This window comes from Globicephala melas, chromosome 12 (genome assembly GCF_963455315.2).
Source record: "Globicephala melas chromosome 12, mGloMel1.2, whole genome shotgun sequence".
Taxonomy (NCBI): Eukaryota; Metazoa; Chordata; class Mammalia; order Artiodactyla; family Delphinidae; genus Globicephala; species Globicephala melas.
Window position 1 is genome coordinate 51,571,338 of NC_083325.1, and position 144,179 is coordinate 51,715,516.

Genomic DNA, 144,179 nt, shown 5'->3' on the forward strand with positions numbered 1-144,179 from the left:
TCAACAAATACCACCAATAGTTGGTATTGTCACATTTTAAAGGACTGTCAATCTGATGGGGAGGGCAGAGTCAGGAGGGTGTAACCCAGAATAGTTTTCATTTTCATTTTTCTGACTGGTGATTGAAGACCTTTTCATGTGTATGGATCATTTATATTTCTTCTCGGGTAAAGTGCCTGAACTTCTTTTAAAACAAGTTTTGTTGGAGAAAAGGGAACTCTTCCCTACACTGTTGGTGGGAATGTAAATTGGTACAACCATTAAGGAAAACAGTACGGAGATTCCTTAAAAAGCTAAAAATAGAGTTGCCATATGATCCAGCAATCCCACTCCTGGGCATATATCCAGAGAAAAATAATTCAAAAAGATACATGCACTCCAATGTTCATAGCAGCACTACTTACAAGTGCCAAGACATGGAAACAACCTAAATGTCCAACGACAGATGAATGGATAAAGGTGTTGTATATACAATGGAATACTACCTAACCATAAAAAAGAATGAAATAATGTCATTTGCAGCAATATGGATGGACCTAGAGATTATCATACTAAGTGAAGTCAGAGAAAGACAAATATCATATATCACTTACATGTAAAATCTAAAATATGATACAAATGAAATTATTTACAAAACAGAAACAGACTCACAGACACAGAAAACAAACTTATGGTTACCAGAGGGGAAAGGGCATGGGGGAGGGGTAAATTAGGAGTTTGGGATTAGCAGTTACAAACTACTGTATATAAAATACACAAACAACAAGGCGCCTACTGTATAGCACAGGGAACTAAATTCAATATCCTGTAATAAACCATAATGGAAAAGAATATAAAACAGAATATATAAATATTCTGTTTGAGTGGAGATATATATATATAAAAAACTCAATCACTTTGCTGTATACTAGAAACTAACACATTATAAATCAACTATACTTCAATAAAAATTTTAAAATTAAAAAATGTTTGAAATATAATTTACATTGTACAGTGCACCCATTTAAAGTGTATACTTCAATGGTTTTTAGGTACATTCACAGATATGTGCAACCATCACCAATTTTAGAACATTTTCATCTGAAAAAGAAACCCCATATCCTTTAGCTATCACCTCCCTAGCCATCCATGCCCTGCCTGCCAGCCCTATGCTAATCTACCTTGTTTCTATACCTTTTCCTATTCTGGACTTTCACAAGAACGGAATTATATATTACGTCGGCTCTTGTGCCTGGCTTCTTCACTAATGTTTCCAAGGCTCATCCTAGCTTTAGCATGTATCAGTCCTTCGTTCCTTTTATGGCCAACTAATAGTTCATTGTATGTGGCTTCCCTGGTGGCACAGGGGTTAAGAATCCACCTGCTAATGCAGGGGACACGGGTTCAAGCCCTGGTCTGGGAAGATCCGACATGTTGTGGAGCAACTGAGCCCGGGTGCCGCAACTAAGGGGTCCTCGTGCCTAAGAGCCCGTGCTCTGCAACAAAAGAAGCCACTGCAATGAGAAGCCCGCCCACCACAACAGAGTAGCCCCCGCTCGCTACAATTAGAGAAAGCCCGCGCACAGCAACGAAGACCCAACACAGCCAAAGTAAAAATTAATTTAAAAAATAATAATTCTGCTATAAACATTTGTGCATACGTTTCTGTGTAAACATGTTTCTCTTGGATATATATCTAGGAATGGAAATACTGGGTCATCTGGTAACTCATATGTTTAACTGAGGAAATGCCAGACTTTTCCAAAAGTGACTGCACCATTTTACGTTTTCATAGCAGTGTAGGAGAGTTCCAATTCCTCCATATCCTCAATACTGGTTTATCTGATTTGATTTTAGTATCCTAATGGGTGTGAAGTAGTAGCTCACTGTGGTTTTTATGTGCATTTCCCTGATAACATCTTGCATCTTTTCATTTGCCTATTTGCATATGCAAATTTTCCTTGGAAAATTATCTATTCAGATCCTTTGCCTTTTAACTGGGTTGTCTTTTTGTTAATGAGTTGTATTAAGAATCGTGTCTGTTTAGTGATTTTTATAGTTCTTTCTATATCATGGATATAAATTCTTTGATATTTTATGTGGTACCAATATGTTCTCCCATTATGGATCTACAGTTGACCCTTGACCAAGACCGGTCTGAACTCTGTGGGTCCATTTATACTTGGATTTTTTTCAATACATACTGCAATACTACATGATCCACATTTGTTTTGAATCTATAGATGCAGAACTGTGTATATGAAGAGACTGTAAAGTTATATGTGGATTTTCGACTGTGCAGGGGGTCAGTGCCCCAGACCACTCGCTGTTCAAGGGTCAACCGTACTCTTAGAACTTTGTGATGCCTTTTTATGAAAATAAGTTCCTAATTTCAATATTGCTAAGTGTGTCAAACTTTATGAATGGTGTTTGTGACTTAAGAACTATCCTTCCCAAAACCAACTTCATATTTCCTATATTTTTATAGTCGTAAAAATATTTCTCTATTTTATTTTCTACAGAACTACAAACACTAAAACCTTGGTAGTGTTGCTTTGTACATTTAGGTAAAAAATTCACTGGAGTTGATTTTTCGTATAGAAAAATATGGATATGGAATAGGGATCCAATCTCATTTTGTTCCTATATGAATACCCTATCATCCCATCACCATTTATTAAAAAGGCTATCCTTTTCCTCCCATGTTCAGCAGGACCAGCCACTATACTCTTAACCTCTCCATCTCCCTGTAAAATAAAAGTAGACTAAATCAGGGCTTCCCTGGTGGCGTAGTGGTTGAGAGTCCGCCTGCCGATGCAGGGGACACGGGCTCGTGCCCCGGTCCGGGAAGATCCCACATGCCGCGGAGCGGCTGGGCCCGTGAGCCATGGCTGCTGAGCCTGCACGTCAGAGCCTGTGCTCCGCAACGGGAGAGGCCACAACAGTGAGAGGCCCGCGTACCGCAAAAAAAAAAAAAAAAAGGTAGACTAAATCAGCATTCTCAATCTGAAAGATTTTGTTAAAACCCAGATTTCTAAATCTCATCACAAACTTGGGGTGGGAGAATGGCAGATGGGCTGGAGGATCACACTAGGACCCTGGATTTATAGTAAGTTCCTTGGCTAACGCATATGCAGCCAACCTGGCTCGTGCCAACAGATGGACACTGTGGGGAATCACTGGAAATGGGTTCCATGCTTCCTTCTAGCTTTAAGACCCCTTACTTTTTTACAAAGTCTCTGGGCTACTTGTTTCTTCCACACCATTCGGGAATATGTGTAAAAGTCTTATCACAAAGAAATACAACACATATCAAATTCTAAAAACTACATGATTTTATTTGTAAAATTCAACATATTGCCTACTATTGCCCATGTCCATTTAAGTATTCCTCAGTTACAGCTCTCATTTTTCAAAATAAAGATCTTTGAAAATATACTCAGGTAGAGCAAGGTATACTAAGTATTTTATTAACTTGATATCCCATGGACATCAATTGCTAACACTATGGAAAAAGGGTTAATATAAAACAGTACAAAAGCATTACAGACAACAGCTTATCAATACTATCTTCATTCCATTAGTGGAATTTACTCATGTAGTTACCTTTATTCTTGAAATTATTTCATTTACAAAACAATTATTCTTTGCTATCACTTCAGCTTTCAGCTGTTTTAACTTCATTACGATGTTTTCTTCTGACATTTCAGTAAAGGGCACTTGCTTCACCTTGGATAAAAACTCTTGAATAATTTTTTCACCTTGCTGAAAAACATGTGAACGTTTCATTAGTCTTTAAAATGACTTTTCTAAAAGTCACATTAAATAGTAATGAATTGTCCCATTATAATTTCAATCTAAACACTCCACCCAATATTTAAACAACATTCTTTAAGTTTTAAGTGTGCACCATCTAGAATTTATAGCAAAGACCTTAGTTGACTGTATTTCTTCATAGCAAGTCATTAAAAGGATATTTATAAATATATTTTCAGCTGCTAATGCCAAAGAAACTGAATATTTTAGTAGTTCCCAAATCCCTCAGCTTTTATAACTGATATATAAACTTAACCTTCTGGGGGAAAAAGAACTCAAGGTTTACAAACACTATAAGGTATAAACAGTCACTGAAAATTTAATACTCATACACACATAAGATGTTTCTTCTTTGTTTATTTTACTGCCTAGTTATTGCCATTCTAAAGAACGTGGTTATTGCTTGCTATGTGACCCGTGGGCTAATTCCTTAACACACATTCCTCATCCGTAAAATGGGGACAATAATATTACCAACCACACAGGGCTGTTGTGAGAATTAAAGAGTTAAAGCATGCAAAGTGCTAAGAACAGTGCCTGACAAAGGCTATAATGTTTATTACTGCATGTGAAGCTGAACTGAAAAGTCTGCTTTTTACCAGGGAGCCAGTTAGTAATATGTACCTTAGAGGTGAAAGGTAGATAATCCAAATGGTAAGATAGAGAAGAAACACATCTCTATTAAATAACAAGTGCCTCTTTTTCCCAAAAAATAAAATCTAGATTGAGTAACATCGATAATTCTGTTATATGTCTCCCTTAGCTTAAAATTTTTAAAAAATTCATTGTAATTAATATTATCAATGGTATATGACTTCTATTCTAATTGGGAATCATTTACATAAAGGAGCCTACCTAACCCTGGATCATGGATAGCTGTGGGGCTGATACCAAGACCGTTTCATATCCAGGATGGCAACCTTCCCTACTTAAAACTAATAACAAGTTATAATACATATCTCCTGCTTGTATAGGTACAACAGATAAAACCTTATCTTTTAAGCCCCAAAATCATACACATCATCTATTATTGTAACATCATCTATCCTTCAAGTAAGAACAACAAAAAATTCACCAAGTAAAAGCTAACAATGTGGGCTTCCCTGGTGGCACAGTGGTTGAGAGTCCACCTGATGATGCAGGGGACACAGGTTGCTGCCCTGGTCCGGGAAGATCCCACATGCCGCGGAGCGGCTAGGCCCGTGAGCCATGGCCACTGAGCCTGCGCTCCGCAATGGGAGAGGCCACAACAGTGAGAGGCCTGCGTACAGCAAAAAAAAAAAAAAAAAAAAAAAAAAAGCTAACAATGTGACAAGAGGTTGTCACAATGCATAATCACAGTAAGTGCTGCCAGGACCTAGATGTAAATTAAGATTCTTTTATTTTCATTATTACAAGAAACTAATAATCCTTTAATTTTTAAAAAATCCACTGGGCTTATACCTTTCTGTGTGAACATCTAAATTTCACCCACCACTCAGAAGGCCTAACTTAAGATCCACTGCTCCCACAAGAACTGAAACATCCTGCCCACAGAGAGCTTTCCTGAGTAAACATTTGTCATAATTCTCTATGACATGCTCACTATTACTACCTCCCCAACTAGTTTCTAAACAACTGGAGGGAAGGAACTGTGTTCATTTCTTCATCATCTTAGCTAAGCACTGAGTAAATATGTGATTTAACTGAACTCGATCTATTTGTTTACAAGTAATCAAAGATATGTGCATGGACCTCTATAACTCCTTTGAATTATGTATTTTAACCTATACTAATATTCCTATCCTCCTACTTTTGAAATCTGGTACTTGAAATGCTATCTTTCAATTGTACAGATGTGTGCAGTGGTGAAACCAAAATGATACAGACGGATTCTTTGCAGTGCAAAGAAATGTAAGTGGAAACCAATAATGAATGTTCAGTAAGTAAACAATAGAATCATACAGGAAAAAAACAACTACAAAAATAATTTGACAAACCTCTCTTTCCAGATAGCACCTCTTTGCGGCTGGTTCCATTTCATCATATTCCTGTGGTTTCCCAATATTCTGAAATTCCTCTAGTTCCAGGGCTTTTTGTTTAGCACACTCTATTACATGCCTGGGGAAATTAGCAAGCTCGGCAACATGAATCCCAAAACTCTGATCACAGACACCTGTAAGAAATTTGAGGCATGTGAGGGGCAGGGTAGGAAGAGACAGCAATTTATGCAAATGGAACTTACTTTCTCACTTTGTCATTAGGAAACTTAACTTTGTATTATTTCAAATACATTAGCCAAATGTTTCAGAGTAACTTAAGGAAATTTTAATTAAGCCTCCAGTGAAAAGTGGTTATGACTTGGCACACAGTGCTATATTTTATCCTCGACAAATGTAGTAGGAAAAATAAAAATAGCAGAGAAAAGCCTTGACAGATAGTCCTCAAAAGCCTAGACAAATATCTGAATCGGAAGAAAAATTAATCAACACAGTATCTCTGAGGTTTTCTCATTTCATAAGGGAGGAAGTAAAGTACTGTGGGAAAAAAAAAGATAAATGTAAAGTGTCACTAATTAGAAGGAGTATTTAGTTCAAAATGTATTTCAAATGACAATGAAATTTTTGACCCAAATCTAGTCTAGTAAATTTTTAGACTAGGTATGTTAACTTCACCCACATTTGCAGAAAATAAACTGACTTAAGACATTCCTTCCAAATGTTAAATACCAGTGATGCTCACAGTGTTATCATGGAGCTCCCATTTTTGCCTCAACCGTAAATTTTCCTTTAGCCTAGTTATATATCCCATGCATTCTGGAGCTGGATATTCTGCATAGCTTAGAGAAACAAAAATAAAATAGAAGCAAGTGCTTGATAAACATCCACAGTGAAGGAGGAACCTGTTCCTATCGACTCCTAATTTCACCTGGTCTTTTTTAATACTTTGAACCCATTTCTTTTTTCTTTCTTTTTTTTTTTTTTTTGTGGTATGCGGGCCTCTCACTGTTGTGGCCTCTCCCGTTGTGGAGCACAGGCTCCGGACGCGCAGGCTTAGCGGCCATGACTCACGGGCCCAGCCGCTCCGCGGCATGTGGGATCCTCCCGGACCAGGGCACGAACCCGTGTCCCCCGCATCGGCAGGCGGACTCCCAACCACTGTGCCACCAGGGAAGCCCTGAACCCATTTCTTTCTCACACAAAACACCTTTTAAAAGCAAAACCTCAACTTCATGCTAAATGCCATGTCCAACCAAGAGTATCTATATTCTCTATCAACAACAATGCAAACAGTAACTCAGAAGGATTCCTAAGAAGCATAAGCAACAAAGATTCAAAAATAATCTCATTTATCTGCAACCAACTGATGCAGAAAAATGCATTCATGGAAAATCAGAGAGCCATCTGAAAAAGCTATTCTGATGACTGGTGAAATGTTAAAGCAATAAAAACTTTACAGTATGTTAATCTCATCAACGCAGTCATCTGATTAGCTGCCAGGTCCACTAATGACAAACTTTTCTCAAAGGATGAAATGCCAACAAATAAGTCATTCCTTACCTGATAACTACTAACAATTTCAAGGTTTCTGGAGACCCCAGCTTTAAATGAACCTGTTACATAACACATTCTTAAAAATATAATCAGATGATTATGACAGTTTATTAAACAGTAACAGCTAGAGCCTCAGAACTTCAAAGCTTATTGTTACTATCAAGTAGCTAATTTGACAAGAAAACATGCTGCCATGGGAGGTAGAACAAAACCCCTGTGACGATGTTCAAAAGTGCAGATCATTCTTTCTGTGACCTTTTTAAAATGAGTGGTTCTACCATGACACATAGAAATATAGATAACACACCACGTCCCTGTCCCCAGTCTGTAAATTAAGAGGTAAATGTGTTCTGTAAAAACATCAATAATTCATCCTAATGCAGAATAAGGCAATTACTAATGATTCCAAGGATAGGAACACCAAATTTACAGTACACCAGTGGTATGCACTCACCTTTCTTCACCTGATAAAGCATAGTTAAGGTCTCTTCAGTAGTTAGTGCTGTGACATGTAGATTATTAACAGTTGGTATCTGATTGGCCAAGGCAGTAAGTTCATGAAAATGGGTTGCAAACATGCAAAAAGCACGGATCCTTGTTGCAATGTACTCTGATATAGCCCACGCTAACCCAAATCCGTCATAGGTAGAGGTTCCTCTTCCCAATTCATCTATGATTATTAAAGAATCTTTGGTTGCAGACCTGAAACACGTAATTATATGAAAATTTCCCATGATATAGCATGTGGTAATGCAAACAACAAAATTAAGGCAATACAATGGGAAAGATGTGCCACAAATGTAACAGATTAATTATCTTAATACATACAAAAATTCAATGAGGTCAATGAAAAGCACTAAAACTTCAGTAAGAAAATGGGCATGGACATGAACAAACAACTAACATAAGAGGAAACAAATGGTGAATAAATATTTTTTAAATTACCAATCTCATTAGCTGTAATCTAAGAATTTCCAAATAAAGCAGCTATCATTCATTTCTTAACAATCAAATCAGTCAAGATTAAAAAAAATAATTCCACAAGAAGATGGGACAAGGGTGTGGTGACACGAACACTCGCATACACGGCTGGTGGTCACGTGAATCTGTGTGCCTGCCACAGCCCTACCAGCACCAGATATTAGCATTTTATTTTCTCTTTAACCAAATGAAAGGAGGGGAACTTTTTTTTAATTAGAGAATTTGACAGTTCTTCATGTGCTTATTGGTCATTTCTTTCTTTCTCCATGAAATGCCACTGACACCTTTTGCTTATTTCTTTAATTTTTTAAGTTATGCATATTAACTTATTGACTAATTACTGAACATTTGTATTGCTTCTATAATTCCCCACAAACAATAATCAAAGCATAATTTATTAAGGATCTACTATATGCAAAGTACTTTAGAAGACTCCAAGAAATAGAAGGCATAGCCTCCCTGTCTTCAAAGAAGCTCCTAAAAATGAAATAAAGACAAGAGATTTCATAAACTCTAAAATTAAAAGCTAATAAATTACAGGCATGTCAAAGAGTTTGAAGAAACACCCATGACCTTAGGCACATGTGACAAGGAAAGTCATCAGAGAAGTAGAATTTCTGTCATTACGGGCCTGTAAAGAATAGAAAGGACTTGGGTAAACAGCAGGGAAGGACCATTCCGGGTAGTGTGAACAGCGTAAGCAAAAGCATGGCAGTGGGGAGATTCATAAGGTGAACAACTACCAGAAACCTTAAGAAGACAACATTAAAAATCAAAGAAGCTTTCCACAACTATCGCCAGTCACCCTTTTAAAATAATATAAAGTGCATAAAGCTCACAGGAAAACTATTAAACTAGATAAAAGATCACAGATGTTTTATAGATGAACCTGCAAATTTACTTTTCAAAGGACAGAGACATCCATTTCCATTTTCAGGAGACTGGGAAATGAACTCACCTGAGAATAGAAGCAGTTTCTAACATTTCAGCCATGAATGTGGAGACTCCTTTCAACTGACTGTCACCAGCCCCTACCCGGGCCAAGATACAGTCCACGATGGACACTTCTGCTGACTCACATGGCACAAAACACCCAATCTGGGCCATGAGAACTACCACCCCAGTCTGGCGAATATATGTTGATTTACCTCCCATGTTGGGACCTACAAAACATGATATCAACAAGCAAGATTATTAACTTATTTTTGCAACTAATAAATTGAATATTACTCCTAAATTGCACATCGGTGACTAATTACCTAGGTCATGTGATATGACATACAAGAAGCAGACCACAGGCTGCCCAAAGGCATGAACAGAGTTCCTGCCTTATACTAGTCCCTGAAACAATGCTATTTTCTCTTCAGACAAGCCTATGCTGTGCCCTTCTTCAAGAGGACCCATGAAAAATACATCTTACCTATAATTTGACTATGGTCTAGAAAGAACATACAGACCACTTCCCCACAGCTCACAAAGCTGCCTGCAGGATAATTTTATGACATTCAGAAAACAGTACAGGCCTAACTGATTAATTAACTAAACACTATAATTCATTAATAAATGCATCTATCAGAGAATGAATCAGTATGATCAAGTCCTTCAAATCAAGTAAATTCCACACTAAAACCCAAAGACATGACCCTACTTTTGGAAAATGTGCAATTTACCAACTAATGGTGTTAGAGTACATGAACAACTTGAAAATCCATTTGGGGAAATAAAATACAATCACTGACTGTTTCCCAAACACATTTGCCCAAAGACTCCTATCACCCCTGCACCCTAACACTTTTATTTTCTAGAATCTCGTTAAGATCTCTCAAAACCCTTTAGTTTGAGACAAGCTACCTTAGTCTATATACAAGTCTACTTTTTTCGAGTTTCACATGAATATAGTATCATGTCTTTTAAAGAATTGCTACCCTAAGCTGAGGTCATTCCAGCACCTAATTCTGTTTGACTTTCAATGACCTCACTATTGAAAGGTTTGGCCCAAAGGTAAGCTTGGAGGATGAAGAGATGTTCATTTTTAAATGCACTGAACCCCTGGAACAGAGGTTTCATTCTGTTCACATATATTCATTCATTCATTCATTCATATATTATTAATATACTACTAACTAGAATGAACAACGTTCTTTTTCTATCATCAAGGACTAGGATTTTCTTCATCAACTTAAAATATATTTCCACTCCAACATAATAAATGGGAAACATTACCCACAAAAAGCCCATAAACTAGGTTTTTTTACCAGTAATGATGTGGAACACCTGTTTATCTTTTTCAAAGTGAACATCATTAGGAATAAATGCAACTTCATCTTGAACTTCAACACAAGCATGTCTGGATGCTTTCAGTATAATTCTCCCTTGTCCTTTCTCCAAAATGACCGGCCGTACATATGGAACAGGTGCTCCATTGGACACGTGAGCAAAGCTGACAACAGCATCTAGCTGAGCTAACACATCATTTAGTGTCTGCATCGGTTCTACATAGCCTATATAAAAACAGAAAAGGTACACAGGAATATTGGATAAGAAAAAATACATATAAGCAGCTGTAAGAATAAATTCAACCCTCCTCCATTTGGGAATTCAAAAACCATTTCCTAATTTATATCATTTTTAAAAACTAACCGAGGTTTGCCATAACTAAACATGAAAGGAACACCTAAAACTTAACATGAGGTTAAAATGTGTTGTCACATTTTCCCTTACCATGAACAGATTTCAAAAATAGAGTATGATGCCCTCCCTTACCAAGATCCATTAAAATATAAAAGTGCATAGATGCTTGGACTTCCCTGGTGGTGCAGTGGTTAAGAAACGGCCTGCCAATGCCGGGACACCGTTCAATCCCTGGTCCAGGAAGATCCCACATGCCGCAGAGCAACTAAGCCCATGTTCCACAACTACCAAAGGCGGCGTGCCTAGAGCCCGTGCTCCGCAACAAGAGAAGCCACCACAACGAGAAGGCTGCACACTGCAACGAAGAGTAGCCGCCAGCTCATGGCAACTAGAGAAACCCACACGCAGCAAAAGTTAACATCACCAATGATACGGCAAAAGACATCATGTGCCCCTTAATATGAATCCACAGACAACAGTAACGTCTGCGTATTCCAGACAAAACTGTATCACCTGAAAACAATCATGAGGAAACATCAGACAAACTCAAACTGAGAAATGTTCTACAAAATAAATGGCCTGTTCTCAAAAAAAAAAAAAAAAAAAATGTGCATAGCTGCTTATATAAGGAAATGAGGTAGAGGTTAAAAAAAAAACTAACAAGAAAAAGCTTCTATGGAAAAGCTTTCATGATATATTGATAAGGTAAGAAAAGCAGGGTGCAGTGATATGTGAGGCACAATTCTAAATTTTAAGAGTCTGAAACCAGGATGGCATTTCACAATTATCCTAAGAAACGTGCAAACACTAGGTAATAAGATATAATGTGACTGTCAAGATTGTTACTTGAGGTTTTTCTCCCATGCAGTTAAATTTTAGCATAAATTTAGTTCCATAACTGTTTCTTAAAACACTTTCAACAAGATTCCACTCTGCTAGAGCAGTAAAACTAAAAGCTATTACATACATTAAACAGTCCCTGACACATGCTAGGCAAAGCATGATTAGGCAATAAAAATGGTCAAAATTTTCAGAATAGATTCTAAAATTTTAATAGGTTGGAGGGGCTGGTATAACAGACACATGGCTCACACGAACTATCACATGGACATCAATGTGTCAAAAGCTTCAAAAGACAATCAAGAGAACACTTTAGTTTTAGAAAAATACAACATTATGAGTTTAATCAAATGGCAGAAAGTCTGACTAATCTGATTCCCTTGTTCCCCATAAGTGATAAAATATTTTTTGAAAATAAAAATTAACTTATGAATTTAAACCACTTTTAAATTTATTCCTGTTTTACCTAACATATTAAAAAGGGGGGGGAGGGGGAGAGTTCATCATACTACCCTACCATATAGCAATAGGAACCTGTGAGAATTACTTAAATATTAGTGGAGTACTTACATAATTACTTTAACTCATAAAATTTCTAAATACCAACAAGAATAGGTTTATAATAAAAGAAAACCAAAAGCCTCTTAATCAAGAGTCTATATTTGGTATCTCACAACACCTGGCTCTTCACAGCATCACCTTTTCTGGTTTAAGAGCAAGATAAATTACAAAAATGATCTATTACATTTTTAATAAAGATAGTTTATAGTGTGTATATTAGACCAAGAAGAGGTTTCATTTAAATTCAAGGTGAATCCAAATACAAAACCTTCAATTTAAATGTTAAAATCTAGCAGCTTTAACCTACTAGGTATTTAATGAATATTAGTTAATATTATTTTGGGGGAAGACTCCCAGTTTGAACATATGTAGTGTTTTTTAGGGTCCTTACAAATGCAATCTAGGCTAGGAACATAATTCAACTAGAAGATTACCATGCTACAGCAATCTGATACCACCAAGCAAAAATGTAACCTTTACAAATCTCATTCATCTCAACACAAATATATAAAGTATACTAAAACCCTTTAAAAGTTTTATGTTTCTTTCTGATTTACTATAAAAATTCATAATAGTAAAACAATTTACAGAATTATACATGCTTATACTTTTTAAATGACTTACTACCCCTAAATAATCCAGCACACATAACCTGAGAACAAGGACATCTTCCTACTTAATCACTATGCACACCCAAGAAATGTGACACCAATATCATATTATCTCATATTAAACTTTGCCAATTTGTCCCAATAGTGTCCTTTATAGCTAGTCCCCAATTCCAACCCCTAGTACTGGATCCAATCAAGGATCATCCTCTGCCTTTGACTGTTCTGTCACTTTAAGTACCCTTTAATCTGGAACAGAACCTGCCCATTCCTTCTTTGCTTCCATGACACTGACATTTTTAAAAAGTGCAGGCCTTAAAAAGTATGTCCCACAATCTAAATTTATCCAATTTTTTTTCTTCTTGTTACTATTCAGGTTAAACATTTTCTTTTCTTTTTTCTTTTTTTTTGCGGTACGCGGGCCTCTCACTGTTGTGGCCTCTCCCGTTGTGGAGCACAGGCTCCGGACGCGCAGGCTCAGCGGCCATGGCTCACGGGCCCAGCCGCTCCGCGGCATGTGGGATCTTCCCAGACTGGGGCACGAACCCGTGTCCCCTGCATTGGCAGGCGGACTCTCAACCACTGCACCACCGGGGAAGCCCCAGGTTAAACATTTTTTTCAAGACTACTACAGGTATACCTTGGAGATACTGCAGGTTCAGTTCCAGACCACCGCAATAAAGGGAATATCACAATAAAGCAACACACAAATGTTCTGGTTTCACAGTGCACATAAAAGTTACATTTACACTATACTGTAGTCTGTAAGTGTGCAATAACAAAAAAAGTATATACCTTAAATTAAAAAATACTTTATTGCTAAAAAATGCTAACCATCATTTGACAAGGTAGGGTTGCCACAAACCTTCAACATTTAATGTATTGGTTCTATTAAATTTACCTGAAGAAATATTGACAATTTCTTTAACAATGGCATCCTGGGCTTCCTCATATTCGGTTTTATTTTTGGTATACTCTTCATTGAGAGAAGTCAATTTACTGCAAATCAAGATAATGGTATTATTAAAAATATTAAAACATCTACTGGAGATAATGTGCACTATATAAAATATATCCAGAGTATTATCCTATAAAGCATCAAAACAATTAAAATCGAAGTATCAGTAGAAAATGGGCAACTCATTAGGGGCGGATGTGGCTGGAATTCAGTGTATTAACATTTATGCTGTTTGGAATGGCCCAATGGCACCAATAGTATTCTTGCTATAACAATTATTCCCTTGAGTAAAATTCTGGTCTGTGACCTTTTCTAAAATATTTAAATGGAACCTAAAAAATAAAACAAATGAATGTATACAGCAAAACAGAAACAGACATAGATACAGAAAACAAACTAGTGCTTACCAGTGGGGAGAGGGGGAAATTAGGGATATAGGATTAAGAGATAGAAACTACTATGTATAAAATAGATAAGGCAACAAGGATATATTGTACAGCACAGGGAATTATAGCCATTATCTCATAATAACTTTTAATGGAGTATAAACTATAAAAATACTGAATCACTATGCTGTATTCCTGAAACTAATATAATATTGTAAATCAGCTATACTTCGATTAAAAAATAAATAACACACACCTCCACACACAGTTTCTCTCATTACTGTAGGAAACGGTCTTTGATACTGAAAGTTGTCGAAGTAAGGTAAATGTTTTGAAAACAATCTTACTGAGCAATTTGAAGAGTAAATGAAAATTAAAGGTTGAAATAAAAATTGCTGAAGATGAGAATAGAGAAAAAATATTCACTGGTATCAAAGGAAGGGAATGAAATTAAAAACAAAAAGACAAGATGAGGGGGTCACAGAGGATACAAGAAAGAGGGGGAAGTACTTATCAGAAGGAGGGCGGTATTAGTCAATCAAGGCAATAACTGTGAACATGATGGAACCAGCAAATGCCATAACATGCATATACAGCTTGAGAACAGTACATTGGCACTGTACTATGAAACAGGCAACTGGAAAGAATTAAAGGAAGAAAAGAAAGAAGCAAAGACATTATAAAAGTGAGACTGCTGTGTGACGGGGAGAGCTGACAGAGAGAAAAGAAGAGGTGGGCAGGAATCAGATTGTACGGGTTATAGTAAAGATTTAAAATTTTTCTGGATGACAGACACTGGAGGTTTTTAAGAAGGACAATTATATGATCTCAGAGTCAGATCCACAGCAAGCAATCTGTTGACAACAAGCAATGAATGAATGAACGAATGAATTTTTCACAACTTTTGGAACCGCTGTGGTCAGTTCAACCTCTATATATATTTTGGCTTAGGTAAGACTGAACTTTTGAGGTGTTATAATCATCTTCCAGTCACCCATTGGTTAATTATAACATATATAAATTTCTTGAATCAGGGATATAGTGTGATTGAGAAACAGCAACTAATAAATTTGGCAACAGAAGATCCAGGTTAGAGTATCTATTGTTACTAGCTGTCCAATCCTGGGGAACTGGAGTTTCAGTTTCTCCATCTAAAAAGTGAGAGAACTTTAACCTATCCTGTTTATCTCAGAGAGCTGTTATGAGAAACAAACTAAACAGACCGACTGTTTTCATTACTAGGTTGTCTGAACACCTAGAATAATGTCTACATGTAACAGACACTCAAAACACTTACTAAATAAATGGAAAGAGGATCATATATACAAAAGTTAGCTGTAAATACTAAGAATATTCAGGAGGGTGGGAGTAAGGCTGGCCATAAGTTCTAGAACATTACAGAAGAGAAAGGATAAATGCCCTCACTCTACCAGTCACAGAAGATTTATTTTTAAATAATTCTTTTTTCACCCATGAATAATCTGCCTCAGGAACTTCCTAACATCAGCAAGAGAAAACGCAGAAAAAAACTGGTAAGATTTTTTACAACATGGAACACATTTTTTTTTTTTAAAAAAAGCTGTAGTCTAATGAATGGCCTTATTAAGGCTGGTAGACATCTCCCTAAACTAAATGATACAACCAACTGATATACCAGAAGAATTTAATGATCAAGGATAACAAAGTTTTCTTAGAAAAAATAAATGTGAAAATAACTAACAGAGATATGAAGGGGAACTAACTGTAATAGATATGGAAACATAAAATAAATGTAATACAATGTATTTCATACTGATAAAAGGATGGTAAGAGACATACATGAAAGAATAATCTTAAAAACAGACCCAAAGTGCCATTTCAGTCAATGAGGAAAAAATGAATTACTTAACAAGTGGTGTTGGGATATCTGACCAACCTCTTGTAAGGGAAAAAAAGTTTCAATCTTATCTTATGCCTTATATTAACAATAAATACAGTAAAACTTCCTTACCATAGAACATTCACATTTCATCAGAGAATAGTTTCATGGGACTAGTAAAGACTTAATTTAACATAGGCTTACAAACCTGTTCGTAAATTTAACACCATTCTTCTGGATATCTACTGTACTGAAATTTTTATTATTACGAAGGACTTTTTCTTCCTTGCATGTTACGCGAAAATAATATCCAAATTGTGTGTTGGAATCCAGTTTAATCTGTTTGCCAGGATCCAAGCCTTCATGATCAGGAAAAAAAAGAAAAAGTATGTCATAGATATCTACAGCCATTTTCAATGTAAGTGTTTAAAACACTTAAATCTAAATAGTGAAAAATACACTTTTATTACATGACAGCATACTGGAAATTATTAATATTACCCAACTGGGAAAGATGCACATCCTACTTCACTTACTTCACTCAAAAAACTACATGAAAATACTTAAACGCCCTTATTAATGTTAGCTTCTAATGCGGAGGCCTTTCTAGGTAAACCCAACCAAGGCTGCAGAGCACCAGCAGTGGGTAGCACACACTGTTCTAAGATGCTGTGGGCATGAGGGTAGATAAGAAATGGTCGCTGTCCTTGAGGAGTTCTGCTGAGGGTTCTTTAGTTAACCAAAGCATTTCTCTGGAACTAATATAGAGTATAATTAAAGAAAACAAATATACTTTCCAAACAAAAACTTGAGACTCTGACAATGAAACCCTAGAAAAACTAGGACATATACTTCGTGTTAAGTGTAGGAAGCTTCACAAAACAAGCAATGACCAATCAGCTAGACTTCATGCACCTAAGATTTTTGAGTTTTTATGTTTGTCCTGTCCTCATAATCTCATCCATCATTGTGATCTTTAGACCCCAAACCAGAAGAGAGAGATACTGTCTACAAATTTATTTGCTAAAGCATGACTATGGAATGTTAGAAGCAGCAAACAACTAAAGACAGACCTCACTTGACCACAGAGGAAAGAGACATGGAGAGATCTATGAAATGAGGAGGGTAAATTTCAATATCCTTCAAGGCAAAGATTCTTAAATCTAGGATCTAGTTCATATAAGGACTCTCCAAGGAAACTATTTGTAAAAATTTTTATATATGTTGGTATGGGCATATACAAGAGTACTGCTGCTCTGAGGGGTCTTCTACTATGCTAAGATTTATTTGTTCAACATACATGTGAGAGATGCTCAGAACAAAGAGGTTTATAAATTCAGAGCAAAAGAGAACAAAACAGTGTGAGACTGATTAGGGAACCGATAATCCAGGGAATTTAAATCTAATAATTTTTTTTAAGTTGATATTAATGAAGTGCTTGGGAACCCCAAAGCCAAATCAATGAACTATTCCTAGTAGAATTAGGCTTATAGAGGAGGTAACATTTAAAACAGGTCTTATTTAAAAGACACGATGCAAGGGCATGTAGGGTGATTTGTCTGGCAGGAACGTGGGATTAGGGAAATTAGTAAGAGAAGAATCTGAAGGGGAGGCCAGGCTCCAGATGTAAAGAACCCTGTATGTAGACTTTGTGTGACTGTAATTTTATTCAGTAGAAAAGGGGGCTGGCACTTTAAACAAGGAAGTGGCATGATCAATTGTGTCTTCTAGGAAAGCAATTCTGGCTCCAGTATGGACACTATGTAGACAAAAGAATTATTCAAACCTCCAAGAACCCATTCTTACCTAGTTCTCTAGCTGCACTTATTAATGTTGACTGCATCTTCTTTTCTAAGTCATCCATTATTTCTCTTAATTCACTCAAGTTAGGATCAAATGAAGGTTTTACAAGGAATTCATGGTTTTCCACCTAGAGACAGAACAAAGAGTAGCTAAATTTTATCAATGATGGGTAAAGATGGAAGTCATGAAAGTATTTTGCTTAATTTAAAATTCACTAATGTTTTGAGTTAAATGATTCACTATCCATAAGTTACTCAGTCACACTATAAGGAGTTTCTATATATTAACAGATATAAAGAGTTCTGTTTATTAGGAGCTTAGATCTCTGGATATAGAAAAATTATTCATATGAAACATAGTGCTGATGATAATTTTGTCCCTAACAGTATTCATTATTTTTATTTATATTTTTCCCTAAGCAATATTTAAAGACTGTAACAGAATGTGTAGTTTTTGCCCAAACCAAGGATCCATCTTAGGAATCTCGAAAAGTTAGCTCTTGAAATCCCTTTTTGAAACAAAATGACTAAAACTTGAACAAATTATGAAAGAATATTTTTTAAAAAGAATGAATCCTATCCTTATAGACATTAAGAACTATTGAAAAGACCTAATTTTATGTAAAAATATAAGAGTCAGTTTTCTAAAACAAGATTTTTAAAACTTCAGTAAGTGAGACTGATATAAATTCCTCCCAATTACTATTCACTTAATCACAGCACACCTTCTTCACATACCAAAATTGAACACCACAATAGGGAAATAAAATCACAATACAGAAAGCTAGCAAAAAAAGAGAATAAAGTTTTAATCAAATAACTTTCTCAATTTAAACCAACAAAAGATTTAATTATATAATACACTAAAATTTAAAATTTCAAATAAACCTAATTTTTTAAAAGGCAAAAGATTTGTAAAAATAGCTTTGCAAAATATAAAAATGTAAAGGTTGACGTTTTCTTTTATAAAACGGCACTTGTTTGCATGTATGAGAAAAACATCAAGTCATTAAATGGGCAGGCATAAAAACACACAACTCACAGATGAGAAAATAAGTAGTAAACTAAAGCCACAGAAAACTGCTAAAGCTCCATAATAATAAAACACATGAATATTTAAGCAACCTTAAGATATTATTCTATAGCTTTTTTTTTTTTGCGGTACGCGGGCCTCTCACTGTTGTGGCCTCTCCTGCTGCGGAGCACAGGCTCCGGACGCGCAGGCTCAGAGGCCACGGCTCACAGGCCCAGCCGCTCCGTGGCATGTGGGATCTTCCCAGACCGGGGCACGAACCCGTGTCCCCTGCATCGGCAGGTGGACTCTCAACCACTGTGCCACCAGAGAAGCCTATAGCTATTTTTTTAAGGAAAAAGAAAAACCCTATCACCAAATACTAATGAGGCTATAGTGAAATTAGTATACTCATTCATTTCTGGTGAGAATCTAAGTTGTTATAACCTTTAAAAAAGAAAAAGCAATATGAGACAAGACTCAGAGATATTTGTTATACTCTGACATAGCAATTCTACTCCTGGGAATTCAATCTAAGGAAATAATGCAACAGAAGCAAACAACACAGGGATGAATAAAATCTCTACAGATTTATCTGTTACAACAAGACGTGGAAATAACAGAACATCACAATATTTGCACAATCGTACATCACTAGAATATTATACAGTTATTTAAACAAACAATGAAGATGATCTAGAAACAAGGACCAAGACTTATGATAATCCAAGGAAAAAAATAATGCTACAATGGTGGATTGACAGTGTTACAGAACTGCCTTCTTCCAATGAAACTTAAAGAGAAGCGAGGCTGAGCCAGGCTTAGTTCCCATCCTCACTCCCACCTTCCAGAAATCCTCTGGTGAGTCAACAAAACCCTGAGAAATCTCACTAAGAATCCCAACCTGGAGAGTAGAAAGTTGAGGGGTGCCCTTACAGTTTCCTTCCACAGATGGGGGAATACTATTCTGAAAATGCTGCTGGGAGACCCCAGTGAAGCAAGGGAAAGTGATGACTGAGCTCTAATTTAGTAAACACTCTTAGGTCACACACCAAATGGAGTATCCTTCATTAATGCCTTACTCCTCCCAAACAATGGATAAGAAAATATACCACCCAACTAAGTGTTCTAACCTAGAACTGAGGTATTCTAACAAACACAACATAATGACCTCTACGAGTTGTCTTTCAGATTATCACCCACCTAGCTCCAGAAACACACACACCCATTACACCAGACTACACAAAGGAAATGGAACAAAATAAACCCAGGCTTAGAACTCCAAAACGGGATAATGAAATCAAGAAGCAAGATAAAAAGAATAAGGAAGGGAAGTTAGATCCTAGCAATATCATTAAAATACAAATAAATACATCATAACAAAGAAGAGGAGAGATACTGTTGAATCAAATTACCTGTACTGACATAGTAGAAAAGACTTGATATAATCAGAGAGAATTCACATGAAAGAGATTAAAGTAATTAGAGAGGAGAAAGTAAGTATGGAAGATACTAGAAATCTTCAAAAACTCCACTATCCTAGAAATACTAGATAAAATATTATAAGCACTTTTTCAAATAAGTGTATAGTTGAGTTAGGGAAAACTATGTCTGAGCTCCTGCAAAGTGGAGAGTCCCCAGCATAGAGCAAGGCTGGGGGACCATGTTAAAAACCTACCTCATGAGATATGGTAACAATTAGGGAAACGTGCCTCTATCAGCCTGGGCCCCTGGAAAAAGGAAGGCAGGGGCAGAATCTCCTCTCTGACAATGTGTGACTAAAAGCCAGCCTTTACTATATATAAAATAGATAACTAATAAGAACCTACTGTCTAGCACAGGAAACTCTACTCAGTACTCTGTAATGACCTATATGGGAAAAGAATCTAACAAAGAGTGGATATATGTATATGTATAACTGATTCACTTTGCTGTACAGCAGAAACTAACACAACACTGGATATCAACTATACTCCAATAAAAATTAATTTTAAATAAATAAATAAAAGCCTGCCTTCACTGGAGTTGGGATTTCAAATGTCTGCTGTATGTCTCAGCAGTGAAAAAGGCTGCTGGGTATGGCCATTTCTATTATCCCCTCCTTCTACAGTGACAGAACTGACAATTTTTCATGAGACACGTAGCTACCAAGAACGAAGACTACATTTTCCAGCTTTGCTTGCAGCTGGTGTGGGCATGTAACTAAATTCTGACCAACAGAATGTGAGCAGGAATGATGTGTACCATTTCCAGAATGTGTCCTCATCTTCCCCTTTAGTCCTCTCCCATTGGCTGGAATAAAGATAAGGTAGTAAGCCATCCTGGACCTTGAAGATGAAGGCAACACCCTAAGGATGCTAGAGAAGTAAAGGGGAGACAGGGTGCAGAGACAGTGGGGCTGCCCTGCCAGCCCTGTGCTGCTATGCCTACACTGTCGTGATAGAAAATGAAACCCCTTTTCCTGTTTAAGCCACTGTTATCGATTTATTTGAGGTTTCTTTTTCAACAGCTAAATCTTTGCCCTAACAAATGTAGAAAGCTACAGGCTGAGAAATAAATGTGTTATTGGGTTAATTACATTTGTAGGGTATAAGGCAAAAGCAAATTTTATCTGAGAGGATATATGATTTGCACAGAAGGAACCCAGATAAATGAGAATTCATAATCTAAACATACATAACAGACAAGGAAACAAGCCACCACGAGTAAGAGAGTCAAAAAAAAAAAAAAAAAAACGGTAAGACTCAGCAGAAAGAAGGAACCGATTTAAATGCAAGAAATTTTCGAGATGGAATATTAAGAATGGGAATGGAACACCTGAGCAAAGAACAAGCTACTACTTAAAAAAAAAGAAAAGACTAGGCAGACTTAGAAATGAACCAAACAACCTCTATAAATGAAAAATATAATCATTAAAAAAAAACAAAACCCGGGCTTCTCTGGTGGGGCAGTGGTTAAGAATCCGCCTGCCAATGTAGGGGATATGGGTTCGAGCCCTGGCCCAGGAACATGCCACGAAGCAACTAAGCCCATGGGCCACAACTACTGAGCCTGTGCTCTAGAGCCTGCACCACAACTACTGAGCCCACGTGCTGCAACTACTGAAGCCCACCCGCCTAGAGCCTGTGCTCTGTAACAAGAGAAGCCACCACAATGAGAAGCCTGTGCACCGCAACAAAGAGTAGCCCTGCTCGCCACAACTAGAGAAAGTCCACGCGCAGCAATGAAGACCCGACATAGCCAAAAATAAATATAAATAAAATAAATTTATTTTAAAAAACCCAATGGGATTGTTAAACAACATATTAGAGCTGAAGAATGAGACCATCTGAAATAATCACAAAGAGAGCAGCACAGACACGTGGCAGAAAAAGAATGCAAAAGTCTGACACATGTCTAATCATAGCTTTAGAAAAAAAGAGTAAACACAATAGTCAAAGAGATAATGACTAATAATTTTCCAGAACTAATAAAAGACATGAATTCTCTGATTAAGAAAACACAGCAAATCCAAATAGGAAAAATAAAAAAGAAATCCACTTTTGGGCCCAGTGTAGTAAAAGGAACCAATATCTGGGATCAAAACTTGTCAACAATAATAGTGCAAGCCAGCAGACAATGCAACACAATCTTACAGGTACTAAGGAAAAGTAGCTGTCAATGTGGAATTGTACACTCAGATAAAATATCCTTCAAGAACAAGGGTGACACCAAGCAGGGGTTCGGGGGTGGGATGAATTGGGAGATTGGGATTGACATATATACACTAATATGTATAAAATAGATAGCTAATAAGAACCTGCTATATAGCACAGGGAATTCTACTTCACTCCACTGTACAGTAGAAACTAACACAACATTGTAAAAACAACTATACCCCAATAAAAAAAAGAACAAGGGTGAAATACAGACATTTTCCAACAAACAAAATGTGACTAACAGACTCCCCCCCACCAATAAAGGAACTCCTAAAGAATATCCAGGAAGAAGAAATGAACAGCAAAGAAAATGGTAAGCAGATGGGCAAATCTTAACACTGACTATAGAGAAATCTAAGGGGTAAAAAAGATAGAACTAACATATCAACCAGTAATGAAGAAATATAATCTGATCTAAGGTATTCTAAGGTCCTAGTATTCTGGGGGAGAAGTAAGAAGATGCTGATAACGTTTTTGACTTTGATGAGTTATGTATACACGTTTTTTAAAAAAATTTGTGAAGAACTTCAAACCAGTGCATGTGTGATAGGATAGAGGAGGAGCATAAGAGGGAAAATGGGAATTTTTAAAACCCAATCAACATAAAATTAAGAAAGAACAGGTAAGGGGAACCAGGAACGATAAGAATCACAAAATAATTCGGTAGAAATAAATCCAAATTGCCACTTTAAAAAAAGAGATTATCAAATTAAACTTTCTTTTTTTTTTTGGCTGCTATGGGTCTTCGTTGCTGCGTGCAGGCTTTCTCTAGTTGCGGCGAGCTGAGCCACTCTTCGATGCAGTGCACAGGCTTCTCACTGCGCTGGCTTCTCTTGTTGCAGAGCACAGGATCCAGGCACGCGGGCTTCAGCAGTTGTAGCTCATGGGCCTAGTTGCTCCACGGCATGTGGGATCTTCCCACACCAGGGATTAAACCCACCGCCAGGCAGATTCTTAACCAATGCACCACCAGAGAAGTCCCTATCAAATTAAATTTTTTTTAATTTTTTAAAAATTTATTTATTTTATTTATTTATTTTTGGCTGTGTTGGGTCTTTGTTGCTGCCACGGGCCCCCTCCAGTTGCAGCGAGCGGGGGCTACTCCTTGCTGAGGTGCACAGGCATCTCACCACGGTGGCCCCTCTTGTTGCGGCATGCGGGCTTCAGTAGTTGTGGCACACGGGCTCAGTAGTTGTGGCTCGTGGGCTCTAGAGTGCAGGCTCAGCAGTCATGGCACACGGGCTTAGTTGCTCCACGGCATGTGGGATCCTCCCAGACCAGGGCTCGAACCCATGTCCCCCGCACTGGCAGGCAGATTCTCAACCACTGTGCCACCAGGGAAGCCCTCAAATAAAATTTTAAAATAAATAAAATCCAGCTATAAGTTTTTTCCTAAACCAAAAAAACTCATGAAGGATGGGAAAAGATATACCATGTAAAAAACAAAAAAGAAGGACTCTGGCACTGCTTTCTTATGATCAGACAAAATAAATCTGAGGCAAAAAGCATTACATAATAATAGCATTACTATTATTTAAATATCCCTAAGAATGATAAAGGTTCAATTGCCCACACACACACACACAAAATGACAGCTCTGTGCCTTGAAAACATATGAAGCAAAAATGTACTGAATTTATGAAGACATCCACATTTCTCTCAGTAACTCAGCAGATTAAAATTAGCAAGTATCCAGACAATGTGAACAAAACAACTAAAGCTTTATCTAATGGACATATAGAGAACTCTGCAACCAAAATTAGGGAGCACTCATAATCCACACACACATGGAGAAGTTTTATGAAACTGACACACACCAAGCTTGGAAATTTAAAAACTTACTTCTAAACAAAAACTTACTTCTAAACAAATGACAAACCAAAGAACAAATAAATGATAATGGAATAAAAGGACTTAAAACTAAGTAAGAAATTGTACCTCTCAAAACGTATAGGATTCAGTCAGCTAAAACAACACAATGAAAGGAAAGTATAATCTTAAGTGCTTACTAAAAAAGAAAAGGCTGGAAAAGTAGTGAACGCTCAACTAAAGAGGCTGAAAAGAGACCAAATTTAGATGAAATATATATGTAAGAATGGAAATTAATGGGAAAAAAAAAAAACCCAAAGATACAAAAAAGGATTTTAAAGGTCGATTTAGACAAGTTGATTCTCTAAAAAACAGACAAACTATGGAAAGGAAGAAGTGTCAAGGAAGGCACAAACAAATTATATTAAAAATAAACAGGAAATCTATCTGCAAATACAGCAGTCCTTTTAAAAATAATAAGCAATCACTATGAACAACTTTTAGCAATTGGAAAACTCAGAAATATATATCTACTAGAAATATATTCAGAATATAAATAGAACACTTACAACTCAACAACAGAAAGACAACACAATTTAAAAATGAGCAGGGCTGCGCTGGTGGCGCAGTGGTTGAGAGTCCGCCTGCCGATGCAGGGCATGCGGGTTCGTGCCCGGGTCCGGGAGGATCCCACGTGCCTCGGAGCGGCTGGGCCCGTTAGCCATGGCCGCTGAGCCTGCACGTCCGGAGCCTGTGCTCCGCCAACGGGAGGGGCCACAGCAGTGAGAGGCCCGCGTACCGCAAAAAAATAAATAAATAAAAATTTTTAAAAAATGAGCAAAGGATCTGAAGAGACATTTCTCCAAAGATATAAAATGATCAACAGGTACTTCCCTGGTGGCGCAGTAGTTAAGAATCCGCCTGCCAATGCAGGGGACACAGGGCCGAGCCCTGGTCTGGGAAGATCCCACATGCCGCAGAGCAACTTAGCCCATGCGCCACAACTACTGAGCCTGCGCTGTAGAGCCTGCGAACCACAACTACTGAGCCCGCATGCTGCAACTACTGAAGCCCACACGCCTAGAGCCCATGCTCCACAACAAGAGAAGCCACAGCAATAAGAAGCCCATGCACCACAACGAAGAGTAGCCCCCCTTACCGCAACTAGAGAAAACCCGTGCACAGCAACGGAAATCCAACGCAGCCAAAAATCAATCAATAAAATTTAAAAATAAAATAAAATGATCAACAAATACATGAAAAGATACTTATCATTAGACACCAGGGAAATGCAATTCAAAACCACAATCAAATACAACTTCATACCAACTAGGATGGCTATTAAAACAACAAAACAAAACAAACAAAAACCACAGAAAATAACAAGTATTAGCAAGAATGTGGAGAAACTGGAATCCTCATATATTGCTGGTGGGAATGATAAATGGTGCAGGGACTATGGAAAACACTGTAGTGATTCCTCAAAAAGTTAAACATAAAATTACCATATGACTCAGCAATTTCACTCCTAGGTATATACCTAAAAGAACTGAACAAATTACTTGTACATGACTGTTCAAAGCAGTACTATTCATAATAGCCAAAGAGTAGAAACAACCTTTAAGTCCATCAACAAGTGACTAGATAAACAAAATGTAGTATATACATATAATGGAATATTACTGAGTCATAAAAGAAGCCAGTCACAAAAGGTCACATATTGTATGATTCCATTTACAAAAAATGTCAAGAATTGTCAAGTCCATAGAGATGAAAAGTAATTAGTGGTTGCCAGCATCTAGGGAAATTGGGAAAAGTAAGTAACTGCTAATGGGTATGGGTTTTCTTTCGGTGGTAATGAAAATATTTTAGAACTAACTGGTAGTGGTTGCACAACAGTGTAAATGTACTAAATACCAATGAATAACACGCTTTAAATTGGTTAATTTTATGTAAATTCCCCTCCAAAAAATGTAATCATTGGAAAGAAAAAAAAAGAAAAAATATATTTATGGATAGAAAGACTCAATGCTGAGAGGGAGGAGATATGGGGATATATGTATACGTACAGCTGATCCACTTTGTTATAAAGCAGAAACTAACACACCATTGTAAAGCAATTATACTCCAATGAAGATGTTAAATTAATTAATTAACTAATTAATTTTAAAAAAGACTCAATGTTGTAATGATGTTGATTCTCCCCTAAGTTAATCATTAAATTAAATGCAATTTTAATCAAAATACTTAAGGCAATATTATTTATAAAGTTTAGAAATAACCAATAGCACATATTAATGATATGATGAAAATATTAACATTAATGAAATGCATGAAAATTATAATAAACACCAATTTCAGGATAGCATGCAATTCTGTGGAGGGATGTATGCAAACAGGACTTTATAGTGTGCATACAAATGTTGATTATATTAGTATGACAAGTATTTTATAATCAAAATTTTAAACTTTTAAATACCTCAAAAAGGAGGAAAGTGGATGGAGAAATTAACAGGAGAAAGAATGTGGATAGAAAGAAGGGGAAAGGAAGGAAAAGGGGTGGGAAGAAAGAAGGAAAGAAAAAGAGGTCAAGGCCCAGAGGGGGCCAGACAGAGGAAAAGGGGAAGGTGAAAGTGGGGAAAGATAAAGGGGTGAAGGAAAGGGAACAGGAACGAAGAATTCTTCAGGCATCCAGGCAGAGCAGATTACCTGGAATGCGGGGATGGGGAGGCGGGTGGGAGGACAGGGCGGTAGTAAATCAAAGTGATAACAGACATTTCATTGACACTGAATGTCAGAAGATAGTGGTGCATCACCATTAAAGTTTAGGAAAGCTGTAACTATAATAATAAAGATTTGCTCGAGAATAAAGCTAAAAGACAGATATGCTTATCAAGCATGAAATAATTCAAGGACTATAATATCCATCAACCTTTCTTTTTAAAAAACCCATAACACCTGAAAAACAGATCCAGCCAAATAAAAGTGGAATCAAGCATTTTAAGGCCAGGAATGAAGAAGCCATGGTAAAAGGACATGGTAAGCACTGAATCCATTTACATATAAACATGAACATTAAACAGCCTGGAAATTGGAATTAAGGCTACAGACATGTTGTGCATATTTTAGCCCTGGCCAGTGTAAAAATATAACTATTAATAAATACCAAGAGGTATGAAGGGAGTTCTACAGAAGCACATACAAGAGTGGTTAACTGCTCAACTTTCAGAGCAGGTAATTAATACTCCAAAATTGAAATATGTCCTTCAAAGAAATCTCCAATCTCCTCATATTTTTCCTAATGTAAGTTTCTTTAACCTATGTTTTAGATTATTTTCCCTCTCTTATGGTAAAAAATTATTCATCTGAAGTTCAACAATTCCCTCCCATAATTTTTTTTTCTGTTACACTGAAAACCATTAGGTTGGACCCTCTTAAAATTAGAAGTTACGTCTATAGTATAAGCTCATTTCTCTATCTATGCATCTGTCTGTACATAACCATAAAAAGACCATTAGCTGTACCATTAGCTGTGTCTCAATGGAGGCACTACTAGGATTTTGAGTGGGACAATACTTTATTGTAAGGGACTAAAACACAAAATTTCAACATCTGTCCTCTAAACCTTCAATACTGCCCATACTTGAGAAAAGACTAAATGTTAGTTAACAGTTATTTCTGGGTGGTAGATGTGGAGGATATTTTTAACTACCATCTCTCTACCTTTCTGCATTGTGTGAATGCTATTTTATATAGGTATCAGTTTTACAAAAACAGTGTTTTGTTTTTTATAGGACAACAATAAGAAAAAATGCCAACATTTTGACAGTTAATTCTAGATGGAAGAATATGAATACTTCCGTGTTTTGTATTTCTTTTTCGTTTCCGAGTACAAAAACTTTAAAGTATTTATATTTAATTTAAAGTTATAGTTAATTTAAAGTTATAAAGTATCTTTATAACTTACATATACAATAATGATATAGTTGTATGAGGATTATTTAATTGTGGTTTTTTAAAAACTATTTCAATTTCTTCTGTCCCAGTATTTTCAATAAAAATTTATCTAAAGTCATTACTTTTCCAATAGTAGATGAATTATCAGTAATAAGTGTATGTAAAAACTAAGATTCAAAGATAAAATGGTCCAAATACATACAGAAAGGTTTAAAAATTTAATACATCTCACTGAATCACCCAATAAACAAATATTGTTTACATTTTTGTGAAAAATCATTGTTTTTTTTGAACCCTGTCTTGGGGTAGTTTTGCTCTACATTTACTTCAAAAATGGAAAACCCGGGGCTTCCCTGGTGGCGCAGTGGTTGAGAGTCCACCTACCGATGCAGGGGACACGGGTCCGTGCCCCGGTCCGGGAAGATCCCACATGCCGCGGAGCGGCTGGGCCCATGAGCCATGGCCGCTGAGCCTGAGTGTCCGGAGCCTGTGCTCCACAATGGGAGAGGCCACAGCAGTGAGAGGCCCGCGTACCACAAAAAAAAAAAACAAAAAAAACCTTTCTATAAGATTTATGGAAAGCAGCCACAAAAAACACCCAACACATTTATATAAAAAGCTAAGCCTAGGAAAAAACAAAAATTAACCCAACCACTCATATAAATGACTGCTCCTCTCATCACATGAATTCTTAAGTGCACAGGTAGAAAATATGAAATCATACATGAAATGATTGATATCCTCTTGAGGTTTTCTCAAAGTGGTTCTGAGTCACGTAACTGAAATACCTAAATTCACTACAAATATCTACAATGACAGTGAAGGTTTGAATTCACCTCATAACCTGAGCTAAGTTTAAAAGTTTGTAACTGAGAATAAAGACAGAATCTTAGGAGACACTCCTGGTGGTCTTACAACAGTTATTTCCCTCCTTCTCCCTTCCCAGTAGTGCTCTTACTTTGTGTATCTCCAACTAGAGAAATAACCTACCCCTTGTATCTTAGGCCAAACATCCCATTCTATTTCTCTGGCCACAATCATTGCTTAAATAGTCCCATCAAGGCAAACTTCAGGACTCTTTCTTGGAATATGGCATGAACTGCTACTGGTAGGTAGCCATCCTAGAGCCAAAAGAGGAACCAGCCTTAGGTCAAAATTTAAATCATAAAAAAACAAAAGAGATCAAGAAATTAGGTCCTTTGGATGGCCTCACAGAGCTGCTGAATAAAGCGACTCTAAATAAAGCCTACCGTATCTCTAGACTTAGAATTTCATGAGCCAAGGTATATTGAGAGTTTAGATTACCTCCAAAAATAAAGAGTCCTAACTGATATTAAGTTTAACCACAAATAATCTACTCAGAAAATTTTAAAAAAGCAAACCCATAACTCACATCTTACTGGCACAGTACTTAATGTTGAAGGGGTCCACAACATGTCACTGTGGCATAAAAATTATACTGAGATGAAAGCATGAGAGTAGACTTTGTTTCTGAACTCTCTTATCTCCCTAAAAGCAGAGCCTCCCCAAAGAACTCAATTGTTGTTAAGTCCTTTCCCAGGGAGATTCACAACCAGGGAAGTCAAAACTATCATATCTTCCATCTGTTCTCCAAAGAGCTCATTTATCTTTCCTAAAAGCCATTTGTTTTACAATAAGTGCCTTTTCTCCCACTCCCCTTCCCCTAATATTCCCAAATTCTGACAGCTTCCTTGAGTCACATTTTTCTGTGAACTCCAAGTCTGTTCTCTTGCTAAATTTTTTTTTTTTTTGGTCAGTTTAATTACCAGTCCCCCAAACAATGAACCTAAGAAAGGACAGGAAAAGTTTTCTTCCCCTACAAAGTTAACTACTTAATATTCTACTTTCAGATTTAAAAACTGGGGCTTGTCGTATCTAAAGTGACAGCAATGAAATGAGGACAAATGACCTCTTCTTTTGCAGTCTATATCCAACCAATTATTGCACTGCTTACCTTCGCAATCCACTCTTCCCAGACATTTATAAAATCTTATAACGCTCTAATCCCATAGCGTCATTCAAGAGTGAACACTGACTACTATTTTACAGTCACAGCAAATTCTAGTTTAACAGATATGTGTCAAGTATTTCAGAGCAAAGTAAAAATCCTTAACCCACAATAAGGATAATACAATGGAGCTGAAGAAAGCACACCAGGCTGTTAACATTGTTCATCTGAAATGAGGGAAGGAGAAAAATCAAGGACGGTCATTTTTGACTCTGTATTTCTTTCCATCATTTTGTTTCACTTGTTCTAATACTATATGTTCCATTTATAAGTAGAAATGCACTAAATAAAGAAAAACAGTTTAAAAATTTATATCCTGGTATTTTAAATCTCGTTCTGGAAAACTACCCACAAGCACACTAACCTACAAGTAAATGAAAAAGACTGCCCTATCGCTGACAAAATATTACCAGAAAAGAAGCATTTATACCTACACACACACAGACGACACACACACACAAACACACGCACTCACACACATTCATGTGCTTCTAAAATCCAAAGATTTTAAACATCTGGATACCGCTGCCCCCTTCTTCCCAACAGGTGAGGATGTGGCCTTACCTGTGACTGGGCAGAGTTGGATATTTGTAAACATTCCTCTAAATGAAAGCAAGTAAATGTGTAGCTCTTGATGGTCAACAAAAACTCTGACTAAAATCCAGGTGGGAAAGCAAGAACTGAACTTTTCCATGTCACTACACCTATTTACACACTTGAAGGAACCCCGAGGCCAGGCAAAGCTCTGATGAAATGCTGCAGTTGATTTTGCCCTTTGTGGCCAGCTTTATTAGAAACTTCTAAGTTGCTATCTCCATGCCTTAATATTGTGGGTCTCAAACTTAATCATGTATCAGAATCACCTGGTGGGCTTGTTAAAACAGATTGCTGAGCTCCCAATGACCTAAAAGTTGGGCACCTAAAATCATTCCACTAACAGCAACATTACAGAGGAAACAAGAGCTAAAACACAAGTTTTCCTAAACAAAGGATGAATGATGCAGGTTTTCTGACTGTTTAACCTACAAGTAAATGGAAAAGATTGCCCTATCACTGACAAATGACCAGAAAAGAGCATTTATACATACACACACACACACACACACACACACGTGTGCTTCTAATATCCAAAGAGCACAGAGTAAACGAGGTTTAATTTCTTTAAATCTCAGTTAATGATCCAGTAAAAACAAAATAAATCAATATCATATATGGCAAATGTTAACTCCACTTAATCCAGTTATCAAGAAGAATGCAAAGAATCTAACTATTCTTTAATAAGAATAATGTAAGCACATATTTCCTGCATGATTATATTTAACAGGAAAGTTAGTGTAAAAAATTTCAAAGTATTAGTATTTAGAGTCATGGTTAACTTTTTAGTATACAACCACTCAGGAGATACACCCATACTCTAACCTCCTCCCCCAAAGACCTTCTCTACGTGGAAAAAAAAACAAGAGAAGCTGACTTCTCTTACGTTCTATGTTTACCTCTATACCTTTCCCTTTTCCAGTGACTATAACTTTCCTTCTTTCTTGGAATTAAAACAAAACTCAGCTTGCACATGTGAAATCTTTTATTTATGAAATTTCCTTTAACCAGGCCACTTATGCCCAACATTCACTTCCTCTGTTCATCTTTCTTAATTTTCGTCCACTGAAATGATTGTTATTAAAAAAAAGTTTAAAAACCTTTTCCCATCACTTAATCTTACATCCACTGTCTCAAAGGTGCCTTACAAAAGTGTCAAAATTAAATATTAAAAAGAGAAATCTGGAAAGTTTTCTGATGTGCCTTTGCTTTTCGAAACTATTCTGCCACTTGTTTTAAAGAGTATATTGCATACCTGATCCATATCTAAAGTTGTTTCTATCATTTCCTGAAACTTGGAGAAATCAGAACGAAGATCAATAAGAGGAGTCACAAAAACTGCCAACAACAATGCCTGATGTTTTCCTAAAAGAAAGCAAAAAGTAAATAAATAAATAAATAGGTCCTATATTAAAAATACAAAACTACAAATCATGAAAATTTGCAATAATGAGCAGCCTTTGATCCCCAAAGCACAAACTGTATAGCAGATCTCTGAAGTTACTACTCACTCAGGTATCTTAATTCAAATGTGTTTAGTACTTATATAGTAAGGGAGATGATCTGGCACTCAAAGTTTCCTACTAATAAAACACTGCCTGCCCTGCATGTCTGTTAATCGCCTTCAGAAGAGGCACTATAGATGCAGAAACGTGACATTAATTACAACCAAATGAATAGCGTTTCTTTTTAGATTTAATAACCCAAAGTTGAAGTCATTAAAATAAAATATCTAACTTACCTTATAAATCCCTAATTTCCATTAATAATACAGTGCTCCAATTAACAGAGGTTAAATCAAGCCACAAGTAAATGGAACTTCGCTTGATGCTGTTCAAGAGCACATGCTGGGGAATTATGTGAGGAGAAGTAAGTGAAGCAACAGGGTCTATAGTGTGAAAGGCATGAGTAGAGAGACCTGGAAGCCAATCCCTGCTCTGGTATCTATGGCTCTGTGATCTGGAGCCTCCTTTTCCTTGTCTATTACAATGGGAGTAATAACAACAGCTACCTAGAAGATGAATAAATAAGACAACTATGCTTAGTATATATACAGTAGTTGACACAACAGAAGCTCAGTAATAGTTACCACGCATTATTATTGGTTATAACACAAGGATTTTCTTCTGATCTCCAATAAATTCCCTTAGGAGAATGCTGCAAGTAATCTCTACCATACTGCATTTCACTCCAAAGCAACAATTCCCAACATTTTCCAGACGTATTGGTAGCTCTTGATTGAGAAAATGATGAAAACGTTATGATGGCAATCAGTAAAACTATTGAGAGAATTCATATTTTATTATTAATCACAACAGCATCTAGACATACTTAGAAAATAGTACATATGTGTGAAACATTAGACAGTCTATAAACAACTTTGCCCACATAATGTCTGTTGTGCTACAATGCCTGGTTCTTTATTCTGAATTAGCTCATATGCTATTGGTAAAGAGGGGAATGATGGCAGCAAAACATGGTGGTGGCACTGGTTCACGAATGATTTTTCCCCCAGCCCATTAATGTCTTGAAGAGATCAAGGGAAAGCTTTCACACAATTAAGAGTAAGCTTAGCAACATACAAAGACCTCAGAGTAGCTGGCTTAATGACCATTATACTTTCCACTATGTTAAGGTATGTGGAAAGGCTGAGTATAGATGAAGAGTACAAAAACATTTGCCACTGTTTAAAAAGAAATTTTTTATTCAACTGAATTCTATATACCCGGTTCAGATTTTTTTTTTTTAAATAACTTTATTTATTTATTTATTTTTAACTTTGGCTGCGTTGGGTCTTCGTTGCTGCGTGCAGGCTTTCTCTAGTTGCAGAGAGCGGGGCCTCCTCTTGTTGCGGAGCACAGGCTCTAGGCGCGCGCGGGCTTTAGTTGTGGCATGTGGGCTCAGTAGCTGTGAGCTCGTGGGCTGCAGAGCGCAGGCTCCATAGCTGTGGCGCCTGGGCTTAGCTGCTCTGCGGCATGTGGGATCTTCCCGGACCAGGGCTTGAACCCGTGTCCCCTGCATTGGCAGGCAGATTCTTAACCACTGTGCCACCAGGGAAGTCCCCCGGTTCAGATTTTTAACTTTGCTGAAACTGACATTTGAAGCAAATGCCCTCAAAGGGCATCTCGAAGGAGGAAATGAGCCCCAGACTTTAAAGCTGCAAGGTGTCACTTGATGCTGGCTACAAATGCAATGGAGATTTACGCAGGCTATTGCTTTTATTAAAGGTTAATGCTTTTGTTATTAATCACTTAAAATTTTTCATATTTTGAGGTCTACCTTATCTCTATTTTTTTCTGTAAGTTCTGTTTTCTAGCACAGGACTTCGAAGAAGGTAAGGTTTTCCAAGAAAACACAAGTGGTATTATTACAGAAGTACCTGTATAAACTTCAGAATATGTCCTCTAGCCCCTCACACCTTGCTGCAGCTCTTCTCAGAGTTAAAGTCCCTTCCTCTGCTCACTTGTTCCATATCCTGCAAAGCCTTCACTAGCATCTTGAATTCCTTCCCCTACTTGTAATTTGTACTGAGCCCCACTTGGCAATTTCCAACTGGGTTTTTCTTCCCCCAATTGGTTATGGTTTTAATTAAAAATAACAGCTCTATTGAGATATAAATCATATACCAAACAATTCTCCATTTTAAAGTGTATGATTCAATGGTTTTTAGTATATTCACAGATTTGTGCAACCATCACCACAATCAATTTTCAAACTCTGTCACTACCCTCAAAAGAAACAAGGAACCCTGTACCCATTAGCAGTAACTTACGATTTCCTTCCAACCTCCTGCCATTCCTCCAAGCCTAGGCAATCACTAATCCACCTTCTGAATCTATAAATTTGCCTATTCTGGTCTTTTCATATAAATGGATCACATTATACTGTGACGGCTTTTTTCACTCAGCATAATGTTTTCAGGGTTCATCCATGTTGTATCATGCACCAGTACTTCGTTACTTTTGACTGAGGAACAATTTTCCATTGTATGGATATGCCACATTTTATTTATTCATTCATCAATTGATGGGCACCATTGGGTTGTTGTTGTTTTTTTAAAAATCATTTTTGGTTTACTTCTAGTAACAAAATAACATACTTTTCAGTACGATTGTTTTCAATTACAGAAGTACAGAAACTAAAATAAAATCTTAATAACACTATTACCTAAAAATATGGAACGCTTCACGAATTTGCATGTCATCCTTGCGCAGTGGCCATGCTAACCTTCTCTGTATCGTTCCAATTTTAGTGTATGTGCTGCCAAAGCGAGCATCACCATTGGGTTTTGATAAACTCCATCTTCCACTAGTTACCACAACCTAACAAGCCTTACATGATCTATCCCAGGGTCTTAAACAAAGGTCCATAGATCCTTGAATTCAACATAGTACATAAACAAAGAAGAGAAGTAAATCCCATCTTCATTTTCTCTAACCTCTAACTGGAATCAAGCATTTTCTTCCATTGTTAATGTAAGTAATAAACCACTGTAGTATCATCAGTACTTGTGTCTTTGTCATCAGTTAAAATTCCAGATATATTTTCATATCATATTATAGTTTTTTGGAGATAACTTTAACATTTAAACTCATTAGCTCAAAATTAAAGAAGTTCGAACTTCACTCAGATCATGTTATTTGATGCATTAATAAAAAGGACTTATTTCTCAAGAATTTCTTTTATATTTTGATAAATGTATTTCAATATAATTGGCTTCCTATTTAACTCTATGTGTTTTATTTTACGCATTTAAAAACACTATTCTGACAAGTGGTTCACAGACTTTATTAGAAGCCAAAAGGGTCCACAGCATGAAAAATGTTAAGAACCTTGGATAGGCCTCACCTCTCTGGCCTCACCTCCTAACAAGCGCGCCCTCATTCTCTATCGCTATGCTTGACAACCCTAGCTTCCCTTAACTCCTTCAACAAGTCAAGCTATAGGTACTTATACTAGCTGGCCCCACTAGCCTCCCCTAGATCTTAACAGTGAGCTCTCTGTCATCATTTGAGATTCACCTGAGACAGCAATTCCATAGAGAGGCCATCCTTGACCACCATGTCCAGCATCTTCCTGGCCCAGTCAAGTCACTCTGTCACATCAAAATATTATGCTTTCTTTGTTGTACTTACTACTCTTTGAAATTCTTGCTCATTTATTTATCTCTCTCTACCCTTCCACTGTTACTGAACCTCCATAAGAAGAGGGACCTTATCTGTCATATCTACCATTGTAGTTCCCGGAACAATGCCTGGCACAAAGTAGGCAATGGATAACTCTATGCTGAATGAATGACATTATGAAGGGAGCAAGGGGCTTATGAAGCAACCAATCACTGGTCATTAGTTCTGATACATGCAACAGTCACCTAGGAAAAATACAAAAGATCACACTGGGAAATAACTGTTAGCTGCTGCTGCTGCTTTTTTTTTTTTTAATAATTTTTATTTTTTGGCCCTGGCATGCAGGATCTTAGCTCCCTGACCACGGATTGAACCTGCAGTGGAAGCACAGAGTCTTAACCACTGGACTGCTAAGGAAGTCCCTGTTAACTCCTTAAATGCATCAAAATGGGGAATATCTAAGCAATCAAATTCAATAATTTCACTAAGAACTCTAGATTCATTGTCAGCCCCTAAAGATTCGTTTATAACTCGCTGAAGATTTCATTTTTGAGAATGCTGCTGAATATTCAATGGAGAAAAGACATTCTTCTTCAATAAACAGTGCTGGGAAGATTGGATATTCACATGTAAAAGAATGAAACTAGACCCTTATCTTGCACCACTTACAAAAAATTGACTTGAAATGGATTAAATACTTAAATTTGTTAAGACCTGAAAACATGAAACTCCTAGAAGAAAACATGGGGGAGAGACTTCCCTGGAGGTCCAGTAGTTAAGAATCCACCTTCCAATGCAGGCGACGTGGGTTCGATCCCTGGTGGGGGAACTAAGATCCCACATGCCGCAGGGCAACTAAAGCCTGTGCACTCTAGAGCCCACGTGCCACAACAAAGAACCCATGCACGGCAATGAAAGATCCCACATGCCACAGCGAAGGTGCTGCATGACACAACTAAGACCCAACACAGCCAATAAGTAAATAAATAAATATTTTTTTTTAGAAAAAAGAAAACATGGGGGAGAAGCTCCTTGACATGGGTCTTGGCAATAATTTTTTGGATATAATACCCAAAGCACAAGTAATAAAATTAAAAATAAACGAGTGGGACTACATCAAACCAAAAAGCTTCTGCACAGCAAAAGAAACAATTAACAAAGTGAAAAGCCAACCTATGGAAGGGGAGAAAATATTTGCAAAACATTTATTTGATAAGGCACTAATATCCAAAATAGATAAAAAACTAACAACACAACTCAAGAGCAAAAAAACCCAATTAATCCAATTTAAAAACGGGCAAAAGACATGAATAGACATTTTTCTAAAGAAGATATATGAATGGCCAACAGGTACATGAAGAGATGCTCAACATTAGGGAAATGCAAATCAAAACCACAATGAGATAACACTTCATGCCTGTTAGAATGGTCATCATTAAAAAGACAAGAGAAGAAATGCTGGTGAGGATGTAGAGAAAAGGGAACACTTGAACACTCTTGGTGGGACTGTAAACTGGTACAGCCACTATGGAAAACTGTGTATGGAGGATCCTCAAAAAATCAAAAATAGAACTGCCATATGATCCAGAAATTCCACTCCTGGGAATATAACCAAAGAAACCCAAAACACTAATCGGAAAAGGTATCTGCACCTCCCATGTTCATAGCAGCATTCTTTACAATAGCCAAGATATGGAAACAACCTAAGTATCCATCGATGGATAAAGGGATAAAGAAAATGTGGCGTGTGCGCACACACACAGACACACACACACACACACAATGGAATATTATTCAGCCATTAAAAAAAAGGGAAATACTGCCGTTTACAACAACATGAATGGACCTGGAGGGCATTATGCTAAGTGAAATAAGTCAGAGAAAGGCAAACACTTTATTTTTTTTAAATATATTTATTTATTTATTTAATTTGGGCTGCATTGGGCCTTCATTGCTGCACGCAGGCTTTCTCTAGTTGCGGTGAGCAGGGGCTACTCTTTGTTGTGGTGTGCGGGCTTCTCATTGCAGTGGCTTCTCTTGTTGCAGAGCACGGGCTCTAGGCGTGTGGGCTTCAGTGGTTGTGGCCCCGGACTCAGTAGTTGTGGCTTGTGGGCTCTAGGGCACAGGCTCAGTAGTTGTGGTGCTTGGGCTTAGTTGCTCCACAGCATGTGGGATCTTCCTGGACCGGGGCTCAAACCCGTGTCCCCTGCACTGGCAGGCGGATTCTTAACCACTGCACCACCAGGGAACTCCAGAAAGACAAATACTTTATGATCTCACTTATACGTGAAATCTTAAAACAACAACAACAACAAAAACAACTCATAGTTAAAGGGATCAGATTTGTGGCTGGGAGGGGAGGGGGACTGGAGGAAGGTGGTCAAAAGCTACCAACTTCTAGTTACAAGATGAATAAACACTGAGGATATAATGTACAGCATGATGACTACAGTTAACACTGCTGTATGATACGTATGAAAACTGTTAAGAGAGTAAGTAAATCCTCAGAATTCTCATCACAAGGAAAAATTTTAAAAGAATGCTGTTATGTGCCTCAGAAACTGCTGCAATGTTTAGGTCAATAAGCATAAGTACTTACAATTCTGTAACAACCCAAAGCATAATTTAATCACTATCAAACATTTCATCACCATTTACTATGATAAAAATTATAACAAATTTCCGGATAACCTGAAAGCCCATAAGTCTATCAAGAGTAAGTGGTTCAGGGACTTCCCTGGTGGTCCAGTGGTTAAGAATCCGCCTTCCAATGCAGGGGACGCAGGTTTGATCCCTGGTCAGGGAACTAGGATCCCACATGCTGTGGGGTAACTGAGCACATGAGCCACAACTACTGAGCTCATGCGCCGCAACTACTGAGCCTGCACGCCACAACTAGAGAGAAGCCCACGCACCGCAAGGAAATATCCCGCATGCCGCAACGAAGAATCCGCGTGCAGCAACTAAGACCCAATGCAGCCAAAAATAAATAAATAAATAAATATTTAAATACTAAAAAAAAAAAAAAAAGGTAAGTGGTTCATTAAATATACTCCTGGAATAATGCCCTGGCCAGCTTTAAATCTAAGCCTTAACTGGTGTATTAACACCAGTTTGGGGACTTGTTTTCTCCATCTTGCCTATGTTCATGCTACTTAATCATCGATTGAGAGAAATACTATGGAAACTATCCTTAGTGAATTTAGAAAGGCTAATTTTCAGGGGAATTCCCTGGCGGTCCAGTGGTTAGGACTCAGCGCTTTCACTCCTGGGGCCCGAGTTCAATCCCTGGTCAGGGAACTAGGAGCCCGCAAACCGCACGGCTACTTATCAAGTGGCAAAAACACCAATGAAAACCACTTTGGCATGTGCACTGCCCCAAAATAAAATGTTGCACTTTCTTGATATACCACTTTAGAATTCTCCTTTTATGACATCTATCAAAATTATATTTTTGTGTGACAGGTCTAATGTCTGTTTCCCTCACATGCTATAAGGGCAGAGACTGTTTTGGGGTCCTATCACAGCCTCAGCAGCTAGCAGTGTCAGGAACACAGTGAGTACTCCAAGTGTTTGCTAAACCTTCTCGCTGTTTCTGCTTCTCCCTTATCTGCCCTAACAACCTCTGAGTACCAGTCCTTTGTTATGATATAAGCAATGAATTAATCAATTTTTGCTAACATACCTTTATTAGTATAGACACTAAAGTAAAATAAAGAACACCGTAAGCTTTCAGGACCTCTTAAATAACAATGGCAAGACAAAGCATCTTGAACCCCTAGCACAACCATTCATCACTAAGTACTTTCCCATTCTTTTACTGCTTTTCAGTTTCCTTTCTGACACATTCTCTCTCCTACACTAAGTGGTATTTTCTCATTCTCCCAAAAGAAGTTTCTGAAGGGCTATTACATGTCAGAAGTTGGGCTGGAATACTTGTTCCCTGGGGACATACCATACACTCAGGTGTCGGGGAGAGATGACACAGTCATTAAACTAATTACTAAGAAGGATGGCAAGTATAATGACAGGGAAATACAGGGTGCTTTGGAAACGCATAACTAGGACAGGAGTGTACTCAAATGTAGGTCTAGCCAAAGAAATGACTTTGAAGGTGAAAATCTAAAGATGAAGACAACAAAGCCAGGTGAGACAGGAAGGGATAAATGTCTGATTCTAAAGGAACAGCACATACAAAGGCCAAAGAGTGTGCAGTATATTTGAGATCCGGAGGATATTCAAGTTCACTTGAACAGATGCAAAAAACAAATGCAGTTTGTTCTTTCAAATTGCAGACTTTTCTCCATCATAAATTTAATAAATCTTAGCATTTTTCATTGAAAAATGTCAAAGTACACTGTATTGTTGTTTCAGTTTTACATATTATTTCAGCTTATACAATTTATTATATAATTATTTCAGTTTTTATATATACCAAGTATACATGTTGTTAAAACAGACAACAGGCCCCAAATGGAGTCGCTTATGCTAGGCCTCACGTCCCCAAATCAAGGCTTACCTTAATTACAGTTTCGGCTCTCCCAGAAATGGAATCTTAAACCAGCCAATCAGGAATCACCTGATCAGCACCAGTTAGGTAATACACCTGACAGACCCCTACAATACCCTAAAGGAAAGTAATCTTACAATAACCAACCTGCTTTTTATAACTTCCTTGTTTCAGCTCCCTTCTGCCTATGAAAGTCTTTCATTTTGTACAGCTCTAGGAAGTTCCTTTCTATCTCCTGGATGGGATGCTGCCCAATTCATGAACTGTTCAATAAAGCCAATAAGATCTTTAAAATTCACTCAGTTGAATTCTGTTTTTTAACACTGCATAGACACACCCATGGGTATGCACTAAGTCAAATGAAAATGTGTATCTTACTGTGAGACATGGTCAAAAAAGTCTGAGAAACTTTGGCAATGAGTCCTAGGAGGGAAAGGATAGACAGATAGGCAGAGGCAACAATTTACGAGGGGCCTGTCAAACCCCAAAACAGCCCTGTCTCTGCCCTTATAGCACGTGAGGGAGACAGACATTAGACAAGTAATCGCACAAAAATATAAGGCAGTGAAATATAAGGGCAGTAAATATATAAAGGCAGTGAAAAACCCCTGAAGGGTTAACAAGACATTTATATTTTTATTTATAAATATATTTACATATTGAGAAAAACAGCTGGCTGAAGCAAAGAGAAAGGATTAGAAAGAGCCAAGACAAGAGACAGTAAAAGCATTAGGAGGCTGACAATTAATTCAGGTAAGAAATGCTATAGCCTGGACTAGGGTGCTGGCAGTGGGATGGAAAGGTGTCCGAGGTGAAGAATATATATGATGCGATACCAACAGGACTTGGTGACTGAGTGAATGCAAAATGGGAGAGGCAACAGTTAAGGCTGATTCCCAAGGCTTAGACCACTGGGTAGATAATGGGGCCATTTACTGAGAGAGAGAACACCAAAGCAGAGTTTAGAGGGAGGAATTCAGAGTAGACTTTGAAACATGTGTCCATATGAGAAATCCTCAGTCAGAATTCCCATTCAGTGATAATCAGGTAGTCCAACCAGCAGCGGTCCACTTTAGTCAGACCATGACTTCCCCAGCTCATCAGAATATCAGCCCGCCATTCTGCCTCATTATCTGTAAACTGACGGGCCCCTTCAGGCACAAGCTTGCAATGCCTGGTCTTATTCACCACAGGCAGACACCAACCACACCACAGGCCCCCAACTTCCCACCACGAGAAGACTTTCCCAGATCTGTGTCTGGCAAAATTGAGGTTGCTGGGTAAATTGGCTGTAATTGCACCTAAATTATTGATACTCACTGGTAAACGTCTTCTCTCTCAAATCATTTACATTTTATTTAATGTAACTGAGAAGTAACTGGAAACGGCTGGCAAAATAATTAAGAAAAAGACACTAAGATTTTCTAATCAAGTTAAATGAGCAAGTAACACTAAAATCAAAATGAACTATAGGAGAGTTCTGGGTAACAGATATGAGGTGCCTCCCTACATGTGTCCTCCAGACACTAACTCAGGTCCAAGGCCTACCACTAGTCACAAATCTGCTGAATCAGACTTTCCAAATAGAATATGACTGGAAAAACCAACCTAAAGTCTAAATTAATTATCAAGTTAGTATTAACATCCTTGTTCTAGTAAATATTTTGGTAAATGATAATAAAAAGACATGAGTTTCAATTAACAAAGATTTAAAAATTTATTCTATGCCCACGTTCCCTTGACTAATATAACGTAATTTCCTTAACTCCAACCTAGAAGTTTTATGAAGTACAATTAAATTTTATCTGACCCTTTAAACATATTTATGAAATGGATTTAAAAATTCATGTAAGTGGAAAAAAGGCTAGCAAGATGCTGCTAATGAAAGTTTACAGTATTCACACAAATATGAGGCTGGAGCCAAAACATTACCAAATTAGCAAAGAAGCCAACAGTTGAAATGCAGTCCATCATGGTAAAAGATCAAAATAATTCAATCGCTCTGAATAACAACCTTTAGCACAAGGGCATCTCCGTTATTCCTCCACCACCAACAAGCCGCCCTATAGTTTTGGCCTCTTATCCTCCCTCATGGCCCCCGCCCTCTCTTCCTTTTCAGATTCTCGGGTCACGTCACCCCTTTTGTTGAGCACAGCCACCTGTTTCCGTTCCTTCATTTGCAGGTAATACTTTCCCTGACAATATACCTCATTTTCCTTTCTTACTATTGTCATTTTGACAAAACAGTAATTTTCTTTCCTATGCTGACTTTCTTTTCTGATTCCACTGATTAGTTATGAGTATCATTTTACACCATGCTAGTCTCTGTGAGATAAGAGAAAATGTACTGGTCTCTGCTCCTGGTTCCTGACACAGAGTTCCTAAAACCCTTGTAATTTCCTAAGTGACAAGAGCACTAGGAGCATCTCTTGTTCTAATAAGGTGACCCGAGATGACCTCTTGAATGGGGGCTGGTCATCAGAAAGACCAAGCCATGATTAGGAGCTTGGAATTTTTAGCTCTACCCCCACTCCCCTATCATCCAAAGAGGGGAAAGGGGCTGGAAATGGAGTTCATAATTGATCATGCCTACGTGAGGAAGCTTCCTAAAACCCCAGTAGTGGTGGCAGGGGGCATGTTCGGTCCAGAGAGCTTTCAGGAGGGCAAACACGTCCACCAGCAGGGTGACGCAACTCAACTCTACAGGACAGAAGCTCCTGTGCTCAGGACCCGCCCCCGCCCCAGACTTGTCGTATCTCTTCATCTGGCTGTTCATCTGCATCCTTTATCAATAAACTGGTAAGTGTAAATAAGTGTTTCCCTGAGTTCAGTGAGCTGTTTTAGCAAATTGATTAAACCCAAGAAGGGGGTCATTGGGACCTCATCTGTAACTGGTTGGTCAGAAGTACAGGTAATACCCTGGGCTTGAGACTGGGTAGAGAGGTTGCAGGGTACCAGGCTTGTGGGATTGAACCCTTAACCTATGGTATCTGATGGGAGACAGTGTCACAACTGAGTTAAACTGCAGAACACCCAGTTAGTGTCACAGGAAATCACTTGGTGTGGGGCAAAACCTCCACACATTTGGTGACCAGAAATGTAACTGATGAAGTTTCTGAGTGTTGTGCCTTGACCTCTTTTATCTCGTAAACTAGTTTTTATTGCACAGTCTTGCACAGGGATGCATATGTTGCATTATAACAGAACTGGCTGTATGCAAAAGTGTAACAGAATATATTGGGATAAAAATGTTCTAATTATACATTTAATAAATAAATAGTATTGATTTTACAATAGTAAAAATAGTACTAATTGTTAGTTGCCATAATTTAACCTCTATGACTTGACACTAACTGGGTAAGTCAATTATACTTCCATGAAAAAATAAATAAAATTAAGAAAAGAGATAAAAAACAAAAAAAAATTTAAAGGGCAGTTTTACACATGTTAAATTAAGTTAAATGTATAGGAAATACAAAAATACTACAATAAATAATGCATTTTACCTCACAAAAGACTTGAAGTTTGCTTGTGGAGGTGGACTTCCAAAAGGCTGCAGCTTGTAAGTTACTGTGAAATGGTGAGTCCTCTGAAGTGCAGTGAGTGCAAAGCTGTAACACCACATGCAAATGAGTGTGGCTCATGAACACATGGTGGATGTTGGAGGTGTGTGTCTGTGTACATTTTGTGTATGCCTACACTGCTCAGTTCAGCTGGGTGCAATTTTCTGCATTCACCCAGTGTTTCCCATGGGCAAAATGTGCATAAGCAACAAAAAATTCACATTATGCTCAAATTGTTTCCTAATATATGAACTACATTACAACAAGTCTTCCTTGTCAAAGAAAGTGTTAAGCATAACTGACCTTCTATAATTTTGCTTAAAGAATGAAACAACATAAAGCAAAATATTAATAATGGTTACCTCTGGATGGTAGAATAATTACTACAAAGAGTTTACCTTGCTTTTATAAACTGATAAAGACGAAATTTAAAGAAAATATCTCCAAAATACAAAATCCAACCAGATCTTAAATTGCAACTTTATAGGCTAAAGTTTAAAAAGTGCTACATTAGTAAAGCAGATTCCTTTTCAGAAATGCCAAATTGCTTTCATATTATCTTCTATTTAGAAGGAAACTGAGCAATCAGGTTAAAAGGGGGGATTATTATTAGACTAACTTACTATGTTATTTAGGGTTAAAAAGCAATGGAGATAAGCAGAAGGTGCTATGGAAACCAGAAAACTGCATGAGGAGGGCAGAGAAAGCTTCACAGAAAGGGTGATATTTGAGCTCAATCTTAAATATTAGTAGGGTTCCATCACGTGGACAAGGTAGTGAAGGGCATTTAAGACAAAGGAAAAACATGGGGAAAAGCATAAAAAATCAGAGCAGTCTGGAGAACCAGTACAGTGAGGAGAAGAGTAGGTGAGGGAGTATAAGGGAGGCTGACTGAGAAGTAACAGCCAGCCAGGCACAGGAATGGGGCTTCTTCTGGTAGGTTATGGGAAGCAAATTAATGTGTTCATAACCAAAAGTGAAGAAATGATACGATCAGACGTGCTAAGAAAGATTACTATGGGTTCACTGAGGAGGATGCAATGACCAGGGGAGGGAAAATAGCACATGTAAGGTTTTTAAATATACTGAAACAGAAAAGGATGATTACTTGGATGTGGGCAGAAGGAAGGGTTACATACCTCAGTGTGATAGCTGTTACAATAAAATTCATCAACAAAATCTAGATACTTAGAGTTGTTTTAAGCACTATCAGAAATTTGCTCCAAATGCAGAATACCACTGTTTTAGGTTGTGCCTCCATTTTTTAAAAAAATTTTGTTGAACTATAGTTAATTTACAATGTTGTATTAATTTCTGTTATACAGCAAAATGACTCAGTTACATGTATATATTCTTTTTCATATTCTTTTGCATTATGGTTTATCACAGGATATTGAATATAGTTCCCTTTGCTATATAGTAGGACCTCATTTTTTATCCATTCTATATATAATAGATTGCATCTGCTAACTCCAAACTCCCAATCCTTCCCTCCCCGACCTCCTTCCCCCGTGGCAACCACAAGTCTGTTCTCTATGTCTATGAATCTGTTTCTGTTTTGTAGATAGGTTAATTTACGTCGTATTTTAGATTCCATATATAAATGATATTATATGGTATTTGTCTTTCTCTTTGACTTACTTCGCTTAGTTTGATAAACTCTGGATCCATCCATGTTGCTGCAAATGTGTGTCTCAACTTTTCAATTTTAAAAGATAAGGAATAAGGGAGGCCAAGTACATTTTTCACATAGCCTTTTTTTTTTTAACAGGAGAAAGATAATTTAGAGTAGAGCTTTTATCACTCAATGCAAATCTACTTTCTAAACTGTTGCTGCCCTCTGCTGTCACTGAATTTACTTTTTTTCATTTTTTTCCCAGGAATAACATTAAAATAACATTAAACCTAGATTTAATCAAAACCAAAATATCACAAGATGGCAGAATACACTCAATTTCTAGTAATATACAAATATATTTTTAAAATCTTTTAATGATTTTACTTTTAAGGAGAGTGCATCTGGTTTTTCCTCATAAATTAGCCTCAGTTTTGACTTTCTCCATGAAGTCAGTAGGCTAAGGAGCTATGCTGAACTCTGCAAAATGCCATTTTAAACTCAAGAGAGGCACATGAAAAGATGCTCAACATCGCTAATCATCAGAAAAATGCAAATCAAAACCACAATGAGACATCACCTCACACCTGTCAGAATGGCTATCATTAAAAAGACCACAAATAAGAAATTGTTGGCGAGGATGTAGAAAAAAGGGAACCCTCATAAACTGTTGGTGGGAGTGTAAACTGGTGCAGCCACTGTGAAAAACAGTATGGAAAAAAAATAACTAAACACAGAACTACCATGTGATCCAGCAATTCCACTCCTGGGTATATATCCGAAGAAAATGAAAACACTAATTCAAAAAGATACACAAATCCCAATATTCCTATCAGCATTATTTACAATTGCCAAGACATGGAAGGGACCTGTGTCCATCAACAGATTAATGGGCAGAGAAGATGTGTGTGTGTGTGTGTGTGTGTGTGTGTGTACATATACATACATATATAAAAATATATATATATGGAATATTACTCAGCCATAAAAAAGGATGAAATTTTTGCCATTTCCAACAACATGGATGGACCTGGAGGGTATGATGCTTAATGAAGTCAGACAGAGAAAGCCTAATACTGTATGTTATCATTTATATGCAGAATCTAAAAAATAAAACAAACAAATGAATATAATAAAACAAACAGATGCACAGATATAGAGGACAAGCTAGTGGTTACCAGTGGGGAGAGAGAAGGGGGGAGGGGCAACACAGGGGTAGGGGATTAAGAGGTACAAACTACTATGGGTAAAATAAGTTACAAGGATATATTGTACAGCATAGGGAACACAGCCAGTATTTTATAATAACTTTAAATGGAGTATAATCTATAAAAATACTGAATCACTATGTTGTACACCTGAAACTAATATTGTAAATCAACTCAAGAGAGATTAGTTAGGTTCCCAGTGACTAGGCTATATCTAGATTCTCCAGTGTTCCATGTTATTGAAAGAAAATACATACCTCTAAGCACCACGAAACTTGGAACAGTCTTCCTCCTTTAATATTTTCTAGGCTGGGTGATTTCAAATACCTTAACTGGACATCAGTTATCAAACTGATAATGTAAAGCATTTGATTTACATAATGTTATGATATCTCACAGGTCTATATGTGATGATGTCTAATGGTATGATATCTCACAGGACTTATACTAAGTGTAACACCAAAAAAGTAGGGAATTACTAACTTGTTGAAAACTCTCAAGTACATTAATCTACACATATGCAGAGAGGTTCATGAAGAGAGCCAAGCCTTTCAAATCCAATTCCTAACTTCCATGCTTATCTCAGGGAATAAGAAAGATTCCCCAGAGAATATGCAGAGCAATATTTCTTACATTTTTTTGGGGGTGGCGGTGGTTTACATATACTTTTGAATATCTGATGAAACTTGCAGATCCTTTACCCCTCCAAAAATACATATACACAAAATTTTGCATAAAATTTCAGGATACTTTCAAGAACTCATTCAAAAATCCCAGGTTTAAAGTTTCAGGTACTGAGTGAAAAGGGGCCCAAAAATACAACTGGGGATTGTGGGGTGGGCGTGGGGTGACTACACTGAAGAGGATGGCAAAAAATATAAGGATCTAGCAATTCCAGTTCTGGGTATATATCTAAAAGAAACAAACTCGTTATCTCGAAGAAATATCTGCACCCCCCACATTCACTGCAGCATCATTTACAACAGCCAAGACACGGAAACAACCTAAGTGTCCACCAGCGAAGGAATGGATAAAGAAACTGTGATACATATGTACAACGGAGTATCCTTCAACCATAAAGAAAGAAATCCTGCCATCTGCAACAACATGAATGGACCTTGAGGGCATTATGTCAAGTGAAAAGAGTGAGACAGGGAAAGTCAAATACTTTGTGATCTCACTTATATGTGGAATCTCTTAAAACCAAACTCATAAACACAGAAGAGACTGGTGGTTGCGAGAGGCAGGGGGTGGAGGAAATGGGTGAAGGTGGGCAAAAGGTACAAATTTCAAGTTATAAGATTTAAGTCCTGGCAAGGTAATGTACAACATGGTGACTGTAATTAAAAAACAAAAATAAGGGCTTCCCTGGTGGCACAGTGGTTGAGAGTCCGCCTGACGATGCAGGGGACACGGGTTCGTGCCTGGGTCCGGGAAGATCCCACATGCTGCGGAGCGGCTGGGCCCGTGAGCCATGGCCACTGAGCCTGCGCGTCCGGAGCCTGTGCCCCGCAACGGGAGAGGCCACAACAGTGAGAGGCCCGCGTACCGCAAAAAAAATAAAAACAAAAAACAAAAACTGTATTGTATATTCGAAAAGCTGCTAAGAGATTAGACTTTAAAAGGTCTCATCATAAGAAAAAAAACTAAGTGAGGTGACGATGTTAACTTATTGTGGTGATCAGTTACGTAGTATATATATATACATATCAAATCGTGTTGTACATCTAAATTTATACAATGTTATATGTCAATTATATCTCAGTAAAACTGGGAGGAAAAAAAGCCTGTCACACTCACCAGTGAAACCTAGTAAGATAAGGACTGGACTGTGTTCACTGAATTTAGCAACAAGTAAGTCACTTAGCAAATGCCATTTCAGTACAGTGGTCAGGGCTAAAGCCAGTGGAGTGAATGGAATATGGAAATGTAGGCTTTCAGAAACTTCACTGAGTACAGGTACAAGAGGAGGACACAGGGACAAGGATGGCTTTTTTACCTCATGAGGGAAGAGATGTGAGAGATATGTTTAAAACAGCTGATGTTAAGTGGTAAGAGTAAATTGTTTAGAGAGCCTATCTCCATGATTACATTCCTAACACCTGTCAATCCCCTTGTGCTTCCAACTGATCCTGTTGGAACGAGGCCAGAGGAGACAATCAGAAAATGGTAGCAGTAGAAGATATTCATTTACAGGATGAGGAAATTGAGGCACAAAGGAGGGAAATTAAGCCACACTAAAGAAATGTGAAACAGAAAAGATTAAAGACCCATTTTCTTTAATTCCACTTTGGTGGGACTAAATTAAAATCTAGGGCATTTAAGCCTCATCAGTCTAATGAGGAGCCTTGACTAGAATAGCAATACTTTTCATACAGTGGTACTCTGAAACGATAAGCAGTTAGCTCTTCTTTTACACTCTGTTAGATAAATAAGAGGGAAGGTTACCATAAAATTTAAATTAAATCTATACTTATTTTGTACCAGTCATCATAGCTTTTTAAGTCTGCCTACAAAAAAATTCATAAAGCTTTCTCATAATATTGAAAGGTTTGTTTTCCATAGCTCCAAGAGATGTTGATTTTTAACTCTGAAACTTAAAATGCTTTATGTATTAGACATATAACTTTGTACTTACTAAAATATTTGTTGTAGAAACTAATGTTCACTTAAAGTTAAAAACTATGCTTGTAAGAGCAAGTTGATTTTATCCACCAATACTATATTGATTAACTAATATATGACTTTGCTTACTTTATTGTAGTAACTACCCTCTGACTTCAACTGTTACCACCAAGACCTTCTGTCTTAACTTTCTTTCATAGGTGTACTGGAAAGGTTAATTCCAGCTGGCCTGGAATTAGCCTCCGGTGTTTTCTTCAAGTTCCTGCATGGCAATGACCCCTGGTCAAGGCATGAAACATACTAATCGTGTTGTTTTGTAATCTCTCGTCCCAGGAGATTCAAGGTGGTTCATCCAGCTTAGCACCATGTGATCGATGATTTGCACCCGGTCTCACTGAGGCCCCAAGAGGGCTCTGCTGTAGAAACTAGTTACAGAACAGGAATACGCCCACAAGACCAGCAAAATATTAAGAAGCCCAGCAAGACTGTTTTAGGCTCCCTGGTTCCAGGGTGTTCTGTATACAATAATGGTCCCTGATAGGAGAAGGTGCACCTCACCAAGGACCTTTTTATAGGTACCTGCACCTGACCTCCCCGGCCCCCTTGTTGTGACAGCCTTTCGCTGTGATGCATTATCCTTACTTTAGTGCGGCTGCTAGACTGTATCCTTTTCCAGTAATAAACCGTGTGTTTGTAAGCACTGTCATTTCGGGTCCTGTGAGTCTTTAGCAATCAAACCCTGTTTAACTGCCACTGTTAGTGCAAGACACCTATTAATAAACCTCGTAATCCTAATATTCATTTCTAAAAAACAAAAATTCTAAATTGTCTCATGACTTCTGTCTGTGATACAGCCAGAGGGCAACACAAACCTATTAGGAAAACGTAAAGATGAGTCACCAGAACCAACTTTAAAAGGACAGAACATTTGCTAAGTATATTGAGAGTGAAGGAAAACAAAAACAAAATCATTTTATTACCTTCATATTTTTCCAGAGCCTGAATAACATTAGGGAGTTGATTTATACCCTGATAGAGTCGATAACAATCTTGTAAGTTTGCTGCTTGTCTTTGAAATTTCTTGGCAAGTCGGTTAAGATCTGGAAATCGACGAAGTAAATCTTCTTGTAAACTCTGCCTCAATTCTGCATCTTCTACAAAAGCTTCGACTAAATTTAATCTGAAATAAATTATACTAGAATTAATCTTAAATATTTTAGTGTGAAACTAAAATTTGGCAACTAGGTGCATGTCTCAACTCAAAAACTCCATGTAAGAAGCTTGAATCTATTCTGAAATGTTAGTTTTTTGTAGAGGATGGAAAGCTCCATAACACTGTGATGTAAGCAGTTTGTGATTAGTTAATAACTAAATTAATGTTTAGTTAAGTAGTATCATATGATACTGAAATATACCCAATTTTGTTTGCCTTTCATCAAATTGACATAAATAGAGGAATCTCATTATTGGGACTGTTGATATTGACACATTATTGCACATGGAAACAATGATCTTTAATGAAACAGAATTACAATTCAAGAATGTTGCCAAATTCAATACTTATTCTATCAGAAAGTCTTATAAGTTCAAAATGTATTCTAAAATTACCTCATGATAGTACAAAGCCAAAATGATCTTTAATGAAACATCTTTAACAAAACAGAATTACAACTCAAGAATGTTGCCAAATTCAGTACTTATTCTATCAGAAAGTCTTATAAATTCAAAATGCATTCTAAAATTACCTCATGATAGTAAAAGCCAAAATTTTCTAATTAAAAAACTGAAATAAGTTTATTGCTTCACAAAATCAGTAAATAAAATCTTAGCTTGTTTCAAGAACTATAAAACACACAGTTTATATTGCTTTTGTAATTTATTGGAATCAGTGGCTTTCCATTTTTTTCCCTGTAATCCACAGCAAGAAATATAGTTTTACATCATGACCCAGCACACACATGCACAGATACTGTAGCGGGCAAAATAAGCCACCTCAAAACATGCCACTCTAGTGTCCATAAGGACTACTTTGGTCCTTAAGGACTATTTTTAGTTGAGGACAATTGAGAAGGAGCAGAAAGAAGGAAAGCTCTTTGCCTTCTCCCTATTTGCCCAAAAGCAGGACATAAATTTACGAAGGTGCTCCCCCTTCCTTCTTTACCAGGAAGGACAACAATTAATCTCAACTTTAGACCCTTAACAGCCTGGAGATGGCAACAGAGGAACGTACATAACCCTACCAGCTAGCCTTTCTCTACCTTTAGTTTCCATACATTTCCCTTCCCACAATTTGTAGCCCTAGGAACTCAAAGTCCCTTTCCTTTGTCTTGTCACTTCTCTGAAAATTTATTGTTCTTTTGCTAAGATGCTATATAAGCCCAAGTTCCAACTAACCCTAGAGTTACTCATCTCTGAGCGCTCCCACATGTAAGCATAAACATGTTTGTTTTTTCTCTTGTTAATCTGTCTTTTGTCAGTCCAATTCATAGGGCCACAGCCAAAGAACTAGGAGAATAGTAGGAAAAAGAAACTTTCCTCCCTGACAACATATAATTAAAATAGGTTTTGCAAGACAAAACTTAACTCTTACTATATGTGGTGCACTCTTTTATTTTTCTCTTGTATTTAACTTTTCAAAAATGCTAGTTATCACCTGCTACACTAACTTCACAACCCACCACTGGGTCACAACATGCACTATGAAAAACTATGTAGTAGATGGTATTGAAGTAATAGCTGAAAGGTAAACTTTAACATTCAAAGGTAGGGGAAATGGCGTGGGCACAGAAGACGATCCTAGGTTTAGAACGCTATCAGATGAACAACCATTTTCCTTACATTTGTAAATTATATGAGTAGTAAATTAATCCTCAAATTGCACAGGAACAGGAAAAGGAGCCAAATCAGCTTTCTAAATTTCTTAACTATTTACTGATCTCTTCATCAGCATTTACAATTCCTGCATCATCATAATGTTCATCTAGCATGTCATATGAAGGGAAAAAATATGCTGTCCCTGTAGTTATCATATAATGACTACAAATATTAAAGCAAGATTTTGCAACCTTGGTATGTGGCAGCCTGGATGGGAGGGGAGCCTGAGGGAGAATGGATACATGTTTATGTATGGCTGAGTCGCTTTGCTGTGCACCTGAAACTATCACAATATTGTTAATCAGCTATACTCCGATATAAAGTAAAAAGTTAAAAAAAAAAAAGATTTTGCAACCTTGGCAATACTGACATTTAGGCTAGATAATTCTTTGCTGTGAGGGGTTGTTCTGTGCTGTTTAACAGCATCCCTGAATTCCACCCACTATACTCTTTCCAGAGTAACAACCCAAAATGTCTCCAGACACTGCCAAATGTCCCAGAGGCGGCGGGGGAGGGGAGGACAGCCCCAGGCTAGGCCACTGGTTTAAAGGACCTTGAATCACTTTAAAAGATGAAAGTAAAGAGAAAAATAACAAACTCTATAGAATGTCAAGATAATATTCAGGGAGTTGGTAGTAGATATATTTGTTGTAGCAAATGCCAAATTAGTGGGGAAATAATCTGCTACCAAGCTTGTATTACGAACCAGTCACAGGCTATATAAACAAGCAATTATTCAGGCACTCACTGCTCCAGAAAATATTTCTATGGCTTGTACTCTAGATTTTAAAAACAAAGCAAACAAAACTGAGTCAGGGATGCAGCCAAATCACAGCAAATTTGGGCCTTCCTAGCTAATCCTCTGGCTCTAACTGGGCTTCTCCAAGTTTGATCCAAGATTACCCATATTAAAATCACTTGGAGGTGGAATACAGAATCCCCAAGGTTGGTGCCCACCTGTGAAATTGCAATGAGCTTCTCAAGTGATTCTTCGGCCCAGAACAGTTTAAAAAAGTGAGTTCTAACAATCACAAGAAATTTCTGAGTTCTCATGATAAAACAGGAAGAGAAGTTTAAGGGGGTCAGGAAAAGGATGAAAGAAACCTGATGTTGGCTTCACCTACCTCATCTTTCTTTTCCTCTTCTTTTCCTAAAACTCCTTAGGCCACTCTCCATAAATGGTAAGTATTCACAGAGAAGACATCTCTGATCTAGAATCTCCCTATGCTTCTTTCCTGTTCCACCAAGTATCTTATCACTGTTTCCTCTCAAGCTGACCACAGAATCATAAGTAACCAACATTGTTCAAGAGCATAAAGTTCCACAGAATAGAGAGCCCAGAAATAAACCCACACACCTACGGTCAATTAATCTTCAACCAAGGAGGCAAGAATATATGATGAGAAAAAGACGGTCTCTTCAGCAAGTGGTGTTAGGAAAGTTGGGACAGCCACATGTACATCAAAGAAGTTAAAACAGCCTCACACCACACACAAAAATAAACTCAAAATAGCTTAAAAGGGCTTCCCTGGTGGCGCAGTGGTGGAGAGTCCGCCTGCCGATGCAGGGGACACAGGTTCATGCCCTGGTCCGGGAAGATCCCACATGCTGCGGAGCGGCTGGGCCCGTGAGCCACAGCCGCTGAGTCTGCGCGTCCGGAGCCTGTGCTCCGCAACGGGAGAGGCCACAGCAGTGAGAGGCCCGCATACCACAAAAAGAAAGAAAAAAAAAATAGCTTAAAGACTTAAACATAAGACATGATGCCATAAAACTCCTAGAAGAGATAATAATTTTGTAAAACATTCTCTGACATAAATCCTACCAATGTTTTCTTAGCTCAGTCTCCCAAGACAATAGAAATAAAAACAAAAATAACAAATGGGACCTAATCAAACTTAGAAGCTTTTGCACAGCAAAGGAAGCCACAAACAAAACGAAAAGACAACCTACAGATTGGGAGAAAATATTTGCAAACAATGTGACTGACAAGGGCTTAATTTCCAAAATATACAAACAGCTCATACAACTCAACAACAAAAAAACAAACAACCCAATCGAAAAATGGGCAGAATACCTAAATAGACATTTCTCCAAAGAAGACATACAGATGCCCAATAAGCACATGCAAAGATGCTCAACATCACTAATCATTAGAGAAATGCAAATCAAAACTACAATGAGGTATCACCTTACACCAGTCAGAATGGCCATCACTAAAAAAGTCTATAAGTAACAAATGTTGGAGAGGGTGTGGAGAAAAGGTGGGAATGAAAGTTGGTGCAGCCACTTGGAAAACAGTATGGAGGTTCCCCAGAAAACTAAAAATGGAATTACCATATGATCCAGCAATCCCATTCCTGGGCATATACCCAGACAAAACTATAATTCAAAAAGATACATGCACCCCCTATGTTCACAGCAGCACTATTCACAAGAGCCAAAAACATGGAAGCAACCTAATGTCCATTGATGGATGAATGAATAAAGAAGATGTAGTACATATATATAATGGAATAATACTCAGGCATGAAAAAGAATGAAATAAAGCCATTTGCAGCAACATGGATGCAACTAGAGATTACCGTACTAAGTCAGTTAGAAAGAGAAAGACAAATACCGTATGATATCACTTATATGTGGAATCTAAAATATGACACAAATGAATCTATCTACAAAACAGCAACAGACTCATGGACATACAGAACAGACTTGTGGTTGCCAAGGGCAAGAGGGATTGAGTGGGAGGTTGGAGTTAGCAGATGTAAGCTATTATATATAGAACGGATAAAAACAAGGTCCTACTGTATAGCAAATGGAACTATATTCGATATCCTATGAGAAACCGTAATGGAAAAGAATATAAAAAAAGAATGTATATACATATATATAACTGAATCACCTTGCTGTACAGCAGAAATTAACACATTATAAATCAACTATACTTTAATTTAAAAAAAAAAAAGAGCATAAAGTTCCAGAAAGAGTATTAAGTAAAACAGCAAGGGAATGAAAAGCTTCTAAAACACATAGCACAAGGCAAGATACACAGCCCCCTCAGTCTTTGGTCTGGATATCATTAAAAGTCTAATAATGGACTTCCCTGGGGGCGCAGTGGTTAGGAATCCGCCTGACAATGCAGGCAACACGGGTTCGAGCCCTGGTCCGGGAAGATTCCACATGCCACGAAGCAACTAAGCCCCCGTGCGCCACAACTACTGAGCCCACGTGCCACAACTAACTACTGAAGCCCGCGCAGGTAGAGCCCGTCCTTTGCAATGAGAAGCCACTGCAATAAGAAGCCCGTGCACCGCAGTGAAGAGTAGCCCCTGCTCACCGCAACTTTAGAGAAAGCCCGTGCGCAGCAACGAAGACCCAATGCAGCCAAAAATAAATAAATTTATTTTTTTAAAAAGTCTAATAAATTGCTAGTTTCACAAGTCTATTCGACATGCCATTTCAGAAATAATTACAGTATTAGTTTGTGCTCTGGCTAACAGAGGTTTTTTTAAAAAAAGACTGCTCTACTGTTTCCATGACAATCCCACTTTCAAATCACAACTTCAGAAGTACCAAAGTTAGTGTTGGCAAAACAGAGTATACCTGTCAATTCTACTCAAAATTACTCAGCTGTCACAATTTGATACATTAATGCAAAAGTTGACTGGAATACAAGATAATTTTTAGGGTCAGTTAATCTCTAAAATTCCAAAAGAATAAATTATAAAATTAGTCATGAAATTTTTGATATTTTAAAATCACCATTGTGTTCTTTAAAACCAGCACTTCTGATCTCTCACTGTAAAAACAGTTGACTGGAATTTCATGACAGCTTATTTATATGGCTGAGAACAAATCTGGTACCTAAATACAAGTTTTTGAGCCTCTTCTTTATCTGTTCTTCACATGGTTTAACGCAGACAGAACCACTCATTTGATACATTAAATAGCAGATAATCTGCTACATAGGCTTGAGAAAATTAAAAAAGAAAAAAGAGTATGGCAAAATATAAGAGAAAGGAACATGCTTTCAAGGAATTTTCAATCTAGTGGAGGAGAAGGACATGTTGCATCTTACAGTTAGTGCTGAGTAACAACCAAGATACAAAATGCAATGAAATGTGATACAAGTAAGAAAGCAGAGAATTCCTATGGGAGCTGGGGAACCTCATTTTGGGGTATTTCATTTGCCTATATTCTAAATAGTTGGGATTTAAAGAGATAGGATCTTGAGGAAAATGCTTGGGTGGGGAGGGTGGAGCAGCAAGAGCAGAGACTTGAAGAGAGAACAGTACAGGATGCACTGGAAGAAAACTGAAGCAGAGAAGGAATAGGGAAAAAAACTATAACCAAGGCAAAATGGAAAGGTTGCCTTTGGAAAGGAAAGCATTATTTCCTCTTCTGAGAAAGAGCCAGGGAGTAAAAGACTGAAAATACAGGTACATTTTGAGATTGTAAGAATCAGGGAGGAGATCATCTGCTTACACGTAGGAGGCAGCTGAAGGGAAAATAAAAAATGTTGGTCATTGGTCACTGAAATGAGTCATGTAACAAAAGTAATACCAGGCAGCAGTGAAAACTAGATAGCTTGAAAGTACAGTGGAACCTTTTTTTTTTTTTTTTTTTTTTTTTGCGGTACGCGGGCCTCTCACTGTTGTGGCCTCTCCCGTTGCGGAGCACAGGCTCCAGACGCGCAGGCTCAGTGGCCATGGCTCACGGGCCCAGCCGCTCCGCAGCATGTGGGATCTTCCCGGACCGCGGCACAAACCCGTGTCCCCTGCATCGGCAGGCGGACTCTCAACCACTGCGCCATCAGGGAAGCCCCAGAAACTTTTAATTGAGAAAGAAAGCTAAGGAGAGAGGGGCCAGTATGACAAAGAACCAATGGGGCAAGAAATTCTATGGCCCCCATGAAAGCACTGGAAAGAGGGTTGCCTTTGTGGTGCAGACTGGACAGGAAGGCAAATAAAATTCAAAGGGACTAGCAGATCAGCCCAGAGACCAGAAAAAAGGGGTTTCCACTAAACTCGATTTGGAAGCAGAGAAAATGGTGGAAAAGCAGTAGAGTGATAGCCCTCCTGTTCTTCCTCTGAGGCCAGAGCAATGCTTTGCTGTTTTAAAGAAACTGCACTCACTGTATGACCTCCAGACCTCTCTGTTTCTACAGAATACAGACTACTAACTAAAGACATCCTTGCACAAAAGGATACTTAATATAACCTGGAAAGAAGTCTAGGTCTAAGTCTTAATATAACCCTGGAAGTACACTGCCTCAAGAAGCATGATATATTATCACATAAGCACCACCACCATTTCTACATTTATAGGAACCACTGTTTTTTAAAATAAATTTATTTATTTTATTTATTATTTTTGGCTGTGTTGGGTCTTCGTTGCTGCACACGGGCTTTCTCTAGTTGCGGCGAGGGGGGCTACTCTTCGTTGCGGTGCGCGGGCTTCTCATTGTGGTGGCTTCTCTTGTTGTGCAGCACAGGCTCTAGGCATGTGGGCTTCAGTAGTTGCAGCTTGCAGGCTCTAGAGCACAGGCTCAGTAGTTGTGGTGCACAGGCTTAGTTGCTCCGTGGCATGTGGGATCTTCCTGGACCAGGGCTCGAACCCGTGTCCCCTGCATTGGCAGGCGGATTCTCAACCACTGTGCCACCAGGGAAGCCCAGAACCACTTTTATTTGGAGATATATATTTCTAATAAGATTGCTACATTAATCATATTAAATGTCATAGAAAAAGAAATACTTAGTTTTGGGCTTCCCTGGTGGCGCAGTGGTTGGGAGTCTGCCTGCCAATGCAGGGGACGCGGGTTCGCGCCCTGGTCTGGGAAGATCCCACAAGCTGCAGAGAAACTGGGCCCGTGAGCCACAATTACTGAGCCTGCGTGTCTGGAGCCTGTGCTCCGCAACAATAGAGGCCGCGATAGTGAAAGGCCTGCGCACCGCGATGAAGAGTGGCCCCCCCTTGCCACAACTAGAGAAAGCCCTCGCACAGAAACGAAGACCCAACACAGCCATAAATAAATAAATAAATAATAATATCACCCCTGATTAAAAAAAAAAAGAAATACTTAGTTTTAAACTAGAAGGCAATAAGAATACCAAATTCAACATATGCAAATGATATCATCAGCAATTTCACAAGTGAACTATTTCATATGCTAACATATATTCAATGTTCTTTAAAGAATTGTAACTTTGAAAAAACATGGGAAAATTACCAAGGCTTCAGATGAATCTATGGAAAGACTAAAAAACAAAAAACAAAAACAATCCCAGAAGATTAAAAGTAACAGTAACAGTCCTAGTGTATGTGCAAACATGAGGACTCTTTGGACCTATCAGAAAATAAGTGCAAAAATAGTAATATGGACAGTGTTCTTATAATTCCTAATTTGATTGTTAGATAAAGCACAAAAGGAAGAAATACCCAGAAACTCACTTCTAAAAGGTAATAACGTATCAATTCTCTTTGGAGATTAAAGTATTTAAGCCATTAGCTAAAAAGTATTTGTAGTCTCAGTGCAAATAGGTTTTAATGAATGGAAAAATGAGCATTAGAACACACAACGCAATTCCATGGATATAACTTAAATAAAAGCCAAAATAGTACATTTCACTTCTGATGTTAATCCAACTTGGATCAAATTAAATACAATTGACAGAAACAAGAAATACAGTACAGGGACTTCCCTGGTGGCGCAGTGGTTAAGAATCCACCTGCTAATGGTCTGGGAAGATCCCACACGCCATGGAGCAACTAAGCCCATGCGCCACAACTACTGAGCCTGAGCTCTAAAGCCCACGAGCCACAACTACTGAGCCACACACTGCGACTACTGAAGCCCGCACACCTAGAGCCCGTGCTCTGCAACAAGAAGTCACCACAATGAGAAGCCTGAGCACCGCAACAAAGAGCAGCCCCCGCTCGCCGCAACTAGAGAAAGCCTGCATGCAGCAACGAAGACCCAACGCAGCCAAAAGTAAATAAATAAAATAAATTTATATAAAAAAAAGAAATACAGTACAGCGTTTAAGGGCATGGGCTCTGGAGTCAGGCCAGCCTGGCTTTAAAGCCAGCCTCCATCACCACACAGCTAATGAACATGAGATGTTTAGCACAGTGCCAGGCAACCTGTCTTCTCTTCCTCCTAAGAGCCTGACAGTAACTTAAAATAATTCTATTTTCATCATTGTTCCTGAACCTAGCACTGGGCTATAGTCCTGGACAAGATGTATGCATCAAACTCAAAGATCTAGCCATAACTGTCCCTATGTCTGCTCTAATAAAAATAGAAGAAAAAGAGAAATCTTTCCTTTCCTTAACAGAATTCACCGCACAGCCACACACTTTAAAATTAACTCCTCACTTACTGTTTAAGAGGGTGGAGTAGAGATTTCCACCACTTTCTCTGTTAGAAAATCATCCCAAAACAATGACAGTAAAAAACAGAAAAAACTGGGGACTCCCCTGGTGGTCCACTGGTTAAGAAGCCGTCCTGCAATGCAGGGAACGCCGGTTCGATCCCTGCTCAGGGAACTAAGATCCCACATGCCACAGGGCAACTAAGTCCGCATGCCACAACTAAGACCCGACGCAGCCAAAAAATAAATAAATATTAAAAAAGAAAAAACTTGATTCAGTGTGTAATCCTGAAGATCAATCTTAAATGCTTAGAGAGGGAGTTAATAGACTTGCCCTGAGAAGCCCAGGAAGGCATTAACTAAAAAGCATGAGGTATCACAGCAGGTGGAATTGAGAAACGGTGATAAAAAAAAAAAAGAGACTGGGGCTTCCCTGGTGGCACAGTGGTTCAGAGTCCGCCTGCCGATGCAGGGGACACGGGTTCGTGCCCCGGTCTGGGAAGATCCCACATGCCGCTGAGCGGCTGGGCCCGTGAGCCATGGCCGCTGAGCCTGCGCACGGAGCCTGTGCTCCGCAACGGGAGAGGCAACAACAGTGAGAGGCCCGCGTACCGCAAAAAAAAAAAAAAAAGAGAGACTGTTCCAATGAAAGTCTGCCTTAAGGAGTATAACTTTTTCTTCCTGGTCTATGGAATTTCAGCATTTGGCTTTGAAAACCACAGGCCTTAGTAACTGCTGGTTAAAAAAAAAAATTCTCCCCAAGATAAAAAGGGGAAAATATTTCCTCTTATCTTAGTAGATCATATTTTGACTAATAAAGCCTTTCTCGCAAACGTTATTTCTAATTAATAAGTCTTATAAGGCCACCAGGTTTTGGAAATTATTGCTATGTCCTATGAAAATAACCTTTACTTACAGTCAAAAAAAATTAATTTTGATATCTTGTCTTCTAAATAATTTGTTATTCTGGTAACAGTATGTAAGGTTTTTGAAGGGTTTAAATACATGCAGGCTCTAGTTGTTAAGCCGGAAGAGGACCACTGACAGGTGCCCTGTTCCCACAAGCCCAAAGTTAAAAATAAAACCAATGACCTAGATCTTGGGAATTATTTAAATTACCTAATATTTCTTTTAAGAAACAACTAAAAGATGAGAGAGAACGGACATAAACTTTTACTTGTTTAGGCACAGGCTTTCCATGGTAGGATACTCAAGAAACTGATTAAGACCAGTTGCTCCCAGGGCAGGTGTTGGCAATTCACAGAGAGTACAATAAGAAATGTGTCCCTGGAGCTGTGCAGAGGCCCTGAGAAAAGAGTACTGAGAAACTGGAAGACAAGAGTAAGAGACTCATCACTGTATATCCTTCTGTTCTGTTGGACTTTTGACACACGTTAATGTAGTTACTTACTCACAAATAATTAAAATAAAAAATTGTAAACTGCCTTAATTACTTGCAAATATCCAATCCTTCCTATTTCTTATTTTATTTTATTTATTTATTTTTTTTTTGTGATATGCAAGCCTCTCACTGCTGTGGCCTCTCCCGTTGCGGAGCACAGGCTCCGGATGCGCAGGCCCAGCGGCCACGGCTCATGGGCCCAGCCGCACCGCGGCATGTGGGATCTTCCCGGACCGGGGCACGAACCCGCGTCCCCTGCATTGGCAGGCGGACTCTCAACCACTGTGCCACCAGGGAAGCCCTATTTCTTATTTTAAGTTACTAAATTCTACTTTTCTTCCCCAACAAAACTACCTTCAGAAAGTTGCCTTAGCATTTCCATTTTTGCATTTTCAATGATATAACAACATACCCACGAATCACTGACTTCATAAGTTATTTTTATTGTAAGACCCTTGAGAATCCACAGGATCAACACTTAGCTTGGTAGTTATCTGCAGGGTGTCTTATGATACTGATCAACTATTTTACGTTTGCCTGGCATACACAGAGTCCCAAATAGTCAAGTGATCACCATGCTTTATACCATCAGAATTCAGTAGATATTCAACAAATTCTTGAACAATCTGACAACACAAAATCCATAAAAATACTGACTCTCTTTTACCTATCCTGGCAATATATCTTAATTTACCAAATCGAAAACATTAGGTATAGGGACTTCCCTGGTGGCACAGGGGTTAAGAATCCGCCTGCCAATGCAGGGCACACAGGTTTGAGCCCTGGTCCGGGAAGATCCCACATGCCGCGGAGCAACTAAGCCTGTGCGCCACAACTACTGAAGCCTGCGTGCCTAGAGCCCGTGCTCTGCAACGAGAAGCCACCGCAATGAGAAACCCGCGCACCGCAAGGAAGAGTAGCCCCTGCTCGCCACAACTAGAGAAAGCCCGCACGCAGCAACGAAGATCCAAAGTAGCCAAAAAGAAATATAAATTAATTAATTAATTATTTTTTTTTAAAAATTAGGTATACAATAAGGTCACATGAAATAACCTAGTTACTGAAAAGGTAAAGTATATCCAGTCAATAAATTATGTACTTATTAAAAATGCTGAATATGAACATAAAACAACACTAAAAAATGCTTATGATAATGTAAGCACAAGTGGGAAAAAACAAGGGCACAAAACTATATCAGGATTACAATTATGTTTTTAAAAAGACTATCAAACATAAGAGTGCACTATAGAAAATTATTTTATTTATATGCAGTTCAAAAACAGGCAAAACTAATTAATCTATGATGTTAGAAGGACAGTAATTACTCTTGAAATGAGGAGAGGTAGTAACTATCAGGATAATTGAGGGGAGTTTCTGGGATGCTAGTTATGTTGTTTCTTGACTTGTGTTATTACCAATGTGTTCACTTCGTGAAAATCCATCAAACTGCACATTTAGGAGTTGTGCTCTTATGCACAGTATACTTCATTTAAGTTTTAAAACTTGTATCTAAAACAAAAGATAAAAATAAAACCTACTCCAATGCTAATTATAGTAGGACAGCAGCATTATATAACTTTTATTTCCTCAATTTTGAAGATTTTCTGAAATACATTTAGGCTGCCTTAAATCCTTTCTAGAATAATAAAGCATAAGTGCTTCCCAAGTGCCAGACCTTGTTCAAAGTACTTTATACACATTAGATCATCTAATCCTCAGAAAATCATCAAATCCTCATGACAACCCTAAGAAGTAGGTGTGTTATTACTGTCATTTCAAAAGGGAAGAAACTGCCACACAGAGGTTGAATAACATCCAATATAACACAGCTCCTAAGTGGTAGAGCCTTAACATGAACCAATGTCATCCGGCTCCCAAGCTCATGCTGAGACATTATCCATAGCACCTCCCTAATAAAATTTTACTTTTTCATAGTGGAGGAAAAAAAATAATTAAGAAAATAAGTTATTTAATCAATCTAAATCATTACTACTCTATTACTTTATTAGCTTTCTGTGCAGCTAGATGCTAAAATATAGGTGCAAAATTGCATGTTACAATAAGTGGTATAATCATATGGAGTGACTGGAAGTTACTCAGAGCTTACTAAAGAATATACTAGTAATATACCTCTCTTCTATTCTGTTCTTGTCCATGAGAGGCTGCTTAATCCATTGGTTAACCAGTCTTTGTCCTTGAGGGGTTTTGCATTTATTCAGCAATGCAGCCAGAGACTGAGAGCCAGTAGTATCTTCAACGGAACCCTAGTGAACAAAAAATAAAATAGAAAAATGGCATGCTCATTAGTGAAAACTTTACTATGCCATGAATAATGATTAAGTAATTTGGGGAACAAGAACACTTAACACTGGGAATTCCCTGGCAGTCCAGTGGTTAGGACTCTGTGCCAACACTGCCGAGGGCCTGGGTTTGATCCTTGGTCGGAGAACTAAAATCCCACAAGCCACACAGCCAAAAAAAATTTAAAAATAACCAACCCCTACACTCCCCAAACTTGTAAAAACAAACAAACAAAAAACACTTAACATTCTTCAAATATTAAATAGAAATGTACACAAAGGTTCCTCATCCGAAAATCAAACTTTCAACCTGTTAATCTGATTTTCTGCTGTATATTTTTCCCCAAACCAAAACCACAAAATTATTGCAGTTCTAGACATAAAACTTCTTAGAATGTAATTTTTAAAAACTGCTATTAATACACAAAATTATTCATAAAACCAGGACAAATACTATTTATATAGCTTGCAATCAGAAAAATACAGTAATTCAAAACTATCTCTTTTAAGTATAATATTTTTAAATATTTAAGCTCCTTAGTAAGAGTCTTATATATATATAGAGAGAGAGAGAGAGAGAGAGAGAGAGAGAAACATTTTTAACCACTCAATATTTTTAACCCATTTATTTTTTTCTTACCTGGAAAAGGTTAAGGGCTCTGACTGCTGCAATATCCAATTTCATGTACTGGCTGAAGTCAAAAGTAGTCAGTTCAAACTGTCCAAAGTTTGAATCATCTGATAAGAGTTCTAGAAACTTGATTACTGCGCACAATGAAGAAACTGCAACCTAAGATTAAGAATTTAAAATAAAAGATGACTATCACCAGAATTCCAGAGATTTTTTAAAAAAACAGATGGCAAGATGAAAATAAATTTCAAACACTATCATTTTCCCTGTTCTTTCCCAATCCAAAGCAAGAAAATCAAAGTTTAAATAAACCTAAGACTAAAAAATGATTTTCAGAAAGTGAAAATTTACTGTAACAGCAACATTATTTATAATAGCCAAAGTAGAAATTATGCAAATGTCCACCAAGAGTAAAATGGATACAGCCTGGCATGTTCACATTGTGGAATACTACACACAACAACAGATATAAGCACAAACAATCCACAACAACATGCGACAATATAGATAAATCTCACAAACACAATACTGAACAAATCAAACACAAGAGCATGAACTGTATGAGTCCATTTATATAAACTACAAAAATAGACCAAACTAATCCATGCTGTCAGGTAAGAAGCAGGGTTACCCCTGGTGGAGGTAACAACTGGAAGAAAACAAAAAGGGTCTTTACGATCCTGATACTATTCTGTTTCATGGGTGCTGGTCATGTGGGTACTTATAATTTATGAAAATTTAGTTATACACTTATGATATATGCACTTTCCTATATGTGTATTTAAATAAAATGTTTAAATAAACTGCCTATATTACTACTACATAAAATAAAGAAGCTAAGGACATCAAACTGATAGCCCAATGACAAGTTCTACTTATACTCGATACCAGATTCACTGTGAATGTGCATATATTTCCTAATTGATAACACTGTCATCTATCTGCCTCTGCCAAACTCTAACAAATATATAAGGTTGTCACAAGAATCTCCTGCTACGTCACCACAAGGCACAGATGATAACACCTTTTAGTAGCCCTAAAAGCTTCTTCCCATTTTCAACGCTGAAGTAAGTTTCTCTAATACAGATCTGCCTTGACTTATGATGGGGTTACATCCCAATAAACGCATCACAAATGTAAAATGCATTTAATACACCTAACCTACTGAACATTGTAGCTTAGCCTCACCTACCTTAAATGTGCTCAGAGAATTACATTAGCCTATAGTTGGGCAAAATCATCTAACAGAAAGCCTATTTTATAATAAAGTTGAATAACTCAAAATTTATTGAATATTGTGCTGAAAGTGAAAAACAGAATGGTTCTATGGGGACAGCATGGTTGTAAGTGTATCGGCCATTTAACCCTTGTGATTGCGTGGCTGATTGGGAGCTGCTGCACGCTGCCCTGCCCAGCATCATGAGAGAATTGCACTGGTATTGTTAGCCCAGGAAAAGGTCAAAATGCGAAGTATAGATTCTTCTGAATGCATATCACTTTCGCACCATTGTAAAGTAAAAAAAAAATTGTAAGTTCAACCATCATAAGTCAGGGAACGTCTATATTGGGATTATTGCTCATACACAACTGCTTCTGATTCTGTCACACAAGAAAAGTAAAACAGGTAAACTTAGCTTATAAGAATCAAACTATCATGTGATAAGCAATCACTGCAAAGTCATGATAGTAATAATAGTCTGTTTATTGTAGTTTGAAATCAATTTTCAAAATTATAAGCTAGAGCTTGCTCTTATTTAAATATACAATTCTTCATTTTACTTATCAGTGATCCACAAATAACCTGTCAAGAGTTTCTAATATTTTATCATAAAAATACATCCCTCAAACCATACTTGCCTCAAAGATTTGAAAAACTGAAGATAAACTTCAACCACTGAAAAATCCTATAAGAAGTTACACTGTTTGCATATTCATTTCTACACTGAACATACATAACCAGTGCCAATTTTTGAATTGTTTAAATGTAACATTTATTATGCAATTATTATGCACTGTATATACTTTCACCCTTATTACTTCCTAATCTCCACAACGATCCTTTAAGACAGATAATGAAACTGAAGTAATTTATTAAAAACCCCACAGCTCGTACATTATAAAACTTTGATAGGTCTTTTTCCCCCTAAACAACTAAGCTACCTCACCTACTTAGGTGACAGTAATCAGGCTCTTTCAGGTGAAACCAATAAAACAATAAACTCTTCCTTACCCCAAGGATACATATTGTGTAAATATAATGAAATTATATTTAAGGTTATGTTTAAATTTTTCTAGTCAGTCCTTGAGTTTTTCACAAGCTTCTTCATAGATTAAAATAAGCTTAAATATCAGTGATCTAGTTTAGGCTTTGAGATACAGATGACAGAAGCAGCCTTCTAAAAAGTCACTATTTAATGGTAAATTCACATTTGTAATCCACATACCTGATTCTCCATTTCTGGCAATACAGCACTATTCACCTGTTCTCCCTTTTTGCCTTTCAACAACCGGTTGAGGTCCTGATAAATATCTTTTGCGGAAAAGTCAGCTTTTTTTCTTTCTGTGATCAGAATTCCTCCTCTCTGAATAACCTATTTTACAAGAAATATTTTAAATTACTAGGAGAAAAGGAACAAGAAAAGCAATAAGGAATGCTGTATCACTGACAAATATAAAGTGACAACAGCTTAACAAATTATTAACCCACATTAAATTTTTATACAACATGCAAGAAGACACTGGTAATATATGTATTAACATGTATTTTTAAAATCTGTAAATGAAATTTTCATGGAAATTTAAAATTAGGCTCACATAAAGCTTTCAAAAAATAGTCTAAATAGTAAAAACTCTTAACAGAATAATACTTGTGGAAAGTTGCCTAAATACTATTTATGCTAAAAATGCCCATCACAGATATGCTAACTCTCAAGTAGTTCTTATTGTATTTGAGGCTCATGAGAAGAAAAGAATCCTTGGGGGGAATACAACATCCCTTAAACATCTAAATAATAAACCATATATCTATACAAATAGCAAAATCGAACTTTGTTAAAATAAAAGAATCAGTAAAATAATAAGAGGCTAGGGCTTCCCTGGTGGCACAATGGTTAAGAATCTACCTGCCAATGCAGGGGACATGGGTTCGAGCCCTGGTCCGGGAGGATCCCACATGCCGCAAAGCAATAAGCCCGTGAGCCACAACTGCTGCGCTTGCGCTCTGGAGCCTGCAAGCCACAACTACTGAGGCTGCATACCACAACTACCAAAGCCTGTGTGCCTAGAGCCCGTGCTTCACAGCAAGAGAAGCCACCACGATGAGAAGCCAGAGCACCGCAACAAAGACCCAACGCAGTCAAAAATTAATTAAAATAATAATAATAATAGGCTAAAGTTCCACTTGAACTATTAAAAATTAATCCTGAAGAACTGCAACTTATTTGATATATCCAGGCTAAATACAGTCGTAGTTTTTTTTTCTTTAATGGCCCTAAATCACCTCTTCCCCACCCTGCACCCCCCAACTGTGAAAGCACTCCTTTTATCAATTGTGATCTCTTTAAAATGGCACTGAGTTACTCTTTCGGGAGGTGGGGGGAGGGGGATGATCTGAGGTAGAACAAGTCTTAAACAAGAAACAGCTCCTTCTGAAGTCCTATTAAAGATACAAAGTTTCTATCAAAGATAAACATCAAGACATTCCTCAAAATCCTGTTGTGATTAGATTTAAAAGGTTTTGCCTCTAAATTTTTTTTCCTTCAGTAAAACAGTATTATGTTAATTTAGAGCCATTCCTAGCCTTGGATCCTCCTCTATCTCTACACTCCATTTCCTTACCTGCCTCAGTTTTCCCATGTCTCCAGCAGTCTCTCCTCCTGGTAAAACACATTCCTTTGGTCCAATCTGAATCAGGAGAGCCTCCAGATTGGAGAATTGATCATTATCAGGAAACTCACACAGTCCTAGCTTCCTCTGTATGGAGTCAACATACCCAACTCCAACCTGTCTTTGGCCATCAACTGTAGACATTTTAACACCCACAACACCAATGGAAGCTGACATATCGTTGTTACCAAAGAGAATGTCTTCAAACTGAGCAAGATTACCTGGAGAAGCCTAAGCAAAAATAAAGAAAAATTTTAAGAAACTGTTGAATGTACTTTAAAATTTTACTAACCAACAGAAATTACCCAACCTAGATGAATTTTATTAATGAAACGTTTTCTTACCAAAAAAATTACTTATAACCATATAGTCCAATTAATATTACCACACTTTCTATAAAGTATCCTCTCTACTTTTCCAATTAATTTCAGAACACTTGGGCACATCTAAAAATAACAGTATCAAAAGCGATTTTCAGTTCGAAATTTGGCATCTAAGTTTACACTCACTCACACAATCACTGAGGTACCCAAGGTGATAACCCTCTCAATGGTATGCCTAAATCTCTACACTCTGCCAAACTACCTACTGGTTGCACATATCAGAATTTTCACTGAGTAGTTATACCACATAGAAAAACAGTATTATTAGCTTAAATATTAACCTTGGATAGACATCTCTCTATATCAATGTATTTATTTGTAAAATGCAAAGATTCTTCTAGATCAATGATTTCCAAATAAAGGGTCTTTGACAAATTTTTTTTTTTTGCGGGGGCTGTGCCGGGTCTTAGTTGCAGCACACAGGATCTTTGTTGCCACATGCAGGATCTTTGTTGAGGCATACAGGATCTTTAGTTGAGGCATGCGGGATCTTTTAGTTGTGGCATGTGGGATCTTTAGTTGTGGCAGGTGGGATCTAGTTACCTGACCAGGGATCAAACCCGGGCCCCCTGCATTGAGAGTGAGGCGTCTTAACCACTGGACCACCAGAGAAGTTCCTGACCTATTTTCAAAATTTCAAAAAGATTAGAAATCTCTTTAAGACTGTACAAAGTAAGTAAAGGGTCAAGTTTCTTTGCTTTTGGCGCCACCTGTGTCAAGCTGGTGGGTAACAGTACTTCAACATGATCAGAAGCTAACAGGTTGCTGTTAACGTGAGGCATTTCTGGGGCAACTGATGGACCACAGTATGAAACATGAGATAGTCAGAAATAGTCCAAATGAGCACAGTGACAAGCCAAATTTAAGCAACCAGTAGCCATCAATAGTTCTCAAATGTCTTTAGCATCATAATCATGATAATCATTTATGTTTTCTCAATATGGTTCTGAATATCCTGTAACTATGTATGGATTATTGATTAAAATCTGGATCAAAAATGAAATGGAGGAAGTTCCCTGGCGGTCTAGCAGTCAAGACTTTGCACTTCCACTGCAGGGGGCTTGGGTTCAATCCCTGTGACCAAAAAAAAAAAAAAATGGAAAGCTAGTATTACCTGATACTCAAATTTAAAAAGCACTGATTCAATCACAAATATGAACATCATATTTTCACATACATGCTTTGGATTTACACGCACAGGTTATGCACACCTTAAAAAAACCCTCAGAAGTGAACTAGTAGCTAGCTTATCAAGTAAGATCCCACAAGCCGCACAGCAAGACCAAAAATTAAACAAACAAAAAGTCAATTATAGAGGTCAACTATCCTAAATATCACTAATACTTTACAATAGAATCAATAAGCTAAAAATTAAAAGATAAATCAGTTTTAGCAGTTTTAGATCTGAACTTCTTAAAATAAATATCAGGATGAAGATACTATCTTTTAACCTGATAAAGATACATATTTGAAGATTTTTTTCCGCCTGACCTAAAAGGTAGGGGGTTAAAAACAATGCATCTCAAAGGATTCTGATGACACAAAGGAGTGAGGTGTGATGGGCTGATAATCCAGTTAATCAGCTGAACTCATGATCCCACATTTTGGTGTTGTTACTAACTGAGCTCTGTGAAGAATGAGATAGAAAAACATCACTTTGCGGTACCCTCAATTTTCTATTAAAATCTTTCAAAATGTAAGATAAAATTGTAAGTCCCACTTTTCTCAGTAAAGTAGCAATGAAAATTCCGAGGAAATTCCATAATAAAGAATAAATGATCTCAGATATAATCTTCAGTAAACGTCAACATTTACAAAGGCGGGGGGTGGTGACAGCAGGCAATATGGAAGGAATACTGAAGAATATTCTATTTGGGGCAACACCAACATCAAATGTTGAAATGTTGTATTAAACCTCACAAAAAAACTTTCACAGGCCTTTCAGGTCAGAAAACATCTTAAAAACCTTCTAATTTTACTGTTTAAAGAGAAACAGATACAGGAGAAGGCTGGAAAATTTGCCAAGGTCATGCAGAGGGACAGAGGAGAAATGAGATCAGCCAAATACAAGGCCAGAACACTGTCCCGCCTTACCACACATTTATTCCCTTTCAAGGATAAATCTCACCTCCCCAACATTTTAACCATTATCCAATATTTATGTGAAGGTATTGTGTGTGAACAAACAGAAACATGATTTTACAGACTAAAAATAAAGATAGTCCTTAAATAAAACAGAATAGTACCCCCATCTCCATGAAGGCATTAGAAGCACGTCAATAAGCCCTTCTAGGCACACCTAGGAATATGATCAGCATTAAACAAAGTTCCACACTTCTAAAAACATTACAGTCTAATGAAAGAGAAAGGAACATACAAATATCCAAACACATTACAAACGTGTATAAATAGATGTTTGGGATATGTAAATTTGCGTGATATTACTTCAGAAACAGTAAAATCAAATATTCTTTAATGCTGGTATTCAACTTTATGTAAAGGCTATTTATTATTTAGGTTTTAGGGACAGTGACAAAGCTCAGAGTATTCATACTCATAATAAGGATTTACTGAATTTCTGAATTGCTATTAAACTGTTATGTTAAAAACCACATGCTAAAGAATATTAAAGCTTCTCACAGCATTTTACTATCACAACCTGGCTAAAATATTAAACCAACACAGAATTCTCTCATGTTTTTATTTTGTCTACTCTTAAACACAACTAAATTTAAATGGAAGATAATTACCTTAAATGCCAAATACCAATCATTCTCCTTGGAGGCCTTACTTCCAGCTCTGTTCTTATAAACTTCAACTCTGTACTGACGAACTAGAAGAAGATCTTTTACAAAAGACTCAAAATTCATTTTACTAAGTACAACACTCTCCACAGTCTTTGCTCCTAAAGAAAAATATTAAAAATACATGTTACGGATTTGAGGATTTGAAGTCATAAGTGTTGAAGACCTAACACAATGCCTCCCCCCAAGCTATGTTGTTTTCCCAGTAATTCATTCACTCAATAAACTATTTATCAAGCACCTATTACATGTCCTAGATACTTTAGCAGATGAAGGGTATAAAATGGTGGATAGACATAACCCCCTGCACCTGTGGAGCCTACACATCAAAATAAAAAATTGAGAAGACACAAAGACAAAAGAATGAGTCAATATACATACAACTAATCCTACTTGTCCTTTTTTATCATTTGTTTTTCACAAGTTTGAATAAAACTCTTATGTAATAACTACAATAGTATTTGTATAGGATTTTTTTCAAAAGGTCTATAAAAATAAATTAGTTATTATTCATTATAAAATGTTCTAGGTAACATAGTTCAAAACTTGAAGGTTCAGGGACTTCTCTGGCGGCCCAGTGGCTGGGACTTGGCCTTCCAATGCAGGGGGTGTGGGTTCGATCCCTGGTCAGGGAGGTGGGATCCCACATGGCTTGCGGCCAAAAAGCCAAAATACGGAACAGAAACAATATTGTAACAAATTCAATAAAGACTTTAGGGCTTCCCTGGTGGCGCAGTGGTTGAGAGTCCGCCTGCCAATGCAGGGGACACGGGCTCGTGCCCCGGTCTGGGAAGATCCCACATGCCGCAGAGCGGCTGGGCCCTTGAGCCATGGCCGCTGAGCCTGCGTGTCCGGAGCCTGTGCTCCGCAACGGGAGAGGCCACAACAGTGAGAGGCCCAAGTACCGCAAAAAAAAAAAAAAAAAAAATCGTCCACATCAAAAAAAAAGAAAAAAAAACGAAGGCTCAAAAAGGTACATCAAAAAGGAGACTTGCATTCCACCACTGTCCCCTACACATCCAGTTCACCACCCAAGTTATCACTTTATAGAATATATTTCCAAACATAGTCTAGGCACACACAAGCAAATATAAGGCATTGCTTTTTTCCTCTTTTACATAAATAATTGCACACTATACACACTGTACTGTATCTTTTTTTTAACTTTGATATAGTATTTTGGAGATTGTTCCATCAGTACATAATCAGCTTCTTTCTGTTTACAGCTGCAAACGTTCCAATGAACCTAAGGAATTTCTATAATTTAGCCTCTTCCCTATGGGTTGTTTCCAATCTTTGTTATTGAAACAGTGTTGCATGAATAACCTTGTATGTGCTTCACTCTCCAAATATCTGAGTGTATCTGTGAGACAAAGTCCTAAAACTGGATTTTATCAAAGGATGATATGTGTGATTTTTATAAATATTGCAGACTATCCCCCTTGGTTGGCTGTACCAATTAACACTACCACCCGTAAAGTATGAGTGCACCTATTTCCCCTATCCAGTCAACTGAGTTTTCGAACTTCCTGGCCTTCATCTTACATCACTGGTTCTCAAAAGGGAAGATCTTGCTCCCTTAGCGGACAATTGTCAATGCCTGGGGGGCATTTAGGTTGTTACAACTGGGGAAAGGGAATAATAACAGAATCTAGTAGGAAGAGGCAGGGATGTTGTTAAATGTGCACAGGATAGCCCCTCACAGTAACAAATTAATTCTTCGGTCCAAAATATGAATAGTGCCAAGGCTAAAAAGTTGTCTTAGATGGAATATAGTGTCTCACCTTAGTTCTGATTTGTAAATAACAATTTCTTTACAAAATAAATAAAATCACCCACATCATCAAATGGAATTAAAGTTCAATTTTCATATAATATAGGTAATACAAATTATTCACTTAAAGGTAATTCAGATTATACTTGTAGATTATTCTGACAATTCTGGATCTTATGAAAGATTTAACCTAAATTTAACAATAGATCATATCAAGTACAAATATCAAATACAAATAAGCATAAAGATTAATTAAATGACATAATACAATTGTTTTGTACAGCAAAACGCAGCTGATACTTTCAATATCAGTTCACTAGTTATAAGTAGTGGACAAGAATCCCTGCTGCCTGTGTGCCACAACTACTGAGCCTGCACTCTAGAGCCCACGTGCTGCAACTACTGAAGCCTGCACGCCTAGAGCCCGTGCTCCACAAGAGAAGCCACCACAATGAGAAGCCCGCGCACCGCAACAAAGAGTAGGCCCCGCTCACCGCAACCAGAGAAAGTCCACGCACAGCAACAAAGACCCAACGCAGCCAAAAATAAAAATAAATAAAATAAATAAATTTATATTTTAAAAAAAAAGGTTATCCTCCGAAGATACTATTTCTCTCAAAGGACTGTTTGTGACACACTGGATGTTCCTGGTGAAGAGCCTGGCTGTATGCTTTAAGTCTGAAAGCTGGGAAGTAAGACTGAAGGGGAACTGGAAGAGAAAGCTACCCAGCCTCCACGTGGTGCAGAAAAAAAACCTCAGGTTGATACAAGATTCTCCTCTTCAAGAATAATTTGGAGCCCCCATCTTCATTCAGCTGATGTGTCTGCTTACATGTGGGCACTGTGCCAGGTGCTGGGATTCTAAGGCAGAGACTGGTTAAGACAGAGTTCCTGCCCTCTGGGAGCTTTCAGTATATTGGCATAGAGTAAAATAAATGCTGTGTCTAAGGTAAGGAGAAGGTCCTAGGGCAAGGAACACATGAGAGGGGCAGCTAACCAGGCAGCCTTAAGATGGGAGTTAAGAAAGGCTTCCAAGAGGAGATGCTTCTAAGCTGAGTTCTGACAGCAAAAGAGGCAAAAGATAAGGAACTTCCTTTTTTAGGGACTCAGATTCCTATCTATAAATTGAAGCTAGGTACTAACCCACCTCACAGAGCTTTATTATAATAATCTTTTTTCTTTTTTTCTTTTTTTTTTTTGCGGTACGCAGGCCTCTCACTGTTGTGGCCTCTCCCGTTGCGGAGCACAGGCTCCGGACGCGCAGGCTCAGCGGCCATGGCTCACGGGCCCAGCCGCTCCGCGGCATGTGGGATCTTCCCAGACTGGTGCACGAACCTGTGTCCCCTGCATCGGCAGGCGGACGCTCAACCACTGCGCCACCAGGGAAGCCCCTATAATAATGTTTTGATAGTTGTTGAAAAGTAAGAGAAAAGTAGCTAAAAGGATATGAATAAGTCTAAATGCCAAAAGAATGAGCCAAAGAGAGAAGAAATGATCAACAGCAAAGCCATCTGTGAGACGAGGAGAGGGGATCCAGACCACAGCAAAAGGCTCATCTCTTCACTGGCACAACAGGGAAGGAGAGAATGGGTACAGACGACATTAAAAGTATTGGTTCAAGAAACAGCCCAAAAAAAAAAAAAAAAGAAAAGAAACAGCCCAAATGTCCATCAACTAACGAATGGATTAAACAAAATATTGTATATCCATACAACGGAATATTTGGCAATAAAAAGAAATGAAGTATTGATAACACAGATGAACCTTAAAACGTTAAGTGAAAGAGATCAGTCACAGAAGACCAATGTTATAAGCAAATCTAGAGAGAGAAAGCAGATTAGCAGTTGCCTGGGTTTGGGAGGACTCAGGGGAAACCCTGTACCCTGCTAATGGGTACAGGGTTTCTCAAGACTCAAGTGAACTTTAACCTCTCTTATAATGCCTCTTCTGATGGCTCCAGTCTTTGGCAATCCTGCCTCTGCCTCTTTGGCAACTTGTTATGGAGCATCCTCCATAGGTCTTCACCTGGAATTGGAATTACTTCTGCCTTGCTCTCCACAAGGGGGAGCTCTGTGAAGGTGGGGATACTGCCTTTTTTTTTTTTTTTTTTTTTTTAACAGTACGCGGGCCTCTCACTGTTGTGGCCTCTCCCGTTGCGGAGCACAGGCTCCGGACGCACAGGCTCAGCGGCCATGGCTCACGGGCCCAGCCGCTCCGCGGCATGTGGGATCTTCCCTGACCGGGGCACGAACCCGTGTCCCCTGTGTCGGCAGGCGGACTCGCAACCACTGCGCCACCAGGGAAGCCCTGGGATACTGCCTTTTGATCTATGTACTCCCAGTGTCCATAACCCTGCCCGACAAGGCAGCACTCAATAAATGTCTATCTAATGAATGAAACAGCTTTTGTCAGTAACCTTCCATCTGCATATGGCAGAGGCAGGACTAAAATCCACAACTCCTTACTCCTTCTATTATGTTCATTCCTAGGAGCCAAGGATAAAAGAGATTAACATAAAACTCGATGTTCAGAACATCTAACTACAAGAGGGTGAGAAGTTTGTAGCTTTCCAGGGAGAGATGATGCTAGAGAGATGGGGATGGGTTACCGAGGGCACTGAATGCCGAGCTGAGGCAGACATACATGACTAGCTCAAGGCCACACAGCTGGTAAGTGGAGGGGCTGCGACTTGAAGCCAGGCAATCTGGCTCCAGTTCGAGGTCCTGACCACTTGGCAATACTGCCTATTAACAGTAGACACTATAGGTCCCTGCGCTGAACAGCGATATAAATGACGTTCGCTAAACAGGCAAAATCACGCTGGCGACATAAATCGGTCTCCCTAACCCCCTTCTATTCTAAATCTCAATCCTGGACTGGCGTTTGTGATAAAGAGGTCTGGCGGCGTTTGTGATGATATCCACAGCGCCAAGGCTGGAGCGAGAAGCAGACACCCACGCGGACTGCAGCAAAATTAAATAGAACAATGTGTTAAAACGCCTCGCACGAAGCGATCGCTATTAGGTCTGATCCGGGGCAGCTCCGGAGGGACAGACTCAGGATGGAGGCAGGGCAGGGGGCGGGTGGCGCCCCATTCGGCCAGGCAGGGGCCGGAGCACGCGCAGTGGCCCCACGAGGCACCAGCGTCCCCGCCCCCGTGTCTCCCTGCCCGACACCCTCCCACTTCCTGAGAGAAGCCAACTCCGCGGGGTCCTCCCCTGAGCCCGCGCCGTCCCCGCCCTCACCTGCCGGTCCCATGTATTTGACCACCCCCTGGGTCTTGAACACCTCCCGGGCGGCCAGCAGCGCGTCCTCCCGGTGCGCCGTGTAGAAGTCGCCCCGGTCGAAGAGGCGCACCGTGGTGGTCGGCTTCTCCGGCATGCCCTGGAAGAAGCGCACGAAGCCGACCTCGGCCGCACTCTCCAGCTGCAGCGTCTCTTTCGGCTGCACCGCCATTTCGGAACCTCTCCGCCGCCTGCCTGATGGAACTGCGCGACCCCGCACCCACTAAGCTGTTTCCCGCCTCCCCTCCCTCGCCCCCCGTGAGGCGTCCGGCCTCTGAGGAGACACCCAATCAGCATCCAGCGCTGCGTTTCGGTGGGTGGGAGTGCGCCGCGACAGCCAATCATAATCGGACGCGGCCGAGCTTCCCGCGCACGCTGGTGACTCTGTCTATTGCGCATGCTTGAGCCTAGGTCGCAGGCCGCCGCGGCAGACACCCGTCCTTGAAAGAATACAGTTATCCGGGTTTTCTCGGCTGCACTGGTGTGGGTCCCAGGTGTATGGTTAGCTAGTCTAGGTGACCAGGTGGAAAGTTCTGGCAGGTTTTGAGTTTGTTATGTACCCGGAAGCAAGAGAGTGCAATCAGAAAGAAACTTGAAAACAAGGAAAAACTAGCCTTCCTCCCTATCACAGTATTTTTTTAACCTGTGCCCCTCTCTCTCCAACTGCCTCAGTTTTCGTTTTTAAGCAAATTGCCTGCATCAAGCTTACACGTTTCTTCTCCACAGCCTCCGTCCTGGCCAAATTCTCGTATCGTCCACTCCTTGATTGATTCATACATTCAAAAACAGAAGGCCTGCTATGCGCCAGACTTCTAGGATCTGAGGATCACTAGTAAAGAAGAGAAAAACCACTGCCTTTGTTGAACTTACATTCTAATGAATGGATTCAGATAATATCCTAAGTAAACTTAGAGTAAGTAAACTGCTAGAAGATAAGTGTTTAGGTAAAAAAGATGGGGGGGTGATTTTTTTTTTTTTTAATGTTGAGCAAAGACTTGAAGGAGGTCAGGATACGTCCTGCACAGTTACCTGCCTTACAAAAGGTATTGCACTCTCCTGTTTGCTCACCCTTCCCCCATAAAAGCAGCCCCAAACCCTGATTCAGCGGCAGAATTACCCCGGGGGCTTTTCAAAGGTGTTCCTGGGCCCCACCCATACATAATGGGTTGGAATTTCTGAAGGTGGGATCTTGGGATCTGTAAGAAAGCTCCCTGGACATTCCTGACAATCAGCTCAGTTTAGAAACCACTTAATTCAAATAGTTTCAGAAGCAGAAAGTTTGAACCATCTGACTGCTGACTACATCTCCCACTTCCTGTAGTGCTCCCTCCTCTCACCCCAGCTCTGTGATCTGGAGCCATAAACTTCCCCTTACCTTTCAATACCTGTGGCTCTAACACAAACCTGTCCCTGTGCTCTGGAATGGCCTTGCCCTGCCCTTTGTGTAGCAAACTACTGGTCACTCTTCAGTCCTCAGGCCTGAAGTATGCCCAGTTCCCCCAGGTGTAATTAGTTGGATTATCTTCTGGAGTATGATTTTGTTCATATCTCTATTATATTTGCTGCATTGTTTTAGAAATATATGTTCAGCGACTTCCCTGGTGGCGCAGTGGTTAAGAATCTGCCTGCCAATGCAGGGGACACGGGTTCGAGTCCTGGTCTGGGAAAATCCTACATGCCGCGGAACAACTAAGCCCGCACACCACAGCTACTGAGCCTGCGCGTCTGGAGCCTGTGCTCCGCAACAAGAGAAGGCCGCGACAGTGAGAGGCCCGCGCACCGCGATGAAGAGTGGCCCCCGCTCACCGCAACTAGAGAAAGCCCTCGCACAGAAACGAAGACCCAACACAGCCAAAAATAAATAAATAAATTCATTTAAAATATATATATATATCTTTTCTTTAAAGCCATGTGCATATATTAAATGTTTATGATAATTTCGAAAGTTATGTCAAATAGTTGTCTTATAGAATTTTTTTATATTTTCTAGTCCTACAGAGGAAACTGAATTTCTAAAAATAACAGAAAAGAGGGATTTTGCAAAAATATAACTGGAAGACATGGTACAATATTATTGATAGGGTGCAATAAAATCATTACCACCAGATGGGTTTTAATTTTCTCATATTTTCCAAATTCATAATGACTGTTACCTACTTATAATCAGAGTAAGTAAGTATTGGGCAAAAAGGCACATGTACCTAACAAAGAGACTCTTCAAAGAAGTAATAATTAAGATTTTTAAACAAACAAAAATAGAAGTGTTTAGTAAATTTTAAAGTGTTTAACTTAATCGTTTTTTCTGTAACATCTTTATTGGAGTATAATTGCTTTACAACGGTGTGCTAGTTTCTGCTTTATAACAAAGTGAATCAGCTATACATATACATATATTCCCATATCTCCTCCCTCTTGCATCTTAACTTAATCTTAAAAATAAATTATTGCTAGCTCAGGGACTTCCTTAGTGGTACAGTGGTTAAGAATCCACCTGCCAATGCAGGGGACACGGGTTCAAGCCCTGGTCTGGGAAGATCCCACAAGCCGCGGAGCAACTAAGTCCGTGTGCCACAACTACTGAGTCCGAGTGCCACAACTACTGAGCCTGCACTCTAGAGCCTGCGAGCCACAACTACTGACCCCACGTGCCACAACTACTGAAGCCCACGCACCTAGATTCTATGCTTGGCAACAAGAGAAGCCACCGCAATGAGAAGCCCATGCACCACAACAAAGAGCGGCCCCCGCTCGCCGCAACTATAGTAAGCCCGGGCGCAGCAACGAAGACCCAATGCAGCCAAAAATAAAATAAATAAATAAATGTATAAAAATAAATAAATTATTGTTAGCTCGGTTTTCTATGATAATATGCCCATGAGAAATTCATATTCAACACTAATTTTGCCACCACTCTCTAGTTTCTCAAATTTTTGTAATTTGGTTGCATTATTCCATTATTAAAAAATGACAATAAGTAAAGTGCTGTCAACAATGTCAGAAGCTGCAGTTGCAGAGAAACGATGACTAAAAATGGCCCCTGGAGCTCAGTATTAAGACATCTTTTTCTTTTTTAAACAGCTTTATGGAGATATAATTTACATACTGCATAATTCATCCATTTAAAGTATATAACTCAATGATTTTTGGTATATTAACAGGGTTGTATAACCATCACAACAATCTAATTTTAGAACATTTTGTCACTCCAAAAAGAAACTCCATACAAATTAGCAGTCACTCCCTATTTCCTACTCCCCCTATTTCCTGGCAACCACAGATCAACTTTCTGTCTCTATAAATTTGTCTTTTCTGGGCATTTCATATAAATGGAATCATACAATATAGGGTGTTTAGTGACTGGATTCTTTCACTAAGCGTAACGTTTTTAAATTTCATTCACGTCATAATATGTGTCAATACTTCACTCCTTTTTATTACCAAATAATGTATTATTGAATGGCTATACCACATTTTATCTATTCATTCATCAGTTGGTGGACATTTGGATTGTTTCCACTTTTGGCCATCACGAACAATGCTGCTATGAACGTTCATTTACAAGTTCTTATATGGACAAATGTTTTTATTTCTCTTCGATATATACCTAGAAGTGGGACTACTGTATCATACTTTTAATATATGTTTAGCTGTAGTCCTCATGTTAAACTATAACCCATATGTTTAACATGCTATGTTTAACATTTTGAGGAATTGTAAAACTTTTCCAAAATGCCTGCAACACTTTACATTCTCTTTAGCAATGTATAAGTGTTCCAGCTTTTCCACATCCTCACCCACACTTGTTGCTGTCTTTTTTTTTTTTTTTTTTTTTTTTTTTTTGCAGTACGCGGGCCTCTCACTGTTGTGGCCTCTCCCGTTGCGGAGCACAGGCTCCAGATGTGCAGGCTCAGCGGCCATGGCTCACGGGCCCGGCCGCTCCGCGGTATGTGGAATCTTCCCAGACCGGGGCACGAACCCGTGTCCCCTGCAACGGCAGGCGGACTCTCAACCACTGCGTCACCAGAAAAGCCCCTGTCTGTCTTTTTGATTCTAGCCATCTTAGTGGGTATGAATGGTATCTTATTGTGGTTTCGATTTTCATTTCCCTAATGACTAATGATATTGAGTATCTTTTCATGTGCTCTGTATGTTCTTCTGAGAAAATATTTGCAAATTATATATCTGACAAAGGACTCGTATTCAGAATACATAAAGACATCTTACATCTCAATAATAGAAAGATAAATAACCCAATTTAAAAGTGGGCAAATGATCTGAAGAAGTCATTGGTTTTTGAGAAAGCTCTTTGGTTGGTTGATGTGGGCAACAGAAGCTCTATGGATTGAAATTTTCATTCTGAAAATAAAATGTGTTAGTTCTATTTAAGAGGTTTGTTAAGAAAGGAAAAGAGATAGAAATGGCAGCTTGTTAAGGAAGCAAGGTCAGTGGGAATTTTTAGAGGGGTTGGGGGGCCATGTTTTAGGATGATGGGAAATAACTGAAATTATGTTGTATCTACAGAAACCGTTGTGTTTATTGAGGAGGGAAAACTTTTTCTCTACTCTCTTAAGTTCAGTTACTGGTAGTATGTGAATTAAACTAATAAAAGACAGATTAATGGGGGGAAAGGCACAATTTTTATTAATATATACATGCACAGGAGTTCACAGAAAAGTAAATATCAAAGAATCGGTTAGACTCAGGGTCTCATATATCCTCTTAACAAAGGAAAGAGGCTTTGGGCTTCCAGAGATGACAATTGTGGGGAAGTAACCAGGAAATATATGGGAGAACTAATGGAAGATAAGGGCTGTTGTAGTAAGGTCTAGTTATACAAACTCATCTCAGTGTCAACTCTCTCTCTCTGGTGATGGGTCGGGGGAAACACCTTCACAAAGGGAATTTATGCCCTGATTTTAGGCAGATAAGTGGAGGGCAGAGAACTCTTTCTGCATCTGTTGATTCTCAATTGCCTTTAGCTCAAAAAAATCCTTATGCCAAAGTGGCATATTTGGGGGTAGCATATCCTGATCTCCTTCATGTTGAAAGAAGTAGAAAGAGCTGAGACTAAAGTGTTAAGAAAGGCTTCACGAAAGGGAATCTTAAGCTGGGCCTTGACTAAGTAGAGGATATTCCAGATGTAAGAAAGAACATAAGAATATAACCTTTCACACACCATTGTAAAGCAATTATACTCCAATAAAGATGTTAAAAAATATATAAACTTTAAAAATTGTGAATCACTATGTTGTACACCTGAAACTTATATAACATTGTACATCAACCATACCTCAATTTTAAAAAAAAAGAAAAAAGGGCTTCCCTGGTGGCGCAGTGGTTGAGAGTCCGCCTGCCGATGCAAGGGACATGGGTTCGTGCCCCGGTCCGGGAAGATCCCACATGCCACGGAGCGGCTGGGCCCGTGAACCATGGCCGCTGGGCCTGCGCGTCCGGAGCCTGTGCTCCGCAATGGGAGAGGCCACAACAGTGAGAGGCCCGCATACCGCAAAAAAAAAAAAAAAAGAAAAGAAAGAACATAAGGAAAGGCATGGTCAAGCCCAAGCAAAGTATAAAAGGACTGGGGAACAGGAAAATTTGAGGAATGGGAAGGAAAATCTTGAATGCAGCAAAGTTGGATATATTGAAGTATAATGGGAAATAAGGTAGATTGTGACCATTTTCGTTGTTCTGGGAATAATACACAGGAAGGATTGAGAGTGAAGAGGAAGGAAGCCAGAAATTACATCTAGGCAAGTGGTAAAGTTTTGGATCAGGGTATTGGCACTGGAGACAAAGGAGGAACTAAGAGAGGCCAGGCAGAGTGACCATAGCTAGAGGCCTGGGATCCCACTCGTGGAACACTCCTGTGGCTGCCATTGGTCTCACCCCATCACTGCCCTTGAGAGTTTTCTCAACTGTTCTTTGTTTTCATCACAAGATTCCAAGTCCTAGGTGGAGGTGCCTGTACCCTGATGCTCAGAGCAGAGGGAGGATAACCACCCTTAAACTTCTGCAGGGGGAGTTGGAGAACTGGCTGCCGATACCACACACAGGAGGATTCTCCCCAAATGGAAGAGGAGATGGGAAGCTGGGCAGCCAAAAGGGGAAACAGCACCCAGTGCAGGGCCAGACTGGCAGGGGGAAGGGGCAGAAAAGTGCTATGATCAACTTTAAGCAAATAATTCTGGGAGCAACGTGGGATTTGGTTTAGAAAGGGAATAGATTGGTGGTGAAGAGATCAGTGAAAATGTGTAAGAGAGGCAAATTAGAGGCAGATTTATTCCTGAGGGAGAAACTCAGGGCCTGATGACTAAAAGAATGGAGAAGTTAAGAGAGAAAAAAGAACTTGGGACTTGGTACCTGGTGACAATGCCATTAACTGATTCTGAGAATATAAGAGTTCACTAGGTTTTCGGAGGAAGATGATGAGGTCATTAAAGGCTAGTTAAGTGTAGAACTCAGGGTGAGTTACAAGAATGGAGATTGGGGCTTCCCTGGTGGCACAGTGGTTGAGAATCTGCCTGCCAATGCAGGGGACACGGGTTCGAGCCCTGGTCTGAGAAGATCCCACATGCCGCGGAGCAACTAGGCCTGTGAGCCACAACTACTGAGCCTGCGCGTCTGGAGCTTGTGCTCCGCAACGAGAGGCCGCGACAGTGAGAGGCCCGCGCACCGCGATGAAGAGTGGCCCCCGCTCGCTGCAAGTAGAGAAAGCCCTCACACAGAAACGAAGACCCAACACAGCCAAAAATAAATAAATTAATTTTTTATAAAAAAGAACGGAGATGGTATTTCTGTTATCATCAGGACTTGGATGGTAACTAAAGCAAGGGAATGATGAAATCCTCCCGGAAGAAAAAGAGAGGAAAAAATAGAAGAAAGGATAAATCCTGGGAACATCAGTATTTCAGAGTCAGCAGAAGAGAAAACAAAACAGAGGAGAGTAATGCCAGTGAAGCCAAAGAAGAAAATCTGTAGGCAACATACTGGGGTAGGATATGGGGCAGTCATTGTGGTGATAAGCTGTGGAGAGATCAAATGATTCAATACCGGGGAAACTGGCAATTAGCTGGTCAGTGCTGACTTTTGGCAGGAGTAGCTTCAGAAGAGGTAGAACAGAAACTAGAGGGCACTGGGTTGAAGAGTTACTGATTTATTACCTCTTAGCTCCAAATTCACCCTTTGTGCATGCTCTGAAGCTTTGTCGGTAGAGGGCGCTGGAGAGACACTGCAAGAAGAAAGGGTATTGTTTTCCCTGTGGCACCTGCTGCTTCCCCAGTGCCCAGCTCCTGCAGCACCCAGGGCTTCTGCAGCCCTGGACAGCAGATGGCAGCTTACCGGAGCACCAACTGCTACACCCCAGCTATAAAAGGCAGCTTTATACAGTGCCGTAGGTGTCGGGCAGGACACCTCCCTATGAGGAGCTATCCCTCAGCACCCTAGAGCAGGCGTCAGCAAACTTTTTCTGTAAAGGACCAGAGTAATAGTTAGGCTTTGCATTCCACTGGCCCAGTCTGTTACAATTACTCAACTGCCCTTGTAGTGCAAATCAGCCACACACAACACATAAACAAATGAGTGTAGCTGTGCTCCAATAAAACTTTATGGACACAGATTTTTATTCCATGTAATTTTCACATATCATGAAATGTTCTTTAAATTTTTTCAACCATTTAAAATGCAAAAACCATCCTTAACTCCCAGACTGTTTAAAAACAGATGGCAGACCAGGCTGCAGGTTATAGTTTGATGACTCCTGCCCTTAAGAGCAAATTTTTCCAGTAGGTTCCACAGAGAGATTTTCAAAAAGTTCTGCCAGTGCAGCACCACAGCAACTTCTCTGCTCTTTATCAAACCATAATGCCCTCTCCCACAAGGTCTGGATTCCAGCCCAGGGTGTGGGGCTTGGCGGAAGTAGAGGGTCTCTTCTCTGGGTACTGTCTCAGCCCTGGGGTGGTGGCTGTTCCCTGTATCTGCTATTCTGTCTTTAAAGTTCTCATTACTTTCTACTACTAATTTTTGTTGCTGTGTAACAAATGACCACAAATTTAGCATCTTAAGACAATAAACATTTATCACCTCACTTTCTATAGGTCTGGAGTCCAAGCAAAGCGTGACTGGGTCTTTTCCTCAGGGTCTCGAGACTGCAGTGAAAATGTCACCAGGGTTGCTCTCATCAGGAGCTGAGGTCCTCTTCTGAGCTCACTGGTTGTTGACAGAATTCACTTCCATGGTTGAGGGACTGATGCCCTCAGCCACTAGGGTCGGCCTGCCATTTCCTGATAGGTGACTCTCTCCAAAACACGGCAGTTTGCTTTAAGGTTAACAGGAGAGCACGTCTATTTCTGCTTTTTGTCTCTTACTTTTAGGCACTCTTTTGTAATCTCCCTTTTAATTGAGTCAAGTGATGAGGGATCGTAACTGCATCTACAAAATCCCTTCACCTTTGCCATATAACAATCTCAGGGGTGATAGCCTATCATAGTCACAGATCTTGCCTACACTCTAAGGGAAGAAATTACATAGAGCATATACATCATGGGTAAGAAATCTTAGGGGCCATCCTAGGATTTGCCTACTACGGAAGGGACAAAAATCATATCCCTTGTTTAAAACATAATGTTAAAAAATGTTAAACATATGTTAAAAAACATATCCCAATGTTTAAATCTAGTTTTTATATTTTCTTTAATGTTCTTTTCATAGTGTTTTTAAAAATTTCCTAAGAAAAGCAAAACATTTCAGGATACTTTAACTTCATATAAAATGTGTTTGTACCATAATTATTCAGTTGAAAAAAATGGTGCTTCTAATTCAACCAACCATGGAATTCATGGTTCACAACATTCTCCATCAATTCTATTAAGTGTCTGTCAAAATGTCACTTTGACTAAAATAGAATCTTAGATGCATGCAGAATAAAATTGTTTGGTTTTTCTGTGTAGATGTTACACACTACAGGGACTTCCCTGGTGCTCCAGTGGGTAAGACTCTGTGCTCCCAATGCAGGGGGCCCAGGTTCAATCCCTGGTGGGGGAACTAGATCCTGCATGCTGCTAAGAAGTCCACATGCCACAGCTAAAGAGCCTGCGTGCCGCAACGAAGACCTGGCGCAGCCAAAATAGATAAATATTTTTTTAAAAAAGATGTTATTAAAAAAAAAAGTTACACACTACAGGTTATAAATTTTATATTGAATATACATGATTATAAGGACTCATGCAAATTCTAATTTGTAGCTAGGATTCAGAGCATTTCTTAACCTATTATTTGTATACTATGAAATTTGATTCAATATGATTGAAATGAAGTTAGGAAAGTCATTTTTTAAATCTTTTATTTCATAGTTCATAAAAAACATTTATATGTACAAGACTCAAAGCAGACAGAAAGGCAGCTATTTAATCACAAACAGACGAGACAGTAGTCACTCAGACTCTACTGTGGAAGCATATTTAATGCATACCCTTCAATGTTAGGCATAAATAATTCAAACTATGCAGTTCAAATTCTGGGTTTTATATCAGATCTGCATATATATGATACTTGTGGTCAAACTTTAAGATTAGTAAACTCAATTTCAAACTGCTTATATTTTGAGTACAGGTTTAACTGTTACAAATATATGATGTTAACTAACACAATAGTGGTCTTCAAAGATCTTCTCTTTGCCCCATGTTCATACGTTTGTAATCTGAGTCTGTTTGCTAATTTCCCTTCTTATAGTTACTCTTCAAATGAGTGTTATGCATTGAGTTCCCTATGCATTTCACCCATCTCCTTTATCTGAAATAGAGGGAAAAAGAAAAAATTAAAATAATTTTGCACCCAGTCTTTTGTTTATTCTGGAAATAGCTTAAAAAACAAAAAGGAACGCAAGAAAATTCTCTTCCACATTTATGACTTATTTAAATTTTTTTTAAAAAAGGTATATTACAAGGAAACACACATTAAGTACATGATCCAAACTGCTTTTTAGAGATAAGATGGCCAAAGTGACAGAGAAGTAGCAGGTAAGCTAAATCTTTAAGAATGGGTAATATTTTTGTTAAATGTATACCATTTTTAAATATAGGAAGAACTAATTCATTTTCTATTTTGAATCATTTACTTTATGGGTGAGGAAATTGAAGTTTAGAATTAAATGATTTGTCTGAGATCACACAATTAATTATAGGCAGAACCGAGACAAGATGACAACTACTACGGATGGCACTGACATTTCCCATGGGATCGGCACTTTACACAGATTACTTTATTAAATCCTTACAATGGGTCTGTACTATTATCCCCATTTTACAGATAAAGGAAACATGGAGGCTTAAGGGAAGTTAAATAACTTGCCTAGCCAATAAGTGGTCAGAATTCAATATAATCTGGTCTGCTATGGAACTCGTGCAAGAAAATTTAGCATTGTGAGACTCTCCCTAAGACCCTAAGGACTATACTATAAAGGGACTCAAGTGTAATTGAGACCTGTCAGTGTCTGGAAGGTATAGGGATTATTAGGAGTAAGAGATTAAAACAAGGGCCTTTTAATTAAATAATCCACTTACCTCAGCTTTCTCATATTTTGCCATTCTTTTCTTTCTGGAAACAACCTATATGGAAGAAAAATGATTACTATTTGAGGACTGCTACCCAAACAAAAAGTTAGTCTAAATTGACACATATGCTTTTAATGAACACAATTCTGATATGAACAAATTTAATTTTAAAATCTATCCGTAGACATTGTTTCTCAAATGCACTGAGAAAACAATGAATAATCTTGAGTGAAATGTAACAGTGTAGTGGGCATTCTTCCACATCTTTTTCCATCCTAACACAAATATATGAACATATGCATGTAAGTTTTAGGGGGTCTCAAAAAACAAATGGGATCATGCAGAGTATCATTTCCCTCTTTGCACAGCCTGTATCCACATCACAGGAATCCTTCCAGATCAAAAGCTATAGATTGAACTCCTCCTTTTTTTTTGAACTCCTTCTTTTTAATAGCCACTTTATTCCATGGCATGGATACCCCACAGTTTACTCATCCATCCTCCGCTGGATGTACACTCAGGTTGTTTCCAGATTCACCTTACTAGCAACGCTGGAATACATGACCTTGACCATGCTTCCTTATGTACTTGCGCTTTTATTTCTGTAGGACAATTAGATTTCTATGATGAACCTTTCATGTGTTTATCTGCCATCTGGAATTCCTTTTCTGTAAATTGTCTATTCACACCTGTTACCACTCTTTCTTTAGTTTCCTCATCATTTTCTAAGAACCCTTTATATAGTATGCATAATAATCTTTTGTTTTATGCGTAGTGAATATTTTCCCCAAGCCTATCACTGACATTTTTTTCACTTTACAGTATCTCTGCCATACAAAATATTTAATTTCAATGAAGTCAAATATATACTTCTTCCTTCACGGATTCCAGATTTCCCACCTTACTTGGTTTCTTTTATCACAAGGTTGTACAACATCTCCTAAATTAATTTTGAGACTTACTTTATTCTTTAACATTTTGAACTATAACCCGTCTAGAATTTGTGTTTGAACATGGGTATACTGCCCAACTCCTTTCACGCTGCTGTGCTCCAAAATGTGCTATTCACACACAGTTGAGCAATACGGCCAGCCCTGGTGGGGTGAAACAGGAATCCAACTTTTGTTTTCTTCCAGATGGATAGCCAAGTGTGATAATGCTGCTGAACTGAAAATATAACTTCTCATATACCATCAAATCTATTTCTGAATTTGCTGTGTTGGTAAAATTTCCTGATGCTGAAGTACCCTTACATGTCTAGAACAAATGCTGCTTGTTCAGGTGATACAGTCTTCTTCTGAAGCACTGCTAAGTTCAGTTTACATTAAATCTTTTATTTTGAACTGTTGCTTCACACTTATCCCTTTTAATTCTTTTTTTATGCTAACATTAATTTGTGTTCTGTAGTTTCATCTCACTGAATGGTTTGGGAATTCAGGTTACTTTGCACTAACCCTGGCAACAGTGTTGAACTGCACTCCTGTGTGCAGTGAGGACAGCTGAAGGACGTTTGCTATTTGACAGCAATGTAACCAACCTGTGAGGTGCTCAGCTACAAGCTTTTCTCAGATCAGTATCCTTTCTTGCTTCATAAGGTTGACTATTTTATAAAAAGGGACCGGAAATGCAATAGATTCATTCAGCATAAAGGATTACAAAAAATGAAGACTTGGTTTCATTAACTTGTTTTGGCACACCGTTGTGGCTTTTTCATATTATCACCTTTTCTTCAAAGAAGAGACCCTGAAATGAAATTTTACTTGTCCTATGCTCACCAGCACAGCAATTCCAGCAGTAATTGCTACTGCCACAACCACAATGACAGCAATTATACCAGCTTGCAGACCCTGCATTGAAAATTCAGGTGGTTTTTCATCAACATAGTAAATTGAAGTTCGACTGGGATCCAGATCCAGTAGTTCCCCATTTACTCTCAGGTCCATCCTGTTGGACTGGAACAAGGATTCATCTTTAACCTACATTGAGAAGGAGAAAAGCAATTTAAAATAGTTAAGAAAACCTACCATGGCCACATAGAATTACGTGCCAATTATGTACCAAAAGCACTGCTGCCAAGAACCTTTACGGTTTTGGTGATAACAATCTCATCCATTGAAACAGAAGAAAGAAAAAACAAAAAATACCCACCACTTTAATGACAGGCAAATTTCAAACATATACAAAAGTAGAAAGAAGAGAATAATGAGATCCCATGTACCTGTTAAACTCAGATTCAATAACATCAACACATGGCCAACCTTATTTTATCTACTCTTCCTTCTATCCCCACCCCCCCAGCCTCTCCCAGCCTGGTTTTTTGTTTTGTTTGTTTGTTTTGTGGGGTTATATTTTGTTTTGTTTTGCTGCATCGCTTGGCTTCCGGGATCTTAGTTCCCTGACCAGGGATCGAACTCAAGCCCTTGGCAGTGAAATCGCAGAGTCCTAACCACTGGACTGCCAGGGAATTCCTTGGCCTTGTTATTTTGAAGTGAATCCCAGATTTCATCAGGAAATAATTCACTTAAGGGACTTCCCTGGTGGTCCAGTGGTTAACACTCCATGCTTCCATTTCAGGGGGCACGGGTTCGATCTCCGGTCAGGGAACTAAGATCTCCCATGCTGTACAGCACAGCCAAAAAAACTTTTTAAAAAAGAACAAAGCCTCAGTGCCCCTGTGGTTACTATCAAGTGGTCTAACATACACGTAACTGAAATTCCAGGAGATGGGCTCAGGAAAAAAAAAAAAAGAAAATAGCTCACTTCAGTATATTAAAGTTTAAACAAACATTTTAATCACACCAGTTACACAGCTTTTTTTTTTTTTTTTGCGGTACACGGGCCTCTCACCGTTGTGGCCTCTCCCGCCGAGGAGCACAGGCTCCGGACGCACAGGCTCAGCGGCCATGGCTCAAGGGCCCAGCCGCTCCGCGGCATGCGGGATCCTCCCGGACCGGGGCATGAACCTGTGTCCCCTGCATCAGCAGGCAGACTCTCCACCACTGCACCACCAGGGAAGCCCCACACAGCATTTTTTACATAGTCTCTTGTTAATGGAAATTATAGTAGGGGAAGGCTACACTCACAAACTAAATAACTGCCAGGGAGGTAGTAAGAATCATAGGAGAGAAGATATTCTAGGCAGAACAATGTGATAAAAAGGCATAAATATACAAGCAAGTAAGAAAGGGGTATAAGAAAGGTGACTATGAACGACAAGGAGGACAAAATTAATTGCAGCATGAGAACCAGTTGGAGAACAGTTATTCATACAGTTGATCTAAAAGTAGAGAAACAGGTGAAAGATCTTGAATCCACTGAGGCATGATAGACAACATTACGTTTCTAAACACAGGAATAAAATGAGGGAGATTATACTCACATCTTTTTCAAAATAATAAGCCACATCAGCTATGTCTACATCATTCTGAGTTTTCTGAGAAGAATTTTGTACCAGGTCAATAACGATAACATCATTCTCATACTGGGGGAAAAATTGAAAAATACAAATTAATATTACTATAACCGAAACTGTATGAAAATATCATTGTTCAATAATCGGAATATTCAGTGTTTGATTTTCTGTAATCTGCATGTGTCAGTGTTTCCTGCCATTAGTGGATAATTGGGTTTATCACTAATAATTTCAAAATCTTTGGGAGGTTTTAAAAATCTATCCGAAGGAATTAAAATAGCAATGCAACCAAAGATAATTATAATTTTCTTTTCAAAAGAGAATTTTTAAAAGATTTTAAACAAGATATTAAAGTACCTTATTTGGTTAGAACTACTTTAATGCTAAAATGCTAAAGAAATGCAATCCAAAACGCAGTGGCATTTACCATGTTCTGTTTTTAGGAAGGAAAAAAGTCTGTCCCTACCAAAAAGTCTTTTAAAAAATGACAGCAATTTTCTGCCTTGAAAGAGTTCCATCACACTATTCAAGCATTTTTCAACCAAAGTTGAAAGAGTTAAGGAAGGGCTAACTGGTTAAAGACTAGCTCCTGAAACCAGAGAAAACAGGACTACGTAGCATCCTAAGTATTGCCAAAAACAACCACAGAGAGAGGTTTTCCAAGGTGTGAAGACTGGCATGTGTCAGGAATAGTAAGAGATACTACATTTTCTTTAAGGGTAAACTGAGGTTTTCAAAGACTACGGAAGGAAAACAATAACAGGGGATTTGCAGGATTAAGTGCCCAGGGCTTAAACTGTTATTCAAATGCAGTTTAACCACTATCAAAAATCATACCCAAACCAAATTATCCGACCAATTTTCTGTTAAAGCTCACTTGCTAAAAAAAAAAAAATCTTACCAGAATATTTGTGATATATTTTGGATCCAGTTGATAACGACTTGTGATTACCTCCTTGAGTGCACTGTAAATAAAAAATTTTATGCCATTTTGCAACTATCATCATAATAATTGATACAAAAACTGTTGAGTTCTAGTTTGACTAGAAACAGGATATTTACACAGTATCCAAGTATCTACCCACAGGTTATACTTATTAATTACAAAAAGGAAAGTGGTAACTCCATAGCAGAGAAACCTGGTGGACACCACCCTGACCAGTTAACATCACTAGTAAAGGGACAAGCTGATGTTATGTGCCTCCCAATGTGAAGTACTGAGACGGACACAAGATCACTTTAAGTAGCTTTCCTGTCAAAAATGAATTACCTGTATTTAATTATGAGGAAACATGAGACAAATCCAAAATTGAGGGACATTCTATAAAACAATTTGCCCATACTCTTCAAAAATATCAATGTCATGGTTTATAATTCAAATATTAATTAAAAATTTAAATTTTATTGGAGAAACAAGACAAAGAAATGCCAAAGCAATGTTCCATATTTAAAGAGACTGAACAGTCATAACAACTAAATGCATGATCTTAGACTGGGTCCTGGGTCAGAGGGGAAAAAATTGCCACAAAGGACATCGGGAAAACTGGCACGATGTGGTTTAACATTAAATTTCCTGAATTTGATAACTGTATAGTGGTTATGTAAGAGAATGCCTTTTGTTCCTAGGAAAAGATACACCACAGTATTTAGGGGTCAAGGTGCATGACATCTAGAACTTGCTCTCAAATGGTTCTGGGGAAATAATATTTATACATGCTCAGATATAGAAAGTACACACACATATGCATACACATATAAAAAGAAAATGTGGCAAAATGTTTACTGGTAAATCTGAGCGAAGGGTACTACAGGATACAATTGTACTACAATATACAATTCTTGCACCTCTATTTTTTTAAAAAAGTTAAAAATATTATTTACAGTATTTTATTTTTCAGAAATATGAAAATGAATTGAGACTTGTTTTAGTTTATCTAATGGTGTGGGATAGAAGTTCTGAGTACCAACTGTGCAAACATAATGCATTTAATAGCACTTACGCCTGCAAACTTTGAACATCATAAGGTTTTTCTCTTGTCTTGTGTTTTAGTTCAATGATGATCCAGCTATAAAGTAAAAAGACAGTATTGATTGACCATAACAACTCAGCCTTTTATATTATTTTCTTAATATGCTAATACCCAAATTCCCAAGTGGAATTACAGGAGAATTAACAGAAAAAGGATCTATACAAAAGATATGCCCTTCATTTCTTCCTTGGCCCTCACACACATCATTCATAAAGAACTCAGGCTTTCTAACATGGACCCTCTGGCCTCTGGTCACCACACTCAAGATCACATATTACATATTCAAAACTAAATTTAATTAAATGAATCCAAAAAGCACGAAAACAAATAACATATAGGCAGCTAAGGCTTAGTTGGTCATGTTGGGTCACGTTCATGGGAAGAGACAAAAAGGCTCTGAGAGAAACAGAAAAGTGGCCACAAGGCTCCAGAAGACAGAAGTGGAGAGAGTGTCTGCCTTGGTCTTTCTAGTCCTTTCCAATAAAATCTTTTTGGCTTAAGCTAGCTGCAGTGTGTTTCCATTCCTTTCCATTACCTAATCCCTGAAACAGTCATACCTCGCTGAAGACACAATAAATGAGCAAATATATACATAACTTAAATCATTCATATACATTTAACACTAATCGTACTTTAAAATACTGAAGAGTGTTAAGTAAAAATAAATTAAGGAAAATTATGTTTAGTATGCTACCATAAGAAAAAAATTTAAAAATAAGAAAAACTACATTGCTAGTAAATTCACAGATCTCTGGAAGGTTATGGCATAAACTGATGACATCTGTTCTACGGAAGTAAACTGAGTAAATGGGGGATTGAGATGGGATGGGGGCTTGTCACTGTCCACTCTCTTCTATCTTTTGAATTCTAAATCACAAAATCATATTGCATGTTCAAAACTAAATTTAATTAAACAAATCCGAAAAGCATGAAAACAAGTAATTTATAGGCAGCCCAACTCACAAGGTCCTCACTGGCTCGGAGCAGGATATTTCACTGTCCTTATCGGTTCTCCTGACCCCAGCAGTGTTCACACACCAGCACGTGGAGGTGCCATTGCACTGCTTGGCTTTAAAGAGCCCCTTGTCGTCACACTCGGGATCATAGAGCCCGTCATTATTCTGGATAGCGCCCTCTGGTTTCACTCTTCTCCCAGCCTTGGAGCCACTCATTTCTGCCTTCATCACCAAACATTTGGAAGCCACTGAAAAGAAAGCATCACGTCAAAGTGAAAAATAACTGCTGTTGTATGCTTAAGGAAAAAATTTAATTTACTCCAAACTTCCAGGGCCAAAGATTACCGTAGACTTATAAGTTCCCAGGTTTACTTTCTAAATCATAAGAAACTTCAGAGATGCGATAATGTTGACAAAATAACATGATTCAGATTTAAGCCAATTAAACGCTTCCCGACTCAAGACAAATCAATTAAAGAAGTATAAGTCAAAATAAAACTTAAAGGTAATGAGGATATTCTACTCACATTTTGTGCAAATGACAGAATGTTGTGTACCGATTGAAGTACACTGGCACTGACCATGTGCATTCACAGAGCAGTTTGTGGTCAGTTTGTAGTTTTCACACACACATCCTGCAGGGGAAAAAAATCCACTTTAAAAATGAGGATCCAGGGCTTCCCTGGTGGCGCAGTGGTTGAGAGTCCGCTTGTCGATGCAGGGGACGCAGGTTCGTGCCCTGGTCCGGGAAGATCCCACATGCCACGGAGCGGCTGGGCCCGTGAGCCATGGCCGATAAGCCTGCACGTCCGGAGCCTGTGCTCCGCAACGGGAGAGGCCACAACAGTGAGAGGCCCGCGTACCACAAAAAAAAAAAAAAAAAAATGAGGATCCAACTGTCAACTCTGATGGTGGATCAGCTAAATTACGTTCTGACAATAATGCCCAAGTTACAGGAACATACAGCCTTAAAAAGTGGTCCTGAATGTGTCATTTTTCAGCTATAATTGGAGTGGCTGACACTATGCTAAATAGTTTGTACATATTATATAGACAGTCTAATTTGCATGCATTCCAATTTTTGTGCCTTAAACCAAGAATAAACCCTCCAAACAGCAGATTCAGCTTTGCCTTCATGATACTCCCAGACTCAGCTTCTTCCCTCCTCCTGTCCTGCTAGATAAACATTTGTCTGTCGGTCATGGAGTCTTTTCCCCAAAATCAACAACACACTAGTATACATAAAATAGATAACCAAGGGACTTCCCTGGCGGTCCAGTGGTTAAGACTCCACACTTCCAGTACAGGGGCCGTGGGTTTGATCCCTGGTCAGGGAACTAAGATTCCACATGCCACACGGCATGGCCAAAAATTCTTTTAATTTAAAAAGTAAAATAAAATAAAATAGATAACACGGACCTGCTGTATAGCACAGGGAACTCCACTCAATATTCTATAATAACCTATATGGGAAAAGAATGGATATATGTATAACTGAACCATTTTGCTGTACACCTGAAACACATTGTAAAATCAACTAGATCCCAATATATAATAAAAATTAACTTTAAAAAAGTACCAATTCAAAAAAAAAAAAAAGTACCAATTCTATGATCAGTGAATAACTCACATTACCTCCCTCTTCCCACCTCATTTTCTTAATAAGAGATGCTTCTTGAGACTTAATGGGAACATATTCAACCCTTGGACAATTTCGTATCTTAGAAAACTGATACTTTCAATTGAATTTGGAGGTACCTCCGGATGTGCGTTTCCTAACTAAATTAAATCCTAGAACCTGATTTTGAAAGTGCTATTAAGCAGCCCATCCTGGATATTGATGTCAATTTAATAGTTATATCTTCGACTATCTCAAAAGTTCTTTTTTTTTTTTTTTTTTTGCGGTACGCGGGCCTCTCACTGTTGTGGCCTCTCCCGTTGCGGAGCACAGGCTCCGGACGCGCAGGCTCAGCGGCCACGGCTCACGGGCCCAGCCGCTCCGCGGCATATGGGATCTTCCCGGACCGGGGCACGAACCCGTGTCCCCTGCATCGGCAGGCGGACTCTCAACCACTGCGCCACCAGGGAAGCCCTCAAAAGTTCATTTTAACTTCAAATGGCAAGCACGTCTAATTTCTTCGTCTAGCTAAGAGTGCAATCTTTAAAAACAAAAACTAATTACAACAGACCAAAGAATTTATATATTGCTCCTTCATATCTCAAGTTGGCTTTAGTTTTTCCCTGTTTAAATTATAATCAATACGAACCACCTATATAATCTGTCCAGCACTAAACTCAGTATCGGGGTCATAAAGGAGAAAGTATAGAGTGGTCCTCAAGGAGTTAAAATCTTACGCAGCACTACGCTATACCTGCTCAGAGCACATATTTATGCTTAAACAATGTGAAATTTAACAGAGACCAATCAGACTTTCTGAACATACTCCTACAGCAGCTATCATCACTTTAAAGCAATTTAAAATTAAGTATTTGGCCTCAGACTGAAGTTGAAAAAACATGAGTTGATTAAACTGCATTATTTTGAAAGTGTAGTGAATTAGGCTGAGCCCTGCTGGTGAGACTACAAAAGCCTTTCCACAAAACTGTGGCTAACTGACACTTCACTGCTAGCCACGACCTTACAAATAAATCAAGAGATGGCAGCCAAGATGTTTATTCCAGAGTAAGAAAAACTGGAATCAAACTACATGTCCAACATTAGGATAATGGTGCGACCTTCCAGGCTATAGACTGTTTTGCACCATTTAAATCATGCTTTTCAAGACTAAAGGAAACGGAAAACTCTGGATATTATGTAGGGGGAAAAAAATCAAGACATAAAACAATGTGTTTAGGTTTAGGGTAATGTTTAGAGCAATATCTAAAAGAAAAAAATACCCAATTATTAATTATGGGATTCTCTTAACGTGGTTCCAATATGACTTTTTTTTTTTTTTTTTTGCGGTACGCGGGCCTCTCACTGTTGTGGCCTCTCCCGTTGTGGAGCACAGGCTCCGGACGCGCAGGCTCAGCGGCCACGGCTCACGGGCCCAGCCGCTCCGCGGCATGTGGGATCTTCCCGGACCGGGGCACGAACCCGTGTCCCCTGCATCGGCAGGCGGACTCTCAACCACTGCGCCACCAGGGAAGCCCCAATATGACTTTTTTTTACTTTTTACGATTATCGATATATCTGGGTTCCCTACAATAAACTTGGCATTATTTATATGATCCTTGAAGAGAAAACATCCACACACCTCGTAGTTAAGGCCCTCCTCCCCGCGCACAGGTGCGTAGCGGCCCAAGAGGCCTCACCACAGCCGCTAGTCCCCGCCGGAGACCCACATCCGGGGCCCACCGCAGGTGCCCGGGGAGGGGCGGGGCCGCAGGTCGCAGTCGCAGAGTCCCCTCCCGGCCCGGGCAGGTTTCCACTTCGCCAAAACCCCAGTGCGCAGGGGCCGAAGAAGGTGGGCGCGTCGAGGCGGCCGCAGCCGCTCTGCTCCCCGCCTGCCCGTGCGCCCCTGCCCCGGTCCATATCCCGAGAGAGGCGCGCAGAGCGCCAGGCGAGGCTGCTCCCTCCGGCCCGCGCGAGTGGGCGCCTTCACGCTGCCGCCCACCCGCACAGAGCCTAGGCAGCCCCGCGCCGTCCGTCTCCGGGCGGAGAAGCGCGGCCGCCCGCCCAGTCCCCGCAGGTTACGTCTAGGGCGCCGAGGGCCGCCACCCCTTGGTCCTCCTAACCCCGCAACTCCGCTCCTCACCTTCCTGGGCCGCGGCCACCGCCGCCGTCGCAGCGGCGAGCAGGAGCCCGAACGCAAGGACGTGGGGGGGCGCCATGTTGCGCGCGCCGAGGACAAGGGCGCGAGGGGCTCGAGGCGGGCCGGGGGCTCGCGGGAGGACGCGCGGACAGAGTAGGCCGCCGGGAGCCCGCTGGCCGGCGGGAAGGCGCGAGACCTGGGACGCGCGGGTCCGCGTCGGGAGGACGACAGCGAGGTGCCCCGGGGCCAGGAGCACGGTGCGAGCTGGCCGACGGGCTGCGCGCTTTGGACGCTCGGCGGGGCGGAGCAGACCTTCCAGACCTGGCGGCCCCGCCCCCGGCCCCTGCCCGCGGCTGCTCACCTCTGCAGGCCAGTTCTCGGCTATGAGTCACCGCCGGGAGGCGGGGGGAGGGAACAGACTCCCCTCCCCTCCCCCACTCGGAACGAGGCCGTTGGGATACCATCCCCCCCCAGGTGCGCGCCGGGTTCGCCAGGTGCTTGCTCCTGCGGCCGGTAGGGGCGGGGAGGGTGGGAGCCTGGGTGGCCACGGAGAAAGTTTGAAAATACCGAGACTTCCTTTTTACCGGAGGGAGCACGGCTCTGAAACCTCGAAGAAATTGGACCTGGAGGAAAGAGTGAGGGGGCCAGGAGGATGAAGGCTGAAGGTAAAATGGAATACAAAGAGAAGCGGAAGACCGTCCCACGCACAATAAAAAAAAAGACCTTCGAGCTTTACCTGTACGTTTAATTGTACTCCTTTGAAACTAGAAAGAAAGGAGAATCTCCCTAGCTCTCGGGATGACAAACTCATGTGATCTTTATAATTATTCTCAATAATTCTTTCCTTTTTTTTTTATAAGCCTTTTTAGCGCTTGAAGGTGTTCCCATAGAGCGAAATGCTGGAAACTGAGATTACCAGGGTCGATTCATATTAGAGAACAATGTTGATGAGTACTTCGAAAATAGAAGTAGAAACGAAGGACAATAATTTATTTCAGTGCAAATGAATTCAAATTACAACACGCTGTTGTTACACTCAAGTGTAGTGACTTGAAGCTTTTAATAATTATTAAAAGTATTAAGTGTTTTTAATGGTATTTTTGTTAGCTGTAATATTATTATGACCTGTTTTTAAAAGTCTTTTTTTTTTTCAGTTTAAATCATCGGAGAAAGAGTTCAAAAGAGGAAAAGTGAACAGGCAATTTAAAGATTCAACTAAATTGGATTAATTTCTACAAATATATATCAAGTCATGGATTATGCTTTTATTGAGCAATAATTTAAGTGTGTTGTATCCGCCTATTGCCAGTTGATTAATGTAAATAATAACTTTGTTGCAGTAAATACCAGTATAATGTGAATTTTAGTTGGACGTTAAATAAGTAACTTAACTATTTGATTATTGACATATTAAGGAAATCCTATCAATATTTTAAATCTGTAAATCTGAGCTAGACCTAGTTCTGGAACTTGGTGATCTGTTCAAAAATTTCTTTAAATGAAAAGAATAGTACTATCAAGTCAGGAACAACTATCAACCAGATTTTTGTTATCTTCTGCACTTTGGATGTTTTCAAGAAGTTACACACTGCCAGCCCCCAAACTGCACACACTTTTCCCAAGAATAAAACTGGTTATTGTGGCTTTATTTGCAAAATGTTCCTTTGCCAGGTCTAAATCTGTTACCTACCTAATCAAGAAAAACCTCATCTTTTTATAACTTGCCAGCTGTTTATTAAATGGTTCATTTCAATAATGTGAATTGAAAAAACATGATTATTAAATAAATGACAAAACGCCACACTAATCTGACTCATAGTATCTGAGTATACATCCAAGATATTATTTATTTTTATAGCTCTTTAACACCTTCTCAATTTGTCACTGCTCAAAATTGCTCTCATTTTATGCTTTGTGAATCTTTTTTAGTTCCAGTGCCATATTTAAGAACATTTCGTAAAATCTTGGTAAGATTTCCTACCTAAGTATTCTTTAAATTGTTCTTAAAATTTACAGGTGTTGCTTTTTAATTTTCACAGTAGTCAGTTTGATATATACTTGACTAAGAAAAAATATGACACTACTAAAAATTGTATTTAAACTCTTCTGACCAAACTCTTGCAGTCCGTCAGTTAAGAACCCAATTAAAAAACCAACATCAAAGCTAAAGAATGGATAGAAAAGGAGAGAAACTAGTTAAGAAAAGATATAATGGGTAGTGCAAAGTATTGCTAGGTTAGGGATTTTGGTTGTGACTTTCTCTTGAATGTTAAGAGATACTTCTAAATCAAAAAGATAACATGTTAAATATAAATAGTATTGGAGAAAAGTTAAGTATCATGTTCCTTAAAAAGAAACAATTAGGGGTACTATTTAAGAAAATTACTTATTTAATATTCTATAGTATAGTTTCTTCACATAGATTTTAGAGTATATGTGTGTGTATATGTGTGTAATACCTAAAATTTAATGAAACCTTAAATGGGATGAATGTTATTCTTGCAGATGGCTAGAGGAGAGTGTAATGTGTAAACATTTGCTATAAAGGGCTACTAGTTCTTAAAATTTTAGTTATTTCATGAATAATACATTAGTAGAAAACAAAAGTACATTATATAGAATGAAGAATGAAAGCTCTTTTTGACCACTATTCAGCAAACCCCTCTCTCCTAGATAATCCTTGTTAACAGTTTGGTATTCATGCTACTTGTTCATTACTTCTCACATATCCTAAAGAACCTGGTTACATAGGATGTACTCTCTGCAGAGTGGGAGATATTATTTAGTTTGGTTTAGGTTTATAAAAATAGTCTGTATATTCAGAGTCCACCTTAATACGTATGCATATGTGTGCATAATTTTTTATCAAGTGTCATTATGTTTGTCATTAAAGTAAACTTTGTCTCCAAAGCAAAATGCCTAACCCCTACCATGAAAAAACCCTTTTCATATCTTTCTACCCCTGAAATTATTTTATAAAATACAAAGCACCACATAGTAAGCACTTAGTATACTATTTAGTACATTAATATCAATATGTACATGCTTATTAAGTGATATCTATTATAATTAAAATAATACAGTAAAGTTTTACTTTTATCAAAGAAATGCATGTACATTGTATAAAAGTCAAGTAGTACTATAAAGTTTGAAAAATAAGAGCTTCCTTCCTGTCCTGATTCTTGTTCCTCCAGAGGCAACCACTTTCATAAGGTGTCTTTCATCCCCAGCATATGGTCTGTCTTGGTGAATGTTCCATGTGCACTTGAAAAGAATAACAATTTTGTGAGGTGGAGTGTTCAGGTTGGTTGATGGTATTTTTCAGGTCTTGTAAATTCCTTTTGATTTTGTGTCTACTTCTATCAGTTGTTGAGAGAAGAGATCCAGCCTTAGATTATACCATTAATGTGTTACTGTACTTGCTTTATCACATAGCTATCCATTTATCTACTCATCTGTCTTATTATTTTGATGCATTTCCAAGTCAACTGCAGGCTTCATTACACATTTTTCTCTAACTACTTCAGTACGTGTATCATTATGTAGAGATCAGTGTTTGCTTAGAGGGTTTTTTGGTGTGGTGAAAGAATAAGGAGAAAAAAAATGTAAGTGTAACATTAAATGAGTTTGACAAATTCATGCACCTGTGATATGGACTCTTATCAAGATAAATATAACCATCATTTTCAGAAAGTTCTATTTTTCTCTTTCAAATCAATCCCTGCTCCTTTCAGATGCAATCCTAATTCTGATTTTTTCCACCATAAATTAGTTTGCCTAGTCTAGCACTTAAGGCCAGCTTCATGGGTATACAACCTGCTCGGTCACATAGGACCCCATGCTTAGAAGGGCCCCATACTTGGTATAATGCTCTACTGTAACAATATTGAAATTCTTAATATTTTAATAAGGAACCCATATTTTCATTTTGTACCGGGCCCTGGAAATTATGTAGCCAAGGCAATGAGAGAAATAAGGTAGTAACCTGAGAGACATGAGGGCTCAAGGAAGGGTCTTATTAATCCGAGGGATAATATAACATGTTTCTATGGTGATGGAAGTGGTCCAGGAGAGAGGGGAGATTGACGAAATAGGGGAGATGTGGAATAACCAGAGGAGGGACAACATAGAGAAAGGGAGAGAGGAGAGAGGATGGGACCCAGAGTGGAGGGGTGAGCCCTTGAGAAGAGCAGGGACAGGTTTCCTACCGTAACAGAAGGATGGAGGCAGATGCAGATATACTAACTAATGTGGTGGAGAATGAAACTGTTCTGACCATTTTATTTTATCAAGGATGTATGAGGTGAGCTCACCAGCTGCAAGAAGGGTATGAGGATGAGGAGATATGAGTTATTTTAAATTTTATTTTGAAATAATTTTAGATTTTATGAAAGAGATGAAAATATGGTATAGAGTTCCCGTATGTCCTTTACCCAGTATCCCCTAGTGTTAGCATCTCACGTAACCATAAGAAGTTAACATTGGTACAATATTATTGACTAAACTGTTGACTTTATTGGGAATTTCCCAGTTTTTCCACTAATGATCTTTTACTGTTCCAGGAACCAATCTAAGGTCCCATATATCATTAAGGCATCATATCTCCTTAGTGTCTACCAATCTGTGACAACTTCTCAGTCTTTCCTTTTCTCTCATGGCCTTGACACTTGTGAAGAGTATTTTGTATAGTACAGTTTTGTGGAATGTCCCTCAGTTGGGGTTTATCTGAGGTTTTCTCATGAGTAGTCAGAGGTTATGTGTTTGGGGGAAGAATGCCACAGAGGTGTTACACATTGAATCATATCAGGGGTACAAGATATCAACATGATTTATTACTTGGATCATTTGTATAAGGTGGTGTCTGCCAGGTTTTCCCACTGTGAAGTTGCTACATTTCCATTTTCATACTCTATTCATTTGAGTCACTATCCAGCCCACACTCAAGGGGAGGAAAGTTAAGTATCACCTCCTGAATGATGAAGTATAAAAGAAACTGTGGACAGATGTTAAAACCATCAGGGCTTCCCTGGTGGCACAGTGGTTAAGAATCCGCCTGCCAATGCAGGGGACAAGGGTTCGAGCCCTGGTCCGGGAAGATCCCACATGCCACGGAGCAACTAAGCCCGTGCACCACGACTACTGGGACTGCGCTTAGAGCCCGTGAGCCACAGCTACTGGCCCGTGTGGCACAACTACTGAAGTCCACGTGCCTAGAGCCCGTGCTCTGCAACAAGAGAAGCCACTGCAATGAGAAGCCTGTGCACTGTAACAAAGAGTAGCCCCGCTCGCGGCAACTAGAGAAAGCCCGTGCAGCAACGAAGACCCAACGCAGCCAAAAAATAAATTAATAAATTAAATTAAATTAATTAATTTAAAACATCAGAGTTGGGGGTTTTTGTTTGCTTTTTTTTTTTTTTTTTTTTGGTCGGGCCATGCCATGTGGCTTTCGGGATCTTAGTTCCCTGACAAGGGCCCAAACCAGCAGTGAAAGCACCTAGTCCTAACCACAGGACCACCAGGGAGTTCCCTGAAACCATCAGAATTTTAATAGATATTCTGGGGGAGATACTTTGAGGTTATGTAAACATTCTATTTTTCCTTAAAACTTTGCAATGTGGGAGATTTTGAGGAAAAACGGAGAAAGTCATTTTAGAGTGGGAAAGTGAACTTTCCCGGAAAACTTGATAGTATTTGCCAGGCAGTGTGCAGTGTCCATTTGAGGTTCATGATCACCAACTCAAAGTGAAATCTATCAACTACTTTGTGTGATTTCCTCCAGCAATGACCAGCTGCTTGGGTGCAGGCTCTGGGAAGGTAGGAAGTTGGGTTCAAAGAGAATGGGATATGACAGAAGAGAGAAGGACAAGATTGTTAGGGAAGATGTTTGCAGAAGTGCGATGAAAATGCTGGGCCATGGGACCTGAGCAGGGTTTGGAAGTGAAGACGAGAGGAGAGAAAAGCAGCTACCAGACAAGGTTGAAGGGCTGTGACAATGGGAGCTCTTGAGTAAGTGATGTGGAAGGACAGGAGGTGATAGGAGGGACTTCAAAGGAGCTGGATGTTTAGAAGGAGGAGAGGAAAGAAAGAATTTGGGAATGGCAAGCAGCACACCTACTATACCCGCTGGCCCTTAGGTGCCTGGGACATGAGTACCTCCTACTGAGAGGGCTGCTCGGGAGATGGGATAATCAGGGACCACCAGTTTCACTTACTGCCAGGAGATGGAGGGAATGTTCAAAGAAGAGGAGGTTACCAGGATGTTTGATGGGGACGGATCTGGAGTTGCAAAGGGAACAGTGGAAGAGTTCAGGGAGGGCAGGGAAGGGTTGGATCAGATTAAGTGATGAACTCAGGGATTCTGGGATGAGTGTCCGGTGTTGATGCTGGGTCTCCTAGAGGGCTTGTTTTCCTGGCAGTGACTGAGTCAAATGAGATATAAAGCATGACAGGATTAACCTGACAGGCTCTTGGAGGGAGATGGGAAATCAGCCCAGAGATGTGTGGATTTTGGATACTTAGTAGGAAGGTCCAGGAGCTTCAGGATGACTGCCCACGCCCGCAGAGTGTAGTGGTGGTGACAGTCTTATGGGGAGGGGTGGCTGTGGTCTCTTGGAGAGTATGGTAACATAGGGGCTATGGAGTGACCAGTCTTAGCTCATAACCACCTGAATGATTGAGTCATGATCATTAACAAATATTGGGCATTTACTTTGTGTATGAGTAAATTCAACAGTGTAAAAAGAATACAGTGTTCTTAAAGACAGCTGAGAGAGGAATCAGTTGGTTCCAGAAATTGCATTCTGGCCTAGACAGAAGGAAATAAGAGTATAACAAACAGAGATGGACCTTAACCTTTGCCTTATCCGTATCAGAGAGGGGTGGGGTCTTTATGATGGGTCATTTATGGTGTTGGCAACAGCCTTGATGAAACCTGAGAGCTTTTTTCAGTGTTTATGTTTAATGACATCTCTGAAGCAACCAAGTATACATACGCAATTCTGAGGAAGTTCCCTGTCCTGGTAACTAGACAGGGCCCAACAAGATAGTGGCCCTGGGTTCTCATGTTGCTGGTTGAGAATGAATGCATTGGCAGTTTACAAAGCATGATAAGGAAGCAACAGAGGATAAAAATGCACACTTAGATTGCTTTCCTTTCTGGAATTATCTGTATGTCCCAATAGGGACTCCTGAGATGTCCCTAGAAAACCAAGATGTGTGATGAGAATGAACTAAATGTCACAAACTTAATTTCATTGGTACTCCTACTCGGGATGAGTGAATTACCAAGTGTCACAGTCCAGCTGAACCACATACAACACACATCACTGCATATAGTACTGACTCAGAAGGTACTCGGTTTGATAATGTTCCAGGGAGTCTGGGCTGTCCCCTGTCCTAGTGCTAAGGATCAGCAGTCACTGAGGACCGAGTAAGAGGGAGAATGATTGCCTTGAACTGGTAGAAGGAAGTGAGAGGAGGAAATAAATAATGTGGAGAGAGGAGAGGGGAGGGAGGGCATGTCATCTCTTTGTTGGTTCCCTGTTTGTAAAAAAAAAAAAAAGAAGGGGAACTGCCAGGAGTTTGTAGGGAAGTCTTGTGATAAAGTAATGACCACATTATCATTTCCACAAAGGATTTGTTAGGTGAACAAGCAGCAGGTTATAATAGGGGTGGTGTGATGATGGTGATGATACAAAGTCCTGTAGAGAACAAATCTACAGTTAGCATTTTCCCCTGTGGTCAGCTGCTGACAGAACTTGCTGGAATACAGCTAGGGGCTAATGCGTGGTGAGTTGAGTCACTTACACAGTTGGAGGACTGTTAGGGACCAATTTTTATCTCCTCTTTGGTCAAAAAGACAGCCCAGAAAAAATAGCATGCGGGTCTAAATGCTGCCAATAGTTCAAAGAATATCTCAGACTGATGAAGGGTTAGTAAGCCATGTGAACATGGAGGACATCACACTCTGCTTCTATCCTTAGGTCCAAAGGGCTTTGTAGGAGAAAGCTGCAGGCGTGTTGAATGGAGATCGCTAACCAGTGGAATTTCACAAGTATAGATAAGGACACAGCTGTAGCTCAGCTTATATGCCATACAAGCTAGTTCACCCCGTAGAAATAGGTCCATCTGAAAGCATAGGTAAATTCATTTGGAGGCATAAGGTGGGGGCAAAAATGCGAAAGCTGGCCAATGAGTAAGTCTTAAGGGGATCCAAAATTACCTAATGATATTTCAGAACCAATTGGAGGGGAGGGGAGGGGAGATTAAAATGATTCAGAACCAATTGGAGGGGAGATTAAAATGATTCTGTTTTAATCAACAATCAAACTGTGGGTCTCCATTCTGCTTCTGTGGAGATCCTGTTTCAGTAAGACAGAATTCTTAGGGTTCTCAGTCGATGAGTTTCCAGCTTCAGTGGTGAGACATATACCCACACCGATAACTCCAGTGTGTAGAATTAATAGGATCTGGATTGGTCTGGCTACTACCCAGTTCTAGATCATTGTAAATGTTAATGAAACAGGCTGTTTTCGCTTTTTCAGCTTATTTTTTTGGATTCTTCTTACCCTCAAAAGTTTTCAGAGCCTTATTTGGGTCCTGGTCAGAAATCTTCCTTAGTGGTTTGTTAATTCAGCTGACCATTTAGAAAGGAAGAGAAGAGAAAATGAACATTCGGTACACACTCAAAAGATGCGTTCTTCACATTATCTTATTTAATCTTCACAGAGACTGTATCACTTATTTCCATTTTACAAGTGAGAGAACTGGTTAAACAAAGTTAAGTAATGCCCAAAATCTCCTTAATGAATGGTGATGCTACGGCTGGCTTGACCCTAGGTCTGTGACACCAAAACCTATACTCTTTCCCCACGTCAGGTAGCTTCAGTGCTATCAACCCCAAAGCTTATGTCTTGGTTGTCAAAACTTAGAGAAATAAACATTTGTGTATCAGATAAGCTCGGGCACTTAATAACTTTGGATTAATTCCCAAAGGAGCTTGTAGTCAGGTGTTCATCTTTACAGGGGGCCTTCATTCTTTAAAATAGGATGTCATACTTTCTAACTGAGAGGCTATACAATATTTTGTACTTTCCTTATTCTCGTAAAAACGCCCATAAGAATGAACATAATAAAGCAGCCAAGCCCTTACAACCATTGGAACCCTCCCTGTCTGCTTCCTGCTGGGGGTTGGTAGAGGAGAGACGACCCTGTTTGTTAGCCATGGTCTTTCCGCTGACTTTGGGAGGCTGCCGACTTCTGACTCCTACCCCACCCTAGCAGGAAACTTATAGAAAAAAAAAATTGGAATTATATACGTGGAGGCACTTGAGCATAGGTATGTTGCACAAGGGCATGTATGTTTATGTACGCATGGCTGAGAATTCAGAAGCTATATTGGTTGTGGGTCAAGGGCCACACCACATCGACCCATCTCCCCATGACTCTTGAGGGCTTGAGTTAATAAAGCCCCCTGGTTCCCTCCTAAATTGTTTCTCCTCTGCTCTCCTGCTTTGGTTCTCTTTGCAATTGCAATGAAATCAGCACTTATTTCTGAAAGTAGAACAGCCTGCAAAGAGCACTGACCCAGCTTCTAGTCACCACTCAGACAACGCTCTGAGTGTACCCTTGGACCAGTCATTTGTGCCTCTTGGTCAGATGGGAATTCACTCTAATACTTGGTTCATACCCAGCAGCGCTGTGTTACTTTGCCAAGGCTCTATGCTATAGCTCCATTCGGGAGATGCACTTTGGCCCAGTTAGGCATTCCCGGCCCCACCCCACAGGTGCCCAGCCCAGTGGACTCCTGCTCTATGCTCCACCCCTCCTCTGTCACAGACGTGGTTGGGGTACTCCATGTAATCTGCACCCCAAAGTTGGATGTTAGGTTTTCTGACTCTTTCCCTGGACACAATCCTAGGCCCAATTCCCTGCTAGGAAACTATTAAAGACAATGTGCTAGTGAGTGACATCTCCAAGGTTAGATATTTACATTTTAATTCAGGCCTTCTGGAGACAATTGTTATCCAAAAGAGGCAAGTGATGATAGGAATCTTAGGCATAGAAGCATGTCTTTGAGGGAGGTGTTTGAGGTAGCACGGTTTTTCTGTACCTGTCAAATCGCTGCCCTGAAGCACAGGGCTGGCTTGGCATTAAATTGTAACTTGTTTACTTAATACATATATACTAAGTACTTAAATTATTTAAGTTATACAACACTGTACTAAGCTTCAATGGCATCCAAGGAGTAGGAAGAAAAAGAAAAAGAGCCTGTTCTCAAGAACCTCTAGCCCAGCTGGGAGAGATCAGACACACATGAAGTTAAAAACTAAAGAGCTGCATATTAACACCAGACAATAATACTAGCGTACAACATTAAGCTTTCCAGAAGAAAGATACATTGCGGTACCCAAATCCATCATGAGACTGAGGTCTGGGGAGTTCATGAACTAATTTCCAGAAGAATCTTTCAGGAGAACTTAATTGCTTTTCTTTCAGGGCTCCAAAGTTCAGTCTGGATACTGACTTTCTCCTTAACAGCAAAGAGAATGATTCTTATTTGAACACATTCATGGCAGACCAATGGGTAAGCATTTCAGCTGAGAGAGCATTTTGGTTAATAATTAAGTACCATATTATTATATTTTAATTTCTCATGCAAGTCCAGTTTTAAGAAATTGTAACAATTTAGACCTTAAGCTACAATATTTCAATAATTTGTGAAATCATTGATTGGATATATGCATTAACCCATTGAATGCAGATGTCAACCCTAAAGTTTATGTCTAAGTCATGAAAACTAACAGAAATGTTTATTTGTGGGAATTCCCTGGTGGCGCAGTGGTTAAGAAGACTCTGTACTCCCAGTGCAGAGGGCCCAGGTTCGATCCCTGGTCAGGGAACTAGAGCCCACATGCGTGCCGCCACTAAGAGTTTGCATGCCACAGCTCAGATTTTGCATGCTACAACTAAGAAGCCCGCCAACCGCAACCAAGGAGCACACGTGCCACAACTAAGGAGCAGCCTGCTGCAACTAAGACCCAGCACAGCCAAATAAATAAAATAAATATTTTAAAAAAAGAAATGTTTATTTGTGTATCAGATAAACTTTGGCACTTACTAACTTCCGGCTGATTCCAAAAGAAGCTTGTAATTGAATGCTCATCTTTACAGGGGACCTTCCTTCTTTGAAATGGGTGTTAAGTGTTACCATTACTGCCTCCATTTTTTTTTTTTTTTTTTTTTGCAGTACACGGGCCTCTCACTGCTGTGGCCTCTCCCGTTGTGGAGCACAGGCTCCGGACGCGCAGGCTCAGCGGCCATGGCTCATGGGCCCAGCCGCCCCGCTGCACGTGGGATCTTCCCGGACCGGGGCACGAACCCGTGTCCCCTGCATCGGCAGGGGGACTCTTAACCACTGCGCCACCAGGGAAGCCCTGCCTCCATTTTATAAATGCATGCAGGGCAGTCAGGTAGCTTCCCAAGAGTAGAGAGAGTGGTAGAGCATAGCAGAGCCAGGCTGGAACCCAGGGAACTACACCACTTCCCCATGAGCTAACTCTGCCCAAGATAGATGACTGGCTGGTAGAAGCACAGTTTCCTAACTGATGCTGCTAACTTATGCACCTCCAGTAGATGGGAAGACTAGAGGTGAAGGTGGCATCAGCCACCTGCTGGGCAGTCAGCTTTACTTGATGGATCTCACCTCCACATGGACTTCAGCTTCCCCTCAAACCTATGTGGGTCAAAAAACCCCCAAAAAACAAAAAACAAAACTGGCTCTTTGAGGAAGACACGATCGCCCATCACTGCTGCAACGGAGCCCCGGACTGCCCGCTTCTCTGACTCACCGCTGTTCGCTCTCGCACAAGGAGTTGGTCAGGAAGCCTCGCCAAAGCCTTGGCTTTTAAAGATACCAGAAAGAGTCCGGTGGAGCCAGAGGTGGAGAATTCACCGAATTAAAATTATTCTAACCAGCTGCAATGTGAAGTCTTTGGAGAAGGTCTGTGCTAACCTGATCAGAGGTGCAAAGAAAAACAATCTCAAAGTGAAAGGACCCGTTTGGATGCCTACCAAGACTCTGAGAATAACTACAAGGAAAACTCCTTGTGGTAAATGTTCTAAGACTTGGGGTCGTTTTCAGTTGAGGATCCACAAGCAACTCATTAACTTGCACAGTCCTTCTAAGATTGACAAGCAGATTACTTCCATCAGTATTGAGCCAGGAGTCGAGGCTGAAGTCACCATTGCAGATGCTTAAACCAACCTTTTTAATATATTGATAATCAGATGTTAAAAAAACTCCAAACTGATTTATAATTATGAAAATAACACATGCTTGGAGGAATATATAAAAGCATAAAGAAGAAAATCATTAAAAAAGAAGAAAACTATAATCACTCATAAATCCACATATACTTTTTTTCTAGAATATTTGCTTGTATTCATATTTAGAATGCTATAGAACATGTAATTTAAAAAATTAGATCACATGGTATATAGTTTTTTTTTTTTATTTAGTCTTCGTTGTGGTGTGCAGGCTTCTCATTGCAGTGGCTTCTCTTGTTGGTGGAGCACGGGCTCTAGGTGCGTGGGCTTCAGTAGTTGTGGCACGCAGGCTCAGTAGTTGTGGCTCACGGGCTCTATAGAGCGCAGGCTCAGTAGTTGTGGTGCACTCCGTGGCATGTGGCATCTTGCTCCATGGCATGTGGTATCTTCCCGGACAAGGGCTCAAACCTGTGTCCCCTGCATTGGGAGGCAGATTCTTAACCACTGCAACACCAGGGAAGCCCTGGTATATAGTTTTATACACTGAATATTTAACATTATATCATAAATATTTTCCATGCCATTAATTATTCTTCAAAAACATGATTTTAAAAAATTATTGCATAATCTTCCATTGTATGAATATGCTATAATTAAGCAATAACTTCCTTATTCTTAGACATTTAGGTTGCTTCTTTTTTTTTTTCAGTATGAGATGGCAAGACAAATATATTTGCATATAAACCTTTACATATATTTCTCTTTTCTTCATAGGATGGATTCTTGAAATGGAATTAGTGAGTAAGAGGGTGAGAGCATTTTTAGCCCCTTGATACTTATTTACAAATTGCTTTTCTGAAAGTTATTCTATTTAAGCTTCTTCCTGCTGGGCATGAGTGTGTGATTCATTGGACCCTCATTTTCACTGACTATTACCATCTTTTTTTTTTTAATGTATATACTATTTTTTAAAATAAATTTGTTTATTTATTTTTGGCTGCGCTGGGTCTTCGTTGCTGCGTGCGGGCTTTCTCTAGTAGCGGTGAGCGGGGGTTACTCTTCGTTGTGGTGCGCGGGCATCTCATTGCGGTGGCTTATTGCGGAGCATGGGCTCTAGATGTGCGGGCTTCAGTAGTTGTGGCACACAGGCTCAGTAGTTGTGGCTCGCAGGCTCTAGAGCACAGGCTCAGTAGTTGTGGCGCATGGGCTTAGTTGTTCGCGGCATGTGGTATCTTCCTGGACCAGGGCTTGAACCAATGTCGCCTGCATTGGCAGGTGGATTCTTAACCACTGTGCCACCAGGGAAGTCTGACTATTACCATCTTTTAAATCTTTGCCAATTTGATAGGCAAAAAAATAGTACCTAATCACTGTTTTAATTTGTATTTTTTGATAACAAATGATGTTAATTTATTAACTATTACACTTTCTTTTTTTTATACTATGTGTAGGTGTACTATGTATATTTTCTGTTGAAATCTTAGTGGTTTTTAAAATAAATTTTTATAAGCACTGGGTGAAGGAGGGGGAATTGGATGCAGGTGGTCAAAAGGTACAAAATTCCAGTTATGAAACTGAGCAGTACCCTGTAGGGTCTTCCTGGGGAGGGACCACCCCCCGTATCCCCTACCTCTTGTTTGTAGAAGAGCTTTAGCCTCCTAGGCTTTCCCCAAATTCCAAACAGCAGATTTAATCAGAGACATGAGAAAATGCAGAAACAAAGGAAAACAGTTAAGTGAGACAAAATAGTAATAGTGTAGCCATAAAACAAAGTCAGGGACCTTTAGTTCCTCCTCAGGGGCTACAGATAATTTTCTGAGACATATCCTTGAGTTGTTTTGCAGATACTAAAACCCCCACCAGGTGGAAGAAATTAACTGCATGCTAACCACCAGCACGTAGACCCTAGACAAATTGGAGCCAGAAGGTTGATGATTGAGATTACTGAAACATAACCCTGTTACTTCACCATCAACCAGTCAGAGAACTGTGCACAAGCTGATCACATACACCTCAACCCTCTCCCTCATACTGTCTTTATTTTTCTTTTTTTATAAATTTATTTATTTATGGCTGCATTGGGTCTTCGCTGCTATGCACGGGCTTTCTCTAGTTGCAGAGAGTGGGGGCTACTCTTCATTGAGTTGCACGGGCTTCTCATTGTGGTGGCTTTTCTTGTTGCAGAGCACGGGCTCTAAGTGCGCGGGCTTCAGTAGTTGTGGCACACGGGCTCAGTAGTTGTGGGTTGTGGGCTCTAGAGCGCAGGCTCAGTAGTTGTGGCGCACGGGTTTAGTTGCTCCGTGGCATATGGGATCTTCCTGGACCAGGGCTTGAACCTGTGTCCCCTGCATTGGCGGGTGATCCTTAACCAATGCACCACCAGGGAAGTCCTCTCATACTGTCTTTAAAAATCCTTCCCTAAAAGCCACTGGGAAGTTTGGGTCTCCTGAGCATAAGCTACCTGTTCTCCTTGCTTGGCACCCTGCAATAAACGCTGTACTTTCCTTTACCACAACCTGGTGTCAGTAGATTGGCTCTACTGTGCATCAGGTGAGCAGACCCAAGCTGGGTAACAGTTATAAGATAAATAAGTACTAGGTATATAATTACAACATGATTAATATAATTAATACTGCTCTATGTTATATATGAAAGTTAAGAGAGTAAATCCTAAGATTTCTCATCACAAGGAAAATATTTTTTCTTTTATTTTGTATCATATAAAGTGATGGATGGTCACTAAACTTATTGTGGTAATCATTTAATGATATATGTAAGTCAAATCATGCTTATACCTTAAACTTATACAGTGCTGTATGTCAATTACATCTCAATAAACCGGGAAGAAAAAAATTTGTAAGCACTTAGGTGAAAACTCTTTGTCATATTTATAGACAAGTGTTCTTCCCAGTTTATTGTTTGACTTGTAATTTATGATTTTTTTATTTACAGAAGATTTATATTTTCATGTGATCACATCTATCAGCCATTTCAGGTTTTTTTTCTTCTATTACTGTTATGCTTCGAAAGAGATTTCCTATTCAGAAAACAAATAACTATTTGATAAATTTTTCTCCTAGTTTTTAAAAATGATTTTATTAAAAAAAATAATAATAAAAATGATTTTATTATTTGCAGTAATTCTTTAACTCATATGAACTTAATCTTGGGGCATGGCATGAGGTCAAGACCTTAAATTAATATATTTTTAAAATAACATATATTTCCAATATCATTAAATGAATTACCCATTTCATTCCAAGAGACTCATGATGATTGTCTTATTAGTAAGTTCTGGTCTTAGTCTAATGGCATTTTACTAATTTCCATTCACTTGAATATAACTCTACATTCCTTTTGCATTTTTATTTATATACTAGCTATTTTTATCCAACAGTAAAATTCTTGACTAAAGAGGCTTTCTTTTCACATAATCATCTGTCTTTCCAATCAACGTTTACTGGATTCACCACAGTGCTGGGCACCGGGGATCTTAAGATGGACAAGACATGGTCAACCTGCTCAAAGACTTCATAGTCAGGATGAAGGCAGGTCAAGATGACTACAGTAGAAGGTAAGTAGTGTGGTTTACAAATGTGAAGGTGCTATGAGAGCACAGTGAAGGCTTTACAAAGGAGAGGGTGCTCAAATTGTCCTGAAGATGAACAGGAATTTGTCAGGTCAGCAAGTGGGGAAAGGGCGTTCGGAACAGAAGGAACAGCTCTACAAAGGTCTAAAGATGGGGAAACTGTGTGACAAATTTGGGAAGCTAATAGTAGTTTAGCTTCCCAAACTGAGTAAAAGGTGCATACAGGGAGATGATGAGAGATGGATGAAGTAAAGGCCAGATGTTAAGGGAGTTTGATTTTATCTAAGTGATGACTAATCCTGAGAGTGGTAAGGTCAGATGCATGGAAAAATTCCTTTGGTAGTGCTACAGAGGATCGATTGGAGGAGCAGAGGACTAAGGCAGGGAGACCATAAAAAAGGGCAGAGCAAACAAGGGCTTGAACTGATACTGACGGGGAGAAAGTCCCAGAGAAGAGGGTGCAGACCTATGAGGTGCCTGGGAGGTAGAGTCAACAGGATGTAGGAGATAAGAAAAGACAGCAGTTTAGGATGAGTCTAGTTTTCTAGACTTGGTGACAAGGGAAATGGCTGTGTCATTTACAGAATCAAGGAGTGAAGGGGAGGGAGCAGGTTTGGAGGTGGGTTCTAAGAAGAGGATGAGTTCATATTTGAGTCTGAGGTGTTTGTTGTACATCGAGGTACAGCTATTTAGAGCACTGTTCTAAATACACGTTTGGAGCTAAGAAGAAAGTTTTCAGATGGATATATGGATAGATATTAGAGTCATCAACACCTAAGGTCATAATTGAAATTGTAAGTTTGTATGAATTAATCAGCCAGGAAGAGAAGAAAAGAAAGCTGAGACTGGATCTCTAGGAACATCAATTTGAGGGACAGATAGAAGAACCAGAGTTCTTAAAAGATTACTGAGGGCTTCCTTGGTGGCGTAGTGGTTAAGAATCTGCCTGCCATGCAGGGGACACGGGTTCAAGCCCTGGTCCGGGAAGATCCCACATGCCGCGGAGCAACTAAGCCCGTGAGCCACAACTACTGAAACCTGTGCGCCTAGACCCCATGCTCTGCAACAAGAGAATCCACAGCAATGAGAAAAGCCTGCACACCACAACAAAGAGTAACCCCCACTCACTGCAACTAGAGAAAGCCTGTGTGCAGCAATGAAGACGGAACGGAGCCAAAAAAAAAAAAAAAGAAAGAAACTCTATTTAAAAAAAAAGATTATTGAGAAGAAACAATCAGAGGATTAAAGTACCAGAACAGGGAGTTCCCTGGCAGTCCAGTGGTTAGGACTCTGTGCTTTCACTGCCGAGTGTGTGGGTTCAATCCTCGTCAGGCACGGTAAAAAACATTAAAAATAAATAAATAAATAAAGTACCAGAAGAGAGTGGTGTTGTAGAAACTTGGGCAGAGAAGTTTTCGAAAGGGAGGAACAGTTGAAAGAAACTAATGGGCAGAGTTCAAGCTAAAACAAGAACTAAAATTGTCCATCGTGTTTGGCCACCCAGAGGTTGCGGTGATTTAGCAAGAGAAGTTTCACTGGAGTGTTGGAGGCAGAATGTAGAGGAGGTGGAAATGAATGGGAGAGGAAGGGCGGTGGCAGCGAGTACAGCCTTTCCCTGACCTTGGAGTGAAAACTGGAGGAAGATACACTTCAGGTCTACAGACATTTATCTGAGAGCCTACTATGCATCTATCATCAGGCTACAAACACCGGGAGGGTGAGGAAGGGAGAGAGTGATGGGCACAGTCGTTGCCATTGAAAAGTGCTTATGCTAGTGAAAGAGACAATAATTATACACTTTTATAAAGGCTGGGGTAGAGGGAGAAATAGGGTAATGGAGACCTCCAAGGAGGAACAGACAAGAGGTTGAAGGTGTGTGGGAGTGCTTGGTGTGAGACGAAGGTCCCTTAGTCAAGGGACCTGGCATTAAGCTGTATCCTGGTCTCCTCTAGCCACCCCTTCCTATATCCACTCATGTACCCCTTAGACTCTTTCTGTACACAACAACCAGAGTAATCTTACAAAACACAAATCTGATTGCCCCACCGCCATTCCATTGGCCTTCCATTGCTCTAAGAATGAAATCCGAATTCCTAAGTGCCTCGTGGTTTGGTCCTGCCTGCCTGTCCAGCCTCGTGGAGCCGCTGTCATTCTAGTCTCCTCTCTGCTCCTCCCTTGCGTGCTGTGCTCTCCCTTGGCCCTCCCCAATTCTGCAGGGCTTTGCCAGTGCTCTGTTCCCTGTCCAAAACGTCCTGGCTCCTCAGTTTTGTCTAATTAATACCTACTCATCCTTCAGACATCAGCACGATCATGGTTTCCTCAAAGGAACCCTGACTGATCCTACCAAATAGGTCAGATCCTCCTAGAGTCCTAAGTAGCTCTCCTTTATTGTACTTTTTACAGGTGTAGTTCTGTACTGGGGGATTATTTGAATAACGTCCATCTCTCACAGCAGACCATGGGTTCTGTGATGCAAGGACCAGCAGTTAGTGCAGTGCATTATTTATGTAGACAATAAATATGTGATGAATGAACGAGGGTCCTCATAAGAAATACACACGGAAAGGTATGTGGCTAGCAAAGGAATCCAGTGTTGTAAGTGAGACTTCGGCCTTGAAATTCAGGTTCTAGGAAGATCCAGTAAGCAAAGACAGAAAAGATGAAGAACTACTTTTGCTTGGGGTCAGGGTAACCTCAAGTCAAGAATCAAAACAGGCCTGTCTTTCCTCCTTCCCTGCTAATTTCTTACCTAAATCTTGGCTCATCCCACTCCAAGAGAGGAAAGGTCCGTGATTCAAGAGTGTGATAACCCCAGCAACAACCGTGGTGTTTGCTCTCAGGTCAAGAGTGATATTTTTTCAAGATAGGCAAAATTTGAGCATATTTGGCGGCTGAGGGGGAGGAGTGGAGGAAGAAGGGGAAGATATAGGAAAGAGTGGTGGTTAATGCAGCTACTGCAGAGTAACCATAACTGCCTTATCCACATCTGGCCTTGCTGGACACTGCTGGAGGAAAACCACATCCCAGAACAGTTTGGTGCAAATGGCTGGATGCACACAGGGTTGGTGGTTTATAGACCTGATGTTCCAAATGGACAGGAGTGAAGATATTGTCAAAGTAAAATTTTGGGGACTTCCCTGGTGGTCCAGTGGCTAAGACTCCATGCTCCCGATGCAGGGGACCCAGTTTTGATCCCTGGTCAGGGAACTAGATCCCACATGCCGCAATTAAGAGTTCACATGCCACAACTGAAGATCCCACACGCTGCAACGAAGATTCCGTGTGCCGCAACTGAGACCTGGGGCAGCCAAATAAATAAATTTTTTTTTTTAAAAAGTAAAATGTTCAAAATTTAAAAACATGATTCTGACACAAATATGAAACAAACATGTGTCAAAGGTTCATCAATTAATGAATGAACCAGTGAGATGGTAAAGATTGTTCTAAGAACACTGAGAAACTGGGTATTTATAAACAAATGAACAAACAAAATGCTAGAATATGTTTGCTAAGTTAGATACAAAAGTGGTTGATGGCCAACAGGGCAACAAACCCATAGTTTATCTTTCCCACTGGACAGAAATCATTTGCATCTCTATTGGACAACAATCTAAGTTAAGTGTAACTTCACTTAAGTGTAAGTTAACGTGTAACTTCACAGTGCCTGGGATGTAATCAATAGTAAATAGCAAAGTCAATCTTGGATTTTTTCTTCTAGATAACTAAATAATCATGGGTAAGCCTGTTAAACCATGCTTAACATGGAAAGGACATGTAGTCATCCTCTTGCCTAGTTTCCAAGTTTGGAAATTGTTTTTTAACGGCATTGAAGCTGCTGGCAAGAAAGTCATTCAGGCGGTCTTCTATGAGATGCAGACTGGAGAAGAGATAAAGGGAAGCCAGAAGAAGGCTATAGACTGAGAAAAAAAGGAGCAGTCAAGGGCAGACAGTCTAGATCGGGTCCAGGAGCAGATGTAGTGAGGGGAAGGTAAGTAAGAGCATTTGTGCTGGGAGATGTAGAGGTGGAGCAGTTCCAGGGATTTTCAGAGTCCAGGACTACTGGGTTTTAAATCTAAGGAGCTAGGAGGCTAGGTTTTATGTTGGATGCACTGCCTACTGCCTACAAGGAATATTGACTTCTAGTTCTTCCTGAATCAGTCAAGATTTGAACAGAGAAGCAGAAACTTTATGAATGATACAGAATAGGCAATGTATTATAAGGATTATATAGAATTACATAATTGTGGAAACTGGTGGAAGACAACAAGGCTGTTGCCAGTGTATCTAGTGTTTAGCCTTCAGGCTCTATGGGTCACCATACTGACAGTCAGAAAAGAGAGCTGGACTTGAATGAGAGCAAGGACAACGGGAACGCATGAGGACAAACTAAAACCCAGGCCTGATGTTCACAACTTCCAATCTTGATGCTACGGGTGCCCTGCCAGAGATGTTGTCACCTTCACCTGGAGCCACACGCACTTGACCCGGACCGTGGAGAAGCTAAGGGAGATCTGGCGGGAGCTGGCAAAGCTGCGGACTGGATGTTGCCTCATGCCTATGAACTACTAGCAGAGCATGTGAACTGCCTCAGTGCCTGGTGCCCCACACCTGCCTTCAGAGAATGAAAAACACGGCTGCTGCTCCATATACATCTTCCAAATACCACACAAATTTCTCTTGTAGCCAACACATACCTAGAATATACAGGGAAGGGAATTCTGGGAACCATAGTTCCAGCTCAGCTAAGTTGACACAAAACAAAGCCATACATGCTCTCAACACCAAGCACAGTGCCTGAGATCAGCCTCCACACAGAGGGTGCCCAGTAAATTGTGGGCTTTTGTTATCAAAGTACCTTTAAAACAAACTGCAGATAACTGCAAAAACATGGATGCATCTCAAGAATATTATACTAAGCAGTAAAAGCCAGATTAAAACAGGACATACTGTATGATTCCCTTTACATGGAATTCTAGTACAGGCAAAATCAATCTAAAGTGATAGAAATCAGAACAAAGTTGCCTTGGACAGGGGTGGGATTGGGAGGGGAGTGACTCGGAAAGGGCACAAGGAAATTTGGGTGGGGGTGGGTAATGGAAATGTTCTTTATTTTGATAGAGGTGTGAGTTACACTACTGTATGCATTTGTCAAAACTCCCTGAACTGGGACTTCCCTGGTGGCGCAGTGGTAAGAATCTGCCTGCCAATGCAGGGGACACGGGTTCGAGCCCTGGTCTGGGAAGATCCCGCATGCCGCAGAGCAACTAAGCCCGTGCGCCACAACTACTGAGCCGGCACTCTAGAGCCCACGAGCCACAACTATTGGGACCACGTGCCACAACTACTGAAGCCCACGCGCCTAGAGCCCGTGCTCCGCAACAAGAGAAGCCCCCGCAATGAGAAGCCCGCACAATGCAAAAAAGAGTAGCCCCCGCTCTCTGCAACTAGAGAAAGCCCACACACAGCAATGAAGACCCAACGCAGCCATAAATAAATAAATAAATTTACTAAAAAAAAAAAATACGTTGACAGATTTGGGATGAGAGAAATGTCCTAAAATTAGATAGTGGTGATGGTTGTAACTCCATAAACTTACTAAAACTCATTGAAATGTATGCTTAAGTTAATTTATGGTGTGTAGATTATACCACAATAAAGATGCTTAAACAAAACAAAACAAAAAAACCTCCCTGAACCTTACCCCTAAGATCTGTGCATTTTATTGTTTGTAAATTGTATCTCAATTTCAAAAAAGTGAAAAGTAAAGGAAAATGGCGTCCTTAGAGCTAATGACAGACTAATAAGCAACCAAAGAAAACATATGACGCGCCGTTTCCTTATATCTGCCTACCGGGCCGTTTCGAGAACCTGACATCATCAATGGACATCCTCACTCTAAGATTGGAAAAGGATTAGAAGAGCCTGCAACTCCAAGATTCCTCTCCATCGGCCAGAAGATAAATCAGAGGGGAAGAGAGCAGATGGGAAACCAAGACAAAACCACTAATAAAAAGACTAGGCAGATAAACTCAACATCGAGCTGTAGAACTGGGATTTTTATTCCTTTTCTCCAAAATTTAATTTCATAGTCTGTTCAACAGAGATATGATTTCTAAACTGCATCTCGCTCTCAGTATGCGTGGGGGGGGGCGGCCGGGAGGGGGCAGGGGGAGAAGAGAGTGAGGAGAAACTCACAAACACTCCAAATAATGAATATCGTCATCAATTTGAAGCTAGAGGAAATAGTTTCACCATACCCAGAGGAAATGGATTCCACGGCCATGCAGGGACCTGAATCTCAGTCCCGCTTTCCCGACCTGTTCTAGTCTGGCCTCATTATCATGATGTTTGCATTTTTCTGAACAACATCAACTAACAAATAAAAGATCTCCTTTCCCACCACTTGGCTTTTCGGTGACACTCATTTGCACAGTTTCTCTTCTGTAACCAGTCGGCCGGGGCACAGGGAACGTAAGGCACAAACGCTCAGATGGTGGCAGTGAGAGGAGGTTTGCTCAGAGCTCCCGGGCGCGTGGGAGGGGAGACCCTGAGGGTAGGAGAGACCGGAAGGGAGGGGCGAGGCTCGAGCTTGTCACGAAAGTCTTTCTCGTCAGCTCTCTGGTCTCAGAACGGCGAACAGACTGGAGGAGCAGGGACCCTTAAGGATCCTCACAGCCTTTACAGACTCGAGTCCTCTTACCAGCTTGGGTTAATTTTTAACTTCCTTGGGGTGAGATCAAAAACAAAGGCAGAAACTCTCACCCGAGGGCTGGTTTCTACAGCTCTTTGTCCTCAAGTCTCCTCCCGTCTCCTTTGTCTCCAGGCCCCGGGGAGGCTGAGAGAAGGGTCACGTGGCACAAATGGAGCCGTGTGCCTCGCAGTCCCCTGGGATCCCTGCAGAGACCAGGATTCCTAGTCTTTCAGGCAGCAGCCCCCTTTTTGTCATTTTCCTTTTGTTTTTTCGTCGATGTGGCTCTGTGTCCACAACCCTGGGATTCCCTCACCCTCCAGTATCCAATTTCGTAGATTTCAGTGTTTTTAAGGTCAGTGGAAACTTTTTTTAAAAAGCAACATCAAGCTAATCTATCCTTACTGCAGAAAGCAAGCTTAGTTCTATTTCTGCATAAAACTGCCACTCGCTAGTAGTTCTCAGATCTTGAAAGATGGGCGCCTCTTTACTTGCAGGAAATGCATGAGATCAAGGTGCTTTTAAAAAACAACCAGTCACTCAGGATCCTTCCCTTCCCTTTCTAGGATGATATCACTATTTTTAAGTCTCCTTCATATATCACCCAAATAACTGAGGTATAAAGAATTATCTCCCTGGGATGTTGTTTTTACACTGGTGAAGTTGCATGACACGTATTTCATTAAAACTTTTTCCCCTTTTCATGACTGAGATGTCAAATCTTAGAGTCAGCCTGGGTAATTTTATACAGGAAAATGACCCTTCACCACTGTACACCCCTGTGCTAAGGGACCTGGGAGATGTCAGATAAATATTTATGAATGAATGAAGAGCAGTGGAACAAAAGAGGAAGCTGGTGATATCTAAAACGGGAGGATTTCTCCTAATCAAGAATTGAGTATTGGGCTGCAACGGGAGAGGCCACAGCAGTGAGAGGCCCGCGTACCGCAAAAAAAAAAAAAAAAGAATTGAGTGTCAATAAAGGTACACCTTTTCCTTTTCGCTTAGCTAATTACTGGGGAAATTTTCAGAGAAAAATATTATTGGACATAGAGGAAGTTTTAGGAAACTGAAAAGCCTTTAGACCCCAGAACTGCTGGGATCCCAGGCCTTACGGTGCAGACAAGGCAGTGGTATTGACCTTGGTCCATCCTGCTCACAGGCTCAGAGTGGACACAGCTACTGATTATTTTATGTCTAGAAGAATTAAGTGGCTGCAGTATTCTCACCTTAAAAAGTTGTCATCAACCTGGGGAAGGGGTAAAGGGGGCTTGGTGTTTAGAACCCAACCAGTCCTGACCACCACTTTCTGCTATGGGCAAGAGGGAAGACAGAAACATTTGGTAAAATGTTGCCCAAAGCATCTCTCCTAGACTCCTGGCTGCTCTGGGGAGATAGTACTGGTTGCTCTGTTGACCACACAGACCTAAGTCCAAATTCTGCCTGTGTCCTGAGGTGTAGAGTCTGATAAAAGAAAAGTAGACACTGTGGGGCATGGTGTTAAGCTGTAAAGAAAACTCAGCCAATTCGTTTCAACCTTGGAGATTTAGTTGAATGAGAGCTGCTCCTGTGAAGACCAAAGACAAGGGGATTGGGGGTGGGGGGCAATGGCTGCAAAGTTGCCCAAAGAAGAGGGATCCATGGTTCAGGACTGGTTGGTCTCATGGGAGCTTGGCATGGCCAATTGCTGGGCCTCAGGTGCACTTGTTGAGGCTGATAGTACAGTTCCAAGTGCGCCATCGAGTTGCTTTTCTGCTGATACTGACCCATTTTTTTTTTCTGGAAGCAGTCACTCCGGGTCCTTCTTTAGGAGCCCTGACTGCCTGTGATCTTACACTTTCCAGGCACGGCAGCATCCTGCAGCAGGCAGGTCCGAATGCACAGGCTCGAGATATTAAAATTCACTTTATCAAACACTCAGCCTTATTGATATTTGGAGCTGGATCATTGTTGCAGGGGGGCTGTTCTGTAGGATTGTGGGGTAGTAGGAGATTTTGCAACATCCTGGCCTCTAGCCACTAGATGCCAGTAGCATCCCCCAAACGTGACAATCCAAATGTCTCTTGACATTGCCAAATGTCCCTCGATGGCAAAATTGCCCCCAGTTGAGAGCCACTGCCTCAGACAAGTTACCTTCAGTGAAATTCTTCATAGAGTCTATTGTGATGATGGGTATTAGTTCAACCAGCTACCAGAACAAAACCAAGAAACTTAATGTCAGTACATGCTGAGTTTAAGAGTGTTCCTGCCCAGTTTTACCTTGGATAAATCTAAGGGTCAGTCAGCTTGGGGTCCTAGGCTTTAGAGGGTCTTGCTCTAGGCCTATCCCAGCCATGTCCCTTCCCATGGGACAAGGGACCAACAGGGCCAAGGGAATATGCCCACTGGGGCCTTCGCCTCGCTTCCGGACCACATTCTGGCACGTCAAAATTCCTTTCTCAAAACGGTCAAGTCTGCTTTCAAGGCTGACATGGTCTCTTCTCTGGGTCCCTTTTCCAGACCTGTGGGCCATGCTACTGAAGAGGCCCACCTGGGGCCAAGGAGTGTCACTTATTGGCAGTGTGGATAGAGCTTGGACAAGCAGGCTGTATTTTTACCCTGGAAACTGCAAATGTCAGACAAGGGCCTGTCCCCTCCTTCTTACACCACCATCTCTCGAAGAAAACGTAGTAGTTAAGGGATCATTCATTAGCAGTTGCACATCCCCCCATACCTTCTCCACTTCGCCACCTTCCTCGTCCTCTGCAGAAGATGGTGAGGAACATTGACTTTGAGTGGAAAACCAGGTAGAAAAAGAAGAGAAGATTCTAAGAGACCAAAGAATTGCCCCTGATCAAGCAGGGGCTGGACAGCTTTATTCCTCTCCACAGAGCGGACAACACTACCTAATTGGTGGTGAAACACTCCCCGGAAAAACACCAGCATTCCTGGCAGATTTGCTTTCCCCTGTTGGTCTCTGATCACCTCATAAGACTGGTATCTCCTCTGGGCTGTGGACTCCACAGTCAGGCATTATTTGGTGACATCTCTTCCACCCCCTCCTCCCCCTCTGAGGAGGGGCTGGCTGATCGTCTTCCAGGTGGAATGAATCACTCTCTTGATTTGGAGCCTCTACAGCCTGTTAGTCACACTTTGATTAATCACTCATGGATTCCCTTACACCTTGCACTCAGAGGAGTCCTGTTAGAAAGAGCTCCTCACAGACAGAGGGCATGTGACTCCTCCGGCTTTTCCCCAGTGGGCCTAGCACAGGGCCTCACACACAGCTGCTCAGGCCCACTCACTGAATCAGTTAACTTTAAAATTCGACCTGGTGGGGATTAAAGTCACTGAGTTTTATGGGAAAACCAGTCCAACCAGTTCCCTCCTTCATGGCTCTTATATCCTAAGGCTGGTTTATTTTGTCAGCTTAGAGCCCTGCTTTCAGCATTCTCTTCACACCTGGGCCCCCAGAGCTTTTTAAGCTTATAAAGACTGGGGACTGGACTTCCCTGCTGGCGCAGTGGTTAGAATCTGCCTGCCAATGCAGGGGACACGGGTTCGAGCCCTGGTCTGGGAAGATCCCACGTGCCGCGGAGCAACTAAGCCCGTGTGCCACAACTACTGAGCCTGTGCTGTAGAGCCTGCAAGCCTCAACTACTGAGCCCATGTGCTGCAACTACTGAAGCCCTCACGCCTAGAGCCTGTGCTCCACAACAAGAGAAGCCACTACAATGAGAAGCCCGCACACCGCAACAAAGAATGGCCGCTGCTCGCCGCAACAAAGACCATGCACAGCAACAAAGACCCAACACAGCCAAAAATAAATAAATTAATTTAAAAAAAAGAAAATGGGGCTTCCCTGGTGGCACAGTGGTTGAGAGTCCTACTGCCAATGCAGGGGACCCAGGTTCGTGCCCCGGTCTGGGAGGATCCCACATGCCGCGGAGCGGCTGGGCCCGTGAGCCACGGCCGCTGGGCCTGCACGTCCGGAGCCTGTGCTCCACAATAGGAGAGGCCACAACAGTGAGAGGCCCGCGTACCACAAAAAAAAAAAAAAAAAAGTATTTAAAAAAAATTTTAATGTTAAAAAAAAAGACTGGGGACGTCAGGGAAAAGAAAGTTTTAGAGATTATATTAGTTTCCTAGGGCTGCTGTACAAAGTATCACAAACTTGGAGACTTAAAATAATAGAAACGCAGAGAAAGACAAATATCATATGACATCACATATGTGGAATCTAAAAAAAAATGATACATATTTACAAAACAGAAATAGACTCAGACAGAAAATAAACTTGTGGTTACCAAGGGGAAGGGGAGGGGTAAGGAAAAACTGGGAATTTGGGATTAGCAGATATACACTACTATATATAAAATAGATAATCAACAAGGACCTACAGTATAGCCCAGGGAACCATATTCACTATCTTATAATACACCTGAAACATTGCGAATCAACTATACTTCAACTCAAAAACAAGAAAAAAAATAGAAATGTTTTCTCTCATGGTTCTGGAGGCTAGAAGTCCAAAATCAAGGTGTGGGCAGGGCCGTGCTGCCTCTGAGGATCATAGGGGAGGGTCCCTCCCAACCTCCTCCAGCTGCTGTAGTGCTGGCAACCCTTGGTGTTCCTTGGCTTATAGATGTAAACACTCCATTCTCTGCCTCCACTGTCACATGGCATTTTCCCTGCATGTCCAAATTTCCCTCTTTTTATAAGGACACCAGTCACTGGATTTCGGGCCCGCCCTAATCTAGTCTGACCTCATCTTAACTTGTTTACACCTGCAAAAACCCTATTTCCAAATAAGGTCACATTCACAGGTCCAGGGGGGTTAGAACTTGAACATATCTTTTTAGGGGACATAATTCTACCCATTACAGGGATAAAAGAGCTTAATTCCCACAGCCTTTGGTAAAACTCTGTCTTGGAGCATGTATGGCTCTAAGTCTATGTGAGTTTTTTCTCCCATCTTGTCTCTCCATGTGAGGCTTTGCCAGCTAGAACCCATGATTTGAATCCCAGTTCCATATGTGCAACCTTGGCTAAACCACGTATCCTAGAATACTTTCAAATGTTACTATACACCTCCATGTAAAATGTAAGTACCTCACAACAAAGTATTTCCATTTCTTCTCTCCCATCCTTTAAGCTAGTGTGATCACACATTTTACTTCGACATATGTTATAAACCCCATAAGACATTGTTATTATTTTTTACTTCAAATAGTATCAAACTTGGGAACATTTTGGCGATTCTTTTTTTTTTTAATTTTATTTTATATTATAGTTGATTTACAATGTTGTGTTAGTTTCAGGTGTACAGCAAAGTGAATCAGTTATACACATACATATGTCCATTCTTTTTCAGATTCTTTTCCCACATAGGTTATTACAGAATATTGAGTAGAGTTCCTGTGTTATACAGTGGGTCCTTGTTGATTATCTGTTTTATATACAGCAGTGTTTTTTAAATTTTATTTTATATTAGAGTATAGTTGATTTACAATGGAGATTCCCTTCTTCAAATTTTTTTTTGTGCCTTCTCTTGTTTTGGGGAGGCTCCAATTATGTTAGATCACTTGATATTGTCCCACAGATCACTTAGGCTCTGTTCAGTTTTTAAAGTCTTTTTTTTCCCTCTGTTCCACTTTCACTGGTTTCTTTTTCTGTGTCTCAAGTTCAGTAATCTTGTTTGTTTTTTTTTCTTTTGTAGTATATAGTCTACTGTTAGTTCCATCTCTAGAAGTTCCATTTGTTTTTGTTTTTAAGATTTTTTTGATGTGGACCACTTTTAAAGTCTTGAATTTGTTACAATATTGTTCTGTTTTATGTTTTGATTTTTTTGGCCCCCGAGGCATGTGGGATCTTAGCTCCCTGACCAGGGATCAAACCCACACCCCCTGCAATTGGAAGGCAAAATCTTAACCACTGGACCACCAGGGAAGGCCCCCATTTGGGTTTTTTAAAAGTATCTTCCATTTCTCTTCTGTGTGTTCATGTTTTCATGGAGTTTCACTCCTCATGTATATCCTACTGTTCAGCAAAGATTCAAGGGGATCCCCAAACCCTTTCTCCTTTGTAACCCCACCCTCCCTAGAATTTAGCCCCACTAATTCCAGCTACCCTCAATCCCCGGCCCCTGAACTCTGATTCTCTCCTCTACTCAGCAAGACCACTGGGCTCTCCCTGTGCCATGGTCTAGAATGTGCCTCCAGGCAGAACCAGGGCAATGGTAGGTCTCACTTCCTTTGTTTCCTTCTCTTAGGGATCACAGACTTGTGCTGCCTGTCGTCCAATGTCTAACAACATTTGTCTTATATATTTTTGTCTAGTTTTCTGGTTGTTTACAGTGAGAGGGTAATTCTGATTCCTGTAACTCCACCGTGGGCCAGAAGTGAAAGTTCTGGGTAAATTACTTAACCTCTCTGAGCCCAAGTTTCTTCTTCTATAGAACAGAGCCAATGATTTGTATATCGCAGAGATAATATGAAGATTAAATGAGATAATACATGCTTAGAGTAGTAGCTGCCGTTTGCAGAGTGTTTAGTATGCGCCAGGCCTCACTCTAAGTAACTCATATTATGTATCTCACGTATATTTGAACTTCACAACAACTCTGAATGAAAGACATTATTAACCCCATTACACAGATGAGAAAGTTTAAGTAAATTGTCCATGGTCAAATACGTGATAAAGGCAGAACTGGAACCCTTCTTATTTCAAAGTCCATATTAACCTATGGGTTATAAGAGCTTGAGGCAGTGCCTGGCACATAGTAGGAATCTGAGAATTCAGGTGTTAGAGTCTCCCTTTATTATCCTCCCTGATACCTGGACGCTCAAGGGCTGTAGAACTGTAAGAGATGCCCAAGTTTATACCGGGAAATCCAATTTCTAGTATCGAGTCGTTTCTCTCCGCATCTCCCTCAGGATGTTCTCTCTTACAGAGCTGTCAAATCCGTCGACTTTCTTTGCCTCCCGTGCCACCCTTCCGGTACAGGGGACTGTCCTCTGCCTGGTTTCCCTGCACCTACTCTGGTCTCTCTAACTTATTCTTCTCCTCGTAGGCCAAGAGATTCTTTCAAAACGCAAACCTAATTAGGTCTCCTTCCTATTTAAACTCTTTAGAGAACCATTAGAAAGTCTGAAAGTCACAGGGTATGTACGGTTTGGCCTCCACCTGGTTCTCCAGCCACCTCTCACACTGCACTTGCCCTCAGTCTCCCGGCCACACACTGTCCTGTTGTCATTTCCCTAAATATGCCATCACGCATCTGGGTTCTTACCTTACCTTTCCCTGTGTGTCTGTAGAATGAATTGCCATTCTAATAAAAATGTCTAGGTTGTTCTAATTTCTGTTTTTTTTTTTTTTTTTTTTTGCGGTACACGCGCCTCTCACTGTTGTGGCCTCTCCCGTTGCGGAGCACAGGCTCCGGACGCGCAGGCTCAGCGGCCATGGCTCACGGGCCCAGCCGCTCCGCGGCATGTGGGATCTTCCTGGACCGGGGCACGAACCCGCGTCCCCTGCATCGGCAGGCGTACTCTCAACCACTGCGCCACCAGGGAAGCCCTACTTTCTGTTTTCAACCTGAGACTAATCCCCTAGGCCTTGCAACGGTTACGTCTGGATGGCCATCCAGGCAGGCTATTAAGCCTTGGTCCTTAGGCTGACCCCTGCCACAGAATTCACAATGTTCTAATTGGCCTCATTAACTTGATAGGAAAACATTGGCTCCTGAGTGAGGCTTATCACCCTGCACATGCAAGTTTCACAAAATGGCCCTAGAATTATCAACTCACAATGTTTCTACAGAGCACAGATTGATGGCCATGATTAACTCTTTTCTTATACCAGAGAAGGCCTGGAAGTTTCTTCTAGCCTGTTTGTTCCCAGATAGAATGAATCTGCTCTTCTGCCTTCAGGGCTGCTGTGGGACCTAATGAGACAGGGTCCATAAATGGCTTTGACCTCCTTGGTGAGAGCCAGTGCAGATGTAAATATTACAGCTGAAGTTTGAATGGGAGTGTGTCATAAAGTCTGGCATCACCCTTTCAAGCATGCAGTGTTGCTCAATGGACTGGGACTATTGAAGTGGCCCATTAAAATTTCATGACAGGGCTTCCCTGGTGGCGCGCTGGTTGAGAGTCCGCCTGCCGATGCAGGGGACACGGGTTCGTGCCCCGGTCCAGGAGGATCCCACATGCCGCGGAGTGGCTGGGCCCGTGAGCCATGGCCGCTGAGCCTGCGCGTCTGGAGCCTGTGCTCCGCAATAGGAGAGGCCACAACAGTGAGAGGCCCATGTACCGCAAAAAAAAAAAAAAAAAAGTTCAGGAGAAAAACATGGAGAGGGAAGGTAGCTCCTGGGAGGAGGGGATGGAAAGCTTCACGAGGGATCATGGGTTCTTTGACTGTCCCCTCTTCAGAGTTTAGCCCAGTGTGGAATATACAGGAGCTGCTCTGGATAGAATGAGCTCAGGATCACTTGCAAAGGTTATCAGAGGTGATTCTGTGCTCAGAACAGACAACAGGGAATGCAGCCTCTGTGATGAGATCACCTGGGGTTCTGTGAAAGAGACAGTATTTGGCAGAGGTGGTGGCTTTCCAAACCTGGCTGGGTGTGTCTGGCCCTGTATTATCTGGTTAGATTCAAGGTTGGCTTCAGTGAGGGGTGAAGAGGCAGCTACCTATGTGGTAGTCTCCTCCACTTAAATATGTCTCTGCCCAAAGCTAGGATTCCCACTTTCAGACTTTAATTCCTTTGTGTATTTTCCCCTTGTTACAATGTGAACACATTACGTTTAGTTACAGACATGATTAAGAAAGAGTTTGGAAGCCATGACTGTCACCCCCCTGGAAAGCTGGGTCCGGAGCTAGGAGGCAGGACCTCAGGTTAGAGCAGCAGGTGTTTCAGGGACCAGAGATTCAGATTCAGACTCTACTTAGCTTGACCTGCCTTCAAGGAATGATTGATGTCAGGTGTGCTGGGAAAGCTCTCTGTCCCCTGAAATGTTTTCCCCACCTGCTCACCGACTCCTGACATTCCTTTTAACAGGGAGCTAAGACTTGCATTACAGAACTAAAGAGCAAGCTGAAAATGACTGTGAGAGGAGAAAGAAGAGAGGGTATACATGACATTGAAGGAGACAAAGAAAGCCCAGTTCGCCCTGGCCTGGCAGGGCAGGGGGTTGGTGATGGAGGTGTGTAGGATGGTATAATTTTGCTCAAGGCCATCCAACGAAGAAAATTTTTTTCCCTCATGACAGCCACAGAATCATTCCAGAATTTCTTTAAGGTTTCCGAGAACTGGGAAACAGAAGAAAATAAGGCCTTTTCTTTTACACGAGTAACTAAGAATGTGAGGGGGGTGGGGAGTGAGGAGGGGACTCAAATTCTTTGTCTAAATTCTTTAATAGTTCTCAGACTGCCCCTTTGAAACGTAGTACTCCTTCTGCTGGCTACAGTGGGTATAGCTCATCAAAACCAAAGATGAGGGCTTCCCTGGTGGCGCAGTGGTTGCGAGTCCGCCTGCCGATGCAGCGAACATGGGTTCGTGCCCCGGTCCGGGAAGATCCCACATGCCGCGGAGCGGCTGGGCCCGTGAGCCATGGCCGCTGAGCCTGCGCGTCCGGAGCCTGTGCTCCGCAACGGGAGAGGCCAAAACAGTGAGAGGCCCGAGTACCGCAACAAAACAAAACAAAAAAACCCCAAAGATGACTCCCAAGTCCTTTTCCCACAATCTAGGGAAGACTGATGCATTGACCCTCCACATGAGGTGGGAGAGAAATCAAATGTGGAATGGTTTTCCCATCACCACGCCCCCTCAGAAATCACCCCTTAGTGTTTTTTGGGTTTGCATTTAAACAGGTATATCTAGCTTCTCCAGCCTGTGCTTAGCAAAATAGGTCACATTGGTATAAATGTTCAAACAACAGTGGCTCCAAACCCCACCCACCTGATTGCAGGGTCTTGGCCACCTCCCAAAGCCTCCCTCAGAGCCTCGGCAGTGCTCTCAGGGGCTAGCGACACATGGTCTGGGGCTGTGGGCACCAGGGAGAGTCCGCCGTGCCCTTCTCGCTGGCTCCTGGCTCTACAAAGCCTCTTGGCCAGTTAAGCCCTTTGAAGGGACTTTCCTGCTCCACTGCTGACTGCGGCCCAGGCACTGCTGATTCTCCGCTCTGCCACAGCTCCATTCCGCCTGGTGCCAGTTTCTGTGCAGACATAGGAAGAAGGGGCCCAGCAGAGATTTGGGATTTATTCAGATATACTTGTATGACTAAATAACTCAACTTAAATGCTCTCATTTGCCTGGTGTTATGTTTGGGTATTAAGCCTCCATGCTTAGGGGCTTTCTTTCATTCTTGGGAATTTCCCACAAATCAATTCTGAAATCACAGTGAAAACTTCCCTAGTATTTTCTATTTCTTTGTAATGTTTAACTCAAAATCTGCTTTTCTTTTCTCCAGAGGCCTTCAGAACTTTCCATAATGAAGAGTGGATGCTGTACATCAAATCCCTTAGGTTGAGAAATGGAGCCTAAAAGAAAAGATGTTCCCAGCAGGGATCTCCAGTAATCAGTGGCGTTAAGTACTAGGGTTAAATTTCACCTTGGGGGGCTTCCCTGGTGGCGCAGTCGTTGAGAGTCCGCCTGCCGATGCAGGGGACACGGGTTCCTGCCCCGGTCCGGGAGGATCCCACATGCCGTGGAGCGGCTGGGCCCGTGAGCCATGGCTGCTGAGCCTACGCGTCCGGAGCCTGTGCTCCGCAACGGGAGAGGCCACAACAGTGAGAGGCCCGCGTACCGCAAAAAAAAAAAAGTTTCACCTTGGGGAGAGAAAAAGTATGTATGGTTTATAGAGCAACCCTGAAAGGCAAAACCTTCTGTATGCTTAGGGGTGAAAAGAGTGGAGTCTAACAAAAACACTTCGGAGTCCATTATTTGTGTCATTCAAAGTATAAAAGAAATATGGAAACTCCTTTGCTTAGAAACTTCCACCTTCCAATCATGCAGATACCACAAGCTATAAGCAAGGCAAAAGCACATGAGAAAAGGCAACCCTCCTACACTACTGGTGAGAATGTAAATTAGCACAGCCACTATGGAAAACAGTATGGAGGTTCCTTAAAAAACTAAAATTAGAGTTACCATATGATCCTGCAATCCCACTCCTGGGCATATATCTGGAAAAAAATGAAAACGCTAATTCAAAAAGATACATGTGCCCCAGTGTTCATAGCAGCACTATTTACTGCAGTAGCCAAGACGTGGAAGTAACCCAAGTGCCCATCGACAGACAATTGGATTAAAAAGAGGTCATATACACACAGACACACACACACACACACACACACACACACACACACACACACACACACTGGAATATTACTCAGCCATAAAAAAGAATAAAATACTGCCCTATGCAGCAACATAGATGACCTAGAGAATATTATGCTTAGTAAAATAAGTCAGAGAAAGACAAATACTATATGATACCACTTATGTGTGGGATCTAAAAAAATATAATACAAACATGTATATACAAAACAGAAATAGACTTAAAGACATAGAAAACAGACTTGTGGTTCACAAAGGGGATTGGGAGGTGGGGAGAGACAAATTAGCGGTATGGTATTAACAGATACAAACGACTATACGTAAAATAGATAAGCAACAAGGATCTTACTGTGCAGCACAGGGAAGTATACCTATTATCCTATAGTAACCTATAATGGAATATAATCTGCAAAAATACTGAATCACTATGCTGTACACCTGAAACAAACACGATACTGTAAATCAACTGTACCTCAATTTTTAAAAATTGAAAAGAAAGAGAAAAAGCACATTAGCTCTGCCCGTCTCTACAGATGGTGTCAGTCACTGACTCCCAGGAGAGTGGAGGTGAGAACTAGCTGGCATTCTCAGCTTGTTCTAGAAGCCCAGGGCTAAGCATATTGTCTTCTTGTGCTAACCCAGGGGCGAGTGCGCGCTGGAAGGAGAGCCTTCGGGACACGTGCACGGTCCAGCTCCCTGTGCTCTGTAATCACGAGAGAGACCAGCGCAGCACTGTCTTCTTAGCAAACGGCAGAGAGCGCACGTGTCTGACACAAGAGGGAGGGATTGTGAGTCTGGGTCCCGAAGAAGGAATATTAAAGTAGAAAAAGTTCCCCTTTCAAAAAAAAAAGCAAGCAGGGCTTCCCTGGTGGCACAGTGTTTAAGAATATGCCTGCCAAATGCAGGGGACATGGGTTCCAGCCCTGGTCCGGGAAGATCCCACGTGCCACAGAGCAACTAAGCCTGTGCACCACAGCTACTGAGCCTGCGCTCTAGAACCCGCGAACCACAACTATTGAAGCCTACGCGCCTAGAGCCCGTGCTTTGCAACAAGAGAACCCATCGCAATGAGAAGTCCGCACACCACAAGAAGAGTAGCCACCACTCGCTGCAACTAGAGAAAGCCTGCGTGCAGCAACGAAGACCCAACACAGCCAAAAATAAAAAATAAATAAACTAAAGAAAAAACAACAAGCAAACCAAAAAACCTGGCCTCCACCAACAGGTGATTCTCCCGGGTTCTTGGCTTTCAAGTTGTCTCCCTGGCTTAGCTGTGGCCAATAATTGCTGAGAACCTGAAAGCAATTCCTCATTTGCGAGTCAGTGGGCAGATTTTTTAAGTGAAAAAGAAAAGCGCAGGTAAAGCCCCTCTTCTTCTTTCTGCTTATTAGGATCATTTCTGTATGTTTCCCTTCCAAGAACTTTCCAAGAGAAGCCAATGGCTTCTTAGCCCCGAAAGGCAGATCTGAAAAGGCCTTGAAGATGGAGAAAGAGAAGCAGGGGGCATAAGGGCTTAAGACGACACAGGCAGCTGGGAGCTGGTGAGCTGGGCTGGGAGGAAAATGATATCATAACCACAGCTGGCATTCACTGAGTACTCCTGGTGCCACATGCTGTTCTACATGAGTCAGGTTTAATCTTCACTGTTAAGACACACATTATAGCACAGAGACCACGAGCAGCATGTCCAAGATATACACAGCTTAATGACAGCATAGCCAGTGGTTAAACCTTAAGAGTCTGATTCCAGAATCTGTGCTTTTAATGCCAAGATGAGAAGCCGAGGATCCAGGCTGTGGCCAGGAGTCCAGGTGGTGGGGTTGTGAAGGAAGACAGTCCCTGGGGTTGCAGAGGGCCTTCTGGTTCCCTTACTCAGGAGGATCTGGGGTTTCACAGACCAGTAAGCTCCCCTCACATTGAGGAGTTATTTTTTATTTTGTCATGTAAAAACATTTAAAAAATCTTCTAAAGTCATTTCATAAAATAGTAAAATAAAGTAAATGTAATTTCAGTGTAAAGGACACAGTCTCAGAATACAGGCCACCCTGTACGTTGAATAAATCTCCCTTTGTAAAAGTCTCCCTCCATTTTCCTTACTTTTCTCATCTCACTGTGGTCTGGTGAAGACGTCCCCATGGGTGATAAGTGTCTCAGGACCCTCATCTGGGACCACTGTGGGGCCTCGTTTGATCCTTATAAAGCAGGCAAAGTAGGCAGAGAAAGTCTTATTAACCCCTACTTTATTAATGAAGAAACCAAAGCCCAGAGAAGTTAAGAAATTTGTCTAAGGACTCACAGTTAAAAAATGGCAGGTCCAAACCCACGCTTTATTTATTTTTTTAAATTAATTTATTGATTTATGTTTGGCTGTGTTGGGTCTTTGTTGCAGTGCACAGGCTTCTCATGGCAGTGGCTTCTCTTGTTGTGGAGCACAGGCTCTAGGCGCGTGGGCTCAGTTGTTGTGTGCACGGGCTTAGTTGCTCCATGGCGCGTGGGATCTTCCCGGACCAGGGCTCGAACCCGTGTCGCCTGCATCGGCAGGCGGATTCTTAACCACTGTGCCACCAGGGAAGTCCCCAAACCCAGGTTTTTATACTCCAGGTCCAGTGTTCTTTGCTTGTGTACCTCAAACCATTAACCAGATGAACTGACTGACCAGCAGAGTGACTCCTGTGTGAGGACCTGAACACTCAGAGAGAGAGGATTGATAAGTGTTGTTTCCATTGACAGGACTCAGAATATGAGTGCCTCTGTCTGAGAGGCAGTCTCTGGCTTCAGGAAAAGACACGAAGTCCCTTTGGGGTAAAGAGGGAGGATATATTCTCTTTCATCCCCAGACCCAGGCTACCATAGGGCTGGTCACACCGGCTGGCAAGAAACCCTTGCAGCTTAGTTAGAAGTGGGAGTATGGTTTTGAATGTCAGTTTTTATTTAATAGGATTTTACTGTGGAAAGTAGGGAGGAGGGGAGGAAAGGGAAACAAATCTCAGATACAGCTTGATAGGATGCTACTGGGAGAAGGCGAAAAGGGATAGAGTCCAGAAAAGACTGGATGGAGGTACCTTGGGCAGTGATGGGGGGAGGGGGCAGCAAGAGGGTGCTTGTCCCCGGGGGCAGGCAGGGTATGTGGGTGGGTGGCAGGGAGGCAGGAGCAATGAATGTGGTTTTCCACCGTTCTTCTGGTCAAGGCCACACTACTGACTATGGCTCCCAGTGCCTAATGGCCTGGCTCCTGCCCACTGCTCTAGTGTTACCACCATCACTCTTGATTTCTGTGCACCAAAGATGCTGCATGAGATCCCAGCTCAGGACTCTGAACATGCTGTTCCTGCTTCTGGGAATGCCCTTTTTTAAAAAACAAACAAACAACAGTACTTACTAATGCCTACTCATTCTTTGGTGACTTCCCTGACTCTTGTCTACCAGGTGGAGGGGTAGACAGCCCAGAGCCACACGGGCCCACCTTCAAAAGCTGTGAACATTTAAATGTGTTCTATGTGTACAGAGCCCGGGGGCAGCATCTCAGCCAGCAGGATGCTTGTGAGGCCCATGGCAGCACCGAGGAACACACATATCTTGTCCTGGGTGGAGTCAGCACCCTGAAGCTTTCCTTCATATCTGTTACAGTCTATAATTACGTATCCGGGTGATTGTCTGGTTAATGTCGTTTCTTCACTTAACAGTCAGCTGCTTGATGGCAGGGCTTAATTTTTGTTTTTTGTTTTTTGCTGGCCATTGTATGTGCAGCCCAGTCTGGAGCCAGGGGCCTGGATGGTGCCCTCTATGCTACATGTTGAATGAATTCCTTCCTTCCTTGTTTTGCTGAGGGCTGCCTGTCTGTGAAGCTGGCATGTTGCTTTAAAACTCACATAATTCTTGGGGGTGGGGTGGGAGGGCTTGGAGGTCATGGTCATGTCTAGAAAACTGTTCCCAGGCTACTCAGTGTTGTGTTTTCTTCCTAGCCCACGGTTCCCATTGGGTTTGAGGTCCTCCAGTACTGGGGACAACTGAGCCTGTCACTTGCTGGCCAGGATGAGAAGGTGGCTCTCGTGAGAGGCATGTGCTGGGTGGGCATGAGTTGTCAGCTCTGATAGTGTAGGACTAAGGAGACTTCTAACCTGTGGGACATGGGGTGGGGAAGGATCAGGGCCCTGGCACCGGGCAGACCTGTCATTCCCCCATTTAGCCACTAAGGGGCACTGTTGCTCCACAGGGAAGAGCCAAGTTGGCGGGAGCTGACCCCAGTGGAGTAACCAGGTGAAAGTGATGACATTACCTCGCATTTCCTGAGCACCACTGATGTGCTAGGCACTATGAACGCTCTAACTCCATAGTCATGAAAGAGAGGGATGATGAAATCTATTTTACAGACAAGGTAAAGAGGTGAACAGTATCAGAGAGATTGAATGACTTTTTCAATGGCCGAGCCAGCATTCAAACTCAAGCCTGCCCAAATCGAAAATCCAGGGCCTTCCCGTCCCTCCCCTCACACCCACCTGAACTCCCTCGGTCATGATGCCAAATCTCAGTCAAGCTTGTTCTCATAGCAGCCACCTACCAGGGCTGCTGCCCACAGCACAAACTTCTCTCACTCAGCTGATTCCATTTAGCCAATTTTGATTATCCGGATTAACATAGGGACCACTGACTGGGGTGTAAAATTTTAAATTGGGTTATTAAAATGATTTATTTGAATCCAGAGACCATTATTCTGCGTGTGTCTTGGGGAGGGGGAGAAAACAGATTTGCCCTTCCAGAGCCCTCTCTTCTGGTCTCATTCTGCAATCCCTCTTCCTCTAGCCCCACCAGCACTCACACAGCTGCCAGAGAATTTTCCTGCAGATTTGATCAGATGCCTCTCTCACTACTGTCCTTCAGTGGCCCCTGTAGCTTCCAGGAGAAAGGCCCATTCCTTAGCCAGAACCCAGGGTTTTTCCTTCATGAGTTGGAACCTTCCTTAATCCCCCTCACCCCGGCTCGCTCACAAGCATGGACCCTCAGCTCCAGCCCCTGAGCCCAAGCACCTCAGTGTCCCTCAGAGCTGCAGTCTCCCCAATGCAAGCAGGAACAATGAGACTTCCCACCAGGTGGTTGTGGGGATGAAATGACACCTGTAAACCTGCTGCCACAGTGCTGACTTGCCTAGCAACTCATTAATATTCCTCGCCTTCCCTTTCTCAGCCCTGGGAAACGTGCAAGGACAATGCAGCCTGCAAAGACAAATTTAGATGTATAATGAATGCTCCATACAGGGCCATCCCTGGGTAAACATTTCCAGACCCAGGCAAATGTCATCAGGGGTGGTATTTTGCTCAAACCGATGCTAAGGAAGGCATTTCCTGTACAGTTTTTTCTCCTGTGCCCAAGGTGAGCTCCTAGGTGATTCAAACACCATCTGGATGCTAAACTCCTTGAGGGCAGGAGTAGGGTTGTGAACCTCTGAGTATCTTCTCAGGCCCAACACAGCACCAGGTCTTTACTGGCATCTCCAAGAATGCTAGTTGGCCGATTAATTTTTGACTGGGTGTGTGCAAAGCTGTAGGGTCAGGCAGGTTATTTCGGGGCATCATTGTCTGAAACAGAAACACCATTGTTTTAAGAGCCTGTTGAAGCCCAGAAGAAATACAGTACTTTCTTCTTCCTGTTGCAGAAGCTGACAGTTTAAAACCACAGGGCTTTGTTTCTTTTTAATTAATTTTTATTGGAGTATAGTTGATTGACAATGTTGTGTTAGTTTCTACTGTACAGCAAAGTGAATCAGTTATGTATATGCATATATCCACTCTTTTTTAGATTCTTTCCCCATATAGGTCAATACAGAGTACTGAGTAGTGTTCCCCGTGCGATACAGTACGTCCTTATTGGTTATCTATTTTATGTACAGTAGTGTGTATATGTCAATCCCAATCTCCCAGTTTATCCCTCCCCCCGCCTTTCCCCCTTGGTAACCATAAGTTTGTTTTCTACATCTGTGACTCTATTTCTGTTTTGTAAATATGTTCATTTGCACCTTTTTTCTTTTTTTTGGTCACGCCACACGGCTTGAGGGATCTTAGTTCCCTGACCAGGGATTGAACCCTGGCCCTCAGCAGTGAGAGCCAGGAGTCCTAACCACTGGACCACAAGGGAATTCCCTGTACCATTTTTTTAGATTTCATATATAAGTGATATCATATTATATTTTTCTTTCTCTGACTTACTTCACTCAGTATGACCATCTCTAGGTCCATCCATGTTGCTGCAAATGGCATTATTTCATTCTTTTTTATGGCTGAGTAATATTCCATTGTATATATGCACCACATCTTCTTTATCCATTCATCAATCGATGGACATTTGAATTGCTTCCATGCCCTGGCTGTTGTAAATAGTGATGCAATGAACACTGAGGTGCCTGTATCTTTTCAGATTATGGTTTTCTCCATATATATGCCCAGGAGTGGGTTTGCTGGCTTATATGGTAGCTCTATTTTTAGTTTTTAAACGAACCTCCATAGTAGCTGTACCAACTTACATTCCCACCAGTGCAGGAGGGTTCCCTTTTCTCCACACTCTCTCCAGCATTTATCGTTTGTACATTTTTTGATGATGGCCATTCTGACCTGTGTAAGGTGATACCTCATTGTAGTTTTGATTTGCATTTCTCTCATAATTAGTGATGTTGAGCATCTTTTCATGTCCTTTTTGGCCATCTAAAGTCACAGGGCTTTAGACCAAGAAAGCCATGAGTCTGACCAACAAGTCACTGGATTTGAGCACATTGGACTGGCTGGGCTGCCCATGCTCGGACGCAGACATCGGCAGGACCCACCCCTGGCGTTCTGAGCATCCGAGGGTAGCCTCAGCCCACCCTCTCCTCCTATTTCTCAGTTTAATCTTCTTATTCCGAAGTTCAAAGAGATGTAAATGACCCTTAGACAACGCCTAGGTTCCAGAAACTCTCTAAACCAGGCTGACCTGGATCATGGAACTCAGCCTCTTCCAGGAAGGGTCCCACCGGATCAGATGAGAGGTGGGGATTCCTCAGCCCAGACTCGCCTGATTCCACCCAATCTCAGTCTCGTCCTCAGGGTTCCAGCCTCCCCCCATCCACTGCCACATTGAACCTATCTGTTCTGGGTTTGCATGTCAGGTAAATTTTCTGATCAATATGCATTTGCCTACTCCTATACCATGTCTAAGGCAACTTTGATATTGGTTGGTCTGCTTCTCCCAACCTCAATTCATCAAATGCCCTTTGAACATTGTAAAGACGTTATATGTAGATTATTTTTGCTTTCAGTTATCTCAGAAACTGTCTTTTATATGGCATTTAAACTATCTGGGTGGTCTTATCTACTTTACCTCCGTTAGAGCCACAGGAAAAACTGACTGTAAGAGATGGGGACTCTCAAGAGACTTGTCCAAGTTTACGCTGAAAGGTAGTGATGGGCAGGACCTCTGGCTCTGTGTCAGCAGCCCTCCCAGCGAGAGTTCTGTCCACGCTCTGTAGTACCCCCCCAAAGGGTTACATGCAAAGACATGGCTGCTGCAGCTGGCAAAGAAGAAGCATTCATGGGAACTTGCACATGCGGGCAGGTGGGTGTGGCCAGGGACAGCGGAACCAGGCAAGGAACTCCGGAGTGGGAGGCTGCTGAAGAACTGAGATTTCTGAGTCCCTGAAAAGCTCCCCAGATCCCAAATACCTTCTCTGCCACCTGAAAGTTTCTTAATAAGGAACAAAGCCTTGCAAGTCCCAGCTCTGCTCTTTATTGGCTGTGTGAACTTGGACAGCACACCTGGTCTCTCTGAGACTGTTTAATCATCTGTTAAATGGAGATTCAGATAGCATCTATTTTATAGGGTCGTGAGGATTAAATTTTCAAATGGGCTTAGCCGCTGCCTTGCTTATATTGCTCAAGTGGCTGCTATTGTAAATGTGCAGGTGGTGGTGGTGTGGTGTTTTTTATGTTTTCTTTTTGCTTCTCTGGGTTTTTAGCAAATTGACATGCACTGCTGTTGTAGTAAAAAAAAAGATGTTTTTTAATAATAAAAAGTGTAAATATCCAGACACATAGGAAACGGAAGATATGATTCAAATTTATACTAGGACTTAAATAAATGAGGGCAGAGCCTTTCCAGAGAGAAAAATGGTAGAATCTGCATTTATTGAGCACCTACTACATGCCTGGTACTCTGTGTATATTTTTGTTTAATTTAAATAATGATCACAGCAACCCTGATCAGCCAAGTGTTATTATATCAGCTAAGTGTCATTATCCCCATCTTATAGATGAGAAAGCTGAGGCTTGCGTGGATTTTGTATCTGACCCAAGTGCACACAGTTCGCTGGGAACTGAATCCAGATCTGTATGATTGCAAAGTCTGTCGTCTTTCCAATACCTTTTAAAAAATATATTTTATTTATTTATTTTTGGCTGCGTTGGGTCTTGGTTGCAGCCCGTGGGCTTCTCTCTAGTTGTGGCACGCAGGCTCCAGAGTGCGTGGGCTCTGTAGTTTGCGGCATACAGGCTCTCTAGTTGAGGTAAGCGGGCTCAGCTGCCCTGCGGCATGTGGGATCTTAGTTCCCCGAACAGGGATGGAACCTGCGTCCCCTGCACTGAAGGCAGATTCTTAACCACTGAGCCACCAGGGAAGTCCCTCCAATAATTTTTCAAGTTAACAGGTAGGGTAGCCTGGGAATGGGATGAGGGTGGGATAATTGAGGGAGGGAGCATGGCAAGCAGGAAGCCAGGGGCACTGGACATGGAAAAAAGTTCAATGAGCACAAAAGACGGGGAAAAAAGCAAAACAGTGACAGAAGTATCTCAGAGCAAAGTTGCCCAATTTCACAGATGTTCAGATGGGCTCTGCCCCATTTCAGGAAGGTTAATATCTGTATCTGCGATGATTCTGTTTAATTTTCTTTTTTTATTTCATACCCTCTCTTTGCAAAGCTGTGAATGTGGGCAAGGGAGCCTGTGTTGCGTGGTTTACAAACCAGCTCTCAGCCATGCTGGATCGCTGGGAGTGGGCACGCTTGGCGGTCTGCCCCGTGACCCATGACCGGCCCATCCTTGCTCACAAGTCATCTGAAGCTGCATGAGCTTCTGCAGAGGCTCCTGGAACCTCCTCTGTCTCCCCCAGCCTTTCCCATGTGCAGTCCCTTCATTTCAGCTCAAGCGAAGGTCCAGGTCCAGTGTTTTCTTTGTCAGATAAATTTCATTTAAAGTAAGTTCCTTTCAGGTCAGGTTTAATTGTTCAAGGTGTTCTTTGCTTAAGAGTGTGCAGCTGAGGGACTGCTGACATCCAGAATTCACCTGGATTTGTACAAAGACACAGTACGGACCGGCAGCTTCCGTGGTCACGTCACAAGTTTATGGATTTCCCTGAAACGCGGAACTGACCCATCTGATTATAGGTATTGGATGAAGCAAGTTCACAGTTTTGCCATCTTCTAGAGAGGTCAAGTGACTGGGCCAGAGTCATATGGGCTCCAAGAGAGGACTAAAGCCCAGGCCTTCTGATTCCCAGACCTATGATGTCTCTCCTGAACCACTTACTAATATCCTACCCCTTTTCTCCACCTAAAGGCACAGAGAGAAGAGCTGGAAGAAGAGGGTGATCCCGGTGGGCAGGAGGCCCCCGAGGCTGTGGCTATTGCTGCTGAAGTCAGCCAGGCCTAAGTGCAGAAACTAAAGGGTTAATTCTGCAGACCCAGGGAAGCAGCTGGAGTCTAGGCCCAGGAGGCAGGAAGGGGGCTTCCGAGAGAGCAGCTGTTAGCATATCTGGTGGGAGCGGCCCTGTCCTCAGGCCCTGAGATCTCAGCCCTGACTGGACGCTGCAATCACCTGGGAGCTTTAAAAACGCTGATGCCCAGGCCTCTGCTCCAGGGAGTCAGGTAGCTGGTCAGAGGGGGCGGCGTGGCTGGGTGTATTTTCAAAGCTCTTCGGATGATTCTAGTACGCAGCCTGGGTTGAGCATCACATGCTAGCCGGTGAGCTCCTGGAGGAGAGATACCCTGGCTTTTTCATCTCTCGTCCTTCACACAGCAGCGCTTTGCAGAGAAAGGCTACACACAGGTGTGCAGAATTGAAAGATGTAAGACTGATAACACTGAGTGATGGACCTCCAGGTGATGGAAGATCACAGCCACTAAAAATGGGGCTGAAGAAGATGTAGTGAGATGGAAGCAGGCTGACTCGTATTCTGTAAAAATAAATACACATGTAAGGGAAAAAGACCAGAAGTTTAAGCATTGAAGGGTTAATGTTGTTATCTCTTGAGTGGCTAAGTTATGGGGGAGGGTGCGTTTGGAGCAGACTGCCTGTGTGAATTCATGTCAGTCACATGTCATTCAACATCTCTGTGCCTCAGTCTTCTCATCTCTAGAACACAGGTAATAATGGAGCCAACCTACATGGTAGTTCATCAAAGGAAAACAGATACAAGCTTTAGAAAAGAAAAGAAAAAATGTACTTGCAAAGACTGCAAGAGTCTTTGCTACATAATTTGCTACAGCAACTAGAAAAATAATAGAGCTACCACATTTACATTAGTCTGCTCATTATTTAAAAAGAAGAGCGGGCCCCTCGGGCAAGAATGGGGAGGTCTGACCCCTGTAAAAATCCAAGGGAAAGGAAAGCTGCATGAGGAACAGCCTCTGGGTGGGGTTTTTATTTGCAAAGGGAAGTACAAGGTGTGCCCCTCATGTGTATATACATGAAAATTGAGGATCGTAATACATGACATTCAGTAAATATATTTCAAAATCATTATCATACCTCACCTTTCTAAAGAATTATTTATCTAAATTTATAGATCATAGCTTGGAGCTGAACCTTAGCAATCATCTGGTGTCACTGTTTTCCAAACTTGCCAGCAGATGAGAATCCACTGGGGTGCCTTTTTTTTAAATTTATTTTTTTATTTTTGGCATGCGGGATCTCCCCAGCCACGGAAGGAACCCATGGCGCCTGCGTGGGAAGCGCAGAGTCTTAACTGGACCTCCAGGGAAGTCCCTCCACTAGGGTTCTTAATTTAAAGATACAGATTCCAGCCTCCCCCCATGTCTAATCCAGGGAAGGGGCCTGGGAAACTGCATGAGAGTCCCAGGTGATTCTGTAACAGGCAAGCTTGAGAGACACAGAGAGGTCAGTCCTCGTGTTTCAGAAATGAGGAAATCAGGCCTAGAGAGAGGGGACATCCTGCTCAAGTTGGAACTGGTCGGTCACTCAGGTAGAGCCAGAGACAACACTGAAATTTACCAACCCCTCTAGGTTGATGAAAGTTTTTTGCACAGTACGAAGATTGTTTTTGATGTTTAAACTCGGGATACAACAAGACACAAAACATAAAAGCAAACAGCAGGGCAGACACCTGTTAGGAGTACCACATGCACCTGGGATGAATTAAGTACCATAACTGATCCCCAAACTCAGCACTGAACATTCCGGCAGCCACGTCTGCAGGGAAAACAAGTTGGGTGATTCCATTCAAGGGGGAAATAAAATGATGCATAATAATTTTATTTGATAAGAAAAGATTTTTCCTTTAACAAACAAAATTGAAAACCTCCCAAACCTTCACTCCCCTGTTATGGCTGTTACAGGAGAAAGGGGAAAATAAAAAGGGAGAAAATGGCAAAAGGAGAGATCCACCCCCACTCAGTCAGAATTAGTTCTTCCATGTAATGGATCTCACATGGGCTATCTGGAGTTTCAACCCTCTCAAATAGGCCATAAATAACTATGTGTTTGAAGGGACCCCAGGATAGACTTTATAGATCTTTCTCTGATGCTGCCCAATGTTCTTCCCGAGAATGGGCTGTGAGGCCTGAAAGAACAGTGTGACCTGTGACAAGTCATAGGGCCCCCCGGTTTATGCATGCCCTCCCGAGGCCCCTTGCAGCTGGGCCATCTGTGACTCACGACCCTGCTAGTCTGGCCAGGAGCGGTTTCTGGGTTTGTGTGTGTGTGTGAGTGTGTGTGCTGTGCGTGTGATGTACCCCCTGCCACACCCATGGCAACTCAGACCACCCAGCTCCCCAGTTGCGAGGCTGTGTGACCACATCTGCAGGCTGCAGCCGTTTAGGTAGAGCCGGCTTCTTGGAGAAGGAAGTTTCTCTTTCCAAGCTGTGCCGGCCTGCGAGGAGACACATAATTGCCTTTGTCGTTTGTTCTTCCCGGGTGGGAACAAAAGCCCTTTCAGTTGCCATGGAATGTACAAAAAGTTCTGTGCGAAGGGCTGCCAGGCCTGGCCTGGAATCCTGAAAACGGGGATCAGAGGGGGGCTGCTTCCACCTGAGGCCCCCAGGGCCCCACCCAGCTGCTGGGCCAGCCTGCTGTGTACCTGCATGGAGGGGAGGGCCAAGAGGGTCCCCCAGTCCTGTCACCGTGCCACCACGCCCTCCTGCCACAACCCCAGCCTCGGCGGGGGTGGCCGAGATGCTGTGGACTCTCAAGGCAGGCTTGGCACCAGGCCGGGAGCTTTGCCGCCTCGTTCAACGCTCCCAGCTCCTGAGGCTGCAGTGGCGTTAGCCCCACTTTGCAGCTGGTGTGACTGGTCTTCAGAAGGGAACCTGGGGGAGGACAATGCTGAGACAGAGGGGCTAGGGCACTGAAAGTGGGGGCAAGGAAGGGACTCTCACAGCTCAAGGGCAGGGCCCCAGGGCCTCAACGCGTGAGGTGGACCCTTTCACCTCCAGTTTAAACAGAACAAAGTAAAAAGACCACCGACCCTTTGTCGGGGGGATAAAAAAACCTGCCACCACAAAACCGAATAGTGGCGCAAGTGGCCTTTTCTCATTACTATTTAAATCCCTGGGTGTTTCCACCGTGGCAAAGCCAGAGACTCACTACAAAGAAACGTGTTGCCAAAATACTGTGGGCCTGTGCTATTTTCGGAGGGCAGTTTCCCAAGGTTGCTATTGTCTGTGTTTTTCTAAACGGGATTAGGCAACTCCTAGGGTGCGGAAGACAAGCACCCATGAACTTTGCTCTAGTTTCAAAATGTAAATTAGCAAGTGCCAGTAGTAAGGGCCCAGAAAGAAGGTCTAAGCGATCAGCCCCCAGGGGAGCCCCAAGCGGGTACTCTCAGGGAGGGAGGGGGGAGGCGGAGCGCTGCGGCCCGGTGCGCCGTGGGGAGCGGAGGACGACACCCTGGGCTGGGAAACAGGTTGTGTTTGAAAGCAATTTGCAGTAGATCTGTCAGAGCCCCGGTGGGTCTGGGGAG

The 144,179-nt window shown here is 40.7% G+C and overlaps 2 protein-coding genes, 1 long non-coding RNA gene, 1 other non-coding gene and 1 pseudogene across 5 annotated transcripts; 2 read left to right on the top strand and 3 right to left on the bottom strand.

Annotated features, from left to right (window-relative positions):
- Positions 1-3,291: 3,291 nt before the first annotated feature.
- MSH2 (mutS homolog 2) lies at positions 3,292-76,649 on the bottom strand. 2 transcript variants are annotated; one of them, XM_030857739.2, is made up of 16 exons: positions 76,368-76,649; positions 71,295-71,449; positions 68,114-68,392; positions 66,721-66,867; positions 64,286-64,435; positions 63,476-63,609; positions 50,680-50,879; positions 32,308-32,417; positions 17,958-18,081; positions 16,360-16,510; positions 13,851-13,948; positions 10,565-10,810; positions 9,268-9,472; positions 7,783-8,030; positions 5,775-5,950; positions 3,292-3,744 (listed from the first exon to the last, which is right to left on the bottom strand). In XM_030857739.2, the coding sequence occupies exons 1-16, from the start codon at positions 76,576-76,578 to the stop codon at positions 3,574-3,576; spliced, it is 2,805 nt and encodes a 934-aa protein (XP_030713599.1). In that variant the 5' UTR covers positions 76,579-76,649; the 3' UTR covers positions 3,292-3,573. The 2 variants fall into 2 exon arrangements, with proteins under 2 accessions (XP_030713599.1, XP_060165376.1); XM_060309393.1 differs by lacking the exon at positions 68,114-68,392.
- LOC115854344 (U6 spliceosomal RNA) lies at positions 35,222-35,328 on the bottom strand. The gene has a single exon (XR_004039968.1). It is a non-coding gene; the product is annotated as a U6 spliceosomal RNA (small nuclear RNA).
- A 609-nt stretch (positions 76,650-77,258) lies between the features above and the next one.
- On the top strand, positions 77,259-78,287 carry LOC132598226 (uncharacterized). Its single transcript, XR_009566171.2, has 2 exons — positions 77,259-77,319; positions 77,983-78,287. It is a non-coding gene; the product is annotated as an uncharacterized lncRNA (long non-coding RNA).
- A 7,472-nt stretch (positions 78,288-85,759) lies between these two features.
- On the bottom strand, positions 85,760-97,422 carry EPCAM (epithelial cell adhesion molecule). Its single transcript, XM_030857741.3, has 9 exons — positions 97,110-97,422; positions 93,879-93,986; positions 93,359-93,599; positions 92,366-92,431; positions 91,267-91,330; positions 90,333-90,434; positions 88,729-88,929; positions 86,963-87,007; positions 85,760-86,192 (listed from the first exon to the last, which is right to left on the bottom strand). The coding sequence occupies exons 1-9, from the start codon at positions 97,183-97,185 to the stop codon at positions 86,151-86,153; spliced, it is 945 nt and encodes a 314-aa protein (XP_030713601.1). The 5' UTR covers positions 97,186-97,422; the 3' UTR covers positions 85,760-86,150.
- Positions 97,423-105,280: 7,858 nt separating this feature from the next.
- LOC115854318 (small ribosomal subunit protein uS10-like) lies at positions 105,281-109,365 on the top strand (annotated as a pseudogene).
- Positions 109,366-144,179: the final 34,814 nt, after the last annotated feature.

What these genes read in the sequence shown, in the direction of transcription:
- EPCAM (XM_030857741.3), bottom strand. Translation starts at nt 97,185, where the DNA reads ATGGCGCCCCCCCACGTCCTTGCGTTCGGGCTCCTGCTCGCCGCTGCG. An exon ending in GGTGGCCGCGGCCCAGGAAG is followed by an intron (nt 93,987 to 97,109) that starts GTGAGGAGCGGA and finishes TTTCCCCTGCAG; the next exon opens with GATGTGTGTGTGAAAACTAC. An exon ending in CTGCTGGAATTGCTGTGCTG is followed by an intron (nt 87,008 to 88,728) that starts GTGAGCATAGGA and finishes TCTTCCATATAG; the next exon opens with GTTGTTTCCAGAAAGAAAAG.
- MSH2 (XM_030857739.2), bottom strand. Translation starts at nt 76,578, where the DNA reads ATGGCGGTGCAGCCGAAAGAGACGCTGCAGCTGGAGAGTGCGGCCGAG. An exon ending in TGCCAGAAATGGAGAATCAG is followed by an intron (nt 64,436 to 66,720) that starts GTATGTGGATTA and finishes TCTTAATCTTAG; the next exon opens with GTTGCAGTTTCTTCATTGTG. An exon ending in GAAACTGCTTCTATTCTCAG is followed by an intron (nt 8,031 to 9,267) that starts GTGAGTTCATTT and finishes TACGTGTTTCAG; the next exon opens with GTCTGCAACCAAAGATTCTT.